Genomic DNA, 144,179 nt, shown 5'->3' with positions numbered 1-144,179 from the left:
ATAATTCAGTAGTATTTTGCCTTATAGGATAAACTTCCATATTGTATGTATGTCAAATAAGGTATATGCAATATACATAATGTTTAAAGCATGATGCTAATATTTTTTTTTGCCTCAAGCCTACGTATACACATTAGTTTCTGCACCGTAGGTATGATTGACCAAAATGGTTATTTGTTTTCAAACTGAATAATATTACCTTTATTTTCAGCTCTCCTCTTTTCACTATCTCAAACATTCCATTTTCACTCAACATATTAGCTGTAACATTACTGATGTGAATTTTCATTGCTAGATTTGAAGAAAAAAGGACACAACTGTTATTTCATAAGTATCCCCGATTATTCGTGTTTCTTTGTCCTATATGTTCTCCCATTTATTTGTATTGTAGTCCTGTCATGTAATGTTGTCATTTAATGTTATATTTAACATTGCCATAAAAGCGGGAGGTTTGCCATGCAACAAAACCCGATTCAACCCACCGTTTTTTTCTTAGCAGTGTACAATGATATCTGTTTTGGTCCTCTCTGTTATAGTATTGTGCTCACAGAAACACTTGATTATGTTTTCGCAAGTTTATGCGGCGTTTTTGCCTATATCAATTGAAGCGAAAGAATAATGAAATTTGTTGTAGAATGTTTAATAATCTTAATTGATGTTTGGTGTAGTTAAAATAAATATTGGTCAGTCTTTGTTTTTTATGTTGACTGTATTTTCTCCACTGTTGCCTCGAATCCGTGGTGTATGTGTATAATGCTTTCTCTAATTCTTCGTCAATTTATCCCTTTCTGCACTCATTGTATAAATATAGATTATACAATGGGTGCAGAAAGAGATGAATTGACGAAGAATTACAGATGATGAATTGACGAAGAATTAGAGAAAAAACAAATAATCAACGTGTGGTTCGTTTGATCTCAGTTCTTCATTGGTTAAAATCCGATTGTGACGTCGAATTGTTTTGTTTTCCTCTGAATTTCCTATTGTGACGGCATGAAACAAGGCGACCATGCCTGATGACGTCACATAGAAAGAACACATCATTTTGCAGATCAATTGCAAAGAAGGAAAATGTCATCTCTGTTATAGTATTGTGCTCACAGAAACACTTGATTGTGTCTTCGCCAGTTTATGCGGCTGTTTTGCCTATATCAATTGAAGCGAAAGAATAATGAAAGGAGTAGGTCCGGTAAGGACCGATTTTGGCCTCAAATTTCAGGTTCATCTGACGAAAGATTTTGACCACTTTTTAAACACTTAAGTGTCTATTTTATTTGAATTAATTAGTTTATGTGAAAGATTTTAACAGATTTAGTTATTTAAAACGATCCGATTCAAGCTCAAATATAAAAAATCTACCTAATATGCCGAAAAATGTCACTTTTCAGATGGTTTTTGGTGAAAATGAAAGTGGCCGCATCCGTGTTCATCCTCAACCTTTATAGTATGTTATGTATTATCATAAAATACAACTTACATTTCAATATTAAGGATGAACACGAATGCGGCCACTTTCGTTTTACACGAAAACCGTCTAAAATTTAACTAAAATGCTAGAATTATGAGGATTTCAGTAATTTAGCATGACTTAATGGTGCTAGTACCGGGTATATGTGCATTGTATTGTCAAAAACAGCCCATATGTATGTAGCAGAAGCATTTTACTGTCCAAAAAATAACTAAAGGTTTACATTTTAACAATTTTGTAAAACTGCTATATTTTGGGGCCAAAAAGGGGTCTTACTGAACCTACTCCTTTGTTGTTGTTATCTTTATTGATTTTCGGTGTAGTTGAACATATTTTGCTCAGTCATTGGTATTCTATGTTGTAATGTGTATACTGTTGTCTTTTGTTTGGTTTAATTTTTTTCGCATGACATTGTTGTTTTGATTTCCACTAATGATGTTGAAAGTTCCTTTTGACGTCTATCGCCTCTCTTACATATTATATATAAGCATGGGTAGTTGAGCCTGGTGGCACACACAATTTTTTCTTTATCTTGAATGATATAATTTTTCGTAAAAACTGTTTAATGGTTACTACATGAGTTAGCTAATAAAGTTCGTATAATTGTTTTAACATTGAATATGTTGCGGTTGATCCGACAATTTACTGAGCTTTTAACAAATTACTAACTGTTTTGGAAATAGTCAATGAAAATAATTAGAAAATGTAAATCAATATATCAAATTTCAATGATGAAAAATGTATTTGTTTCTGTATAAAAAATCATTCAATGTTACAATATGAAAAGTTAATATACATTTCATTAATTAATTTGAAGAAGTTATGTCAATATTATTTTGAATAATGTTTTTTCGTTAACGCCCTTTGTACTATTTACCAAGTAATATTAATGGTAGCTCATAACTGTGTTAAGCAAAATAAAATGGCCCATTTACCTGTTATGTACAATAGGTAAATTGAAAGAAAACATTTTCAACATTAATATTTTCAGACTCTAGCTCTACAACAAATGTACAACATGAGCATTATGTTGTTATGTTGGTTTTTTTAAATCCCATTAAACCACCCTGCATTTGTAACAATCTTTGATATCATAATGATGCATAATAATTTTGATCACCTTCTCCGTTTGACTCCATTCGAGAAGCTGTATTAACAGTGTCACCAAACAGACAATATCGTGGCATAGTAAGTCCGACAACTCCTGCAACAACTGGGCCACTATGAAGACCTATAATGATAATGATAGGTATCTAAATGATGAAATTAGTAAATTGTAACCAAGTAAAATAAAGTGATTTACTCAAATGATGTATCAAACATCTAAACCCCAACATACACCATTTCGGGCTAAATTTGAATATTACATATAAAGTAATAAGGAAGAATTTCGGGCATTTTAAAAGATTTTGATTACAAGAAAATCAGTATTCATTTGCAATTTCCTTGACGTGTCAACGTCCTTAAACAAGTATAGAAAATAATATGTATTTAATGATAATAGATCGAAACTAAACTGACAACGCCATGGCTAAAAATGAAAACGCCAAACAGACATATAATAGTACATAGGACACAACACAGAAAAATAAAGACTAAGAAACATGAAACTCACAAAAAACTGAGGTAGGTCTCATAAAGTTCTTTTGTAGGTAACGTAGATATACAAATTTTGAAATGATAAACCTTACAGAAAAATACATTCCATATGAATAAAAAAACATTTCAACTCAAACACAAGGTTATCTCATAAATTGTTTCTGTCATTTTTAATTCATGTAGGTCACTTAACCGGAGTCCTCAGATATTAAGCTAAAAATTTGTTTTTTATTTTGGTTTGGTTGTGATTGTTCCTTACTTTTTTTAAATATTTTCTTTTTGATTAGCTTTGGTTACCTATTCTAATTCGAAGGCAAGACCCAGGATCATGAGGTAATCTGAACATTCTAACAGCCTGGAGAAGATCTAAAGCTACATACGCCATCTCGCTGACATGTTTGTCGCCATTTCTTTCTGGTAAACCACTGACAACCATGTACGCATCTCCTATTGTTTCAACCTTAATATAACCAAACAACATTTTACTTGTTTATTTAATTCAAATTCATTTCAAAAAGTAAATAAAATAGAAGAGAACTTGGTGAATGAAATATATGTACCATGCGTTTGATACACCATATAAGAGTGACAAATATTGTACTATAGCTATCAATAAATGTACAAAAGTAATGAAGCTAATTGATAAAAATCATTTAACTTGCTAGTAAACGACATATACAAATGAGTAGTCATTTTTTAACAAAAACAATGAACTAAGTACATCCGGTCATTATATTGCATAATTTCCAAATTAAAGATTCTATTGTATGGACAAGCTATAAATATTTTTTAATAACAGAAATATGTTTTTCAAAAGAAACAGTACTCCCAATACGATAATCTCAATAAGCCTATAAAAAAAAAGTGAACACAAACAATTCATCCTACCTTGTAAACTTCATAAGTCTTTATTGTGTCGTCAAATAAGGTATACAACGAATTCAACAGTTCTACAACCTGCCAAAATAAAACGTTTCGATGTTACACCAATATAACGAAATTGTATAACATGGTATAATTAGTTATCAAAGGTACCAGGATTATAATTTAAGGAGGCTCGAGGGTATAAAATTTCAGAAAAAAAATAAACATTTGTTTTTCATTTCAAATTTTATTTGTTACCATTTGTAGTTGTTACTATCATATGGTACAAAAATCATTCAAAACAAACAATTTGTGTTGGCCTCAGATGACTTTTAAAATGTATATATCATTGAAAAAGTTCCAAATTATCTCCCTTTGGTGGAAAAATGCCATTTTTTGGCTTTAAAATTGAAATATCTTGTTTAACTCATCGGTGACCTATATTTTTTAATATAATTTCCATATAAGCTGTACTTAAACTAAATTATTGTAAAATTTGAGCGATTTCTGTAATAAATATCTTTTTTTATTTCGATATTATATTTATTTTTCCTATTACTTCAACAGAAAAAACTCACTTTTACAAAAATGTATGCTTCTTTCGAATGCAAATTGTGAGCGCAAATGAACGGTGACCCCACTTTTTTATTTTATTTTTCTATTAACTATAAGATAAAGTTCATTTATAGAAAAATATAGAGAAATCCTATATAAATGATTTAGACCCGCGAACCCCCTTAATACACCAATGCACGTTTCGTCTACATACGATTCATTAATGACGTATGCTTTACGTCATTTGTTTTGGATTGTCCTTACCTGATCCGTAGTCATAGTTTGTTTTCGCTGAAGTAACCTTTATCTCTCTTCATACAATCAATCAAGAAATCTTCCCCTATTAGCAAGTTAGAGGCTTCGTTGCTCAAATTGTCGTTTCTCTTCTTTTTTTTATTAGGCAACACAAAACATTAAAGAGAGATTGAAATGTATTTCCATCATATTCAAATTTAAAAAGAAACGTTTATGAAGTGTTATTACCTATTCTGAAAGTGTTTTATTTTTTATAACCGTGTTTGTGTATGTGTATGCTTTTTTATTATTGCCTTCGTTACATGAAATTCTACATTTTTTGTTTGAGTCACGCTTTTTGAGATCGTGTCAGTGCAATGGTTACTGCTGCCAGCCAATGATGCGAAGTTCCGTTTCTAAAGAAAAACCATAAGTTACAAATCAACATGTTACAAATCAAGAAGTGTTACAAGCTTAGAATAAAAAAAAGTTACACAATATTCCACACGAGGTCGCTTTGAATCAATGTTTACTCGTAACTTAGCCAACTCGAACCAATTATTTACCAACTGAGTATTTCTACCAGCTCGCACCCTATATTTGCATTGGTTGGTAATCTGATGCAATGTGTTTTAAAAAACAAATATTTCTAAAGTCAGTCACTCGTCTTAAACAATTAGCTCTATAGTCCGGACACATTATAAGACGAATATAGAGTAAACAGAGCGAACCAGTTGTTCGTCAACAAATCATGACACGACTCCAAAATGATCTTAGTCTATTGATACCCAATCTAGCAAAAGACATTGACCGGGGCGTCCCCCCTTTTTTCCGAACGCAAATGCTCTACCGACTTCTTGTAGATATATATATAGAGGTTGATACCAGAGGACTTTCTAAAAAGCAATCGACCAGTGATGGAACTGTAAGAAGTGAATAAAAATTGAACATGCTAGCTTAAAGTTTAGTTTCTGATATGTTAAATTTGTGGACTGACAAAAATACTGTCTCCTGATTTCATTGACATCTTGCTTGGACATTAAATCTGTATTTTTGTTGACACGATGTTAACTGATTTAAATATTTTAGAAACTTTGAACCTACCGGACGATTATAAATATTTTTTTATTATGTTTAATTCTTGTGCTGACTTTTACGCTTCAAAAAGATACGAATTAAATGCTTTCTTATATAAACCAGGTTGAAAAATCTTCTGAAACACATGTACAATGCAAATATTAGTAAAAAGAAGGCTTCATATAATATCTTTTACTGATTGTTGCCTCGAACATGTGTTCAAGCATATTTTACTTTTTACATATACAGATACTGTAACAGATACGGACCATGAATAAAACAAAGTAAAACCAGAAGTCCATTACAAGACTAGTGATGGACTTCTGGTAAAACTCAATGTATTATGGTGCTCAACGTGCAGTATTTAATCTGTGTTTTCATACACCCGTCTAGGTTTTTTTCCCCATTAAAACAACCCCATTCTATTTTTGAATGTTCGAGCCTATTATCCACTTATCAGGCGGAAATCCAGTCATTTTTAAAAGGCGGTTCCAACACTTTTAGGTTAAATAGAAAGAGGCTTCAAACCATATGTCCCCATACACAAACATCAGTAATCAAACAAATTAGGGGGTTCAACCCTTGGTACCTCTCCCTTTTCCGCCACTGACTAATTCTCACTGATAAGAATATTATGTAATTATAATTATGTTACATGTATATGAAATAAATTAATGCTTACAAAACTTCTAGAAATTTTGGTCTTCCATGTCTTTAACTTCGTACTTTATTTGCCCTTTTTAACGTTTTTGAATTCGAGCTCTAGCGTCACTGATGAGTCTTTTGTTGACGAAACGTAAATACAAAATTTAATCCTGGTATCTATGATGAATTTATTCACACAATTTCATATCATCGCTTTTTTCTAAAGACAAATGATTACTTGAGACATTTCTGATATGAAAACAAAATGTATCTGACATGTATTACATAAAAGAACTTAAACTTTTAATGCGTAAAATGAGTATGTTGAGTACGAGTTGGCTAAGTTACGACTTATATAGATCCACAGCAACCTCATGTGGAATATTTTGAAACTTTTTTACTTTAGACTTGTAAAACATTTTGATTTGCAAAACTTTTCCATTTGTAACATGTTGATTTGTAGGACTGGCAGCGGTAATAATTCCACTGTCACGATCTAAAACAAAACATGACTCAATAAAAAAATTACAGATGGCAAAATCAAAGGTACTTTATTGAAATGATTTGCACCACATGACTTTGACCCCCTTGATGAAATTACCTCCCTTCGCTGAAGATTGAAAATATAATTTATTTTAGATTTGCAGAAAATCACGTCCTTTTCCGTCATGTATCTAAAACTAATGTATCTTTAAAACCTTACTTTGACGCAAAATTATAAAAATGCTGTGTAATTCTAAGAGACAATGCTTAAAATTTGGCTTTTTACGAAATGGGAAGGTTCAAATCATCATGTTTTTAAAAGAATTTGGCCGATATCTTAAGAAAGCAGGCAAGTTAAAAGTCATTTAACTTTAAAATTCAATCTACAAGGTGTTTTCCTAAATGCGAACAAATGATGAACAATATGTTCTTGCATATGTATTTCTGTTTTGAATCTTGCTATTTCACGATTTTCCGTCATTTTATATGATCTTATATAGCAATTATATGGGGATGAAATCCCCAATTACGGTAGAAAAATCAATAAAAAAAAAAAAAAAAAAATCGGGAAAATTTCCCGAATTTTTCATTCTACTAATGAACTCAAAATCGTTAACTTTTTTTTCAGATCTACTTCCTGTTCCGGTTTTCTCCACTTTTGCGCATATATCTGTCTTGTTTGCATGAGACTTTGAAAAAATTTATAATTATCAGTCTAGTAAAATATAAGATTGGATCTCAATACAAATTCAATTTTAATAATTGTTTGATATGAAAAAACGTTACCTGATGAAAGCGTTTCTTTTGTTTACATCGAATATGACGTCATAACTTAAAGAACGTCAGAGCTAATTCCCTAACAACAGAATCAAAATCGGGAACGTTACGTTCGGTATTTCGGTTTCTTTTATCAACGTGATTGAATTAAAAAAATAATACATACAGACTTCGTCCCCATTCACAGGTTATGCCTGCCTCATATTACTATCACTACGCTTCCGATTTTTAATTTCAAAAGGCCGGAAGATTTCAGAGTAGACAATGTCCATTTGTACACGGACAGAAACCTAAAAACATGTACAATTCACCTATATGCGAAAAAAATGTTCATTCGAGATACGTATTAGCATATTGGCATTTTAATTTAAGGGGCTTATATAATCCTATTGTAATGGCTGCCGTCATGATAAGGCAGAATGGCTGCTATGCAAATTAGCAAATTACCCCAAATTTTGCCATATGACATTTCACAAAATAGGAAATATATAAATTCATGTATCAAACGAAGAAAATACATCAATAAATTAAGAAATTGCATTTACAAGTTAATAAGGTACATTTCCTCAATCAAGAAATGAAGAAATTCATGTTACGGATAGATAAAGCAAATAAAGAAATTACATTTTACAAATAAAGAAATTTATTTTACAAATGAAGAATTGAATAATTATAGCGGATATTCCCTTCCATAGATCAAGAGATCATAAGATCTCGCGATCCACAGGGGTCAATTTAACCATTTTGCTTCTTAGTGTTTATGATCTGAATCGTAGCTAAAAAGATTACATTGTTTCAAGAACATTTTCATGTTTAGTTCGATAGGTTGAAAATATATTTTAATCATTATCATGGTGAATCATAAACGAAGTGATGGTCAGTTTCTAGTTCGAAAACAATCTACAACGCCATGGCAAATAGATATTAAACATAAACTAAAACAAACCAAAAATTAATGTTATAGTAACCTTTGACAATGACATTATGAATTCAATCAATTTTAATCTCCCTACCTGGGAATGTTTAAATAAAAAATGATACAGGAATTGTTTTTGTCCGAAACCAAATAAAAAATCGGTTAAAGCAGTGACGCTATCATACAAAGCTGTAAATAGTAATCAAAGGTACCAGGATTATAATTTTAAAATACACCATACGCGAGTTTTGCCTACATAAGACTCATCAGTGACGCTCAGATAAAAACCAGTAATAAAGCCAAACAAATACAAAGTTGAAGAGCATTGAGGACAGACAATTCAAAAAAGGTATGCTAAATACGGCTAAGGTTATCTATTCCTGGGATAAGAAAATCCTTAGTTTTTTCGAAAAATGCAATGTTTTGTTACAGAAAATAATAACAAAAAAGACCAAATAATTGTTATTAATGTCAACACCGAAGTGCTGACTACTAGGCTGGTGATACCATCGGGGACGAAACGAAGATCATTACCTGAATTGGTGTACATTCACCAGCTATTGTTGTAAATCCGACAATGTCCGAAAAGTATATTGTAGCTTTCTCAAATGATTCAGCTTTAACAGGTTTACCTAGCTTTAGATCTTCTGCCACCCTCCTGAAATATTAATTTAACTATTAACAGTTCAATTGATTTAATTTTGTATCACACAATTATTAAAATTTATTAACTTATGATTGATAGCTAACTGTTTTCAACTTCACCATTTGGAACGCTTGATTTAATAGCTTACTTGTGAGCAGCAACCCTCTATCAAGAAAATCATGATAGGAAATGCAAGTACAGGAATATCGTATCAATTGGGAGATATATACACCGTATGCAGGTGCTGCTGGAATGTTGATACTTCGAAATGAAAAGTTCACAATTGGAAAGCTGAAATCATCTCTTTTGTCGTAAAGTTTTGTTTTCAATCGACCCTCATTGTCAATTTCTAGATGTAAGTCAAAAGTTGAGGCCGACTTAACTGTATCTGTTGTATCATTTATCTCTAGTTCAATTGGATAGATGCATTCGACTTTGTCACCAAATGTTTTATTATTTAGGGAAAAAACATTATTTATATAACAGGAAAGTATAGTTAAAAAATATTGATAACTTCTTATCTTTCTTCCTAAGAAGTTCCTGTATGACGTCAGCCTCATAATAATAAAGAAACAAGTCGGCAAGAAGAGGGGCGCAATTCGGTCCCATTGGAATGCCGATAGTCTGTTGAAAAACACGTCCTCCGAACGTAACAAATACCCGGTAAGTTGTCAATCAAAAAATCAAGCATCTTGATAATGTCAGTTTTAGAGAATTTTTTGTTTGAATTTGAGTGTTCCTTTACAAAGTAGGATTAATCCCTTCCTAAGACAAGATACTTGTATCTTCGTTGGCCATTCTTTTTAATGAAAGAAAGCAATACCAACTCTTTCAATTTGTCTTTTAGTTTGAAATGTGGAATACTTGTATAAGTGTAGAAAAGTCAAATGTTTTAATACTATTACAAGATGAAAGAGAGTTAGATTGTATGTACTGTAAAAGATTTTTGGAATTTTTAAGTATCCCCATCTGATTCACGTCACCTCTAAAATAGGCATTTTCACAATAACTTTGAAGCCCGTCTTTGATTGCCGATAAAATAGATGTTAATAATTTAGAAAGAGGTTTCGTGGAGCACTTGGAAGACCCAGCAATATACCGTTGTTTGTAAGGACACTTATGCAGTTTAGGTATCCAATACAGTGATGGAAGATCCAGTTCATCATCTTCGGTTGAAATTCCAAAGGAACATAGAACAGACCTATGATTATCCAGGATTTCCTCTTTGGTAAGTGTCGTGAGGGTATATGTTGGGTTTCCAAGTGAATTGTCAATAACTAATTCGTTTATTAAGCAGTTAATGTAATGAGTTTTACACACAAACACGATTTTGTTTGGGGCCTTATCTGCGGGGACAACAACATATTTGTCATGAAGGTACTCTAAAAATTTATAAAAGTAAACCATTATAAGCCCAAGTACAGTCTTTAACACGGAGCCTTGACTCACACCGAACAGCAAGCTTTAAAAGGTTCCAAAAATTACTAGTGTAAAACCATTCAAACGGGAAAACAAACGATCTCATCTCATATAAAAATTCAAGACGAAACGCGTCTGTTCATTAATTCTACCGATACGCATACGAATGCATTATTCTTTTCTAGATTTGATCTTGTCTTTTCTCTAGTTTTATTAAAAAGATTATTTCAAATTTGTCTTTCTTTCGTCTTTAATATTGTCCCCGATGTTGTTTTCATTGATTTTCCCGTCTTAATTTTCTAAGATTAACTACTGTGTATTCATTATTATTCGTTCGATACTATTTTTTGTTGTTTTCGTGGGTACAGGCGAACCAAGAATTCAAATGTTCAGCAAATATAATTTTCAATAGGCTTTGGACACAGATATTGTCAAAACAACGAAATCAAATATCCACCAATATGCAAGTTTTCTGAAATCCGTTAAAATTGATACCCACGAAAATAAATTAACCCACATTACCTTGGTAACATCTGATATAGTAATGCATCTGTTTTCCGTTTTTCGTCTTCCAACTGTGCTGTCCTCTCAGCTACAAGTTCCTCCAACTGATTAGAATACTTCTCCATCATTACAATCATATTTTCTATCACATTTGATTTCCTTTGAAATATCATAGAACAACAATATTCACATATGAACTATATTTTAACTAGTTTAATGCTCTTCTACGTTTGGCTTCACAACTATTTTAATCTGAGAGTCAATGATGAGTCTCTTGTAGACGAAACGCGCGTCTGCCGTATTAAATTATAATCCTGGTACCTTTGAAATGTTTATAGTTGATCAGGATCTTTTCTTGTGTAGTATGTGTATCTCAGCCAAGGCTCCGTGTTGAAGGGCGAACATTGACCTATAATGGTTTACTTTTATAAATTGTTATTTGGATGGAGAGTTGCCTCATTGGCACTCATACCACATCTTCCTATATCTATTAAGTTTTCTATTTGTTTGGGTGACCTGTTTGTATTTTCGTTGTCTAATGTTGTTTTGCCTTGCCATTGCCAGTTAATCTCGACTTATGCGTGTGAATGTCCCCATGGTAACTTCCACCTCTATTTTATGATATGAAATAGAAGATGTGGTATGAGTGGCAATGCGACAACTCTTCACAAGAGACCAAATGACACAGAAATTTCATTGCATTCAAGTGCATTGTGATTCGGCTTTGCTGTTTTGTCGATCAAAATATTTTACGAATCGGGATGTCTGTCTTTTTAAAATGTATTTTTTTTTGCACGGTATATATGTATCAACATAGTATATCATATAAACTCACCGGATCTCACCACTCAGCGTAAATGTTAGGTCCGGTGTTATTGTCGTATTTGGAGAAAATCCTAAACTGCGGCTTCATTAGAAAACTACTCAATAATTGTAAATTGGTAGTTTTTACCTTTGATTTATCGTTTCATTTGATTGTTAGATAGACCATACATTTGTTGTCATTGGTCCAATGTATTATCCATACGCTTTAACGGGCTTATGAAATAATGTGTTCACAAATCAAGGGTTTTCTGTAACTAGTTTTGATAATTACTAAGTATTTACACCACTGGGTTAATGCCACTACTTGTGGACTTTATGTCACTGAGAGAGTGACTAGCCTAGTAGTTAACAATTCTGTGTTGACATGAATATCAATTATATTAAGTCTATCAAATATATATTCTATCAATTCACAAAGAATATGTATATTCATACATACTTTATTATATTTGACATCTTTTACTGAGCTGATGAATATAACTCACTTAAAAGGGCTTATCGTGTTGAGAGTCTTCAGAACTCGTTTAACGGATGGTCTGACTTGAGGGTCCTCTGCCCAGCACCTTTGTATTAAAGCTTGTATGGCTTTTGTTTGTTCCATTGCCTGGTTATTGTCCGACATATATGGAAATTTTGGACGAAATGGTACTTTTGTTGTTGCTGCTACCTTACTTATAATTTCTGAAACATTAAAAAATAACAATCATACAGATAACATACATGATAAACATTTAATTAACTACAGAGTTCAATACAAGTAACATACAACGACTGATAATCATTTAATTAACTAAAGAGTTCAATACAAGCTTAAGTAACATACAACGACTGATAATCATTTAATTAACTAAAGAGTTGCATACAAGTAACATACAACGACTGATAATCATTTAATTAACTAAAGAGTTCAATACAAGTAACATACAACGACTGATAATCATTTAATTAACTGAAGAGTTCAGCACAAGTAACATACCACGACTGATAATCATTTAATTAACTAAAGAGTTCAGCACGAGTAATAAACATATTTAATATGTTTTATTAACGTTCAAAATTAAAAGATTAAAAAAAAATGGTGTAGTATCGAATTTCCGAATTATGTTTTCTATGGATCTTGAAACCAAGCATAAGCAATCTTAAATTATTAAATGTAAGACAAATATGTCAAATTTCACAAAACAAGATGATAATTCTTTTCGAATCACTTGTGTATCGAGATAACAACACACACCACAGTCTGCTTGTTCTGTCTAATGAACGTTTATTTGTATTAGTAAGTAAGTAAGTAAATTATTTATTATAGTGACAGGTGTTTTTCACAAAATATTATATAATACAGTGAGATACAAAAGCAATAATTAGAACACCCGACCCTTAGGGTCTATAAGTTACTTTAAACATAAATGTCAATGGTTAAATAAATTTTATCGAAAATTTTCATATAAAAAGTGTTTTCTCTTACTGAAAGCTTGCAATAGATATTTAGCAGTTTTTCTCGGATGTTGATATAGCAAATATTTAAACTAATACTAGACGTTTTTATCAAATAAAAAAGACTTGTTATTGATAGTAACTTATTTCTCAGTCGATATCACTAAAATAGAAATATATAACTTACACCGGACGACATGATATTCGAAATATAATATTCACTACAAGAGTTACTTGTTTCAACATACAAAACATACTCTTTTGTGCATACCATTTGACGACATGTAAACTTCACATCCATATGGAGTGTCTCTGGTAACAAGTTCTTTTGCAATAATTCCGAAACTATAAACGTCTCCCTGCACTGATCCTGACTTCTGATTTTGGGCAATCCATGTTCTAAGATGCTCAGGTGCTGTCCAGAACAGAGATTCTAAAACCAGTGGAACATTGTTTGGATTTATTTTAAATGACCAAATCAATATATTTTAAGTATACTGGTGCTGAGCTATTAAAGTATCCAGACTACCTACTTTGAACATATATATATATATATATATATATATATATATATATTCATGTTAATTAGATACTGAGCTACAATGCGGAATTCCATTATCACTTGGGTAAAGCTGATGACCGTAACTGCATTCACGGTCATCCCAAGATGTCGGATGAAAAATAAGGTCAGTATCTGTATTGTCTGTTAAAGTGTTTCTATATCATTTTCTTAACATGCAGTTACGGTCGTCAGATTTACCCTAGTGATTATGTTTGAAAACGTTCATATTATTTGAAATGACAGCGCGTTACTCCTGACTATCATTATACACATTATGCCTTTATTTATGATATTAAACTGTTCACATTGAACTGTAAGATTTGAACAGTTCTTTTCTTGCAAATGGCACATTTTGATGCAATAACGTATTTGTAACCATTAAAGAACAATTGCAATCAATCTTTAATCTGCTACAACATATTAGGGTTTATACAAATAAAGTTTGAATCCACGTTCATTACATGTGTATCTACAATCAATTAACCCGGTGTTTTATGCGCATCATAAATACTTTAATCATAAATTACTTCATGAAAATGATTAAAAAGACTGGTGGAATGATTTATTCAAACCCATACAACAGTTTAATATATTAGATAATGTATGAAGGGAAATATGTTCACCTAATTTGTGCATATACTAAACAACCTTATACTCGTTTGGACACTTATCATTACAAACTGATACCAGATATACAAATACACAGGGGATTAACAGTGTTGTGTAGTACGGTTTATTTTTGTTTTATTACTTTTATGTTGCTCGAAAAACCTTTGGCTGCTTATCAACTTTCCAGTTGTATTGACGAAATTGCCTAATCGTTAAATTGATAAACAACCAACACAGAAGAAAAAAAAAACATGATAACAAGATGTTTAGTCGGTATCCTTTTTTTTTTATTTTCCATGCATTCCCATTTCTTTAAAAAGGCACTAGCTACGAGATATAAAAAAAATCTAAAGTATGTTTTTTTTGTTCAATCATTAATGAAGGTGAAATAATGAAATAATAATTTGCTTTCATCAACTAAAATGGTTCAATTTTGTCAAATACAAAGCTAATAAACATTGAAAATGAATTGTTCACTTGCAAGTGAAAAACTCGACCTCTTTAAATCCGTTTTCATGTGAACTCCAACTTAACCCCGTAGAAAGAGATAGAATACGCATGCATTGCCCGTGTATAGTTATTTAAAGGAAAAGAATGTCAACATTGAAAGTGAAACAAAGGTAAATCATTTGATTGACTGATTCGATCCACAAAAAATCTTTCTTATAAAGGTAAAAACGACGATAAACATAAATCTATAACTTATAAAACAAAATTTAACAGACCTATAACAATCAAATTGCACAGTTTGCTTAATCTATTTATATATATGTTTATGTTTATATCGCTTATATGGCCATACAAGGTCAACTCGATGGTTAATTAGATGGCGTCTTGGCTAAAATTCTTACGAAACGAAGCTTCATCTTATTGAGACCATGTCTTGTAAATTGTTTATTTTATACGTTTGATAGTTTGGATGTTTTATAATGTTATAAACAATATATTAGAATTTGAGTCAAATAGGTGAATTTGACAGCTAGTGCCCCTTTTACTGACTTTGTCATAACAGTGAATAATATTTCACAAATGTTAGCTTAATTATTGAAAATCTGTAAATTATGTTATACGAAATTAAAACACAATACACAATACCTGCTTCAGTTCTCCAACTTCCAGTTTCTTCAATTAGGCTTTTATAAATAGTCCTTGGTCCAAAGTCTGACAGTTTACAGGTCCATCTACTATCCACTACACAGTTTGTGCTTTTCATGTTACCATGGTATCTAAGTTCACTTTTGTTGAGGTATTCTAATCCCTTAATATAAAATGTAAAATATTGACCAATCAAAACCATTGTAAAATTAAGTGTTTAGCTTCAATATGCTCTTATTTTAAAATCATGTCAAAAGTCCGTTATATAAGCAACATCTGATTAATAAAGTGCTATACCTACGACGAAAATAAATGTGTGTTGATGCATATATTTCAGAGTGATACCAATCTACATAGATAACTCTAAAGATTAAAATCAAAATTATTTGGCAGGTTTATTTTACAGAAATACAACATCTTGGTTCTTGAAACTATAGTCAAAAGAGTGTTTATGTTTAGATGTGTCTAGATTTGGGCCTAGTAAAGCACTTGTAAAATAAAGGTTCGTGAATAAATGATTACAGAGAAAGATAGTTTTAGTACATTAAGGTCTTATCTACAATCAAGTAACTAATTAAGTGCTTATCTATTTCAAAATGTTGACATATTTTTTATTGATTCCTTACCCTACATATATCAATAGCTATAGACAGTTTAAACATCGTATCAAGCTTTATATCATCATTTTCAATAATATCCTGAAACAAACAAAAATTATTTTAGGACAGTTGTATTACAGCAAAAGCTCTTTCAGCAAACATAATATAATATTGATTGTGTATGTATGTGTTGCTTATTCTTTAGTTTTCTTTGTTGTGTCATGTGTACTATTGTTTGTCTGATGGTCTTTTTCATTTTAGTCATGGCGTTTTCAGTTTATTTTCGATTTATGAGTTTGACTGTCCCTCTTGTATCTTTTGGTCCTCTTTTACATATTTTACATTAAAATCCTGTGATATTTTATCTGTAATGTAATCTAATAAAATGAATGAGATTACTTACTTTATCATAATGATTTTTATAAATGATGTATATGAAGAAGATATTTAAATATTGTTTTGAAATATAAGTTGGCTTATGTATTGATCGAATTAAACAAATCATTAGCTTAAATAACAAGTTTTTTTCATACATTATAAATGAAACAGACAACAAAAAAGAATTACAGTAAAGAGTGTATAATTACGAAGACAAATAAGACACTATAACACGTAACTAAATGTGTTTTACTCGCAGATCTTGAGTGAATGCCATATGTATTTGCTTTCTCTTAATCAACATTCACCAGAACTTGCAAGTATTTAAGAAGCAAGTCTAATAAAAACATTTTAAAACAATAAAATCATCTTTATTGCACTAAATACTGTTTAACAATTTACCTAGCTTACACCATAGGGCTAAGTATCGCTGTACATTAGTTGTTATTAAACATCCAGGGAGAATATATAATAAAATATTATATTAATGTTAGTAATTTAGAACTAAACATAATACATTATATAGATAAACATCAATATAAATTGATTCATTCATAATTTCTTTTTTGTCTGTTTACAAATTGGGAAAAATAACGGATCTACACCGTACCGTTTTGTGATTATATTATGTGTGTTTACTTTCCCACAGGTTACCTTTGATTGGAATTAGCCTAAATTATTCTTTTATGATATGAAGGATTTATTTTTCCAAGCTTACATGCTTGATCGTGCTTATCAAAATAAACATAAAGGTAAGTGTATAAAATTATGTTAAATTCAAATCAATAGGTTATTTGCGTTGCGTATTTTTTTTTTTTTTTTTTTTTTTTGTTGGTACCTCGTGGTATATTATTTAGACAAGACCAATGTGATTAGCATATGTTGATTTGTCAAGCAGTAATACCCTAATTTACAGGTCACAATATGTTGACGTCTTTATTAACATTTTTCCGGTTTCAATATTTCTTATCGCGTTTGATTTTATTATGTCGTATATTTCTTTTTTAAACATTTTAAAAGATTTCTATCTTTGTTTCTTTTTTGTTTGAAACAAAATGTTGTTATCAGAATGCTCTATATCTGCTATTTTATAGCCTGTTATTAAATGTTCTATCTTTAGAATGTGTCTATATCTATTTGAAAATAAAGTAGTAGCTTATATATTTCTTGCCAGAAAGTATTATTATAAGGCCATGTAATAAAAAAAAATATATTTGTCACTTTCGTTGCAAAAATTACAAGAATTGTTTTCTAATACTTTCCACTGAACTAGTAATTCATTGCATGGAAGGATGCAGTTGAGTAATTTCCATTTAAACATTTTAAATGTGTTGTTATCTAGGTAATTAGATACAAAATTTTATCTTGTTTATTAGGGGCAAATAGTATTGATTATATTTCTTTATTACTCATTTCTGGATAAATGTTATGATTGAGTAGTATTTGAAGATTTTTGGTATTCTTTATATGTACTTTTGTTTTAAATGAGCTTTCTAGTTTAAAAATATTCTGCCAATATTTTGAAATAGCTTTTTTTTAATAAGGTTAATTCTCGAATACAGTCACGTTTATCTTTTATTTTAATTAATATTTTATTTTCTAATATATAATCTCTTTCATCAAGTATGTAGTTTACATACAAGATATTATGTTCAATCCATTTAGTAAACAAGTATTTTCCTTTTGTTTGTATGTTATGATTGCCCCATAAGATCTGCCTTCTTATGTCTAGAAACATTTGAGGGGTCTTTGTCTGTCCTCCCTTAACATTAATCCAAGTTTTAATCAATTGCTGATAGAAATCAGGAAGGGATTTAAATATTTGTTTGTCTAACATATTAACATTTTTTATGTTCATTCGAAATATTAATAGGTTCTTACCAAATTTGTTTTAGTAAACTTTGGGTATCATTGACCTATTATCACCAGAATTTGTTTAAGTTTTAACATCCAGCGTAATTGATGTGCTTTGAGATACAAATCTATATCGATCATTTTTAGCCCACCTTCAATCTTTTTTCCAATTCCATATAAAGTTATATACTAGAGTTTTAAAGTTTTATATTATATCCTTTGGTATAAACATGTTTGATGCAATAAAGGTTAAATTTGGAAGAATCAATGCTTTTATTACTCTATTTTACCTATTAATGTTAAATTTGTTTTCATCCAGTTTGATATAATTTTTTTCACATTTTTTATCTGCTTATCAGTGGTTAGTTTTTGACACTCTTGATTATTATAACCAAAGTAAAAGCCAAGACTTTTAATGTTATCTGTTTTATAATTTATGTCTTCAAATTTGTCTCTTCTATGTTTAAGTTTTCCTCAATAAAATCCGTCTGTTTTATTTCTGTTAAGTTGTAATCCTGATAAACTTCCAAAAGTTTCAATTATATTCATTTTTACCTCTAATTTTACCTCTAATCCTTTGAGATTATTATGTTGTCTTAGTTTTATTGTTTAATTGCCATAATTTCAACTACCAATACGAAGCTTAACGAAGAAATTGGACATTCTTGTTGAATTCCGCGAAAAATATTAAAACTGTTGGATACCAACCATTGTTGAGTATACAACATTTTATTTCTGTGTACAATTTTTGAATCCATTTTATAAAACTACTTTTTAAGCCAAATTTCACTAAGAATTCTGACATAAAGTTCCATTCAAGGAAGTCAAATGCCTTGGAAAAATCAACAAATAGTATAGCTCCATCTACTTTAAATTACTCTGAGTAACCAATGATATCTTGTATTTTAATATTGAAGCCTATATATCTATTTCTTATATACCCTTTCTGGTCAGTATGAATTATTTTTGGTAAAACTTGTTTTAATCGTTGAGCAAGTACATATGCTAACCATTTTTCATCATAATTTAACAAAGTTATTGGACGGTAATTATTTAAAGTAAGTGGATCTTCTTTTTTATATATTAATGATATTGCTCTTATTTTTTGTGAAGTTGACAATTCTCCTTTTTTATGGCAAAAGTTGAATACGGATACAATTAAATTTTTTTTTTACCCAAAATTTTCTGTAAAATATAACATAAAGTCCATCTAGACCTGGAGCGTTATTTAGTTTCATTTTGAATATTGCATCTGTGCATTCCTGCACTGTGATTTTCCTTCACATAAATCACTTTCACTATCACTTAATTTTGGACATTTTTTGATATCGTTAAAGAACTTTGTGGTATCTTCCATATCTGGCTAAGTGGAGGAACATAAATTTCTATAATAGTTAAATTCGAGGTTAAGTATTTTTCTTGATCAGTAGTTACATTATTTACATCATATAATTTTGTAATGATTTTTTTTGCACTGCCTGGATTTTTCAAGACCTGAAAAGTGAGAAGTATTTTTTTCTCCCTTTTCAATCCATTTCAACCATGATCTTTTTGTTTCATTAATTCTGATGTTTTTCGTATGAATTTCATTAATTAGTTGTATAAGTTGATCTTCTAATACATTGATTGAATCTTTTTTTTGCAAGTCTAATGTATACATTACGGAATGTCAAGTAGAACATTTTTTATTAAAAAAAATTTAAACCAGACACTTCATGTTGCAATTAAAAAAGGGTATATATTCATCAAAATTATACCCAAAGTACACTGGTTTTGTCGTATTCGTTTTTTATATTTTTATAATAAAACACTTCATTTCTTTTTCTATTCCCAGTAAAAGATTTTAAATATCGAATTGAAAAACTATCACAATATATGAGATTATTTCCCTATCTTACACGTAAACGTCCTTTTGTGCAATGTTCCCACAAAACAGAAATGCTTCCTTGTTCCGTACACATTCCAACAAGAGATGTTATATTCGTGTGTCTGATACCAAGCAACTGAAAAAAATATGTTAACCTTTAATCATGACGTGTATAAATGATTAAAAAGCCTTGTTCATATTCATATGTTGAAGTTTTCGGAATATGTAGTTCTTGCCTTGAGACAAAAATAAAACAGCAAATGTGTTCCACATTTTTTTTTTTAATGTTTTATTAGATTTTGATTTTTTATTCTTTTTGCATTCGTCCTAATTGAAGTTCTTTATGTAAATAAACTCTCCACATTTGCCAGGATTACAGTACATCAGTGACACTCGAATGAAATCGCCAAATAACGTAAAAATTTGAAAAGCCTTGAAGACCCGAATGGTACAATATAAAGATGTCAATGGTCATGTATTTGATTCTTAAGTCTATATGGATACTTGTCTCATCGTAATCATACTACATCTCCTTATCTTTTTCAGATTACATTCAAAATGTAATATTTATTATCTTATTACTCCTTTTTAACAATAATTTTACCATTTTCATTTCTTTCAACAGTTGTCTATCACTCTTAATCCTTTGTTTCTTTAAGCGTTTCACATATACAATTTGTCCCTTGTATCTAGCAGTATGGTCATTTATTCTAGCATCCTCCCTATCTCCAGCTGATTTAGCCCTGGTGTCGTTCAAACCATATCTATTAGAAGATGTCACTGTTGCTTCAGTAAAACACAACTGACTCTGTGTAAAGGCGACGGACAAGGCCTAGTGAAAAAAGAAGAAATTGGTTATCCATATTGTCGAATGCTGTTCATTTATTACAGATATACTGATAACTACATCAGTTGGAAACTCCATACAGTGTTCGTTTCCATTCCGGAACTATTTTCCATTACTCCATTAATTAGTGTAGAATAGTATGCGGATCGGAGCTGGAATTGTTGGGAAGTTTACGTAATTTGGTCTCTATTGGAAAGTTGTCTGATTAGCAATCATGTCAAATCTGAGAGTTGATAAACCGACATACATTTTTTTTTTATTTCAACCTGACATTACTAGAAATGTTGAACGTTTCGTTTTTGCAAGTATAACTATGTATCCATAACATGCTTAAGTTATAATTATGTATCCATAACATACTTAAGTTATAATTATGTATCCATAACATGCTTAAGTTATAATTATGTATCCATAACATGCTTAAGTTATAATTACGTATCCATAACATGCTTAAGTTATAATTACGTATCCATAACATTCTTAAGTTATAATTATGTATCATAACATGCTTAAGTTATAATTATGTATCCATAACATGCTTAAGTTATAGTTATGTATCCATAACATACTTAAGTTATAATTATGTATCCATAACATGCTAGGGCCTTTTATAGCTGACTATGCGATATGGGCTTTGCTAATTGTTGAAGGCCGTACAGTGACCTATAGTTGTTAATGTCTGTGTCATTTTGGTCTCTTTTGGACAGTTGTCTCATTGGCAATCATACCACATCTTCTTTTTTATATTTAGTTGTTATTATGTATCCATAACATGCTTAAGTTATTATTATGTATCCATAGCATACTTAAGTTATAATTATGCAGCCATAACATACTTAAGTTATAGTTATGTATCCATAACATACTTAAGTTATAATTAAGTATCAATAACATGCTTAAAAAGTAAAATCACAAAAATACTGAACTCAGAGGAAAATCTAATCGGAAAGTCCATAATCACATGGCAAAATCAAATGACAAAACAAATCATAAACGAATGGACAAGAACTGTCATATAAGTTTATAATTATGTATCAATAACATGCTTAAGATGTTTGCAAATGTTGTGTTGCAATAATTAAGAAAAGGTAATGTTTAGCGTAATACTATGATGCTACATATTCATGTCGATGTTTTTCTTCTGGATACTATTTACGCGTTATTATACTTCACGTTAGAATGCCATATTTTGATTGGCTAGTACGAGGGTGTTAATTTACTGTATCACATGGCTGAGAGGGTGACAATTTTTTTGAATGTTACACTCTCGTCTAGACATATCAAAAATCAACAATTTAAAGGACAATGAATTGAATTAACGTCAAGTAATTACATACAATACTTACGTTCTACATTTTTGCTAAGATTTTTTTATTTGATTGTCAAAATTTAAAAAAAAAACACCTTGTCTCACTTTTGATGCTTTTTTTCTAATACCGTAATGTTATTATGTACGTGACGTCATAGAATATTTTTTTTAAATAAAATTTATCTGTAAAAAACAATAATGATATGGTATTCAGTATAATAAATTAAATAAATAAAGGCAACAGTAGTATACCGCTGTTCAAACTCATAAATCCATGGACAAAAAACAAAATCGGGGTAACAAACTAAAACTGAGGGAAACGCATAAATATGAGAGAACAACGACACAACACTACAATGTAACTAACACACACAGAAACGGACCAAGCATCAGACAAAATCCCACGAGAATAACAAATATAACATCAAAACCAAATACATGAATTACGGATAGACAAGTACCGTGACACGTCTTATCGCAATGTCAATTTACACTCAAAAAAAAAAGAGAAAACAAACGAAGCAACGTTAAATTGTAACACACACAGAAACGAACTATAATATAACAATGGATATTCCTGACTTGGTACAGGACATTTTTAAAGGAAAAATGGTGGGTTGAACACATAGCTGAGAGGGTGATAGAGCAGATTTGTACCCCTCGAAAAAGCATTGTCAACCTTGGCTTCGATTGGGATGATATTTTTGTCAATTTACTTTTTTTTATCATTTAAGCCATTTTTTTTCTATTCATGGGGAGATCGACTTTCCATTTACAATATAGGCAATGGATAGTCGGTATTTCCATGGATAGAAACAAGTGCCTGTACATTGAACCTTTTTATCTAAATGAAATAAAGACTAGCTCAATGTTATCGGTATATATCGATTCGTGTTTCTCATATAACTAACGTTATTTCTTTTTTGCCACTATTGTTATTATTAGTGTGAGCATCAGTCGTTCTAGTTAATTAATTAATTAATTAATAGATGACACTTCATATATATAAGATCCTGGACATAAACTCAAGACGTCAAACATTTAGTTTCAAATTGGATCGGTTTTTGGTTATTTGGTGAAAAGAAACTAATCAGATAAAAAGAGCAAAAAGTCCTAATTTAAACACAAGTATTTAAAAACAGAAGACAAGACTGTTATTTAATTCAAACAAAACGTTTTTATTTTATGTCCTGATTGTTCTTGCATTTATTTGTACTGTATTCATTTAAGTGTTACATTTAACAGTGCGAGGTTTGACTACCCACAAAACCAGGTTCAATCCTCCATTTTTTTTTAAAATGTCCTGTACTAAGTCAAGAAAACGCCATTGTTATATTATAGTTCGTTACTGTGTGTGTTACATTTTAGTGTTGTGTTTATGTTATGTCGTAGTTCTCCTCTTATATTTGATGTGTTTTTGTCAGTTCTAGTTTGTAAACTGGATTTGGTCTTTTTGTCTCAATCGATTTATGAATTTCGAGCAACAGTATATTCTGTTGCCTTTATTTATATGATTATTAAAACAGACAGTATTATATGTAACGAAATATACTATACCATGAACGACTTGGCTGGTTTTGTGACCTTGAAATCTAAATCTTGGTACTTGACCTTCCAGATTGTATTATTTAGCTGGTGTTCTTTCCTCCATATTCTGATGAAATATTTTGTTAATGTTTTACTTAAAGGACATGAATTGATGAAGGTGAAGGTAAACTTTATGAAAGTAACATATATAATATTTTGAAGTAAAACAAATCTTTTCATTGGCAATTTTTGAAAGTGTATGAATTCATATGTTTGTCTATCTTTTTCTAATTCTAAAGTAAAAAAAAAATATTTTTTCATACGATATATATATGAATGAACCTGCCGCTATAGTAAGCCAGAGATTTGAAATGGCAAATAAAAAAAAGGTTTCGGTAGTAGAAGTTAGGGGGTGTAGAAGAAGATATACAAAGTAACAATCATACATATCAGATGGACACCCTCAGAGCAAACTAAAAGTCAACAAAACAGAGCAGAGAATATTAATCTTGGCATCACTTTCTTCATGTCAATAAAATATGTATGACTTTTCAGATTTTATTGTGGATTAACGAGACAATGGAATAATAACTTACCGATAGATAAGGAATACTGTTAACATTGCAGCAAATATACCACTACTAATACCAGAATATAAGACCATTTTTGGTGCTGTGGCAAAAAACAATACCATGATAAACGATTTCGTGATATGAATAAAGGTAAAAGTAGAATTCGTAATGTGTAAATGCCGTGTTTACTATGGTCGTTTTCGTTTTGTTATGCTTTTCCTTTTCAGCTGCAATAGTAAGTTCGTTACTGAGTGTATGGTTAGCACCGCTGTGTTACATTGCGAGAGATTGTTTAAGATATATTGAAGATCATCAGAAATGGTTATCAATGTTGTCCGCAACCATGTATTCATTTCGAAACAACACATTTTGAACATTTAAACATGGTTTCAGTGGTTGTCGTTTGTTAATGCGTTACATAATTGTTTTTCGTTCATTTTTTTTTATATAAATAAGGCCGTTAGTTTTCTCGTTTCAATTGTTTTACATTGTCATATCGGGGTCTTTTATAGCTGACTATGCGGTATGGGCTTTGCTCGTTGTTGAAGGCCGTACAGTGACCTATAGTTGCTAATGTCTGTGTCATGTTGGTCTCTTGTGGACACTTGTCTCATTGGCAATTATACCACATCTTATTTTTTATATTGTAACCACTTGTTATTTATCTTTTACCTTTACCAGTGTTGCGCAAGTATGTATGATAAATTGACCTACTATTCAATGGACAAAATTCATTATAAAATCCACAAACGGGTGTATCTGAAGGTATAACAGTACTGCTGGTCAAACCGTTTCCCCAACGTATGTCATCAGCGTCTGCCACCTAAAAAAGAAATAAAACCAACAAAGAATTAGAAAACTATATATGCAGTTGAATTGGCTTGCTAGATAATGATATTTCAATTACTGTTTTTTCTCCTATGCTCTAAAGACGGGTTCAATACTGTTCTGTTTAATTCTGTATACAATGATATTAAGAAGGGAAAAGGGGAAAGTGTTACAGACGCAACAATCCGCCTAAAGACACCAATTGGTATTCAACACAGCGAAAACAAAATCTCACTCGGAAATCGCACTCGAGACGAGATTGATTGTTTAAGTAGTGCTTGTTCTAAACTATTCTTTATAAAAACAAACAAATTCTGTTCTGTTCTCTTAATCATTATTTGTATAAGTCGTTAGCATATCATATAGCAATCTTTGATATTATTTTTATCGATTTATGCGGTCCATTGATATTTGACTTTCATATAAAATTACTGAAAGGTACAAGAAACTGTACCATTTCCATATTTTGGAAGGAGTAAACGTGAAATAATAACATTTTTTTCCATAGAAATCTTTAAGATACATTATATAGTAGGCTTTACTTACATGTCTCTCTGTTTTTATCTAAAATATTGGAAATTATCCATGTTATTATTTACTGCACTTTTAAAAACACTAAAGCCCTTAATTTGAATTATAAAGCGGGAAAATTAGGTGACTATGTAGATCTCAATTCTTTTAGCAGTCTCCAAATAAGTCACTGTATATCAACTTTAAGCATATCAAATAGTATAAATATTTGAAATTGCAAGGAATCTACTACCTCAAATGAGACCATAAAGAAGAAAGGACTAGTGCTGTTTCTAGTGTACAATTGAAAAGGAAATTCTCTTTTCAAATGGCAAAATCAAAGTGAAATTCGAAACTGAAAGAGTATAAAAAGATTTTCAATATCCGAAAATATAGATCATATCATATTTGGCACTTTATGTTACAAATTTCTGTTTTTATTTAATAAATGAGTCATCTTAGAATATTTAGTGTCAAAGTTAATTAGAATTTCATACGATTAGTTTTATTCAATTATTTTTTTCTATACAAGAAGTAAAATCACAAAAATACTGAACTTAGAGGAAAATCAATTCGGAAAGTCAATAATCACATGGCAAAATCAAATAACAAAACGCATCAAAAATGAATGGACAAGAACTGTCATATTCCTGACTTTGTACAACCATTTTTAAATGTAGAAAATGGTGGATTAAACACGGTTTTATAGCGCTAACCCTCCAACTTTGATTACAGTCTCATCAAGTTCCGTTATATTTACCGATGCGTTAACTAAACAGACACAAGAAATAAAATAATCAAAATATGGGTACATCAGTCATCATCGTATAAAAATTTTAAAAGGAACAATTTAACAGAACACAAAAACATTTATCTACAAACACATTCATTGATTTGTGTGTCTGACGTCAGAAAATTTTATACGTCACATAGAGTTGTCGTTCAATGTGCATACAAACAATTTTAAAATTTACATAGGCAATAGCATATAGGGATAAAAAATCAAAAGTATGTAAGAATAAATTTCAGAAAAAGACCGAGATTGAAAATGGTTTCTTTGATTTTTCAAATACATTCTGATTTTGGCAGTGATATTTTAGCAGGATTTATATAATTGAGTTGAAGATGAGTGTACAGAATATTGTACAAAGCATACCGGTTTTGTAGAATCATTGTTCTTTGTGTAGTATTGGTAAGCAACTAGTGAAAACATTCCAGTTCGGTTCAAATCGTAAATGGTCGTGTAGGGCAATCTGTCTGCAAATTTACTAATCAATACCTGTCCAGACAAACCTAAATAGAAATAAAAAACAAATGTTACATAAAATCGTAACATATTGTGTTTTATGATATTAAGGTAGATAGAGTGTCTTCCTCCATCTTGGATTTGGAAATACCAGAAAACAAGGTCTAGATCTTTAATAGAATGTGCAAATTTTTAGAGAAGTAGATAATTCATGTGTAAGAAATTCCACTTCTACATAGAAAATGACATGTTTTATCATATTTATGATTGTATTTTACAAAAAACAGAAATGTTTTGTTTGAACAATTTTTTTCCAACTTTGCCACATAAGGGGAGGCAACTCAAATGCAAGGGCAGATAATTCCGATTAAAGGGGCACTAGCTATCAAATTCATTGTAACCGATTTGACTCAAATTCTCATATTTGGTTTATAACAATGTAAAACATTTATCCAAACTATCAAAAGTCTAAAATAAACAGTTTACAGAGCATGGGGTAGATTATATATAGGTTCGTTTCGTGTGTATTTTAGTCCAGACGCCATCTAATTAACTATCGATTTGACCTCAGATGACCATATAAGCGATGTAAACAAAACAAAAAGATACGAATAGATTAAACCAACACGTGCAATTGTATTTTTATAGGTCTGTTTGATTTTATTTTATAGATTAAAAATAGATGTTTCTCATTCTTTTTAACCATATAAGAATGATTTTATGTGCATCGAATTAGTAATCAAATGGTTTACCGTAGTTTCACTTTCATTGTTGACATTCTTTTTCTTTAAATAACCTGTACACGTACAATGCATGCGTTGTCAATCTCTAGCTAGGGGTTAACTTGAAGTTCACATGAATACCGGTTAGAATGATGATGACGTTTTCACTTGCAAGTGAATCAGTCAAAAATTATGTTTAATCGCTTATTTCAACAAAATTAAAGGAAATTGATTGCTAAAAGCAAATTATTATTTCATTATTCCAATTTGATTAATGATTGATCTAAAAAATATCATACTTTATTTTTTTATATATATCGTAGCTAGTGCCCCTTTAAGGTATTTTTACAATAGAATGTGTTAGGAATTTCTCTATTTTCTTATGTAACAAGAAAACAGGTCCGGTGACCCCATTTTTTCTTTTTCTTAACTGAAAGCATACTATCAAAGCTATCTTCTCATATGTTATCTCAAAATTCTATGGTGTAGTTTACGCTTTATTGCAGAAAATTGGGGTTTCTTTTTTTTTAAAAGCATAATATAAACTTCATTTTGGCAAATTATTAAAAACTTCTATGGATTTTAATTTAGACACCCCATCTACCTTAATGTTGAATATAAATACGCCACAAAAGAATCTAACGAGTGTCAAAATGATGTCTAAGGCAAACCAACAGGCTGCTTTACTGGTAAAAACGTTAGAACAAAGCAAGAATTTTAACTAAATATCGGGTAAGTTGCCCCTTGAACCTTTAACTTTTATTTGAGCCCTCATTAAACACAATATAATGTAAATACCAGTGCTTTGCGGTTGAAACACATAATTCATAAGAATCTTAAGTGAAGAAATGAGGGACGAAAGATACCAGAGGGACAGTCAAACTCATATATTGAAAATAGACTGACAACGCCATGGATAAAAATAAAATGACAAATAGACAAGTACAGAAGACACAACATAGACAACTAAAGACTAAGCAACACGAACCCCGCCAAAACATGGGGGTGATCGCAGGTGCTCCTGAAGGGTAAGCAGATCCTGCTCCACATGTGGCACCCGTCGTGTTGCTTATGTTATTACAAATCCGGTATATAGTCTAATTCGGTCTGTCACATTCATGAAAAATGGAAGGGTTTTGTACATAAGGAACATATCCGATATCATCTGTGAAACATACGAAATAAAAACATTGATTCTTAAGCTTGTTAGGTGTAAATCATCACTTAATTTATCTTAAATCAAACAACTATCTGTTGTGTTTCATTGCCTCATATATCATCTTTCATAAAATGAAAATCGAACAAAAACTCTTTTTGGGGACGAAAAACGACATTTTGAAAACAGACTCTCATATATTATGGTTATGATGGTGTTGACTTTTTGGAATTTTGGGTCCTCAATGCTTTTTAACTTTGTACTTGTCTGTCTTTACAACTATTTTTATTTGAGCCTCACTGATAAATATGAAGAAAAAACGCGCGTCTGGCGTATTAAATTATAATCCTGGTACCTTTGATAAGCATTGGCTAGTAGTTTAAGCATATAATAAATGCATCAAAGTTTATTCCTAAATCAAAACCAGACATGATAATATACCATGAAATGAGACTGAGATAGCAGCGTTCCTGATGATGGTTCCATTAACAGCAGTTACATTGCCACCAGTTGAGTTTAGAGTTAAACCATACAACATTACACAGTCATGCAGGAAAATGGAATACGGATCAGGCTGAAATATTAATACGATAGTTCTGTAGATAAAACAAATTAAGCTAGATCTATTTTACTTCTTACTATTGATAAATGAAGTTGATAATAGACATAAACCCAATCTCTATAATACATAAACCACCAGCTACGTCTCATCGGAATAAAATAACAGATGCTCTAAGGTCCGATAATTTCGTTCTTCCGGAAAGTAAATGTCCGTCTATTTAGTTTATATATGGTTGAACGAACATACTTACCAGCCGAACGTAAATATCGGCAAACGACAACACACGATTCAGAGAGCTTGATTTGGTACAAGAACAAAATTTTATGGGTTTAAAAAAAAATCATTAGTTTTAGAATGCTTTCAAAGTTGAATATATATTCAAAATATAAAAGATATGGTTTTGCGAACAAACAAGTACTAAGTAACCATATGAAATTACCACGCATTATAATCAACTTATTTATTTCGCCTTTCCAAAGTCAGAAGCCTCAGTCTTTTGTTTAATCTTGAATGTTTTTTAATTTATTTTAGTTCATTTATATGCTTTAGAGTTTAGTATGATGTCCATTTTCACTGAACTAATAGTGGCTACAAATGTTTGTTTAGCGGCCAGCCGAAGCACGCCTCCAGGTCCTGGATGTTCTCACAGTGTTAAAGACCCATTTGTGTCCTTCAGCTGTTTTCTGCACTTTGGTCGAGCTTTTTTCTCTAAATCATGAATTTATTAATCTTACACACCTCAGCAGGATCAGGCATACTTATGTCGTTACCAAATAAAGACCTAGCTGCAGACTTGGCTTCAACCATCCACGATTGTCCAACATCCCTGATATCACCTAATATTACCTACAAATAATGAATGTTTAAAAAGAGAAAAAATATCCTAAAATATAATATACATAAAAATATAGAAGAAGAAACAAAAACAATTGCAAATTTCCTTTATTTTTCATTTACAATTACTTGGACACTTCAAAATTACTTGGCACTTAATAAACAAATAATCTATGTGTAGAAATCAACAAAAGAGGCCCAATGGCCATGATAATCACTAGTAATATTATTTTACCTACATTTTGTGTACATCTGAATCGACATGTTTAAAGAGAAGGTGCGAGGAATATGGTTAGGTTCTTTGTAAAATATGATAGTAACAATAAAGATTAAAACTACAAACCAGTTCAATGACATCATAGGTACGCATTTTACGCAGGCGAAATAAACCTGAAGGTTTCTATGAATTTTCTACCTGAATATAAATCTAGATTATGTGAACTTAGTCCTTACAGTAACCTATACTAGCGTTTACCCACCAGCGTCATTTGAATTCTGTTGGATAGTTACCTATCATACCAAAACTCAATATTTGAAATATTATGGTTATAATAAAGATCGAAAGTAGTTTCCTGATTACAGATTATAATATAACTCCTCTATCTTAACAGATACAAGAAGCAAAGGACGAGCCTTTGACAAAATAACATAAACAAATTAAAATATAATACAGAGGTAATACTCACATATAACAAATTTTCGAATCCTCTCCTTGCATCATCATCGTCTAAATCACCATTTTCCCATAGTCCAGTACTTTCCAGGCGTTGTATGTCATTGGTCGATGGCATAGTTATTTTGACATAGATAAACTGATAGTCTCCATCAGACATTCCCAATTTATCAGCACGAATCATATACTTCCGCAGTTCATCATCAGAAATTACCAAAATAATAACTTTAAAAAAATAAAGTTCTTTATGTACTAAAATAATGTTGCACTTACGCGTATTTTATATGGTACAAAAACTTTAAAGAAATTCTTTATTTTACGCTTTTGAAATGAAATATAAAAAAGTGCTTATTGTTTGATTTGTTTAATTTAATATGAGAGTAATTTATGTATATTGAAGCATATGTAATTCCGTTTATACATTATAGGTTCTTTCAGCTGTGTAGTACTTTGAGTGTATGTATTATATTACCCATAATATATATATAAAGTAATGCATACGTACTTCTAGCTTCATACTTAATTGCTTGAAACTTTTCATCAAGGGTTTTAACATCTACGATAGGAGCCACTTCATAACGATTAACCAGATTGAAACCAAGGATAGACCAAGAATCGATGGTAGATTCTAATGAATTTGCATAAGCAATGCTTTCTGATGCTGAAGTAGCTATCATGACTAAACGATGCCAGTTCATTTCACTGAGAAATAATCCGACGTTTCCTCCTTAAATAAAAAAACAAGTAAATCATATTTTATATTTTATGTAGAAAATATACTTATTGGCATTGGTTTGTATTATTCAAATATCAGTCATCATGATGTTTTGAACTTTTATGTTATTTTGAATATACAGATTAAATGCAATTATATTTTTCTTTTAGGTCTTTCGATTTTGAATCGAGTAGCCACAAAAGAAATTCAACATAAAATAATTAAAAATTCCAAAAATACTTCAGTTCGTCATATTCAAAAATACGATATTTGCCCTTTTTTTACCTAGCTGCGACAGCGGATGAATAACACGAATTAATGTCGTCGCCTTGTCTTTGTTGTCAAAATTTTCATCATTTGCTAACCAACTAAAAACTGGTATGTTTTTGTATGATGCAAGCTCTGCAACCGGTACCATTGCTGAAACAATAATGAAAAACACATATTGTCTTAACACTGTATTTCATTTTTAAGAATCAAATGCATATGAAATTTACGGTCAAACTCATTAGCATAAGGACTATATATATATATAGTACATTGTTAGAGCAGGCTAGAAACATTGATATGTCTTGTCATCTATGAAAGAGCAATCTTTTTTTTTTTATCTAACGAATTATCTGTATCTTAAATTATCATAGGTAAGTAGTAGCGACAATTATGTTTTGATTTCCAAGTTATTGAAATCTTCAAATACGACACGGCAAAACACTGGTCTTAGTTGTCATGTTCATCGCTACGGGAGCGAGTAGGAGCAGGTACTGCTTAATTTTCTGGACACCTGAGTTTTCTTCCTATCTTTAGAATAACACGAGTGGCAGATTGTACTTATGTGAAATAATGCTAGTCTTTTATTAACAGCATTATACATAGTGTTGACTATTCTCCATCAGCTCTGGTATCTCCTTGTGTGTTTTCAAAACAATCGTTTAAGTTATAGATAAAGCGTATCTTCAAGGGGATTATTGTCGTAGAACACAGAGAAGGTCGACCAGATTGATTCCTTTTGCAATCATGACGCATCGGTGTGTGTTCTACGACAAGACCAACCTTATTTATGCATTATCTGACTTGAATAGCGTCAAATAAATATAATTTTCTGCAAAGATTTGCAGAATTAGCTTCCTATTTTACCAATCAAAGTTGTAATATTCCTTGTTATTGAGTTCACATTATTTGTTTAAAAATATAAAATGCGGTGGTTTTTTTAAACCTATCAAAGAATGAATTTTATAAAATGAATTCTCCAAATGGAAACAACAAAGCATCAAAGGAATAAAATTTTGAAGTAAACTTTAGTTTGCATTTTTATGAAAGAAAATAATGACCTCTCACAGGCATATATTCCATTGAAACATGGTATCGTCCGGATTGATTCTTCGAACGAATGACCTACCGTTCTGAAAGAAAATAACTCCATATGGAAGAAAGATTATTGTTTAATAAGTATTTCATCACAATGTAATTGTGCTTATCTACTTGCTAGTTATGACCACCTATACTAGGAGGGGAGCAGTATACCTTCTGGTATGTGTCCGTTCATTCGTTTAGTACATTGTACACATTTTTCATATAAATTAAATTATAAATTATGATTATGACTCGATTTCTTTGTTTACTGTAAAATGAGAAATGATATATTATGAACAGCAATTGTTGTCCTTCAGATACATATTCTAGTTTAATTGTTTTCTTATGTGAAGTTATCATGTATTACAAATACACTACACATTACCTTCAGTACAAGGTGGTCCTATTATTACATCAGCATGGTGGTGTGTCAGGTAGTCAGTAAGTATCCCGATACTCTGTTTACTGGTACACCCAGAGTCTAAATAGGTCACACTTAAGAAAAAACGAGGTAATCGATCAATTATTATATTGTATGTAAAAGTCTTCAACAGAAAGGAAATAAGGCTGAAATACAATTTGTTGTGATTCGTATTTCAAAAATCCGTTCTAACTCTATACTGATGTCTCTCAGTAAAAAACATCTTCCCGTTTGATTTTGAATGTTCAATCTAATTAATAATGCATCATCTAAAATCAAACGGAAATATTTTTTTAACATGTTCCAGACCTGGGATAGGCGCATAAAAATGTGGCGAGTATATAAAATTGAGAAAGGAAATGGGGAATGTGTCAAAGCGACAACAACCCGACCATAGAGCAGACAACAGCCGAAGGCCACCAATGGGTCTTCAATGTAGCGATAATTCCCGCACCTTAAATTGAGAAAGGAAATGGGGAATGTGTCAAAGCGACAACAACCCGACCATAGAGCAGACAACAGCCGAAGGCCACCAATGGGTCTTCAATGTAGCGAGAATTCCCTAAACATGTTTGAACCCTTCCCCGAACAATGGACAGTAGTGTATCAGTACAACATTAGAACAGACTATACATAAAAATCGGTTGAAAAAAGTTGAACACATCAAATCTATACAAAGCATAAAAACATCTTACAAAACCACAGGCACGTGGCAAGGTGTTTATATATCACTGAAAACAAAAAAGACACAGCATACAAATTTGAGAGTACTTGTAGTCACTTACAGCTACAGTACTCCGACATAAGTATTCGTAAAACAGCAATGGCGGTCACGTCACGGAAGGGTAAACAAGATTTGACCGTCGTCTCCATGTCACAATCGGGATTGCAATGAATCTTTATATAGATGGTCATGTGGAAAAACATGTGAATGTCATGTGACACGTGCGTGATGACGTCAAAGGCGTCTGCACTTACGTTGTAGCTAATGTAAACAAAATGGATCGCAAAGGAAAAGAACTGACATCTGATCAGAAAAGTCGTCTCACTGCATTAAATGATGCAGGTTACAGAAAAAGTGAAATAGTCAGATTCACCGGTATTAAACAAAGTACTGTTTACAGTTTTTTGAAGAGGTATGAGCACCGGGGTGATATAAAAAACATTCGGAGAACAGGCAGACAAAAATCCTTTCATGAACGGGACATGAGAAAACTTTCCCGTTGTGTAAAAAAACATCGCCGTAAATCTTTATCTGAAATTACTAATATTTTTTATGAGAGCATTGATTGACCTTTCTCTAAACGAACTGTTGAACGTAAATTACATTCTGATGGGTTCCACAAGCGGTCAGTAAAATAAAATCGTATCCGTGAGGTCAACAAGAAAGAACGAGTGGCACATTGCAGGGGAAATTTGCTTAAAACTGTTAATGCACACTGGAGTAAAGTAATCTTCAGCGATGAGTGCAAGGTAGTCATTGGGCAAGATTCTCGTGTCAGTGTCTGGAGAAAGGTAGGAGAAGAGTGGCTGACGGATTGTATTTGCCCTCCATCTCAGCACAAGTATAGTTTAATGATCTGGGGATGCATCACTTACCATGGTGTTGGAACTATTACTGTCGTTGAAGGGAACATAAATGCCTTAAACTACATTGACATTATTGACAATAACTTGTGGCCAGTGGTTGTTCGTCTTTTTCCAGATGATAACTACGTTTTTCAAGATGATATGCCCCCGTCCATCGAGCCCGATCTGTTCAAGATTTTCGTAAGGAAACGGGTGTAAAAAGCATGAACCGGCCAGCTCAGAGTCCCGACCTCAATATTATTGAGAATTGCTGGTGGGTATTAAAAAGAAAACTGCAAAAACGAACTCAGAACATAAATAATACCAAAGACCTGGAACGTGAAATTCGTGACATATGGGACACATTAACTGTTACTCACCTTAAATTGTTGTATAACAGCATTCCTAGGAGGATTTTACGAGTAATGAGGAACAAAGGAAACATAACAAAGTATTGAGGTAGGATTTTTTTATTTTGTTACTTGTTAAACAGTTCCAAGTTTTTTCAGGTGCAGATTTACATTGCCCGGCGGCCATTTTGTTTTTACGAATACTTATGGCGGACGACTGTAGTTCAAAGCCAATGACAACTTCTAATATCAATCAGTTCATATCAAACTTCCAATGAATTAAGTGTAAAGACGTTATAACAAGTCGGAGAAAAACATGACCTTGGTCAATGTCATGATATAGGTATCAACATATTGTAGTACAATGAATGTGCGGAAGAGTATAACAAAAATAGTTAGTATAGTTTCAATTTACCTTTAACATAATCAATATTTATTCATATTAAAGTTTTGAAATTGGTAATCTTTTAGAATAAGTAAGTAAGTAAGTAAGTAAGTAAGTAAGTAAATAGTTTATTATAGTGTCACGATCCAATATACATCATCATATACAATATAAAAATCTTTAAAACCATATTAGATCCCTGCCTTTAAGATTTAGATTACGTTTATTCAAAGAATGGATTAGTTAACCTAGATAGAATCTACGTTTCCGAACTCGATAGACAACATCTTCATAAATTAAGGGTATGTTATTCCGTAAAAAAAAAATTTCTACTGGTTAGTAAAATTTCAAATAGAAGCCAAATCTTTGTATTTATGGCAGAATTGTGTAAAAGTTTAAGTAGTTTATGGAAACGAAATCCATGACTGAACAATTTGTTAGTTATAACATAGATTACGCTTATTGTAATAAAATACGTCACTACTTTTATACACTTTTCAAAGTCTCTTTTCCTTCTCTTTTACATATGCTCAAAAGTTAAATAACCAAAATAACGAGGTCCGAGGAATTCAAATCGGAATGGCAATATCAAATGCTCAAACACATCAAACGAATGGAAAACAACTGTCATATTCCCGGCATGATACAGTCATGTTCACCGGGTTTTATAGCTAGCTAAACTTCTCAATTGTATATGCCTATGACAATTTAGAATTAACTTGTTATAGACTATCCGTGCCGGAAATTAAAAAAAATAATCACTGTCATCCAGATTAACCGTTTCATTTTTTTTTCTACTAAATCTGAAATTACTTATTCAATTTAATAGTAAAAGTAGAAGAAGCGTCAAAAGAGTGTTTCCTCTTTACGATATATTGATAACCGTGATACAAAGTATTCTCAACTAGATATAAGAAGATGTGGTATGAGTGCCAAGAAGAATGTGTTCTCAACTAAAATTTGTAATTCTCATATGCTTAAAGAGAATTTTTTGACAATTTTTGAATTTTTAAGGTAAAATTATGTTGTATTCTAATAATTTTTTCAATGTCCAGAGAAAATGTTACGGCCATGTTCCATATTCAGAATATTTCTACTATATTGCATTTGTTTAAGTATCAACATATGCTCATTTTACCAAAAATCATACTGATTCATTTATTTCTATGAATAGTAGATGCTACATAATGAATTTTATTGGGTCTTAAAGATTATGGATGCTCTCTCGATTATATTAACAACTTTTGTAGTTGTGAAATTGTTTTGTATAAAAAGCACTTCTTATTTCTGCACATAGCATATTTCAAAAAAGTGTCTGCGGATAATGAAGAAAACAATTAAAATTGCATCTTCACCTTTGATAGATGCTGATGTAATTCTTTTAATTTCATATTGAATACCTCAACGTTTGGATGCTGGCTTCCAATTATTTATAGATTCTGGCATCCCAACATATCCGGAAACTGACATTCCAACATATCTGGATGCTGGCATCCCAAAATATCCCGATGCTGGCATCCCAAAATATCCCGATGCTGGCTTCCAAATATATCTGGATGCTGGCATCCCAATATATCTGGATGCTGGCATCCCAAAATATCCGAATGCTGGCATCCCAAAATATCCGGATGCTGGCATTCCAAAATATTGGGATGCTGGCATCTCAATATATTCGGATGCTGGCATCCCAAAATATTTGGATGCTGGCATCCCAAAATATCTGGATGCTGGCATCCCAAAATATTCGGATGCTGGCATCCCAATATATCTGGATGCTGGCATCCCAATATATCTGGATGCTGGCATCCCAAAATATCTGGATGCGGGCATCCCAAAATATCGGGATGCTGGCATCTCAATATATCTGGATGCTGACATATCAAAATATCCGGATGCTGGCTTCCCAAAATATAGGGATTCTGGCATCACAACCTTGCAGACATGTACCATTTTTCATTATGACACGAATTTAAATGCTGCTTTCTAATCAATTGGATTTTAGTATTAATCCACCAATATATCACCCAGTACATTTCCTAAGGTTTTGATGTGTGTTGAACATGTTGAATGCATATGAAAACAATCAAGTAAACATAACAAAAAAAAGCTACTGATGAATGCCGGGAAGATTATATTTTTAGTCTTTGTTCATGTCCAGTGGCCAGTTTAATGCATATTGAGAATGTGACATCATAGGTCAGAGTGTGAAATGTATACTTGACCAACAAACTGAGTCTGAATTGTAAAGTTCTAGTTGACCATGTGAATGCTGATGTCAACAATTTGATATTTATAAAACTATGTCAATGTACTACCGGTAAGTTTCCAATAATTAGCCAATTTTAATGTTATTTTTCTGAATTTGATTACCATTATGTAAGACATGAGGTATACATGTTATTGACTATTGTGGTCTCGAGACGATACATTTATATATAATGACATCAGGACTATAATTTTCAAATCTGATATGCTCATGTTTCGAATGTTCATAGATTTTTTTTTTTTTTAAATAAGCTTAATGCAATTGCCAGCTGAAATCATATCAAGTTTAGTAGTTTCCAAGGCTTTCAGAAATCAACTGGACAAAATTTTAAAAACAATGCTGCTCATCTTGTATGGCATTTTATCAATCAAATGAATTTGCCCACTGACCATCAACCTTGGGAATTTCTGATGAACTAAGTCATCCAAGACAAACACTCTACAAAACGGATTGGTGACTGTACCTTTATCAAAATGCTAAATATTAGGTGCGTTATATTTAAACCTGCATAATAATTTTGTTTTGTGTCTATGAGAAACCCCATTGGCATCCAATGTATAAAGTAAGGAGATTTGTTTCCCGCAATTGCCTGTATACAATACAATGTGTACCACAATGCAATATTTAAAAATAATCTATAATTATTGATACTAGTGCACAGTGTCTATGATCTGTACGTACTGGATATTGTCAGTATCTCTGGACTTGCTGTATACATCTTCCAATGAGTCAGTACATCATGTCAGGATCTTCTAGTACTTGAGCCTTTCATTTTATTAACAAAACTTACATTTTCTTTATTACAGTCATTATTAAACTTGCATCTTTTTTCTGTATTTTAAAATTGCAATATTTGTTAATCATTTAATCAAATCAGTTACACGAACTGGAACTTTCAAACTTTCTATTATCATGTATTGCTAGTGATTTGAAATCAGCTGGAATCACAAAAGATCTGGTGCTGTTTGGATGATTCGTCGTCTGAGTTTAACCTGTCCAATAACTATAAAGTGTTGCGATACATAAATACACAACACATGAATAGTAACCAGAAAGGTGAAGCCACTTCTTTACAAATGCTGAAAATCTTTACAAATGCTGAAAAGAGAAATAAATAATTATATGAAATATTATAAACAATAAATTTTCGTTGTAACATCACACCACTAGGGAACAAAAAAAACGCATATAATTATTATTCGAAGAAAACCTTCATTTAAACTTCTTTTAAATTAAGTTTTCCACACCAATATATGCCTGTTGTTACTATTCAAAACACATATATTTGACATATGAACCACTAGTTCAATTGATTTTTTTTATGGAACAACATCCAGGTCTATACTGTACATTATGAAAGGGAGACAAGTGGTTTTTTTTTAGAAATACATCCTACATGTATTTAGCGACTTTCGTGAAATTTAATTCCCATCTAAGGGTGTATTCGGTTAACACATTTTTTGAATTTGTGTGTTTTTTTTTTTTATTTTAGCCTAGTCCTGGAACACAAAACTCTTGTAGCGATATTTACATTTTCCTTAATTTTCGTATTTTCTTTTCATTTATTTTGCAAATTTGCTATATACATGATATATATGCATTGCTTTTATTATCAAGCTTCCACCGAGCTTCGTTTAAAAAAAAGAAGAAATAAATCACGAAAATATCAGCTTAAGGTGGTACCTAACACTACAGGGAGATAACTCTGTAAAGTCAGCTAAACGTTTTAATTTCGTTGTGTTGTAAAAGGAATACTAAGCTTCTCAATGATCAAAATTAGTGTTTGTCAAATTGCTATATAACTAGTGTAATTTTTCTGACAAAACGGTTGGTTCAATTTTTTATTTTTTTTTATATATTTATTATTAAAGTCTCAAAGTAAATACTTTGACAAAATGTAATGAAAATTAAACGAGCCAAATTAATTTTAGTGAAAGTGTTTGGTACCACCTTAAAATCATTTATGAAAAGATGACTCCGAGGCATATTTGTAAGACTAGCTTGACCCATAAAACTATACATGTAACCTATTATTATTAATTCCTGCCAGTAAGCTAAGTACAAAATGTATATTTATTAGAGTAAATTTATTTTGAAATCGGTAAATCTGTTATGTATGATAAGCGTTTCTTTCTTTTAAAACATAGTATTTCAAATTTTACATTCAATCTGATTCATATATGACTATGCACTATGAGTTTTGTTCATTGTTGGAGGCCATATGCCGACATTTAATTGTAAACTGCTTAGTCATATTAGTGCTATATTATTTGGTCTCAGTCCGGTGGAGAGTTGTCTCATTAGCAATCATACCATTACTCAAATATTACTCGGACTCCAAACGGCTGTTTTGCAAGACAAGCTGGGCCCATGAGCGTAGGAAGTCAAGACTCAGAGTAATCTCGGACGGGCACAAGTTAACTGGTTTTAGACCCTTGCAAAAAAAAAGGCAAACACATTCAATTTTCTAGACCGAAAATCAATCTGAAATTAAGTTTTTCATACTTTATTTTTCTTGAACTCAAAGGACTCTTACCAGAGATACATTTTAATGGTTTTCTTATAGGTTGACTAGGGGTAAACAAATTAATTTTGCGGACCCAATATTTTTACTGGCCATGGCCATATACACCTTATCGCTATTTGTCTGCCAATACTGAAAATCTGATGGTGGTTAATCGTCTCGGTGGGGTTTATGTCGATTATGGTTTTGTCAATTCATAACTTCATGAAAAAGTACATATTTCCATAATGCAAAATAAAAAAAAATATATGTGTATTTCCTATTTCCATACCTACCCTAATATAGAAATAGTCTTCATTCAAGTTTTTTGGTAAGGCCAAATAAAAATATATGTGTGGTTCCAGTAACCCTACCGTCCCTACTTTTTCGGCTTAAAAATAGCCTACCTTAAAGATTTTATTGTCATTTTTCATTAAGCACTGTTAAAGTCAGAATGTTGCTCCAATAAACTCAATGTAAAAAAAAAACATAAAATAAAAAAAAAATCCCTACCTACCTACCCTAACTTTTTTTCAGATGTAACTGGAACCACACATACTTTTTTATTTGGCCTAATTTGGCACTAAGCACTGTTACAGTCATAATTTCTCTCTCATAGACTCGATGTAAAAAAAATGGTAAAAACTCTCAGTCATATTAAAGTGTCTGTCTTGGAGGCTCATCGCTACCATAGGCGGATCCAGCCCCCCTCCTTTTTCGTGTGAACGAAATTGGTTTATTATACAGACTGAGGTAAACACTAAAAGATGACTTTAGCGGGTCCCTTTGTTATGGCAGTCCGTGCCCCCCCCCCCCCCCCCCCCCAAATCCCATTTATAGTAAGTTCTGGAATCACCATTGGCTACCAGTCCACAAACGGATCGAAGTGCATCGGCCTCCCCGACAACATGGGAGAATCTGGTGACTGACATTAATCATTGTTGCCTAACCATTTAACCTGTAATTTTCCCTCTGGAAGTAATCAGAATTATATTATCCGGCTGGCGTATCAAGTCACTGAAATGCGTCCGAGATTGCTCGGACTTCAAACAGCTATTTTGCAAGACAAGCTAGGCCCATATGAGCGTAGGACGTCAGAGTAATCTCGGACGGGCACAAGTCAAATCGTCTCCTATAGAAAAATTCGACATCTGATAATATATATATGAAACCCATTACAGACATGTTTCATATATATATGAATGGCTAAATCTGAGAAATCTCGGACTACGAAGTGCATGTAAAATATAAGCAAATCTACTTTGTCTTACCTGTATGAGTAGCGTTCTATTGCGTATATGTTTCTGTTATATCAAAATGATAATAAATTGCGGCATACTGGCCAAAGAAGTGTTTTTCGTCCTTCCCCTTGCAACCATGTCCACTTCGCCGATTTTAAACATTCTTTTTACATGACGTCATGCGGGTGGGATTTGCCGCAATAAGCGTAGAAAAATAGTGCAAGCGCTTTCAGTATTAAACATAAGAAAAACTAACAAATAAGAGAATATTAAAAGGGTTACCTGTTTTTATTACTTTTCAAAAAATATTTATATCGGTATAAGCGATTCTTGAGATTTGATTTCTTATCATGTTTACTGTCTCTGCATGAATCTCTACGCATGATGGTAAAACACCGCTTACGTCATAATATCCCTGACGTCATTAGATAAAGTGTTGGGAGGAAAACAACAAACGGATTTTTGTTGTTGTTTTATTATTTGCATTACAAAAAATTATGCAATGGAGTACATCTATAGAAATTCGACCAACAGTATATCAAACAGAACTTGAAGGATTACTGCATTCGGATATTTTGCGATGTCTGCACTCCTACAGTTTTGGATGCCAGCATCCAGCTTTTTCGGGATGCCAGCATCCCAATATAACGTGATGCCAGCATCTCAATATAACGGGATGCCAGCATCCCAATAAAACGGGATGCCAGCATCTCAATAAAACGGGATGCCAGCATCCCAATATGACTGGATGCCAGCATCCCAATAAAACGGGATGCCAGCATCCCAAAATAACGGGATGCCAGCATCCCAATATGACTGGATGCCAGCATCTCAATAAAACGGGATGCCAGCATCCCAAAATAACGGGATGCCAGCATCCCAAAATAACGGGATGCCAGCATCCCAATATGACTGGATGCCAGCATTTCAATATACAGGAAATCCAGCATCCCCAAAAAATAAAAAAATATTTAAAAAAAAATATATGCAAAACTAGCATCCTAGTAAAAGTAAGATGCTCCAGTACATTATTATTTTAACAACAGCATCTACATCAAATTTTAATGCTGGAAGCATATAAAATCAAACAGACAGCATATGAACTATAAAAAGATGCTACCGTATACAAAATATGAAAGCAATTAAAAAATTGAGAAATACTTTGACAAATTATTCAAAATTAGCATCTTTTCATTGACATATGCTATTTCCTAGTTATTTCACGGAATGTATGAAAAAAACTGTACATGAGAATTTGAAATTTTAGTTAAGAACGCATTGAAGACAACTCTCCATTCAACTGTATACATTTGTAGATTTGCTTGCACTTATATCATTTGTTTTTTTAGACAATGGTTCGGTATGGCTTAAACTAGCTCTGGTGAATGCCGAGACGATTCTAAAGTTTGTCACTATTAACATTTATCAGCGAAACTGGAGCCATATCTGGAGCACTGACTATTGGCAGAGAAAGTATTGTCATGACATCAGTTATGCTTGGGTTATCGTCAGAATCCTTGTTCCAATTTTGCTTTAATTTATGTTTTTTTTTTTAATTGGTCAGCAATCCAACGTTCGTATCAGATTTTGAATTTTCATATATTTTGACCTTAGAACAGTGGCGAAAGATACCAGATGGACTAAAACGACATTGTTTTAAAAATGCACATCTGGTGCAGAAAATGTGGTGTTTTTAATGGTTTGTGTGCTAGTTTTATCATGAGTATGCATTATTATTTGTTTGTGTAGGCATCACATGAAATAATCAGCTCGATGCTAAAAGGGAAACCACCAGAAAAGCCTACTAGATAAAATATTGGAAGACTATTTCATAAGGTTTAGAAACAAGGCTCCGTGTTGAAGGCCGTACATTGACCTATAAAGGTTTACTTTTATGAATTGTTATTTGGATGGAGAGTTGTTTCAGTGGCACTCACATCACATCTTCCTATATCTTATTAATAATTGATTTCAGTAGATTAAAATAAATACAAACAAGTGAGCACGTGTCAAACTATTGCTGTTTAGAAATCTCCTTTATTACACAGAGAAAAGGGCACCCCACATAAGAATAGACAATAAATCATTGGTCAATCTGTGTATTTCTATACAATTCATTTTGCTGAAATTGGTCTAATCGAATACAGATACAAACCTAAAATAGCCAGTGAAACACTTTAAATCACGTTTATCCAACATGTGGTACTAGTATATATACGTGTATGTCTGGCTAAGGATATGACTACCAATATCAAATAAAGGAAACAGTTGTATACCGCTGTGAAAAACTCATAAATCGATAGACAAAAACAAATCCGGGTTACAAACTTAAACTGAGGGAAACACATTAAATAGAAGAGGAGAACTATGACACAACATTTAAATGCAACACACACAGAAACGAACTAATCATTAGACAAAATCCGATGAGAATAACAAATATAACATCAAAACTCAATACATGAATTTGGGATAGAAAAGTACCGTGACACGTCTTATAATAATGTGAATTCACACTCAAATATATGAGGAAATAAACGACACAAAAGAAACACAACGTTAAAAGGTGACACACACAAAAACGAACTATAATATAACAATGGCCATATTCCTGACTTGGTACAGGACATTTCTTAAAGAAAAAACTGGTGGGTTGAACCTGGCTTTGTGGCATGCCAAACCTCCCGCTTTAATGGCAATGTTAGATATAACATTAAAATGACAACACAACATTACAGGACTACAATACAAATAAATAGAAGAACATATTGGACAAAGAATCACACGAAAAATAGCATACAAAGAGCACCAGGTTTAAACTTTAATACGCCAGAAGTGCGTAAAAAAAGTGGATATGGATACTCTGTTCAGGAATTTTCATATGTTTTCCGTTTGTAATTTATGACATTGTGATTATTTGCACTCCTATACTTATCTTAACTCAAACTACGACGCTGAAAGTGAAATTTTGTGGCAGCCATATTTTTTATTTCTTGACGAATAATGTGTTCCAACTTTTATAAAACAAATGGGTTTTTTTAATATTTTGTTTCTTTGTTATTCTTTTTTATTATCTCGAAAACATATCCTGTTTTTTTATTTATATTTTTGAAACATAATGTTTAATGACATTTACCATCAATGTGTGACGAAAACACAAATCTCACTCCAGAAGAACACCGATAATATGAATTATTTAGATTGATGTAGGCATACCATACATTTAGTCAGACACTAAAGCACAACTTTCGACATAACGAAGATTTTGAAATATATATATTTACCTCACAGAATTGTTCGGTAATACACGTTGTTTGTATATTTTCTGTAAAGCCAGGGCTAATGCTGGCAAAGAAGTTGAAGCATTTACTAAAACACTGGAATCTGGTTTAAGTTTATGTGGAGCCATCCAAACCATTTTTATAGCATCGGTCACTGTTAATCCAGTTAATATTAACGAGATGTACACGAAAATATTGTCCCTCATGATAATGATATACACAGTAAAACCATTTGAAAATTTCTCAAATACAAGGTTATATTCTACTATCGAACAACTTAAAAAATTAAAAGTGCAACAGAATGATACTCAAAATAAAACCAAAAATTTGCATTAAAAATATCTTTGTTATCCTTCCAGAAAATATTAAAGATGTATTTATTTCGACAGTCATGATTCGTGTTATTTCATCAAAACGGTATGACGAATGTAAATGTAATACGCAATTGACCAATAGGATCATTGTAATAATATTACATTAATGAATTTCAGACATTATCGCGAATGTCTAATCGTAAGGATATGGTATTGATGATGAAACTAAAAGATAACACAAATTAACAGTAAACGAAATAACGCATCGTCATTAATAACAACATTATGATTTAGACATTTTGTTGTTCAAATAATCTTGATTGTAATGCAAATATTAAGAAACGAAATGTGTAATCAAAAACACATTTCAGCTAATTGAAAAAGTCAATACTATTTTGAATTTTCAGACATGTGATATTAATATTTAACTTCCTTTGTAAGTGAGCGTGATTTTAATACGAATCAAACGAAACACTGCTAGCTGAAGGTTGTTGTCGCCATGTTCAGTTGCAAGAATTAGAAAATTGATTCCATACAGGGCAATCTAAACCACTTGGTGAAAATAGACGGATACCCAACATATCACAAAGCATAACATCAAAAACTGAAGATTAAAATAGTTCTGTGTAAAGGTACCAGGGTTATAATTTAATATGCTAAACGCGCGTTTCGTTTTCACAAGACTCATTAGTGACGCTCAGATCAAAATAGTTATAAAGCCAAACAAGTACAAAGTTGAAGAGCATTGAGAACCTACAATTCCAGAGAGTTGTTCCAAATACGGCGAATGTAATCCATTCCTTGGATATGCAAATCCTTAGTTTTCAAAAAATTTAACGTTTTGTAAACAGGAAATTTATAAAAATGACCACATTATTGATTGTCATGTCAACACCGAAGTGCTGACTACTGGGTAAAAGGGAGGCGGAAGATTCTAAAGATGCATTCAATCATATAAGTCGCCAAAAAAACTGACAACGAGATGGCAAATAAAGTCGACAATAAACTGACAACGCCATGGCAAATAAAGTCGACAATAAACTGACAACGCCATGGCTAATAAAGTCCACAATAAACTGACAACGTCATGGCTAATAAAGTCCACAATAAACTAACAACGCCATGGCAAATAAAGTCCACAATAAACTGACAACGCCATGGCAAATAAAGTCCACAATAAACTGATAACGCCATGGCAAATAAAATCGACAATAAACTAACAACGTCATGGCAAATAAAGTCCACAATAAACTGACAACGCCATGGCAAATAAAGTCGACAATAAACTAACAACGCCATGGCAAATAAAGTCGACAATAAACTGACAACGCCATGCCTAATAAAGTCCACAATAAACTGACAACGCCATGGCAAATAAAGTCGACAATAAACTAACAACGCCATGGCAAATAAAGTCCACAATAAACTGACAACGCCATGGCTAATAAAGTCGACAATAAACTAACAACGCCATGGCTAATAAAGTCGACAATAAACTGACAACGCCATGGCAAATAAAGTCCACAATAAACTGAAAACGCCATGGCAAATAAAGTCGACAATAAACTGACAACGCCATGGCAAATAAAGTCCACAATAAACTGACAACGCCATGGCTAATAAAGTCCACAATAAACTGACAACGCCATAGCAAATAAAGTCGACAATAAACTAACAACGTCATGGCTAATAAAGTCCACAATAAACTGACAACGCTATGGCTAATAAAGTCGACAATAAACTAACAACGCCATGGCAAATAAAGTCCACAATAAACTGACAACGCCATGGCAAATAAAGTCCACAATAAACTAACAACGCCATGGCAAATAAAGTCCACAATAAACTAACAACGCCATGTCAAATAAAGTCCACAATAAACTATCAACGCCATGGCAAATAAAGTCGACAATAAACTGACAACGCCATGGCAAATAAAGTCGACAATAAACTAACAACGCCATGGCAAAGAAAGTCCACAATAAACTGACAACGCCATGGCAAATAAAGTCGACAATAAACTAACAACGCCATAGCAAATAAAGTCCACAATAAACTGACAACGCCATGGCTAATAAAGTCGACAATTAACTGACAACGCCATGCATAATAAAGTCCACAATAAACTGACAACTCCATGGCAAATAAAGTCGACAATAAACTAACAACGCCATGGCAAATAAAGTCCACAATAAACTGACAACGCCATGGCAAATAAAGTCGACAATAAACTAACAACGCCATGGCTAATAAAGTCAACAATAAACTGACAACGCGATGGCAAATAAAGTCCACAATAAACTGAAAACGCGATGGCAAATAAAGTCGACAATAAACTGATAACGCCATGGCAAATAAAGTCCACAATAAACTGACAACGCCATGGCTAATAAAATCCACAATAAACTGACAACGCTATAGCAAATAAAGTCGACAATAAACTAACAACGCCATGGCAAATAAAGTCCACAATAAACTGACAACGCCATGGCAAATAAAGTCGACAATAAACTAACAACGCCATGGCAAATAAAGTCCACAATAAACTGACAACGCCATGGCAAATAAAGTCCACAATAAACTAACAACGCCATGGCAAATAAAGTCCACAATAAACTGACAACGCCATGGCTAATAAAGTCGACAATAAACTAACAACGCCATGGCAAATAAAGTCCACAATAAACTGACAACGCCATGGCTAATAAAGTCGACAATAAACTAACAACGCCATGGCAAATAAAGTCCACAATAAACTGACAACGCCATGGCAAATAAAGTTGACAATAAACTAACAACGCCATGGCAAATAAAGTCCATAATAAACTGACAACGCCATGGCTAATAAAGTCGACAATAAACTAACAACGCCATGGCAAATAAAGTCCACAATAAACTGACAACGTCATGGCAAATAAAGTCCACAATAAACTGACAACGCCATGGCAAATAAAGTCGACAATAAACTGACAACTCCATGTCAAATAAAGTCGACAATAAACTAACAACGCCATGGCAAATAAAGTCCACAATAAACTGACAACGCCATGGCAAATAAAGTCGACAATAAACTAACAACGCCATGGCTAATAAAGTCAACAATAAACTGACAACGCGATGGCAAATAAAGTCCACAATAAACTGAAAACGCGATGGCAAATAAAGTCGACAATAAACTGATAACGCCATGGCAAATAAAGTCCACAATAAACTGACAACGCCATGGCTAATAAAATCCACAATAAACTGACAACGCTATAGCAAATAAAGTCGACAATAAACTAACAACGCCATGGCAAATAAAGTCCACAATAAACTGACAACGCCATGGCAAATAAAGTCGACAATAAACTAACAACGCCATGGCAAATAAAGTCCACAGTAAACTGACAACGCCATGGCAAATAAAGTCCACAATAAACTAACAACGCCATGGCAAATAAAGTCCACAATAAACTGACAACGCCATGGCTAATAAAGTCGACAATAAACTAACAACGCCATGGCAAATAAAGTCCACAATAAACTGACAACGCCATGGCTAATAAAGTCGACAATAAACTAACAACGCCATGGCAAATAAAGTCCACAATAAACTGACAACGCCATGGCAAATAAAGTTGACAATAAACTAACAACGCCATGGCAAATAAAGTCCATAATAAACTGACAACGCCATGGCTAATAAAGTCGACAATAAACTAACAACGCCATGGCAAATAAAGTCCACAATAAACTGACAACGCCATGGCAAATAAAGTCGACAATAAACTGACAACACCATGCCAAATAAAGTCGACAATAAACTGACAACGCCATGGCTAATAAAGTCACCAACAAAAAACTGACAACGCCATGGCAAATAAAGTAAAAGACAAAAACGTAAACAGCAGTATACAAAACACAACATTCAGAAAAAGAAATAGTTCGAGCAACATTATTCCAACCGAAAACCAGGGTGATATCTGGTTATCTAGAATGGTAACCAGATCCTACTCCCATGTGGAACCTGTAGCTCATGTAGGTACAAACCCGATGATTTTCAAATTCGGTATGTTAACATTAAGGTGTCATGATTTTTTTTCCTTTCCTAGTGCCTTTACAAATATTTTGTTTTTTAATCTTGAATTTAACAAATTAAATAATACTATAGATCATACCTGGTTCTGATCATTAGTAAACTGAGATGAGTTCGTAAAATTTAGGCTACCACTGAAAAATAGGGTATGATGGACAGGAAAAGAAAATCAGTATAACTATGGTTTTGAAAGATAAACGTCGTCCTTTTTCACTTCTTGTTTTATTAACTAAAGGTATATTAGTAACGTAGACGTAAGGGAGAATGTTTTAATGATTTCCCGGATGCTTTGTGTACGATTACCTCCCTTTTCATAAGTCTATTTATTTTTTTCAGCTGGTTTTGTTAGCTAATTTGTTTAGCCAATACCAACACAAATATACAGTTTCTTTGTATCGCTCTATTTCCGTGAGATTTTAATTATTCTAGCATTTTATTTTTAAATATTATCGAATACTTTTAATGCAAAAACTAATGACATTTATAAACAGAGTCAAGACAAGTAGTAAAATAACATGTCTAATTTCTAATTTCCACATGTAAAAAAAAATGAAAAAAAATAACAAAATATCACATTTATGAACTGGAAAAATTGTTCGTAAACAATTGCACTAAGTCTTGTAAAAATGAAATAACTTGAATTAATTTTATTAATGGTCAGCATCTTCTTGGTCACTGTCGAACAACTGTAAACTTGGAGTTTTGATAGAAAGTTGAATTAAATCTGCAGATGGAAGCTTATTCTGTCCATCTTGGAAAACGTCAGAGTGTTTGATTTTCTCACATAAATCGGGCAACGTTTCTTCTTCTGAACTTTCTGTATCCTCTACTTCTTGATCCATATTTTCTCTCAGATGAGAATAGTACTGTTTAGACGAGTCTTGACTAGATATGTTTTCTTTCTTTATTCCTTCCAACCAGTACGTTGTCATACTGCCCTTCCCCTTAAAACAAATAACACATTTAATGAACCAGTAGGTTGTCATACTGCCCTTCCCCTGAGAAAAAATAACACATTTAATGAATTATACTGCCCTTCCCCAGAGAACAAATAACACATTTAATGAACCAGTAGGTTGTCATACTGCCCTTCCCCTGAGAACAAATAACACATTTAATGAATTATACTGCCCTTCCCCAGAGAACAAATAACACATTTAATGAACCAGTAGGTTGTCATACTGCCCTTCCCCTGAGAACAAATAACACATTTAATGAATTATACTGCCCTTCCCCAGAGAACAAATAACACATTTAATGAACCAGTAGGTTGTCATACTGCCCTTCCCCTGAGAACAAATAACACATTTAATGAATTATACTGCCCTTCCCCAGAGAACAAATAACACATTTAATGAACCAGTAGGTTGTCATACTGCCCTTCCCCTGAGAACAAATAACACATTTAATGAATTATACTGCCCTTCCCCAGAGAACAAATAACACATTTAATGAACCAGTAAGTTGGCATACTGCCCTTCCCCTGAGAACAAATAACACATTTAATGAATTATACTGCCCTTCCCCAGAGAACAAATAACACATTTAATGAACCAGTAGGTTGTCATACTGCCCTTCCCCTGAGAACAAATAACACATTTAATGAATTATACTGCCCTTCCCCAGAGAACAAATAACACATTTAATGAACCAGTAGGTTGTCATACTGCCCTTCCCCTGAGAACAAATAACACATTTAATGAACCAGTAGGTTGTCATACTGCCCTTCCCCTGAGAACAAATAACACATTTAATGAATTCAACAACAAAAAATTGCAAGTACACGTTAAATAAAACATTATACTGTAATTATTTACAAAACTTTGAATTGTGAAATACTGAGGCTTTTGTACCTTAGGAATATATTACCATAGCTGTATTTGGCAAAACTTTTTGTAATTTTTGGTCCTCAATGCCCTTCAATGTCATTCTTTATTTGTAACTTTTTTTCGATTCGAGCGTCACTGGAGTCTTTTGTAGACGAAACGCGAGTAATTTCATTCCTGGTAGCTATGATGAGTTTATATATAATGCAAACAATATTTGGTCCTTTAATGAACAAAATAACAACCTGCAGATTTTTCGAATATACCCAACTTTTCAACGGTGTAAAATAAAATCTGATTCGCACTTACAAAAAATTGCGTACATTTAATTAGTTTATATGATGATATATATATTGTACAAAATTTTGTTTGCAGGACATCCGTTTTGTAGATCTGATCGTTTTGAAATAAACTATGGACAAGTAAATAGCTGCTTACCCTTCCGGATTTGTTTCTTTTTCTCAATCGATTTATGAATTTCGAACAGCGGTATACTACTGTTGCCTTCATTAATGTGTTACTTTGTCCGAGCTCGCCTCTTGGCTTTGGTTATTTATGAATGTTCAGACAGAAAATCATTTAATTTTTACCTTTATTGTTAGATCACCTCTTTTCTGGAGTTCAAATAATCCGGTTTCCTTCAACATATTTGCTGTTGCGCTACTCATATGAATTTTCAAAGCTAAAAAATAAGATTAAAAAATATTGCCCCTTATTTCAAACGAGTTAAGTTTGTGCTTATATGTATTTTAGTGGCTAAAGGTACTCATAGAGAATGAAAATATTTTTTTTGAAGTGATGTCAATGAAAAAGAAGAATGTTTCCGCGTTTGTTTCTATTTTCTGGTTTTGTTTTTTTCTGGTTAAATTATTTTTATCAAAACTTACCACCAGTCCTACTTTATACAATCAGGTAAAAAATCAATGAAAACATTGTTCAAAATATTAAAATAGAAATTTTAAAAGTGGATAAAACTTTACCTCTTTATCTTATTTACTTTTCTTGAAACTTTAATTGTTCCATATTTCTATAAAACTTGGAAATTCTAAGTTGGTCCGAGACCACAATTATTTCGTAGTGCATTTCCTTTAGAACATAAATGAAAAGAAAAAGAAAACAACCTGCGCTTTCTCAAAGAAACTTTTACAGTGTGTTGTTCTACTTTTGGGACAAATTATATCAAAATGATAGAAAACTTCATCGGCTTTAACTCAAAATATGGACAATTTTATGTTTAGGGCGTCTTAAAATCTATTGACAGCTCCCGAAGTGCTAATTTTAAACCTTTTTCAGCTGGACCAAACCACTACTTTCCTTTAAAACTCTGGACCCAAATTATTTTACAGTGTAATTTCACCCCCCTGCTTGCAATTTGATGCATTGAACATGGATAAATAAATTTGGAAGGGGTATGAAAATTAATGGCAAGTAACCCACTGTCAACACTAGGGACTATATTTGTGAACAACGAAAATCAAGGGACGACAATTGTTGTCTCGGACCAGTTGTAGGTTTTAAGAGATTTCAGATAAATGATAAAGTAAATGTTTTAAAATGTATTTCAATGAATACATTCGGAATGACATAGTCTTGTTAAATAAAACTGCACACTATTTATAATAAGAATTAACAGAACGAGATACAGATAAAAAGGGTTTCATTTCTGAGGTGAAAATTTTAAGGAGATTAATTTTCTGCTCTCCTGTTGACACCATTTGCGAGTATGGTCTTGAAAAAACGATGATAGTCCATCGAAAGGGGACGATTAATGGCTGACCCGTGTTCAGAGATAGCCATATCTCTTGCACGTAATGGACACCCTTGTAGATTTCGAAAAAGAGCATGTTAATGCCGCTACAAGGCAGCACTCGTACCTACAAAGTGGAAAGGGATTAATATTAGTTGCAATAACTTGTTTCCTAATCGACTTTAAATAAATATGTTTAAACTATCATTTATATCATATACATTACCTTCTCCATTTGATTCCATTCTAGAAGCTGTATTAACAGTGTCACCAAACAGACAATATCTTGGCATGGTAAGGCCGACAACTCCTGAAACTACTGGACCACTATGCAGACCTGCACATAAGGTATTAATTGTAGTCAAAACGTGTTCATCAAGATTGTCAAATACGTATTCTATAAGAACGTTTCTTTCAAAATCGAATACCTAAAGTATCTTTGTATTTAACTACACACAATATAGTAATAATCTAATACATGGTACATTAATCAACCCCAGTTTTTGGTGGGATTCGTGTTGTTGTTGTACCCATATTTGTTACATTTTGTTCATGCATCGTTGTCAATATAATTTAAATTGATGCAAATGTCGTACAAGTGAAAGGTTTAGCGCTATAAAACCAGGTTCAATCCACCATTTTCTACATTTGAAAATGGCTGTACCAAGTCAGGAATATGACAGTTGTTGTCCATTCGTTTGATGGGATTTGTCATTTGATTTTGCCATTTGATAAGAGACTTTCCGTTTTCAATTTTCCTCAGAGGATAGTATTTTTAGGATTTTACTTTATACTAAATACTAAGTGGATAATTTGTCTCTTAATGTGTTTTATTTTCATTATTTGTTAATGTGACATGTTTATCACCAGATCAATTCTAAATGCAGATCGTTTTCAGAGAGTTGCTTATAATCCATCCTCTTTAAGAAAATATGAAATACACTCTATGACAACACAGTCGAGAGAAACAGGACAGGAGTGTGGTTATACGTTAAACACTTAAAAGGTCACTATTTGGTGCAACCGGTACCAAAATCACGATGTTTATCGTATGAAGGAATGTCTTCGATATCCGATTTGGTTCAATAGTTTACCTCTATCAACGAAAATATTCTTTGACAAGTTTGAGTTTGGTTTTTTTAATCTATCCTACTTTAAGGTAATAAGTGTGCATGTGGTTGTTGATTTAGCATTGTAAATGAGTTATTTTAGATATTGATTTATATAAAATGGATTTACTTTAAGATTGGGCGTTATTCACCCATGCTTTTAAAAAAATAAATTACTTGTTGAAAATAACAAAAAGATACGATTTTTGATGTGTGCTTCTCTGGAGGTGTGACTAGATTCACTGGGGTAAAGCTGATGACCGTAACTGCATTCACGGTCATCCCAAGATGTCGGATGAAAAATTAGGTCAGTTTCTGTATTGTCTGTTAAAGTGTTTCTATATCATTTTCTTTACAAATCATACATTGAAACGATGTAAATTTATAAAAGAATCACTCGAAAATCACTAATTACTTCCGAGAAATGTGCATGGAACGGGAAATTCGATTTGAAAAAATCGTTAAGATGACCGTAAATCATAATCAAAATATTTTCAAGATGACCGTAACATAAAACAAGGATGACCGTGATTGGTAAAAAGATGACCGTAACTTGTAAAGGATGACCGTAATTTATATAGGACGACCGTAACTTTTATAGGATGACCATCAATTCTAAGAAATATCCGTATTGTATTCAAAGCTTTTTTGTTGGGTTTGTCGATCTCAATAGGGGCTCGGTTAGCGGATATAAATATGTTTCATAAATTTCTTTTTTTAAACTATAATATGATTGGCCATATTTAGGATTTATAACAATGATAGTAAATTGCATATTTCTCGTAAACAATGAAATATTTATTGATATCGACGTTAAAATTTTAACACAAATTGACAGCGATACGACGAAAATTTGAAGAAACATGAATGTGTCCCTAGTACACGGATGCCTCATCTACACTATCATTTTCGAGTGCACCTTTTTATGTTAGGGCATGTTTGGGGTGTATATTTTGTCTTTAAAACGTACAAAGCAAGAGTATTTTATATAGCATCTCTCTTCAGATTCTATCATTATTATATATCAAAGCTACAGGTTGACTTTATAACGTAAAAAAATGACAGTACAAAAAGATGAAATATATGGGTCAATTGAGATACCTATCTAATGAATCACAAAAACAGAGTAGGTGTGTTCGAATCGCTATTTTTTTTTCTAAAAGTACTTGACGACAGTCTTTTAATTTGGATGATGAAAATGGATATCTTGAAAAAATATGATTTTCTTGTGTGTGATAACTAGGGTTTATAATCTTCAACCACTGAAAATGTTTAGTCTGCCCTTCCACGAAATATTTAATTAGAATTTTTTTAAATGCTTAAGAATTTTCAAAAATTCCATCTGACATCCAAACAGACAATATTTTTAAGTTGAATCAATGCAGACAAGATCATTAACTAATGCTCATTAGCTAGTAGATTTATTTGTCTTTTAAAATATAACATCGATCGTAACGGTGCTATGTGGATAAATTTATCAGTTTTCAAGATCAAAATTGGCAGAGCGTCATCCCTACAATGGCTTCCATTTCTACGATTGTGAGCATGAACTGGCGTAATGGGGATATAATTTTGAAGAAGTAGAATCCTGACTGTATGAATAACATTTCTGTATATATATACAAATTGACAACGTTCCGCCTTGTGATACGCTTTTCGTACAATACTATTTTAAGGATCTACTTTGCTGGAGCTCACCTTCACTAGTTTATTCGAATGATATTTTCAAAATATTTCTGTTATTTTATTTGCACGACAAAATGAAAGACGATATAATATCAATGGGTGTACATGCAATTTTTTGGCATTTTTAAAAATGTGTATTTATTATATGTCATTAAAAGGAATCCCAGAAACAAAACAAAATCTTCTGTCGAGCAGTTGAAGGCTGTGCACCGCATTTTTTTCATTATGCTTGTAAGGTGTCATTTTATCGCGCTTTTGTAGCATGTTTTCCCTTCCTGTTCATTTGCATGTCTTTTGGCATATTCATTTTAAAAATTGAACCCTCTACTGTAAAAAAGATACATATGGTAATCTTTGCATTTGAAGCACGTCTTATTTTCTTCTACCTATAGGATAAAACTCTCATATTAATATGTGTATACCAACACGACTAATCATTTGATACAAAAAGATAGTTATATAAATACGGATATTTCTTAGAATTGAGGGTCATCCTTTAAAAGTTACGGTCATCATTTACAAATTACGGTCATCTTAAAAGCAGTTATGGTCAGCCTTGTTATGAATCGCTGATTCTGTTACGGTCATCTCGATTGTGATTTACGGTCATCTTGGCGATTTTTTCAAATCGAATTTCCCGTTTCATGCACATTTCTCAGAAGTAATTAGTGATTTCCGAGTGATTCTTTTATAAATTTACATCGTTTCAATGTATGATTTGTAAAGAAAATGATATAGAAACACTTTAACAGACAATACAGAAACTGACCTAATTTTTCATCCGACATCTTGGGATGACCGTGAATGCAGTTACGGTCATCAGCTTTACCCCAGTGAGATTGTCAGAAGTTATAAAATATTTTAATGAATTTTTGTAAACATTGTATAGGAACATTGTTTAGCAAACAAATCGTGCAGCATGTAGATTAACAAAGCAAATAAACACGTATTAATAATTGATATTTCAATATTGAATTTATCTGTGGAATATATATGCATAATGAAACGAACATGAATTAATGACAGCTGATCGGAAATGGTATACGCATAGTTAATTTTCCGGCATTTAAAGTCTTATCCTGAGACGAGAAAAGTCTGTAATTCTTCATCTTATTTAAGTCAATAGCTGTTGCTGTAGGGAAAACGGTACTATTTATTCTGCCATAGGCGACAATACTAACATTTTCTAATTTTACCACTTTTTATAACAAAAACCTGGATAAAACAGTTATGTGTGGTGTTAGTACTTTATTACTCTATTTTAAAAATTGAAGCCAAATAGTATCATGACCAATTTCTAACGGAGCTTGTTTGTGTTATCCATGCCCACCGTCATTTTGCAGCAAATTTATAAAATTTTGAAAGCCTTTTCGAATAATTCTCTAGAAAATATTTCAATAGATTTTAAAATTTATATTGTAAATGTAGACACTGCAGTTATTCATAGATAAATAAAAAAAATATATTGTACCCTTACATCCAATCACGGCGCTCCTAAGATGACTTCCTTCACCTGTCTTGGGTACACAAAAGGCCAGCCTAATGCTAGGATAATGAAATACTACCGTTTTCCCTGTATCTCAGCCGCATCATTATTCAACCTATCAGAATCGTTATGTGATAAGTAATTAATTCAAGATGGAGTGTATGTCGACTGAAACTTATAGCTCCGCACCGTGATGCAAAGCAATTAATATTGCTGTATCTTAAAGTGTACTCGTATTTAATTGTTACTGTTTAAAAATGATAAATTTAATGCATATATTTTTCATATTGTACTGAATAGTATAATTGCTGTCATCTTCAAATTTTGTATATTGTACTTAATTTAAGTTTGTATAACTTGGTTTATTTAGACAAAAAAAATAGTTTCAAACGAAACCGATATTTGAAATGGAAGCCTTGTACTATTAAACAAATTATAATTACTTTTGTCAATTTAATAAAGCAATATATAAGAAAGAACAAGTTGATGTTACGATAAATCAGTTTCAAGTCTATTAAGATAAAATTAAATTTCAATAATACACATTTTTACCTATTCTAATACGAAGACAACCTTCGGGGTCATGAGGCATCCTAAAATTTCTCACACCATCAAGAAGATCTAGGGCTACATAAGCCATTTCACTGGCATGTTTGTCGCCATTTCTTTCCGGCAAACCACTCACCACCATATACGCATCTCCTATTGTTTCAACCTTTAATAAAATCATGTTTAGAGTTTTGCTTTAAATAAAGGTAGTGAAACATGATAGAAAATGTAGATACCTTATTGTTAATGATAAATTATCCTTTAGATGTGCATATTAATTTTTGATATTCCAAGTATTATGTAATAATTTTCATTATATTGATTATGAAATAAAATTAAAATATTGGCTCCAAAACAGCAAACAAATAATAGCGTGTCTGATCTCTCGACTTACCTTGTAAACCTCATACGATTTTATTGTATCATCAAATACGGTGTACAGGGAGTTCAATAGTTCCACAACCTATAAAATACATAGAAACTTACAGCGTTTCTTAAGCAAATGGACAATAACAGCAAATAGTAAACATTTACTTATTTATTATATGGCATTAATATTACTACTAAGCTAACTCAAACTCAAGTATAAAAAAAATACTTTTAGATTCTTGTAATGTTGAAACATATTTTGTAAATACGAGATTTCTTCAAATTTGATTATAGCATTGAATGCCTCAACACAGACCATGGTCTATAGCAGGATTGTACACGATAGTTTTCCAACCGGAATAAAACAGTCTACCTTTCTTGAATATCTGAGGTTACAACGATTTGTTGTGTAGATTATAAGGATTAATTGCTCCCCGTTTGTCTACCAGTATATTTATTCGTTTACCATTTGCAAAAGTATAAACTCCTTAAATGTGGAACATCTTTCAAATGGTATTCCCAATTCACATTTTAATGTAACAGTATTTAAAATAAAAATATACATTGAAATACAAATTAGAGTGAAAACCATACCATAACTATTCTTTTTCCCACAGTAGCAAAGATTATAATAAAAGGTTACCTTTCCTTTAAACGGATACTTTTTTAGACTTTTGTACTGAATAGAATATTATGACTTCGTTCGACTATCAGTTGGATTTTACCTGAATAGGTGTACAATCTCCTGCTATTGTAGTGAAACCAACAATGTCTGAAAAGTATATTGTCACTTTCTCAAAAGATTCAGCTTTCACTGTTTTTCCTAGCTTCAGATCCTCTGCTACTTTTCTGTAAAACAATAAAAACAACTAATTGTAAATTACAAGTGACTCACGCTCTTGTCTGAATTAACTTTCACCAGGAACACCCATAAGAACCACATTCAGTTGTAGATTTATATGGCCAAAAAGGATACAAATCATATAAACCTTTTTATTCATATTCGGTATTTATTCTTAAATGTTGATTTGAAACGCAAGTATTCGATTATTTGAATGTTCAGCATACATTATCATATCATTATTAATAAGTGAAGGTATGATTGCAAATTAGAAATATTCAAGGGGTTTAGAATTATTTCCCTATTTTGTAATTTGTTTGTATTTTTTTTTTTTTTTTGCAATGGTGGTCTTTTATTTTTATTCTTTACCATCTTTAACATACGTACATTTTCATTTGTGTGTTGTCTCTTTGGACATATATAGTTATTAAAAACAGTGCAATCACTATTTCCTTTGTAATATTCATATTTATTATAATGTTGCAGACCCAAGACCACAATTAATGACCCTGTATTTCGTTGTCCAACGAATATAGCTCGTTTTAATTAAAGTGTATTTTTTCTTAATTTGTTTTCTTTCCTTTTTATTCATTTCTTAGGTGTTTTTTTGTGGAAATGAAAGAAAAGGTGAAATAAATTTTCGGATGTTGTATTTTAACTGATTTTGATATGGAAAAGTTATTAGGCCAGGTGCAAAAGGTTCATATTTTCAAAATTCTGAAAATATCTTGACTTCAATAGGGGTCTGGATGTGTATTGGCTAAATTTGTAAGAGGGATTACTAGTGGTTCAATCTTTCTGAATGTTGAATATTTTTTAGAATAGTGCTGTACTTTACACACACAAAATATTTGACAGGAATTTAATTGTGGTCTGTGGCCATCAGTACGTATACTAAATGAGGTCCAAACAATACAAACATATAAATGATAACTCATTAGTAAAACATGGTAACATAGCTATCAATACCAATGATTCTATAAACATGGTAACATAGCTATCAATATCAATGCTTCTATAAACATGATTAATGTACATATATTATTGTACGTTATAAGAATGCATATTACCTTGGAAGCATCTGATATAGTAACGCATCTGTTTTCCGTTTTTCGTCTTCTAACTGTGCTGTCCTGTCAGCTACAAGTTCCTCCAATTGATTAGAATACTTCTCCATCATAACAATCATATTTTCTATCACATTCGACTTTCTGGAAGTGAAAATGTGAGCTGGCGCTCATTATCTTACTCATCAGTTACAGTAACTGAAAAGTTTCAATTTAGAAATTATATTGAGTATGTACCGGGTAACCTCTTTCCCAACTGGAAATCATTATAACAATCCAAAAACTCCTTCAAAACGCAAGATGTACCAAACAGACTAACAATATATTTTACAAATGGCTTGAATTGGAAGAAGTACAAATTATTATACGATGAAACCAATTTTAGATGCAAACAAACCTAAACTATGCGGTATGGGCTTTGCTCATTGTTGAAGGCCGTACGGTGACCTATAGTTGTTAATGTCTGTGTCATTTTGGTCTTCTTATCCGATCCTTTTGCCTATCTAGGCGATGTTTCGTTAAATTAGAACACACATAATAAAGTATTTCCACAATTTAGCTACCAACAGATTGACCATCACTCCACGAGGTGTATTATAAATACCGGTATATGATTTGAAACAAGATACCGAATGCAAAGTAATACCGCAGTCCCACCAGGCCACGATCGTACAACGATCTTTGAAAAAAATGATAATTTTGATGATCGTAATGTGATTGTGAAGATCGCAGTAAGGTCGTAGTACGGTCGTGGTGATGTCTTTATGATCGTGATGCGCGTGACCAACTTTGAACATGTTCAAAATAGTCGTTGTGCAGTCGTGGGGAAATTAGGTCGTAGTAGAAGTGTAGTGAGAGCGCAATATGGTCGTGATAAGATCGCAAAGGTCGCTGTACCATCGTAGAGAAAGCGCGATTCAAGTCGGGGAGATTGCGCTACGACATCACTACGACCATCACGTTCTTTCCGCGACCCAAACACGCTTCCACAACGAATATACAACGTTCATATCACGCTGTTCAAGGCCATAGTACGATTTTAGTACGCCCATGCCGTCCTTATCTCGCTGTTCTTACGTTCATACAACTATCATCATGCTCGGGCGGGGGCAGATTGTCATTGTCATATAAAAATTTATAAAGGCTCTCCAGCTTTTGTTTGTCTGTATGTAATTTTGACCTCTTGTCCTTTATCGCCAACGGCTCAAGCATTCTTGACACATCTGTGTCATCCCTACTATCGTTCATTAAGGCATCGCCATTTGATCTTCATAGACCAGCAATGAGTCATGATATAGGTTGGATTGGTCGGTCCGACATTTATCTTCTGCATCATGATTCGTTACTATCAGATCTCCCTCTGCCTCATCCTCTACCCTTACCCTTACGTATATTTTGGTAGCATGACTGCGTTGTTACCAAAAAATTCTACGTATCAGTGAAAAAGAGAAGAAATGATACAGTATGTATATGGAACATAATATTGATGTTATTGCTCGGAGCGTAGTAAGATCGCGGTATGAACGTGTTATGCTCGTAGCCTGGTCGTGGTAAGAGCGTGCTATAATACCAGTAGAGGCGTGGTAAGATCGTGTTGCAATCAGATAAACCGCAGTATGGTCGTAGTGGGGACGTGATGATCGTAGAAAGATTGTGATAATCGAAGTGAGGTCGCAGAATAAGCGTGGTAAGAACGTGGTTTCATCGAAGCGGGATCGTTGTAGAAGCGTAATGCGGACGTAGTAGCAATGTGAAAAAATGAACATTTTGACAATCGTAGTGCGATCATGCATATCGCAGTAAGGTAGCAGTACAGTCTTTATGAGGTCTTCATGATCGTGATGAGCGTGGCCAACTTTGAACATGTTCACAACAATCATGGTGCGGTCGTGGCGAAATCAGGTCGTAGCAGAAGCGTAGTGAGAGCACAGTAGGGTCGTGGTAAGATCGCAAAGGTCGATGTACCATCGTAGCGACAGCGTAGCGCCAGTGCGATTCTAGTCGGGGAGACTGCGCTACGTGGATTAATCGTAGCGGGATCGTTGTAGCAGCGCAATGCGGGCGTAGTAGCCATGTTATTTAAACAAAAATTTACATTTTCATGCCGCTCATACTGTGAGGTCACCACGATCTGAATTTATTTTTGATAGCGCTGAGCGTGGTGCGATCGTAGTCTAGTGGGACTTGGGCTAATACCGCAGTCCCACTAGCCCACGATCGCACTACGATCTGTGAAAAAATGAACATTTTGACGATCGTAGTGCGATCGTGCAAATCGCAGTAGGGTCGTAGTACAGTCTCTGTGAGGTCTTCATGATCGTGATGAGCGTGGCCAACTTTGAACATGTTCACAACAATCGTGGTGCGGTCGTAGCGAAATCAGGTCGTAGCAGAAGCGTAGTGAGAGAGCAGTAGGATCGTGGTAAGATCGCAAAGGTCGATGTACCATCGAAGCGACAGCGTAGCGCAAGCGCGATTCTAGTCGCGGAGACTGCGCTACAATCTCACAGCGACTTTAAGCCCCTGTCCCACCAGACCACGATCGCACTACGCTCACCGCAATCTAAAATAAATTCAGATCGTAGTGCGGTCGCGGTATGAGCGGCATGAAAATGAAAATTTTCGTTGCTTTCACGATGCTACTTCTTCCTCATTACGCTTCTACATCGATCCCGCTACGATTATACCATGTTCTCACCACGCTTATTCTGCGACCTCACTACGCTAATCAAGATCTTTCTACGCTCATCAAGTTCTCACTACGAACATACCACGAGTTATCCGATTGCAACACGATCTTACCACGCTTTTACTGCGATTAAAGTACATTCTTACCACGTTTATACATTTGTACTACGTTCATACCGCGATTTTACCACGTTATCAGTAATAACGTCAGCATAGTATTCCATATCAATACAATTCCATTCCTTCTATTTCTGATTAATACATAGATTTCTCGAAAACAATACATTCATACCACCAAAATATTCTAGAACACGAAGGCGTGGTGGTAGGGGTTTATGTAGAGGCAGAGGAGCTCTGATAGTAACGAATCCTGATCAAGCAGAGATTTCGGACCGACAAATCCAACATAAATTACAATCTTTTGCTAGTCCATAAAGCTCAAATGACGATATTTTAGTGAACGATAGCAGAGATGGCACAGAGGTGTCAATATATATAGGAAGATGTGGTATGAGTGCCAATGAGACAACTCTCCATCCAAGTAACAATTTATAAAAGTAAACCATTATAGGCAAAGGTACGGCCTTCAACACAGAGCCTTGGCAAATACCGAACAGCAAGCTATATAGGGCCCCAAAAATAACTAGTGTAAAACCATTCAAACGGGAAAACCAACGGTCTAATCTATATAAACGAGAAGCATGGTTGAGCCGTTAAAGAAAATGGACAAGAACTACATACAGACAAACAAAACCTGAAGATATAAAATATATTTTATGTGAAAATGACAATGAGCATGATAGTTGTAGTATGAACGTAGTAAAGTCGTAAGAATAGCGTGATGAGGACGGCAAGGGCGTGCAAGAATCGTACTATGGTCTTGAACAGCGTGGTGTAAACGTGGTATAGTCGTAGTGGAAGCGTAGTTGGATCGCGGTGAGAACGTGATGGTCATAGTGAGGTCGTAATAACGTCGCTGTGAGATCGTAGTGCAGTCTCTCCGAATAGAATCACGCTTTCGCTACGCTCACGCTACGATGGTACAGCGGAATTTGCGATTCTACTATGACCTTAGTGCGTTCTCACTACGCTTTTACTACGACCTGATTTCTCCACGATCGCACCACGATTGTTTTGAACATGTTCAAAGTTTGCCACGCTCATCATGATCTTTAAGACCTCACCACGAGCGTGATCGTACTATGATCATCAAGATTTGCATATTTTTCACAGATCGTAGTGCGATAGTGGCCTAGTGGGACTGTGGTATTACTACGACCTCATTACGTTCTTCACGTTCTAACAACGCGTCCACTACGACTATACCACGTGTTTTTATACCACGTTGTTCAAGACCATAGTACGATGAAAGATCGTGATAATCGTAGTGAGGTCGCAGAATAAGCGTGATGAGAACGTGGTAAAATCGTAGCGGGATCGTTGTAGAAGCGAAATGAGGACGTAGAAGCAACGTGAAAGAATCGAAAATTTACATTTTCATGCCGCTCATACTGCGAGCTCCACACGATCTGAATTGGGACTGAGGCTTAAGGTTGTCACATGTGTGGATTGAATTAAGACGGTCAATAAAATTTAAAAATATCCAAAACAATTACACAGAGCACAGGAATAACATTAATAGTACCAGTTTCACTGCGCATTTCAATAAATTGTGGTCCCTAAAATTATTATCATAGCTTACTTAAATGGATTGATGGCATTCAAAGTTTTAAGAACACGCTTGATTGAGGGTCTGACTTGTGGATCTTCAGCCCAGCACCGTTTTATTAAAGCCTCAATAGCCATTGTCTGTTTCATTGTCTCTACATCATCCGACATGTGTGGGAATTTCGGACGAAATGGCACCTTCAATGTAGCAGCTACTTTATTAATTATTTCTTAAAAAGAAAAAAATAGTCAGCGATTAAGATATATTAACAGACATGAAATTAGGGGAAAAAATCTATTCTATTCAAATATTTTTGTTTTTAAAAGATATAAAAATCGATTTTATTTCCGCTTCATGTAACTTTTCAGATATTTAAATATTGTGTTGTTTAGTTTTCATGAGTCGATTATATATATATAAATAACAACTTGATTGTATATCCATTCATAAGGCTAAGACATTACTAACCTTTTAACATTTGTTTGGGTTTTCTATATTTGTTAAATATAATACCTATAATATAATTGGAAGATTGTGTGGATAGTCATGAATTCAAAGGGGGTTTAAAGTTATTTCCCTTGTGTTAACCACTTCTATGGACTTTTTGGATAGGCATCCATATTTTTTCTGTATTTTGATATGAAGATTGGTAAAATATTTTGGTATACATTTAGCAAAAACAAATAAAAATATAAAAAGTTTAAAATATAATGTTTTTGTTCAATCATTAATGAAAGTGAAATAGTGAAATGTTAATTCGCTTATAGCAGACAGTATGGTTCAATTTTGTCAAATTGAGCAAAGAAACAGCGATGTTGAATTATTTACTTTCAAGAGACCAATTTGGTCTCATTAAATCCGTATCCATGAGTCCTTCAATTTAACCTATTAGCTAGAGATGAATTACGCCTGAATTATGCGTGTTTAGTTATCAAAAGGACAAAAGTGTTAAAGGGGTACTACCTATAACATATATAAAATATCTAAAGTATGATTTTTTTGTTCAATCATTAATGAAAGTGAACTAGAGGCTCTAAAGAGCCTGTGTCGCTCACCTTGGTCTATGTGCATATTAAACAAAGGACACAGATGGATTCATGACAAAATTGTGTTTTGCTGATAGTGATGTGTTTGTAGATCTTACTTTACTGAACATTCTTGGTACTTAGAATTTTCTCTATCTATAATAAACTTGGACCTTTAGATACAGTGAAAAATATTTTGTAAAAATTTACAAAAATTTACCATATTAGTGAAAATTGTTAAAAATTGAATAAAATGGGCAACAACTCCTTAAGGGATCAACTGACGATTTTGGTCATGTTGACTTATTTCTAGATCTTATTTAGCTGAACATTATTGCTGTTCACAAGTTATCTCTATCTATAACAATATTCAAGATAATAACCAAAAACAGCAAAATTTCCTTAAAATTACTAATTCAGGGGCAGCAACCCAACAACAGGTTATCCGATTTATCTGAAAATTTCAAGGCAGATAGATCTTGACCTGTTACACAATTTTACCACTTGTCAGATTTGCTCTAAATGCTTTGGTTTTTGAGTTATAAGCCCAAAACTGCATTTTACCCCTATGTTCTATTTTTAGCCATGGCGGCCATCTTGGATGGTTGGCCGGGTCACCGGACACATTTTTTAAACAAGATACCCCAATGATGATTTTGGCCAAGTTTGGTGTAATTTTGCCAAGTATTTTCAGAGGAGAAGATGTAAAAGATTACTAAGATTTACGAAAAATGGTTAAAAATTGACTATTAAGGGCAATAACTCCTAAAAGGGTCAACTGACCATTTCGGTCATCTTGACTTATTTGTAAATCTTTTTTTGCTGAACATTATTGCTGTTTACAGTTTATCTCTATCTATAATAATATTCAAGATAATAACCAAAAACAGCAAAATTTCATTAAAATTACTTATTCTGGGGCAGCAACCCAAAACCGGGTTGTCCAATTCATCTGAAAATTTCAGGGCAGGTAGATCTTGACCTGATAAACAAATTTACATCATGTCAGATTTACTCTAAATGCTTTGGTTTTTGAGTTATAAGCCAAAAACTTCATTTTACCCAAGGTTCTATTTTTAGCCATGGCGGCCATCTTGATTGGATGGCTGGGTCACTGGACACATTTTTCAAACTACATACCCCAAAGATGGTTGTGGCCAAGTTTGGATTGATTTGGCCAAGTAGTTTCAGAGGAGAAGATTTTTGTAAAAGATTACTAAGATTTACGAAAAATGGTTAAAAATTGACTATAAAGGGCAATAACTCCTAAAGGGGTCAACTGACCATTTCGGTCATGTTGACTTATTTGTAAATATTACTTTGCTGAACATTATTGCTGTTTACAGTTTATCTCTATCTATAATAATATTCAAGATAATAACCAAAAACAGCAAAATTTCCTTAAAATTACTAATTCAGGGGCAGCAACCCAACAACAGGTTATCCGATTTATCTGAAAATTTCAGGGCAGATAGATCTTGACCTGTTACACAATTTTATCCCTTGTCAGATTTGCTCTAAATGCTTTGGTTTTTGAGTTATAAGCCAAAAACTGCATTTTACCCCTATGTTCTATTTTTAGCCATGGCGGCCATCTTGGATGGTTGGCCGGGTCACCGGACACATTTTTTAAACTAGATACCCCAATGATGATTTTGGCCAAGTTTGGTGTAATTTGGCCCAGTAGTTTCAGAGGAGAAGATTTTTGTAAAAGTTAACGACGCCGGACGACGACGGACGACAGACGACGGACGACAGACGACGGACGACGGACGACGGACGCCAAGTGATGGTAAAAGCTCACTTGGCTCTTTGGGCCAGGTGAGCTAAGAAGTGAAATAACAATTCGTTTTAGCAGCCAGTTTGGTTCAATTTTGTCAATTTAAGCGAAGAGCATGAATTTAACAGCTAGTGTCCTGTTAACATTGAAAGTGAAACAATATAAATCATATGATTGACTGATTTGATCCACAAAAAACACATTCTTATATAGATAAAAATGATGATTAATGTATACTTTTAACCTATAATAGGAAATTAAACAGATCCTATAACATAATTGCACGATTTCTTTATTTATTTATGTTTGTTTCGCTTAACTGACCGTCGGCAGTCTCCAGGGTCAACTCGATAGTTATTCAGATGGCGTCAAGCCTAAAATACATACAAAACGATGATACAAATTAGTTTTTTTAATTAGGATATACGTTTTAGTATGTTATAAATCAAATATGAAACAATAATATTAAGTCAAATTGGATAACATGAATTTGACAGGCAATGTCCCTTCTAAATATTATCAATCAGAATAATAGTTACCATCTGCCGGAATATAAGCTTCACATCCAAAAGGACTATCTCTTGTTACTAGTTCCTTTGCTATGATACCAAAACTATAAATATCTCCTTGTATTGATCCAGTCTTCTGATGTTGAACAACCCACTTTCTTAAATGTTCTGGTGCGGTCCAGAAAAGTGACTCTAAAACCAATAGTTTAATTGAAGATCATATGATGGTAATATTTCGTTTTTCAAGACGATTAGTATAATTTCGGTTTATCTTTTAACGTTTAATTGTTTGAAGTACATCAAAACAAATTTACAACATGTTTCAATTCATACCTTCCACTCATGCTTGATATCAACATACGGACTTCACAAACAGGAGGTGTTCATGACACGAAAACTGCTTCCAAAGGGTATGAGGGAGAACGGCTGAGATTGACGCAACACAAGTTTTTGTTACCATCAAGAATTGATTTCCCCTAGAAACCAGAATAGTCTGATCAGTAAATCTATCGATTGTTTCTTGTTCCCGATTCTAACTTAGTGTAATTTTGAATCTGGATGATGCATGCATATAAGAACAGATTAATTAGTTATCAAAGGTATCAGGAATATAATTTAGTACGCCAGACGCGCGTTTCGTCTACATAAGACTCATCAGTGACGCTCATATCAAAATATTTATAAAACCAAACAAGTACAAAGTTGAAGAGCATTGAGGATACAAAATTCCAAACAGTTGTGCCAAATACGGCTTAGGTAATCTATGCCTGAGATAAGAAAATCCTTAGTTTTTTTTAACCCTGTCCACGCAACCAAACTCGTTTATTTAGAGTAAATGTTTCTTTCCTCTATTTTGATTTTTCTAGCTATTTTTCTAGCTTTATATCCTCTTTATATTTCTATGAGATTTGAAAGATCAGCAAACCACTGGTACCTACGTTTAGAGTTAACATATTACGAAATACATCCGGATATTTTATTTCTATTTCACCTGATTCTGTCACTTTAGAGAAATTGATTCAACTGATAATGTTTTATGAATGATCGACTCAAAGTGCAATACCATTTATTGTTTTGAAGCTTTGTGAGATATGTATGCATTTAAGAGATAGACGATTAAACATAAGCATATATATATAGTTACTTTTTAACTTTTGTGGATTTTAAGTAAAATGAAGAATACACTATTAAAGTTCTTTGAACAATGTGTGTAGTACCTGCTCTTGTTTTCCAGTCACTGTTCTCAGTATGAAAGTTTTTATAAATAGTTCTTGGGCCAAAGTCCGAGAGCTTACATGTCCACCTACTATCCACTACACAATTGGTACTTTTCAAATTTCCATGATATTTAAGGTCGCTTTTGTAGATGTATTCTAATCCCTGTCAAAGTAAAATAAATATTCCAAACGTTATTAAGTATAAAAGAAATAATAGATTTTCTTTTCTAAATTGTAGATGTGATTTCAAAACATAACCTTTCAAATAAAAATGAAAACTAGAACAAGGTAAATGCTGAAACTGTTAATCACCACTCTCTCCATAGTATAGCGTTTTATTTAACTACGACAAATTCCCGAAAATGATAAAGGAACACACTATTGAACAACAAAATTTATTACACTGTCTTATGTAATAATATCAAATGTAATATATATTGATCCTCACCTTACAAATATCAATAGCTAATGACAACTTGAACATCGTATCAAGCTTAATGTCATCATTCTCAAGAATATCCTGAAATTACATTTATAGTTTTTAGTTTAAAATAGGCTTTAATATAGTATTTATTCTATGAAAGTGTCACCAGCCATAACAAGATCCATAAATATGTTAGATTATTTTGGCTTTATGTAAATATGTATACATTAAGTCAAAAGAACCTAGCATTTAATAAAAGCATGCCAACTGAAAACAACTTAAGATTATACAGTTATATTGACCATTATTCAAACATTGATTAAAGTTATTAATCAATTACATTATCAAAACGAACATGTAATCAATGATTGGCTGTCGTCAGATAAAATACTTCCGCATATTTAGGCCTCCTGTTTTATATAAGTATGCGATGACTAAAAGTGTGTTAAATCGAACATTGGCGTTCAATATTGTAATCCTTGTATATGTGATGAGTTTATTGAAAAATAGTTATTTATAACTGTAGTATAGATTTGTTGCTCTTTTACTTGCAGAAATGTTTTATTCATCATTAAAATAAAAAGGAATCGATAATTGTTTTAGTAAACTTCTTCAAAGCGATCATGTATGGAAGCAGAATGTGTTTTTATTTGAATAAATTGTTAAACTTACGCATAACCGGCCTTTTGCACAATGTTCCCATATAACCGAAACGTTGCCTGGTTCTGTACACATACCAATTAAAGATGCGACATTTGTATGTTTAATACCAAGTAACTGAAAAACACATGTGTTATATGCTCATTTAAAAAAAGAGAAACTAACTGAAAATATATGACATTGTGTTACATGTCATGTTATAATTTCTCTTTATAAGCCCCATACAATCGATGAGCTGTGTTTAAGAATACGTCTGAAAGAGTTGTAACATAGAGAGGGCAGAAATCGAATTCCAACTATTAATCTGAAACTACGATTTGTCCTCCCATAAATGCGCACAACGCATTACAGACAAAACCAAAGAAGTAAATTGAATGAGATGTAATGTATAATGAAACATTTTTAAGAATGATGAACTAATCTTCACTGATACTTTACAATTTTTTTTTCTTGGCTATCTTTCCTACAAAAATGAAACCATTTAAAGAAATATATAAAATAGTCTAAAGATAAAAACAAATTCCTGAGAGCAAGAGATTAACATTTGGAAGTACTAATTATAAAATAGGTAAAATGTTTTATTGCCACCTCAGTATATTTTACCTTGTCGCTTATTTTAAGAGTACATTGCTAAAATATGTCACTCCAATATTTTTTCTTACTGTTTTCATTTCTTTTAGAAGCTTTCGATCAACTTTAACTTTCTGTTTCTTTAATCTTTTTAAATAAACAATTTGTCCTTTTAACTTTGCTAGATGATTGTTAGACTTTAAAACATCGCCACCATCTATGCCTGACTTTCCTGTATTATCAGTCACTCCATATTTTTCGGTATACGAAGCTGTTCCGTCTGTTAGGCAACCATCACTCTGGGTAAATGCAGTGGATAATGCCTTTTAGAAAATGAGAAAAATTTAATAACATAAACATGTGTGAGCGCTTTGATTGATTAGATAATCGTTTTTAAGTTTGGAGTACTTTTAATCGGATTAAGCCAAACTTTTGGGGGGTCGTTATGTACTAAAGTTTGCATTTGTACTGTTCAACATTTGTATGTTATCTGATTTTCTGTTCTCCTTACCTGACCTTGGTTCTTAACCTGACCTTCACTTGATTACAAATATAGAATCTAGAGCAATCCCAAAATTTGAACTGATGATTAGGTAAATTTCATTTCGTTATTCAAATATTTGCATTAGACAGCCCCTTTTCGAACCAATGTATTGTCTATTTGCTTAGAAAAATACACGAATATTAACGTTTTTATTGTGCTTTTTCATACTGATATCTCACTTGGATCTAACTTTTAGGTGTAATGCGATCGTATATTCACGACCTAGAATTGTTATTATCAGTGCGTGCTTATTATCGGAATTGTCAGATATCGGTGGTGACCAACAAACTTCAAAGTTCATCTAAGAATTTCAATATGTATAGATGTGGTATGCTTACCAATTAAACAAACTATCCACCAAAGTTCAAATAAAGTGGATGTGAGCAGTAAAAAACAACTATACGGCCTTGAACAATGAGAAAAAAAACTATTCGGCTATGGAAAGGCCCAGACATGAAAAATATGAAACAATTCAACTGAGAAAGCTAGCAATTTACGAAAAATAAATATGACAGACATGAACCAACGACAACCACTGAACTACAGTTCCCCGACTTGAAACAGTCACATTTAGAATGTGGCAGGGTTAAATATGTTGTTGAGATCGCACAATCTCCCCCTTATCTGGGACAACGGAGTAACAGCACAACATAAGAATTAACTGTGAAAAAATAGTTGAAAAGGCTTTATTTAACTCATCATATCGAAACGATATAAGTTTTTCTGTGCGGTTTTATACTTAATGCCTATTTAACTTTAATAAAATCTACTTTACCATAAATGATTTGGAATTTTTCGCGATCCTGAAATCCAAATCTTGGTACTTTACTTTCCATGTTGAATCATTCAAGTCTTGCTCTTTCTTCCAAATCCTGTCAAAATAAACGATATATATGCTTTGTAAGGATTTCTTTATAAATGAACTAATTATGCTTTTACTTATTTATGCAACTTTTATTTATTTATTTTTTTGAGGTTTTATTTAGGACATATTTAACGGAAGAACAACTAAACATGTGGGTGTTTTCATATTCATACGCGAACTGCGTCAGTCTAATTAAGAATAATATAATTGTTGAGCAAGAAAGTATACAGGTGCAATTCCGGAATTTTCGTCAGGAAAAAGATGACTCGTTCAATGTAATAACTGTTGCATTATGTTGTATATGTTCATTCAGTCGTCTGATTTTATGAATGATATTAATGAATTTTTTTTATTACTGATAGATTAAAAATTCATTATTTTGCCATTTTTTAAACTTAAACTTGAAACATTTTCAATAACAGAATTCATGAATAAAACATTGTACAAAGCGAAACAATCTAAAATTGAATTTTATTACAGATATTGTGTTAATTGATTAGTGTGTATGTATTGCAGTGTATAAATTTGTTTAAAAAGAATACATAGATAAAACCAGAAAGCATGACAATTTCATTCGTTCATGTATGGATATTTGTATGTTTAGTTTGCTTGTTTTCCAATAACTTTTGTTTAATAAAAATTATAAATTACCGATATAGTAAGAATACTATCAACATGGCGGCTAGCATTCCACAACCAAGTCCAGCATATAAGGCAGTTTGTGAGGCTGAAAAAGACAAGTACATTATTATTATATATAATTTTGCAGATTTGGAGGAAATTTTGGATGAAGATTTTTCATGTCAATACCATAAAGTATAGCTACAACCGATGGAAATTATACCGTTTGTTTTATGTTTAATTTAGTTTGATATATATTGTGCAAATATTGTATGATCATATTTCAAATAAACTTTACCTGGGATTGCATTACTAGTTAGTTCTAAAATGCAACACAAAGGCTCGTATATATGTTAATAAGCTAGACATATTTTTATTTTTATTTAATAATATTGGATCAAGAAATCAATTTAAGTGTGTACGCTATTTAGAATATAGACATTTAGAAACATAAACCAATGCATTGCCCCTTAATTAATAAGAGACAATTCTTAAGGTTTAATCTGCTTCAAATTATATTTCAAGCATGCAAAAAATTAAAGAATGACGCAAAATCCCGTTTTAGCAAAAATCTAAGAATATGATGAAAGTTACCTGTCAAGTCTTTCACATGATTCTACTCCATAACGTATCAATGTTTTACCTGTCGGTGACAATATTGATCGGTTGGTAGTTCATTGGAACTGTTTGCATATTTTATACTTCATTATTGATCACCTTGGATTTTAATTTCAATTGTAAATTGTATTCTTACCAACATTCTGTGTTTATTCTACTATAGCCAATCAGGATAGTTCTGACTCAGTTTAATCTTGAATATTTCGGTTTTTTCCTCTTTTTTCATTTCTTTTTAACATTTTCTGCGAAATTTACAATTTCTCCATTTGATTAATAGTGCATTATAAAAAAAATTACTTTTAATTTTCCATATGTTAAAGCTTTAATTGTCACCGATACATGTCAGTCAATTATTGATAAATTTTATTTCATCTGTCTTGAATAAAAGAGGGGCGAAAGATACCAAAAGGACAGTCAAACTCATAGATCGACTAAACTGACAACGACATGGGTAAAAAAGAAAAAGATAAACAGATAAATAATAGTACACAAGAAAAAACATAGAAAACTAAAGAATAATCAACACGAACCCCACCTTAAACTGGCGGTGATCTCAGTTGCTCCACAGATCCTGATCCAAATGTAGCATGTTGAATAAAGGTTTTCTAAACTAAACTATTCGCTTGTTATCTCGTACAAAAGGCTTAGTTACCTCAGCTTAATTTAAGGTTTTTTTATGCCCAACCTACGACAGTAGAGGGGCATTATGTTTTCTGGTCTGTGCGTCCGTTCGTCCGTCGTACCGTTCGTTCGTCCGTCTGTCTCGCTTCAGGTTAAAGTTTTTGGTCAAGGTAGTTTTTGATGAAGTTGAAGTCCAATCGACTTCAAACTTAGTATACTAATACATGTTCCCTATGATATGATCTTTTTTAATTTTAATGCCAAATTAGAGGGTTTACCCCAATTTCACGGTCCACTGAACATAGAAAATGATAGTGCGAGTGGGGCATTCGTGTACTGGGAACACATTCTTGTTTAATGCAAAGTCAGACCAGGACTTTTATTTATGCGTTTTTTTGTTTTCACAACCAGTTATAAATGAATATACAGAGATATGCCATCTTTATTAAACATATCATTTACAATTGGTTAGTTAATACTAGTAGTGCAATCGTATCAGTAAATAACCAGTTATAAATAAATATACAGAGATATGCCATCTTGATTTAACATATCATTTACAATTGGTTAGGTTATACTAGTAGTGCAATCGTATCAGTAAATCAAAGCACGGGAGCGCTGTAAAGGCAGTTTCAATCTAGTCAATGTGTTTGTGACTTCCATGTTCACTCTTACGAAAATAAGAATTATACCTGTTATGAGACGTTATATATCAGTTTAACAAAAGACTTATGATAAACGCGTTTTAAAAATTATATATTTAAAGTAATTGAATAAAAAAAGAATGTTTATCAAGCCAAACGTTAGCTTTTAATATTTATATTGTATGAGTCATTTGTTACGTTTTGACTACTTGCATGTCTTGTTAACCGTCTTGTTCTTGTGATTCGGCAATTTGTTTAGGTTGTAAAGATGTTAATTAAAAAGATTGAAAACAGAAACAAAATGCAAGGAAAAATTAAATGACACACGATGCATATACGAATACTAACTGTTATCAGTTGGACATAACTCATTGTAGAAACCACAAGGAGGAGTGTCAGGTGGTGTATATGTTCTACTGGTTAAACCATTTCCCCATCGTATGTCATCAACATCTGTAACCTGGAAATATAAATTAATTTCTAAAACTACAAAGGTTTAAAAACGTGTCTTATCGCAATAAACCACTACTATTAAACATTTGCTCACTGAATGGAGATAAATTTTAAACGTTGAAATATTCTGTGCCCTTTTTTAATATTTCTTATTTCATTTTCTATACGTTGAATATCAAATTAACATTTTTCTTGAATATCGAATTCTCTATGCCTCTATCACAACGTTCTATATGTACAATATTCATTATTCAAAAACAAATTTCATAGTCTTCACCAAAAGGATTGCAGTGAATTATGATTCAGAGATCAGACCTATTACAAGATATGAAAAAGGGTATATGGATTTATATATTCATCAAATAATTGTATTACATCATAGGACGTATTGTCAGTCATACGTGTGATTTGGATTATTATTTTCTACCTCTTGAATTAGATAAGTTAAGTCATTTTTTTTTTTTAAGAATAAGAGATATTGTTTACATGAATACAGTTGTAAAAATATGACATTGATACTCGCAACACCAATTCCCTTTACAAATAAATGACAGTTACGTTATGCATGTAGCATAGGGACAACATAAAAGATGTTGTATAAATGTCAATGAGACATCTATCTTGCATTGTCAATTTTATTTTGTCAATCGAATGGATCTTTCCTCATTTTGGCCATGACATATATTAATTTGCTTTTAAAGGTCTGTAGTTATTATATGACCAGCGGGAATATATTTAATTGGGGCAACGTGCGAGAGGATTGGATATTACATCCAGAAGGTAAAGGTGTCTAATTCCCTCTTTTGATTGAAAATCATGGCTGCAGCGGTTTAAGTGTAAGCAGCCATAGATTTGTTGGAAATTTATGATGTTTTTTTTAATTTAATCCTTAGCGTGAAGTAGGATAGAATTAACGAATATCACTACCAATGTGTACATTAAAAACAACACATGTTTTGCTCCCATGAACTATTTCGATTTTGATAGGACAAATATGATAATTAAAAAAATCTGATGCGAGGGAGGGTATGTCTTGTGTAGAGCTGTTCTATTTTACCCCTTGTTAGAAAAATCTAATAAATCTGTAGCTAGCATATACTTTTTTTCTGAAATAACCGCTCAGAAAAATGTGTTTAAATCTTTTAATTCTCAAACTCAACATTTTCAACTTTTAATTTACATTTTTTCTGGTTAGCTACCGAATAATTTTCCGAGCTCTATTGCTATTATTATTTTTTGTTAGGACTCAGAATAAGAATAAAGGTTATGTAGGGTTTTTAGAATGCAATTTTTAACACAACGAAATCGGAAAAAATACCAAACTCAGAGAAAGATTTAAAACGGAAAGACCTTAATCAAATGGCAAAATCAAACGCCTAAACAACTCATACAAATGGATAACACTTGTCATATGTTTTTATTAAACTTAATCTTGGTACAGGCATTTTCACATTTAGAAAATGGTGGATTCTACCTTGTTTCGCTAGCTGAACCTCTCATTTGAATGCCAGTCGTATAAACATCAATTATGTTGACGATGAATCGCACTTACCGTTTCAATGGTTCCGTTAATTTTCGTGTAGTACAGATATGCAACCAGTGAAAACATTCCAGTTACGTTTAAATCGTAGATAGATAAATATGGGAAACGGTCAGCAAACTGAGTGAGGATGATCTCGCCTGATAAACCTATATAAGTAAACGAAAAAGTATGTATGAAAATATATATTGAGATATATTGCTGACATTTTTGGTGTTATCAGTTTTGTTTGACGTATATTTAAATTGTCATTAAAAAACGTAAGATTCTGACCTTTATCGTGTTTGAGTTATCATCAAAGCATTCAATGACATGATCTAATCTTCACAGACAACACATAACTTTTTTTCTATTCTTGCTTCAGTCATCACATTACCTTCTAGACAAAAGAATATACTCAGCCTATGCGTTTGAAAACAATACCTTGAAACGAAACATCGACTGCGGCATTCCTTATACTAGTTCCATTAACAGCAGTGGCATTACCGCCAGTCATATTTAGAGCTAAACCATACAGCATTACACAATCATGTAAATAGATCGAATATGAATCAGGCTGCAATAGAAACATAGAAATTTCAACTCAAATCAATTATATGATTTTGTAAATATAAAAAAGTAAATCATAAAAATACTGAACTCCGAGGAAAATTAAAATCGAAAATCCCTAGTTAAATGGCAAAAGCTCAATAAATGTCATATTCCTGACGTGGTACAGGCATTTTCTTTTGTAAAAAATGGTGGATTAAACCTTTGTTTGAAGCTAGTTAAACTTCTAACTTGAATATATACTTGTAGACGAAACGCGCTTTTGGCGTTACAAATCATGGTCTCTATGATGAGTTTATTTGAAACATACTGCTGACTTTAAGGAGCTGCAGAAAACCAAAAACATAAATTCTTCATCCTCTTAAATTCCGTCATTTATCAAACATTCTTATTATTTTGACTAGAGCTCTTTAATCGAGTCATGGGAAAAACAAAGCGCGCTTTGTATACTGATTAGATAAATATAAAGAAGATTTACAACAGTGTTGGATATTTGAAAATAGCTTGAGCAATTTTGAGAAAAATTCTAAATATTTGAATGTTTACATAACGATTACATGATAAAAACAGATAGGAGCTTTTAACTTGAAGAGTTTTTACTTCCCTCAAATTTGGTAATTTATCAATCTTTTTGAATGTTTGAATTGGGTGCCTACGATGTTTCTCATGAAGAAGTTATGTAAAAGTAAAAGTTATTAACTTTGAAAAATTCAATCTCAGAAGATCTAACTAAATCGTGAATGATCTCGTCTTATTTCAGTATCTGTATTTTGATTTAATCGTTTACAAACATTATACTATGAGTACTATTCAGTTTTTTTATAACTGAAAAGACTGAAAATCTTTTTAAATAATCATTTCTACAAAGACTTGAGAATGGAAAAGGGGAAATTGTCAAATATTCAGCAACAAAACAAACGAGAACACAATATCTCAAGGCTACCAAAGGGTCTTCAACGTAGCGAGAAAATCCCACACCTGGAGTCAGGATTGATTTGGTTCCTAATTAATAGAAAGCAAACAAAATGCAGAATTCGAAAAAATGCGGACAAATTGCTGTGTCCACATATGAAGATGAATATGGCATATTGGCGGGTATAATTCTATTGATAAATATTGTCAAAATTTAGTCAAAATAAGTATAGTTCTTTTAAAATTCTACATGTACAATATGCTAAATTTCAATGCTGTTTTTTACTGAGTTTTACAACAACTTGGTTGATTTCAATTTATGTTCATGTTAAATACATTTCAATAGTTTTACCTGCAGTGCTTTCGGCATAGTGCTGTCATTACCGAACAACGTCTGTGCAGCAGACACAGCCTTTACCTGCCAATTCTGATCAGTTTTTGTTTCACCCAATATGATCTAAAACATTCATTTATGACAACTAGTGGTATTAAACAAACAAACCATCCTGAACTGAACTCTTCCTATTTTGGCACGTTTTGAAGATTAACTTGTTGACCAATGATACTATCAAAATGTATTCCGTTTTGAATTACTATGCGGTATGGATTTTGCTTATTGTTAAAGGTCGTACTGTGACTTACAGTTTTTTATTTAAATGTCATTTGATCTCTTGTCGAGAGTTGTCTCATTGGCAACCTTACCACATCTACTTTATTTTACAGTGAGACAGCTAAATCCATAAAGCTGTAATATTTCATTTTTTACCAAACAAATTGTGTTTCAAATCCAGTAGACGATTGCGAATTCTTATTTGTCACAATATATTTGCCAAAATAAACTAGTAAAATCAATTTGTTCAAAAGTACCAAAAGCAAGGTTCTTTGAAAATAATCTTACTTGTTTATGACATAAATAAATCATTTTTGTCGATTGCTCTTCACAATGCAATGTTGCTGTTATATCTATTTTTCTTAACAAGCAGTTCCTACTTTTGCATCGTAGTCCCTATAAACTACCAAATGCTGATGAAAATTAAAATATGCTGATACCCTGAAATTCAATTGGGAGAAATAAAATTGCAAATACGCATGACGGTCAAGTTGAGAGAGCACACAAATGATTCAAGTGACACAGACGTGACATCAAACTGGATTTATCGTTGAACTCACTCAAAATCTGATTTTGGCTAAATAAATTGCAAAAAAAAAAGGCGAGAGATAGTAAAAAATATTCAAACTCATAGTCGATGACAAATTAACAGCACCAATGCAATAAAATGACCACAAAATAGTGACTGTACACACATTAAAAAATAGAAAAATAAAGACGGAGCAACACAAAGCCAGGCATTCTTCGGAGAGGTAAGCAGATCATGTTTCACATGTAGCAACCTTGGAACTGCTCGTGTAAGTACTTAACAATATTTCTAATTCGGTTGAGTCACATTTTTAGTAACTTCAATTGAAACATTACTGTCGTCGTTATTCCATAAACTATTTTCGAAAGGATGACATCAGAGTTCTTACTTGGAACCATTGTTTTAATATATTCCCTGAAAGCAGCAATGTTGTATCAAGGAAATATTATTGTAAGCTCTGGAATATTGTATCAACCTTGTGATGTTTACCATATATGCAGGCGACGCTGTAATGTTGCTACATTGAAATGGAAAGTTAACGATGGGGAAGCAGAATTTGGCATATTTGTCGAAAAGTTTTGTTTTTAATCGACCTTCATTGTCTATTTGTAGACGTATGTAAGATATGAGGAATACTTAACTGTACCTTTTTATAATGGGCAAGATGTTTTCAGCTTTGAATAATTTAGTGAGAGGATAGCATCTTTAAAGCAAAACGTGAAATATAAAGATAATACTAACTTCTGTTCATTCTGTCTTCGAGGTTCCTGTATTTTTTATATTTTTTTTATTTGTTGCTGATTGTTTCATATTTGATTTTAGTTGATCAAACAATGAAATAAGATTGTTGTCAAATTATCCAATTAGACATATCGATCTTGAAACGTAATTTAACTTGTCAGGAAACTATCAAAATACACTAAAATATATTTGACTGAAAGAACCAATGTCTAAACCTGATTTCATAATTTTGCGGGAAGTAGTTTTAACCATGAAGATATTAGTTTACTATTCTATAATCTGTACCTACATACAACAGATTTTCAAATCCCTTTCTTGCAGCCTCGTCATCAGCATCCCCTTTCTTCCAAAAATCAGTGCTTTGTAGATTTTTCATATCAGCTGGTGATGGTAAAGTAGTTTTCACATAGAAAAATTGATAATCTCCGCTAGACATTCCAAGTCTATCAGCGTGGATCATATACTTTCTCAGTTCCGAATCAGATACAACCAAAATAATAACTGTAATCAGGTTTACAACAAATTAACATGCACCGTCAATAATTACAATGCTATCAGGCTCTTTCAAACTACTTGCCTATGAAGATGAAGAAATTCTGCCAAAAAATATCGGTTTAAAAAAAAAATAGGTGCATTACTTACAAGAACTTTCAATCGCAAACAAGACGAATAAAATGAAAAATATCTGCTACGCACTGTTTAAAGTATAGTCAGAACTTCATGATGTCAACTTTTGTATGAGGACGTTTATCAAACTGTTATATAAATAAAGGATAATTCATATCCTGTCAGGCGAAGGAGTAAACAATTATTATCATATTGACCAAACCCATCAGTTAATTATAATTACTTTCTTTCTATTCAAAAGAGAGTGTAAAGCATAAATACTAGTATTCAGATAAGAAATTAATATAAATTATTAATATAACAATACAGTTGCATTGGAACTGCACGTTAAGCGGTATGCTAGACAGTCTTTTTGAAGTGATAAATCTGTTAATCGCTTGAAGTTAAAAAGTAAATAATTATTTGAATTCTTTTATATTACAAACTATTTTGTGACGCTTGGTTTCGGTAGACCACATTTTAAGCTATATTTGTGTGTTTTGTTTTTTTAATTTTGGGACTTGACTTACACAAATTGGTACCTACTTCTGCCTTCATATTTGATAGCATTAAACATTTCATCTAGGGATGTTGCACTGATGTTGGGGCTGACCTGGCTGTAATGATGAACTAGATTAAAACCAATGACAGAGAAAGATTGTACGGCTGCTTCTAGTGAATTAGCATAAGCAATACTTTCTGGCGCTGCAGTCGATATCATAACCAAACGGAACCAGTTGAGTCCACTGAAAAACAATATGCCAATGCCACCTGCAAAAAATGTTCAAATATATTACAAATGGATGAATAAAGGCAACAGTAGTATACCGCTGTTTAAAAGTATATGTGACTTTTTTTAATAAAACTAACATAAAAATTAAATATCGAAGTGTTGCAGAATACATATTTAAACTATCATGATATAGTTACGATGGAAAATAGAGGCGAAAGACACCAGAGGGACATGCAAGTCGACAAAAAATGATAACGCCATTATTAAAAAAAACCAGACAAACAAAAGTAAACAAATCACATCATAAAAAACTTAAGACTAAGACTTAAAACACGAAGTAATCTCAGCTGCTACGGAAGGATAAGCAGATCATGCTCCAGAAATCGGCTTCATTGTGTTGCATATTTTAGTACAAACCCGTTTAAAAGTATAATTCGGTAAGTCACATTCAAGAAAAGGGGACGGGTTGTAGTTTGAAACTTACGTAAATTTTACCCTTGATAACTAGCAAATAATATTTTTAGACTTTTATCTGACTAAAAAAAATAAATGTATTATGAAGAATTCGATGATTTATGTTCTACAGGTTGTTACAAAGTAAGAAAAACATTTTGGAATAAGAATTATTACATTTAATTAAATATTTGTATATTTTTTCAAACAAAAGAAAAAAAGAAAATAATTATACATAGTTTTCCGATAACCGGGATTACCATGATGCTTTGATGACATTTTTTCTGGGCATTGACTTGTTTAATAGGCAATAAGCCGCTTATAATTACTAATCCATTCAGCAAACGAATGTAGTCATTGATACGAAAATCACATATTCTTATCAAAGCTTACCATAATTTCTAAATGTGGATATGAAATATAGGTTAATTTAATGATAAAACGCAAAGAATAACTAACGTAAAACCATGGAAGTATATATATAAAACTTCCATGGTTAAACTAAAACTGTATCGATATTCTTTACAAAATTGTTTAACTAAAATCCAGAATGTGAATCGGGAAAAAACGACATCAAATTCCTCATGTCAAGTCTAGTCGATACACCTGACTAGTCACTTTAATTTTCTTTTCTTTTTTCAGTAATAAAACTTATAAACTACATTACAAGACAGGCTTGTGTCATTCATTTTCGTTTTGTAGATAGCTATAGTTAACTCATAGATCGAAAATAAACTGACAACGACAATGCAACATACATAGAAACTAACTATTAGATAACAACTGACATATTCCTGACTTGGTACATGACATTTTAATAAACCAATGGTAGTTGAACCTTGTTTTTTGGCTAGCCAAACCTCGCGCTTAATGACAATGTTAAACATACCGCTAAAAAGACAAAATTACATGACAGGAATACAGTACAAATAAATGCAAGATCACTCAGCACAGGAAAATACATAAATAAATAATAGAATAGTACATTTCGACATGTTAACCACAGAATATCAACGAATACCTCAAAATGTAGGACATTACACAAAAACAGCATTACACATATTCTTATCAAAGCTTACCATAATTTCTAAATGTGGATATGAAATATAGCTTAATTTAATGATAAAACGCAAAGAATAACTAACGTAAAACCATGGAAGTATATATATAAAACTTCCATGGTTAAACTAAAACTGTATCGATATTCTTTACAAAATTGTTTAACTAAAATCCAGAATGTGAATCGGGAAAAAACGACATCAAATTCCTCATGTCAAGTCTAGTCGATACACCTGACTAGTCACTTTAATTTTCTTTTCTTTTTTCAGTAATAAAACTTATAAACTACATTACAAGACAGGCTTGTGTCATTCATTTTCGTTTTGTAGATAGCTATAGTTAACTCATAGATCGAAAATAAACTGACAACGTCATGGCTAAAAAGGAAAAAGACAAACAGACAAATTAAAGTGCACAAGACACAACAAGGAAAACTAATGACTAATCAACACGAACCCCACCAAAAACTGGGGTAGATCTCTGGTACTCCGAAAGAGTAAGCAGATCCTGATCGACATGTGGCACTAGTCGTCTAGTACTTACTGTCTCTCTCTGATCAATTTCTTACTGTTATGAACAACAATCAATTTCATCAACCGAATTAAAACCCAACAAATACCTCATGATAGATGCAAGATGGCTTTAGTTGTTTTCTTTTCATTTCAATATTTAGAACATACTTTCCAGATTTCAGAACCGAAATAAATTACTGTTGCCTCTTATTGGACAAAGCCTACACTACACTTTACAGGTATTCTGAAGATATATTCTACATAAACAAGTCTATTTTATTTTCAAATAAGTAATTTATCAGATCAAGTTAATCTAGCTTTAGCTGACAGAACGATTGACTGAAGACATTTTTTGTAAAACAAAATCGACTCGGATTCGAACAAATAATTATGCTTAGATTTCTTGATCGACAACACATTTGTTACTTTAACGAGATAAGACGCTATTATTATCTTTAAACTTCTCGTTCCTTTATTAAGGTGATGTCCTCTCACTATATAAGTAAAAGGTTTGTTACTACGTTGAAAATATCTATCCCATTAAACTTGAGATAAAAGATACAAGAGCTTCAGTTACAAATAAAGGCAACAGTAGTATACCGCTGTTCAAAAGTCATATATCGATTTAGAGAAAACAAATCCTGGTTACAAACTAGAACCGAGGAAAACTTATCAACTATAAGAGGAATACAAAGAAATAATAGAAGCACTGAAGTGTAATAAAAAAAAAACGACAATGCAACATACATAGAAACTAACTATTAGATAACAACTGACATATTCCTGACTTGGTACATGACATTTTAATAAACCAATGGTAGTTGAACCTTGTTTTTTGGCTAGCCAAACCTCGCGCTTAATGACAATGTTAAACATACCGCTAAAAAGACAAAATTACATGACAGGAATACAGTACAAATAAATGCAAGATCACTCAGCACAGGAAAATACATAAATAAATAATAGAATAGTACATTTCGACATGTTAACCACAGAATATCAACGAATACCTCAAAATGTAGGACATTACACAAAAACAGCATTACAGAGTTACGAACTGTATGTTTAGACACATCGTATATATCAACCAAATCATGATATTGTCTATAAATATTTTTAATCTTCCCTCCTTATAACTTTGCTGGAGTAGTTTCTGCGTAAGGAGCACACTCCTGTACATGATGTTCGTATAGTGTGAAATAGATGTATGATTTCAGCTTCACAATTGTGAGTTTTCCATTTCTATGTAGCAACATTCCAGTTTCAGAGTATGCATATTAATTATATATCCCCTATTTGATCTGATATTCGAGAGCTTCCATTTCCTATCATGATTTCCATTATATAGGTGTTGCTTGGTTAATAGTTATGGACGACGGATATGTTCAATAATTATAACAGTACTTTCTCTTTTCCTCGAATTTGACATTCCGATTTTATACCTATCACCTGGTTTGTATTCGCATGAACAACACGACAGGTGTTAACAAGTGTAGCAGGATCTGTTTACTCTTCAGGAGCAACGGAGATTTCCCCAGTTGTTTTTATAGAGATCGTGTTGCTGAGTTTTTAGTGTTCTATGTTGGATGTAATGAACTATTGTTTGTCTTATTTGTAATTTTGTAGGTGGGTATGGCATTGTCAGTTTTTGATTTGTGATATTTTTCGGTAACCTTCCGTTTGTCTAATAATTTCGAGAAACTGTTCTGCCAAACTATATTTGCCTTTCTCAAGTAAAGAACCTTGTCAGTGGATGACTATGTCAAATGTCAATATTTTTTTTATATTTGGTGATGATGGCAGATCGTTTTTTGAAACGCAAATTTTCTGCCATCAAGTTTAAGAGCAGAATTTGGAATAACGTATTTGAATGTTATATGAATAATTCAATCTTAATCAAATTTACCTAGTTGAGAGAGCGGATAAATAACACGGACTAGGGTGGTCACTTTAGTTTTATCATCAAGGCTTTCTTCGTTTGCTAACCAACTAAACACTGGTATATCTCTGTAGGATGCTAGTTCGGCAATAGGTATCATTGCTGGAATATTCAATTTGAAGAATTATTCCAAATAATTTTAAAATAGTCATTAGAAAACATGGCATGTCTCGCAACTGCTCGACTTTTCCTGAACATTAATGAACTTTTGATAGTTCATGAGTACATTGTGAACTTACAAGATTAAAAAAAAGTCATTTTACATTTTGGCAATGTAGTCAATAACCCATGTTGTGTATATTTTTCAAATTGAATTAAGAAAAACACAATTCGGATGCAAACTATTTCTTAATTATGGTTGTTAATCTATAATAATCAACATTTATCATTAATCTATGTAGATTCAGAAACTATTGCTACGTTTTTATTAATGCGAACATTGCGAAAGTTTCACACTAAATAATAAAACTCGCATTTATAATTTCTGATAGTAATTTTGTCTCATAATTTTTGTATACTGCATTAATAAGGTATCACATATTTCCCAGAGGACAAGTAATTGAACAAATTTCTCAACTTAATGTAGCTCAAATATTTCAACTCGAGTTAAAGCATGCGACAGATTATATTATAAGATGTTATATGTGAAGTATTTTCTATTTGTGTCTTAGTGGATTTGTTGAAACCAATAACAATGGAAGTGTAATTTTACTATTATATCGATTACACATTATTAACTGTTGCTAGTCAAATTTCATAACTTTCTCCTATAAAAGTTCTTCTTTCCACCATTATTTATTTATTATTCTATTTTGAGTTTTATAGACTGTTGGCTTTGTCTTTTCGTCGTTATTCGTTTTTGTTCCATGCCATATCGGTTTCTCTTCGATTAATGAGTTTTAAATATCACTTTTCTATATAGTCCGTCTCCTTTACATCCATCTATCATTGGCCATATTTTATAATTTACCCTCTGTACATGGCGGTCCTACAATGACGTCAACATGGTGGTGTACGAGATAATCAGTCAAGATTCCAATACTCTGTTTGCTGTTACATCCAGAGTCCAGATAGGTCACACTTAAAAATGCATCAAAACTTATGAATAAGATTATTTCGGGGAAGATGGAAAATACAACATATTCTTTTCAGCTACACCTAATGTGTAACTGATTGACAAACATATGCCATTTGTAGAATTTTTTATGTGTATCACAAAATTTGGCTTTTGCATGATTTTTATGTAACTTTTACAGTCAGGGATAACATGATGTATTTACTAGTTTTTATTGGCTTGGAATTAGTTTCAGTAACTGCAGTTAGTCTAATATCGGTGATATGTGTCGTGTGTTTTACCTTACTTGCTTCTCTTCCTTATGATCGTTTGGGTAAAGATAATTGGTTCGATGGTGTGCTCACAAACTTGTTTAACCCCGCCAAATTCTCTGTGTGTCTGTTCCAAGTCAGGAACCTGCAGTTCGGTGGTTTTTGTTCGTTTAAGACTCTCATATTTGTTTTTCGTAAATTATTTTGTCATAAATAAGGTCGATTCTTTTCTAGTTTAAATTGTTTCAAATTTTGTCATTAGCGTTTTCTCATTGCTGAAGGCCGTATGCCGACCTTTAATTGCTTATAGCCATTTCATTGGAATTGTGGTGGATAATTGTCTCATTGGCAATCATACCACAGCTCCTTATTCTTATACTACATAAAGATTTTCGTAATACAGGGCTGTTTCCCATTCTTGATAAGACAACGTTAACAGGTATCACTTTATTGTCTTTGTTTCATTTTTGAGAGATTATTTATAAAAAATATCGGGTTTTTTTTTAATTTAAATCTACCTCTCGACACAAAAAAAGAATGCCTTCTTACGACTGAAGCGTCGGTGAAACTTCCAAGTATCACACGGACGCTGCCAGTTAGGCATAAAAGTCACCAAATGTACACACCCTCTCCGCAAAGATCACATTGTCGCACGGGGAAATTTAGGCAGGTCACTACTTAAAAGTAGAACTTCGAAACATCACCTTAGCAAAGGGTAAGGGGGAAAAAATACAGTACTAGTTCAAGCTTGTGTGTTTTTTCATAATTGCAGTGACGAAAAAACATTTTAATGCGACTAAAAAGAATTCATTGAGATAAAATAATTATCGTTTTTTTTTTAATTTGCAGACTATTACTTTTATAAGTCTAAGACCTTAGAAATTTGTGAACAGAACTAAACACATAGAAAAAAGTTCATTGGACATTTTAATTTTAATAGAAAAAATATTTATACTGATTTGTCATTTCATTTTAGCTATGACAAAATTAAGACAAATTACCTTATTGAATTATTTGGTAGTATTCCTTGGTTATAGATCTTCTGTAAAGCCAGTGACAATGCTGGCAGTGATGTAGAAGCGTTGACTAGAAGACTGGAACCCGGTATTAGACTATAGGGTGCCATCCATACCATTTGTGTAGTATCTATCATAGGCAGTCCAATGAAAATAAATAAAAGACTTAAAAATAATCCGTTAATCACCATATTTCTTGAGATCCTTACATCATTTCAAATTATCAATATATATATATATATATATATTGCTATGTGCTAATATAATTATCACATTTCTCTCTTTAGCACTTCACAATATGTATGTTTCAAACAGTCAAAGATGAAATCTTATTCGGAAACAATACACTGAAAAAATAACACCATGATCCTATAAGTCGCAGCAGATTTTTCACAATTTTCACAAAAATCTCGATTAAGCAGCAGATAAAAAATTAGGATATCCGCTGTCATTATTTTTACTAAGTATCATGAACTATCTTAAATTTTCCGTAAATTTTCATCAGGATAATTATCTCTAATCATAAAGAGTATCTCCAATGGACATAAATATGATCCCCGTAATAATAATTGATAAATTTCTATATCTGACTTCTTTGTTAATCACCAATCTCAATGATGGATCAGTAATGAAAACATTTTACGTAAATGACTTTCCTGTTCAAATAGACTTATTTAAATGTAAACAATCGTACATGGAACAAACAACCAAAAACACATTCCAACAAATTGTTAAAGTCAACATTGTCATTTGATCTCTATAGCACAAGCACTTAATCTCTTAGTCAATTTTAAAGTTGAGTTCTTATAGAAATCTATCTAATTACTATATTAACCTAATAGCTGGTGAAATCCAGAGAGGTAAAATAACATCAATTCTGCAGAAGATTTCAACAATTTCAATATACCCATGGCTGTTTACTGGTATAACATCAAACTAAATATTACATAAGTTACTCAAACAAGTTTTAATGTTTTAAAAATGGTTGCACGAATGTCATTAAAAAGATCCACTGAATCGCAAAGAGAACAATCTGTGTGTTTTTACGAATTTTAAGTCAAATCCGTTTCAACGACTTTTTGAACATTTTAATTACGCATATATAATCATGATAATACGTTAGTACACCATACACCATATTGTTTGGTTAATGTGTAATCAAATGTGAGATAATATGTTTTCAAAAACACACTCCTTTTTGTGATTTAAAATCAGAATGACGAAATTGGTAAATATTTTATCTTATCTAGTTTCAAGTCTTTGTTTAATCATTTTCAAACATATTTTTTTTAATTTTAATAGAGGACAGATTTTCTTTCCTTTGATTCCAATACTATGAACATAAAGCTTTCGTTTATCGAACTTATTTTCAGTTTTCTACTTTTAATGTGTATAGAAATGTTATATAGGGTATGTTGAGAATATGCCTTGTATATGTAAAAACAACTTAATGACATCTAGAGTTCAAAATGCTGTCAACTATTGTCGATGAATTTGTTTTTGTTTTTAATAGAGGAAAACTTTACTTTCCTTGGATTTCAATGCTAAGAATATAAAGCTTTGGTTAATCTAACCTTTTTCAGTTTTATACTTTGAGTGCATATAGCAATAGATATAGGATATGTTGAGAAAACGCCTAGTAAATGTAAAAACAACTGAATGACACATCTAGAGGTCAAAGTACTGTCGAGTATTGTCAATGTGGATGGTTACTGTTCATAGTCTCCACTTGACTTTAAGCAAACAATAATCAATCAATCCTGAATCATTTTATGTAAATTAACACTGTCGTTCCCATTCACAATTTGTTTCTGAATACACACGACTATTTTGTAGAACTTTAGTTGTTAGTTTAATCCCTTGTATAAAAAAATGTGTTTAAGGACTCTAATTCATAGTTAGATTCTTTAAAGGGTCACTAGCTGTCAAATTCATGTTCACCAATTTGACTCAAATTCTGATATTTCACTTATAACATAGTAAAACATTTATCCATAAAAAGTTTAAAATAAAACAATTTACAGGGCAAGGACTCCAGAATATGTAACTTCGTTTCGTGTATATTCTAGTCTAGACGCCATCTTATTAACTATCGAGTTGACCTCTGATGGATATATATAAGCTATATAAACATATAGATAGGAAAGAACTCGTGAATTTAGATTTTTCTAGGCCTGTTTAATTCTACATATTATATATTTAAAAAGAATGTTAATCATCGTTTTTACCAGTATAAGAATGATATTGTGGATCGAATCAGCCAGTCAAATGATTTCCCTTTGTTTCACTTTCAATGATGACATTATTTTCCTTTAAATTTACTCTACACGACACAATGCATGGGTTATCCATCTATAACTAAGGAGTTAAATTGAAGTTCACCTGAATACGGATTCATTAGGTCGAATTATTAACTTGCAAGTGAATAATTTATCATCAATGTTTCTTAGCTTATTTTGACTTGCCGTTTAAAGCGAATTTTTTTATTACTATTTCACTTTCAATAAATACCGAACTAAAAAAAATCATATCTTATATTTTTTATATATATTTCGTAGGCCCATTTACAAAAGCAGCTTTTTTGTGTCGATTAACCAAATTTCTAATTCCTTTCAATTTACAACTGAACGCGCTTTAATTCTTTCAATAATGCTTTTCCAAATCTAGGGGGAAAGGCGAGTCAAGTGAACACTTTATTCATAAGGTTTGATATACAAAGAATTAAGCTAAGATTTTGTTTCCGTCAAGACAAGAATCTTTTGGCAATATTCAAATCATATACGAGGCAGACAATAAGAACATTGATATAGAGGGGGACATGAGGGGGTCACTAGACATTTTATTGTACAGTCACATTCTTACTAGGGCAAAAAACGCAAAGAGTTTTTAACTGAATATTTTACAAAACGGCAAAATACAGTTAAATTCTCTGAACTTATGTCAAGTACAAGAAAACCAGTTCTGAAAAAGCTTTGTTCTTTTATAAAAAATATAAATACTAGTGTTTGTACTCCTGGCTTGTAACTTTTGTAACCTCTCTCGCTTGTTTTGTACATATTGTAAATATTTATTGTTGTATCTGTTATCTCTGTACCGATGTAATGCATTGGCTTTATGAGAATAAAGATATATATACCAGTTCATATTTGTAGGCAAGATTTATATTAGAATAGATGTCGACTTTGCACATTTGATCAATTTTCGAGTTTTCCATTATTATAGTGGTATTTTTTTCTTCTTGTAGCGTTGCTCAAAGTCGACATTGCACTTTAAATTAAGACAAGACAATATGTTATGAAAATAGATAAGAAAAGAGGATCTCGATATGAAAATTATTTCATAAATTATTTACCATGTAAGGAACATTATGATGTAATATTTCATGAATGAACTGATAAACGTCATTCAAGGCTTCCAATGTCTTTAAAGTACACACAATGTACTACTGGATTTCCGTCAACACAACAACACATGTGATATCTAGCCTTCGAGATAGTTGTATGCTTCCTATACTTTATTTACTGTTATTGAGTCTTATTTGCTACTTGTACATTTTTATAGCATATAAACAAATCAGACTTTCTATACTGTGTTTGCTAATTGGAACATTTGCTGCATGTACATTCTTATTTATATGTAAACAAAACCTCAATGAAATAACGATCCAGCGATACAATGGATGTGAAAAAAAGACATCCTTCTTTCAGATGCTAATGATAAACTCTGTGTTTCTAACAATCTGGTTGGTATATTTCTTTATTCTCAACAAACCAACTTGCACTGGTACAGAGCTTCCTGTTTGTCTATTTTAGTAGCAGTCTATGATATGAAGCAGATTTATAAATATATTTTTATTAATTATAACAATTGTGGACACAGATTAGTGTGAAAAGTATGTTTGGATGTTTGACAGTGTTTTCTGACATTTTTGTTTGTTTTGTTTTTACCAATAGGGTTCTATGTTATGCAAAATGACAGCAAACCTGTACCAAACTCTAATTATAGCAGCACCTTTTATTTAATATTAAGTTTCAATGTTCAAGATTGTCTTGGAGGATACACTACTTGAAATCAGTGACGACTGTTCAAAGATTTTATTTAGCTAGACATTGCTTTTAATATTAAATCTACATTTTGTACATAATGACAAACGTACTATACGTGCTTCGTGTATATGATATGATTTAATTATATATACTTACCGACCAACAGTGATTTTTTGCTATACTGTATGTATCCAAAGCCTCATGTCAAACAATCCGAAACTGGGATTTTGACTTAAACTTTGGACACTTAATTTCCCTTATTAGTGATTTTTTAGACAGTTTATGAACTAAAATGCATATCGGATTGTATGAAATTTTGCACTCTATGCATATGTTTGTTTTTATTGTTTAAATGGTTATTAATCTCTCTTAGAAGTCTTTATAGTTAAAGAAATATGTAATTTAAAAAACATGCCTGTTCCTAGTCAGGAGCTTGTTATTCAGTTGTTGTTATTAAATTTTGTTGCTGTGTTATATATTTGTTTTTCGTTCATTTTTTGTACACTGAATAAGGCCCTTTGTTCCTCGTTTGAATTGTTTTATGTTTGTGATTTCGGTGCCTTTTATAGCTGACTATGCGGTATATGGTTTGTTCATTGTTGAAGGTCAAATAGTGACCTATAGCTGTAAAATTCTGACGTTTTGTCTCTTGTGAAGAGTTGCTTTATTGGCAATTATACCACATCTTTTTTATATATATATTTATACAGGATATAGTGCGAAAAAATCACCAAATTCTGTCTCAAAGAATTTTTCTTGTAGGTCGGGATTTTTGTTATTTCAATTTGTATATATGTCGTGTACAAGTTGCAATTTTGTACAGGTTATAACATGTACAAAAATATTGTACAGGTTATAATTTGTACAATGCTAAAATACAAGTTATAACATGTACAAAAGTACCTCGTACATGTTGTAACATGTACAAAATATTGCTTAAACATGGTTATAACCTGTACAAAATTTAAAAAAATAATAAAATAGAATATACATGCACGATTGACATTCATTAGATAATAAAATTTAAAAGAACAAGAATCAAATGCTAAAGAAGGTGCACTTTTTACAACATGCATAAAATATTACATTTTCATACATTTTAGAAACAATTTGTTTTTCTTGTTGCTACAAGACATAAACATATATGACACCTTGAATTGCATAAAACTTTCAATCTTCTACATTTATACCTACCAGAATGATAACTGCCTTTCCTACACTGACAATGCACAAAAACTTGCCCTCCACTTAATGATAACATACAGTTGCATTTGCAAACCAGATGCTCAGCAGGGTGCAGCTTGATATGACCACAGAGGTCGAACCCTGAACAGTTGGGGCAAGTATGGACACAACATTCAAGCTCGATACAGCTCTGAATTCGGATTGTGATTAAATAGTTGACACAGAATGAATGTGGTCCAAGAACTTAAAAACATTCAATTGGATATTTACCTGTTATGGTCCAATATCAAAAATCTAAATACATGGTTATTAGATTCAGCGTATCAAAGAACCCCAAGAATTCAATTTTTGATGAAAAATCAATCCTTTTGAGGTCATTAACTTTGTGTTTAAATTTCATAGATGTCTATTACTTGTAATAAAGTCTTTGTGATAGAACCAAGAAAAATGCTTATTTGTGCCCCTTTTTGGCCCCTAATTCATAAACTGTTGGGACCGAAAACCCCAAAATCAATCCCAACCTTTCTTTAGTGGTTATAAACCTTGTGCTTAAATTTTATTGATTTCAATGTACTTATACTAAAGTTATCATCTGGAAATCATCCGTCTTCGTTTCTCTCATCGACAGGGCCCCTATCAATGGACAGAATAGGAATGATAACGTTATCAACTTAGGAGAGAACAGTTAATTTATTTTTTGAGCTTTTTGGTAAGACATCAGTTTGTACCTGCTGGCCAGAAAGGGCCCTTTTTCGTGCACGCTAGATGTCATGTCACTATTTGTAACCTCAGACAAACCATTACTAGTATTAACAGCAAGAATATCACCACACTCTGTTTCTAACTCAATGGTTGGTTCATTCTTGTCTGCTGAATCAGGACCATTCAGTCCACCATCATTTTCAGTGATTGTGTCAGTAATAATGTCCGTCTCTGACTTTGTTTTGTTAGCTTCAATTTCAGTGTGATGAAAATAGTATTGAGGTTTATAATTGCATGTGTTGTAATAATAGTAATATATTTTTATTTTCAAATTTTGTACAAGTTAAAACCATTTTTAAGCAATATTTTGTACATGTTATAACATGTATGAGGTACTTTTGTACATGTTATAACTTGTATTTTTGCATTGTACAAATTATAACCTGTACAAAATTGTTGTACATGTTATAACCTGTACAAAATCGCAACTTGTACACGACATATATATTGATTATTGTCAAAAATAACGTCCTTTGACAACAATACAACTTCAATAATTAGTATTTGAAAAATAAGCATCTTCGTGCATGTTTAAAGGGATAATGGATTTTTCACCAGTATTTTGTTTGTGCATATTCGTTAAGAAACATGTGAAATAATGCAGGAAGGAACATAAATCTTATCAATTTCTTCAAAACTTTCTTTTCAAGTAATCCAGAATGACGCACCTATAAAAAGTTCGTGTCTGTGTTCATATTCTATGATTGTAACATAAGGCACACTTCTTTTCCTTTATAGTGTAGCAAACTTATGGCTATTTTTCTATCCGAAGTAACATTCTGCTTGTTTGTTTGTTTATTTTCTTTGTTGGGTATGAACTGGTTTACAACCAATGATTCCCCTGCTCATGAACTGTGCCCGCTATATTTACTTCCAAGCTGCCAAGTTTAGGGAAGTCAAATCGTTCCGAGAAAGAACTTAATACCCTACATGATAAGAAACGTTAGGTATATATAAGAGTCACACGGTCTTATAAATCATGTCGTAATGGGCCGACCTATTAATTATCTAGTGATTAAACGCAAAAGTCCACGTTAAAAGGAAAATATACATAAGGTAGGCTCTTTATATTTAAATAGACAAAAACACAAACACAAATTTATACATAATTTTGGATTCTAACAATTACAGTCCAAAATGGCAAAACGTGTGTTTCAATGGAGAGAATTATATACGAGTAACGACAAAACTAAAGGCGTTTGTGAACTGACAAAACAAAGAAAGCCTTATTTCGACCATCTGTATTCGAAAATCATGTTTAATTATTTGATATAATTTTTTATATAAACCTGGGATGATTTCTTTTCCTTCTATATTAATATGTAACAAATCTGAAATTGAAATTAAGCAACAAATTTTCAAAAAAAGAATCAATAATAAATATTTATTTATGCGTTACTTGGAGCTATCCGATATATTTTTGTTGTGTGGACATTTAGCATCCATGAATTTCAACAGGTTATACAAGTAGTAACTGTTATTTACTTATGATTTGAGGATAGAAAAAGACATTACATTTATATTTTATTTATATACTTATATTTATAAATTAAAAAATAAACTTATCATGGCAAATTATATGAAGTTTGCAATATGGCGAATTCCAATACAGCAAGGAGGTCATATAACCTCATTGAATACAGTAAAAATATATTCATCTTTATTTATATGAATACAGTAAAAAAAATATTCATCTTTATTTATATGTAAACTTAAAATATTAGTGAATAGGTTTCTAGATCCCAAGTGTCATACCAACGGTTAAATCACACTTTGTGTATGTGTCCCAAGATTGATAAAAACCTGTCACGAACTCATAAAAAATGATTTTGTAAATGCTTGTTCCATACGCAAAACCTCAAAATAATAAAATTCACACACTTTGAAATTTAGCTTTTCTTCCGATGATGATGATCTAGGACGATTGGCATCATATATCTTTTAAACACAAGAACCAATTATTCCAAATAATTTAAGAATATATTCTTATAAAACAAGTGTGGACACAGATGAGTGTGTATAGTATGTTTGGATGTTTGACAGTATGACAAAAAGAGTTCTATTTTTTTCCTATATATATGGTGATATTAACTGTGTTGCACGATGACAACAATTCTGAGCATTAGGAGTGTTATTTATTTAATATTTTTTTTTATGTTCAAGACAGCCATGGAGGAAACAGTTATTGCATTAGTTACCAAAATGATTAAGATAGAATATGTTTTACATCTTTGATTTTGGATACATTTTGTAGCTAGGAGAGCAACACATAATACCGTTTGTACATATAAAATAGAAAAAGATGAATACTTTTAGCTAAAGATGATTTGGATGGGGGTTCTGTGTATTCACATTAGTTGTACAACTCTCCTTACTGATGCCATATTTTGGAATTTCCGTGACCTAAATGGTTCGCGAAAATTAATATTTTTATATATAGTATAGTAACAAAGAATCGAAAGATATGTATTATAATATCATGGTTATATTAGAAAACAAAACAGTACTAAACTAAACTGTGAAGATAAATGGTTCTTAACACTGAACAAACATTTTGACTGGAAAACCGTGCATAATATGTCTTTTTACTCCACAAAAAGCTCAAAACTTCATTGGTTCCGGTATACAATAATACACAGAATCTTTGGCACAATAAAATTTTCATTTAAAATAAAAAATAAAAAAGCAATAGTTGTATTTTCTGGAATGATGTCACTGAAGACATTGAACACCTATTTTGAACATGCCATAAAGTAACAGATCTGTGGATAAGACTCGGTGACTGGTTTTATTATCAAACACAAAATAATTATTCCGATTTACATTGATATAATTTTATTTGGAAATTTAGGAAAAACAAAATAATAAAAGAAAAAGTTTGATAATAAAATTATTAAAACTCTGTATTTATAGAGCAAAACTGTGTGATATTATCAAATAAATTTTGCAGGACTCAAAAATTATCTCCAAGAAAAACTAATACTGGAAAAGAATACATTTTCTAAACTAAAGCCTCTTCACATCGCCAACCTCTGCTAGGTTAGTTTTTGTGTTGTGTCTATATCCACCACGTTTTTAATATCTGTTTTGTGTTGATATGAATTTTTTACAATGGAAAACCAACTTTGCTAAATTTATTTAATGTTGTATCTTTTTTTTTTACATTTATCTATTATATTCTCTTCTGTCTTTTCTTTTTCTCTGAAATAAGATATTCTCTTTATTGAACAAATAGGAAATAATGGATACAATATAATTGCATATATTTTATAATTTAGTATACTAACAATTACTAACTATTTTCTATCTAAATATACTAAAAGGTAAAATCACAAAAAAACATAACTCCGAGGTTACTAATCTAATGTTTAACGAGGCTGGGATAGGGTCCCAGTACTTTCTGTATCTAACTAACAAATTTCTTTTTGTCAGGAGCAGCTTACGACAGACAGACACCATGGACGCCAAAGAGTTTAGAAAACGTGGGCGGGAAATGGTAGATTACATCGCCGATTACCTCGAGAATATACGAGAACGTGATGTGGTTCACAACGTATCTCCGGGATACCTTAAAGATCTCTTACCAGAAGAAGCACCAAAAGATCCAGAAAATTTTGATGAAGTTTTCAAAGATATTGAACGAGTGATAATGCCCGGTGTATGTATTTCACAGAAAGTTGTCCTTATACTATTTGTTTTATAGCACCTATAAAATATATCAATTATAGTTTAAAGAGAGATGTTACGTTCCTTGTTCATCATCCCGGTGAATGTAGAAAGTGTATGTGTTTGTCTATTTATTTGCTTTCTGTTAAAATTATGTGTTGGGTCGTAGCCGGGTGAGTTATGAAAGTGAACCTTAGACTTCGGTTATTTTCTTGTTTACAATTCCTGCTTTGAATTAACAATTAAAATTAGAAAAAAATATCTTCTTTTCATTTTTTAAAACATTGAAACAATAATACAGAAAGTTATTGAAATGCATGATAATATAAGTCACTAACAAATTCGTATCACTGGAAAACTATATGACATAACATACATCTATTTAAGCTTCTGCTGCTAACTTTATCTTGCTGCAATATAACAGCTGGTTTTGTTACAATGATAATTTATAACTTTTTCAGGTAACACATTGGCATAGTCCATATTTCCACGGATATTTTGCTCCTGGAAGTTCATACCCATCCATTCTTGGTGACATGTTATCAGACGCTATTGGTTGTATTGGATTTTCTTGGGTAAGTTTAATATTTCTTCAACATTTGTATGATTCATCTTAAATTTCTGGCACATTCTTCTTTTCATTTAAACCTCCATTTGTATTTGCATCTTGAAAAAAAGAAGATATCAATGGAACTTACTTCAAAGTAGAGATCGATGTTCATTAACGCATATTAAATTAGAAAATATTCGAAGAAAAACCTATCTTACTTCGGAACTTGTGGTTACCTGTCAGAGTTTTAACCGGGACCGACAACACAATGCCTAACAAGAGGCTGTCACAACGACAGCAAACCGGATTTATTAACATTTATTTGTGTCCTGGCAATATCACAAGAACCATAACTGATGAATGCTGAAAGTGAAAATCGTCAATATCAAATTTGACCTCCATTTTGTAGTCAGTATCAACATATTAAAATTTGAAAAGCTTAGATTGAATGGTTTATTAGTAAATGCAACAACGTGAATGGAAACGCCATTTTACGATCTTTCAAGAACCATAACTCCTGAACGGTAAAAGTCAAAATCGTCATTATTGAACTTGACCTCTATTTTGTCATCAGTAACAACATATAAAAATTTCAAAAGCTTTGGTTGAATGGTTTATGAGAAAAGACACGGACACGACTGGAAACACCATTTTTCAATCTTTCAAGAACCATAACTCCTGAACGGTAAAAGTCAAAATCGTCATTTTTGAACTTGACCTCCATTTTGTCATCAGTAACAATATATTAAAATTTGGGAAGCTTTGGTAAAACAGTTCATGCGTAAATGCACGGACACGACTGGAAACTCCATTTTTCAATCTTTCAAGAACCATAACTCCTGAACCGTAAAAGTCAAAATCGTCATTATTGAACCTGACCTCCATTTTGTCATCGGTAACAACATATTAAAATTTGTGAAGCTTTGGTAGAACAGTTCATGCGTAAATGCACGGACACGACTGGAAACTCCATTTTTCAATCTTTCAAGAACCATAACTCCTGAACGGTAAAAGTCAAAATCGCCATTATTGAACTTGACCTTCATTTAGTTGTCAGTAACAACATATTAAAATTTTAAAAGCTTTGAACGGTTCATGAGTTAATGCACGGACAACATTTGATTGCCGCCCGCCCGCCCGACCGCCCGCCGTACATCCCCAAATCAATAACCGACATTTTTGTCACAAAAATCCGGTTAAAAATGACTAAAAGGGAAATAACAGAAATAACATGATTCTATTCAAAGAACTAAATATTATGCTCTTCGTAAATAAGTGAGAAGAAATGTGTGTCTATAACCAAAGAAACAATACATGTATAGTCATCTGATCAACATATCCATTTTAAACATAGCGGTTGACAAACTGTTGATGGCGTCTTGTTTTTTCGAAACCTGTAAGAAGCATTTGTTCAACATTATTAATACTTTTGGGTATCCGTTATCCCCTTTCCACAGAAATTTTTATTGAAAACGTAAGCCCTGAAAGATCATTGAAACTGTTGGAAGTTCTTTTCATTATGAATACGCTATTGAAATGTTTCTATCCAGTTCACAACGGGAACACTCATGTCATTTCTTTTGACGTATAATGCATATTTCTAAATTATAATTGTGAGTTAAAGTATAAAGCAGTCCAACCTAACATTTCAACTGTGGTATAGTTTCAAAGGAAATATTTTTTAAGACTACAATCAGGATTCCATTCTTGTTTTTCTTTACTTGTAAATCATGTTTCATTGTCTATTATGTAAAAATATAAAAAAAAAAAAACAAAAAAAACAAATGGGATAAAAAGCTGTAAACATGTTTGCCTTTTCAGGTGACAAGTCCAGCATGTACAGAACTAGAAGTCGTCACCACAGACTGGCTCGGGAAAATGATAGGTCTGCCTGAAGAATTTCTACACTGTACTGAGGGACCAGGGGGCGGAGTCATACAGGTAAGAACCATACTGAAGTTACCTTTACATCTGTCTCTGATTGATTTTTAACTTTCTTAACTTTATAGTAAATGTTAGAAAACATATATATGAAATTAAGACACTTTAAAGCCAAGACTAAAGATGCAAATACACACACATAAAAGTAAACACAAGATATAATAACAGATATTAGTACACAATAATTCAAAAGCAATATGTCTACTCTAATCACTTGTTTGTGAGCTCTTTAGTTGTGAGTTCGTACTCTGCATATGGCAGGTGAGTTCGATCTTACTTGAATATATATGCTTGTCAGTTTTTCTGTCGAAGTTTGGGTAGTTCTCTAATGGGTCCCACTTTTTGTTTACTAATAACAACTAGCCACTATAATATTTTCACGAGGCGTGAAAGTAGTATTAAACATAAATATCAATTATAAAATCCTTTGTATTTTAGTCAACAGCAAGTGAAACAGTCCTTCTATGTCTGTTAGCAGCAAGAACACGTATTGTTAACAAGTACAAGAAAGAAAATCCCGAAATGAATGAAGTAGAGATCATCTCAAAACTTGTTGGTTACTGTTCTACACAGGTAAAATATTATGAAAAAAATAGTGCACAAATGTCTTAAACAAATCAAACTGTTTTTAAATCTATGTTTAATGTATGATTATAAGACAGCATTTTTTCATTTCTTTCATGACAATCTTTTACTGTAAAAATTCAAAATGGAAATAAAGACACAATATCTGGGTTACAGAACAATAATATCAATAAAACATTCTATAATTTTAATCGAAACAGTCACGTGTCTTTTTTTAAGGCAAACTCGTCTGTAGAACGGTCTGGATTGCTAGGAGCTGTACAAATGATTAAACTGATACCTGACAGTAAACACAGCGTTAGAGGGGAGACACTAAAACAAGCTATCAAACGAGATAAAGATAAAGGCAACATTCCATTTTTTGTAAGTTTTGTATAATTTGAAGACATGACCGAACGTAAAACAAACGATACAAAAAAACAAATAGCAAATCAGTGTAAACCCCCCAAAAGAAAGGAAGAAAACACTGGTTGTTCTTTCAAATTCACATGCTTTGCTATTGTACATAATAAATAGACGTCATTAATGCTCTATGTTTTATTCGTGACTTTTCACAATCAGGGTTACATTTTGTAGCGAAAAATTATTCTGCGTCATAAATCAAGTGATTTGGGGGAGGGGGGTTAATGAAATGCTAAACGATTATGATTACTGGTGGTTGGAACAATTGTTCGGTTTCCTTTACTGTTAATTCACATCAACATTTATCATATATTTATAAAACAATTCTTATCACAGATCTGCGTATCTTTGGGAACAACAGGGACATGTGCTTTTGACAACTTAGCAGAGATTGGACCTATTTGTAAGTAAAATTTTGGAATTTATTTCATTTTTAATGGTGGTCAATATACTTTTGCGATATCAAATAAAACAATAACTCGAAGGCACCCACAAATTATGTGAGGTTTTTAAAAATAAATAATTAAACTTCTTAAAGTCATGACACAAAACTTACTAAAATAGTGGCACATTCACTATGTACTCTTGCCTAATGCACATTTCATACGAATTTTAGGTAAATAATTTCGCTTTCTACTATTTTGGATTGATTGGTTAGCCATATTATATCACTTTTAGTTTATATGCATTACAGGTGAAGAGGAAGGTATATGGCTACATATAGACGCCGCATATGCAGGCAGTGCATTTGTTTGTCCAGAGTTTAGGCATTACATGAAAGGAATAGAGGTAATATACAAATAGTTATTATTTCATATCGGTTGAGAATAAGATTCTATTATTGGATTAAAAGGGGTCACATGACATTCATTATTCTTCAGTAAAAAATTCCATCGGTCATTAACAGAAAAAAACGGGCCAGAAAACCGGTCGTTAACGAACTTTTACAGGATAATGACCGGTGGGGCGTGGTTTCCGTCTGATAATGACCGTTGGGGCGTGATTTCTCTGTTAATGACCTGTAGGGCGTGGTTTCTCTTTTTAGAGAGATGTACCTTTTATAAAACATGTTCCTGTTTTTAATATATGATTATATTTAAGTTGTTGAATTGTTTATTATATGTATATCGTAGTTAAAAACAGAGAGGATGGTCAAAATGGCGACACGCAGAGAATTGATACTCTAAATTTAAAATCGATGGTGATCTCTTGTCTAGCAGAATAAAACTTTAATATCTATGAATTTGAGCATTTTTATACAGAATGGACATAATATCAATTTTTGATTTTTTTGCGGAGTTTTCCTTTAATTATAAAATTAAAGATAACTTGATTAATAAGTATTTATATACTAAAAATTGCACTAAAATGAATAGCAGTATTACTACGACTGGTCTTCACTCTTTGCCATAGAAATCGTACAACTACAAAGAAAAATAACATAATAGTTCTTGAAAACTGGTCATTATCGTGATACATGGACTGCCCGTAGGGCAGAGGTATTGACTGCGTCAGCGATAATGACCTCGCCTTCGGCTCAGTCATTATCACTATCTTAGTCAATACCACTGTCCTGTGGGCAGTCCATATATCACGATAATGACCAGTTTTTCAAGAACTATTCTATAAATAACACTCATGCTGCAGCATGTTGAGATTGTTAATACATTGTTCATGTGCGTTGTGAATTAAAACAGCCCCTTTCTTCCGTCTTCAGTATTAGAACACCATATTAGAATTAACCGATAAACGAGATGTATTTTGTTAAGAAAGAAAATATACTTGTCTGTTAGAAAGTGACGTTGCGCACGATATTGGTGTCACTTTGGAAATATGGGTTAGAAGGCGGGTTATTCAAATTCAAGCTCTTATCCTTTACAATAAATATCCATGTTATGCATATCATTCGAAAGGAAATAAACCACAGAAAACAATAACATAGATTATTTTGTGCTTTGTCTATTTTTTAATGAAAAACTTTGCTCATTTCGATGCCTATAACGTCATTTCAAGGGTGTCCCGCTGTTACAATTTTTTTTTATGCGAGTCTTTAAAATCCCAGTGCGGATTCATTAGTAAGTAGAATGGTTAAAAATTTTGCAATTGTTTTGTATACATTTAACTTAAAATGAAGTAACAGACGGTTTTAACTTTAAGAGAAGGAAGATCGTCAAAAGAGTTTAAATAAAAAAGAGAAAAAATGTCCCAATTAGCTGCTCAACCCGTAAATTTTTTTTTCTGTCTTCACTTTCATAAGATATAACGGACGAAAATGGATTTTAATAATATCAGAAAAATTATACATGTCCCAAAGAAGCTATCTGAAGTCATCATTAAGTAACTGCGGTCTTATTTTAAAAACATCGTCATTTTTCCCGTGTCCAATAAAATGTCCCGATGGACAAAATAACATAAAGAATAATTCAGAGGCTTTTTATCAAACGAAATTCTACTATATCTCAATTTTTAACACCTGTTAACTGATATGAATGGAAAATACATTTAATTTCCTTTAAAATGATATGATATGTACTTTTGTTTGATTTGCAGTTAGAAAATCCGAAACGATCTAAGATGTCCAATGAAATGTCCCCGTAACCGTAATTTGACGTTCGCGTTATAATAACGTTAAACTGTATACGAATTTTCTTGCATATTTGGCATAACATAATTTCATGATATGGTCTGATCTATATTAAATAAAGTTCTCGTTTAATATGCATTAAAATACAGATCTGCATTAATTCATGCATATAAGATGTCGAAATATTTAACTCGGATATTTCATAAAGACAAGGCCCCGGAGGTATAACAAAGAGATAACTTACTAATAACCACACTCCCACTTTATAAAAGCAAGATACATTGAAAAAGAAAATGCGATCAAAAGTGAGATCTTTTTAATTATCATCCTAAGCCAGATAGTATCTGTAATTCCTAGCGTTGCTATTAAAAGATTCGAAGCTATACACATGAATGAAAATTCTCCCAAAACATTTATGAGAAAAAGTACACCTTAGTCGTAAACATTTCAGTAAAACGTGCAATCATTTTTTTTTGTCGCATCGACTCATTTAACAAAACGTTTTATCAGAGAAATACTTGTATGTCATAAACATTTCAGTATAGCTAACGATCATTTTTTTTATCTACTGTGAGTAGAACAATTCCTAGTCATCTACCTACCAATATGTGTTTGAAAAATAAGGTTATTACATTTAGAAGTAGTGTGGCAGAATGAAGATTATTTTCTCGAATCTCCAACAGAATTGCCTGGTACATAGGCATGTGATGAAACTAGTATATTGAAATTAAAACTTTTCTTTTACCATAATTGAGAAAGAACGAAAGAGAGAGAGTGAGAGAGTAGTTGTCCGACATATATGATGGATGGCACACAAACATGTAGCAGCTAGCTCTAAGGTATTAATTTACAGACACTCCCAACTCATTCTAGAAAAAAAATCAACCAATCAATCTGCGGTGTAAAGTAGATTTTTTTTTTATCTTCGCAGAACGCCACATAGCTTGAATTTTAATTTTTACATCGCGATGACCGTGAGGGCATTCCGATGAATTGTTGCCATAGAGATTTGACTTTCGTTTTTGACTGGTAACCGATCGTATAAATACGCGGATATCATCGAGTGCAAAATAACATTTCTTATCGCTTGTTATAAATTCACTTCTTCAATGAATACTCATAAGAACAGAAATTTATAATACGCGAATATTATGTCGTTACAAATATTTATATGCATTAGAAAATGCACACGTACAGAAAAATTGTGTTAACGCATGCGGAAGAATATCACAAGAACGTTTTTTTGGGAAAATATGAATGTCTTCTCAAATCCAATCTATTGGAAAAATCGAATTGTTATAGAAGAGTGTCCACCATGCACTTGGACTGCACTTGTATTAGAATCGTAGAATAGAATGATATACAATTGGATGAAAATTATACATACATGTAACTGCTATATACAATTATAAATATAATATATAACAACAAACAAGAGTATACGTATTTGTATCACCACAATATAATAGATATTAAAGCAGTGAAGTTGAATTCCTTGTCAATTATTCATCATCCACGCACGAACTTGTCTCAGAAAAAATATATCTCTGTACATAAACCTCAGTTTTACGGTATAGAAATGTGATTTTTTTTCTGAGACAAGTGCTTGTGACCATCCAAAAGAACTTGCGGTCATCCGAGGTTCAGTACTTCAATACTTTGATTATACTTTTAAAACAATGTAAATACGAAACCAAAAAGATTGAAACCGAAAACATAAAAATAATCAGATGAATGTCAAAGAAGATTTTGTGTAAACCGATACTCAGTTATATGTTGAAAATGGAAGCGCGGAACCAAAAATATTGTATAGTATAAAAAATGCATGAAATGCATTCCTGACGGTCCGTAGTTGTTCGCTTGAGAAAAAACTGAACTATGCAAACATGCACGTATATATAGCAGTTACTTAAAAAAAATCACATCTAGTAAAAAAAAAAGTTGTATTATTCAAAATCGGATTTCGAACTGCTGGTAATCTGTGATGTAGGTATTGGTCTGTGTAAAAGTTTTCCATACTTTGCCAAATTCTAATATTAAAAAAAAATAAAAAAAATATTGATTGCCGACCCTTTTTTGAAGCTTGAGTTTGTGAAAAAATATCAGATGAAAGGATAGCTTGCAAAATATGTTTCCGAAAGCAAAAACAATACAATACAGAATCACGGTTCTCATTTTCACAATAAAGTAGAATATGTGGCCGTATAAAACCAATTAATAATTTCTATATGCAAACAACAATGAGCAAAACCCTTACCTTAAAGTCAGCTATGAAAAGCCCCGAAATGACAAATGTAAAACAATTCAAACGAGAAAACTAACGGCCTGATTTATGTGCAAAATGTGTAAATTCCTACATAACATGAATTTTCTTAATTATTTCCCTGGTAAAACAATCCTGATTTAAAAAATTTAATCAATGAAAACGTTTTCTTTTTAAAAAAAATAATTTAGACTCCGACCAACTTTAAATTATTGAAAGTTGGCAACGGCAGCATAAGAGCACGTATTTTTTTTAAACATGATGCACATTTGTAAAGTTTTTTGTTAAGAGATTTTTTAAATAATGATATAGTTAACATTTTCCATAAAATCGGGATTGATTTTAAGTTTGTGGACTTACTTAATGTTAAAATAAATAATAATATGAATTATGATGTAATTATAAGTCACTGTTTAAGAAAAATTAAATAAAACCAAATTCTTGGACTTTTATATTAACGTTAGTATACAGTATAATAGTCCCAGGATTAAAGTATTGATAAAATAAGATTATGAAAAAATAGCTTGCGATATACTACCTACATCTCTTTACTTTAAGCGACATTTTCACATGAGTAGAATATAAGGTCAACGTTTGAAACTTTCCGTGGAACAACGTCAAAATCATCGTTTTATTAGGAACGTCGTGTAACGCTGAGTGGCACCAATACCGTGCGTAACGTCAATTTCTTTTTGTTGTATTACATTCAAACGGCGTTGCAATTTGTCCATGCCAAAATAAAATAATGCCTTCTACTTTTCAGTATGCAGAGACTATCAGCATTAACCCACATAAATGGATGTTGATTAACTTTGACCTCTCTGTAATGTGGTAAGTCTATGAGTAAACCAATGTTTATAATTTGTTCACAAAAAAACGACTAAAACCATGTTCATATCTAAACAAATGGAAGATCAATTCACTAACAGGCATTTAAACAATGTGAAAGCAGAAATACCGAACTCCAAGGGAAATATAAAAATTGAAAATCCATAATACTGATAAAAACAAATGCCTGTATGTGTTGACTGGAAAACTACTGACATATTCCAGACTTCTTGCGAATCTATCAATCATCAGTGACCCCTCTGATCCTATTTAAATCCGTATCAATCATTTAAACTTATCATGATCAGCCGTAAGTATACTTGTAATATTAAAAGTAAATTCATTAAAATACTGAACTCCGAGGAAAATTCAAATCGGAAGGACCTTAATAAAATGGCAAAATTAAAAGCTCAAACATATCAAAGGAATGGATAACAAATGTCATATTCCTGACTAGGTACAGGCATTTTCTTATGTAAAAGGTATCTGCGTCAAATATTTCCCTTATACCATATCGGTTGGCACTAGACTACTGCTTTAATATGCATAGCGCATATGCTGGACAGTTGCATATACAACAACCCACTGTAAAGTGATGTGGTCATGTCGGAAGTACAAATATCGTATCACTCAGTTTATATCTAATGCAATATTGTAATAATCGATTTCGGTTGATATATTAAACACAAAAAAGGTTGTGTTGACGCTGCTTGTCCAATATATCTACTGCCTGGTTTTACGTGAGTTTATGAAACGAATTACTAAAACCGCAGAGAAAATAGTTATAAACGTCCTCCTTAATATTACTGACCAAGTTGTGCAAAAAAGTAATAATTCCTTTACCAACTATTTCTCTATAGGATAAAAGACAGCACTCTGTTAGTTGATGCTTTTAATGTTGATCCAGTATACCTAAAACACGTGAACCAAGGAAAAGTACCAGATTACAGGGTGAGTTTGGCCAAATTTTTGTAATAAATGGTTTTACAAGTTATCCTATTTACGGTAAGACAGTAAGTGCATTCTTGCGCAATAAAATTGATTTCGGTAATGGAATCATTATATTAAACACTTTATAGATTACTGACAAGTGAAATTAACTGCCGAAAATCAGTATCATGACAGAGATAGTCAAACCGAACGTTAAGGCATGCTCTGACACTTTTTGGCACAAAACAGGAGAGATAACCTAACAGAACATTAAGGCATGTACTGAAACCTTTCGGCACAATACAGGAGAGACAACGTCAAACAAAACATTAAGACGTGTATCGAACCTTTTTTGCTTCAGAACAGGAGAGACAACCAAACAGAACATTAAGATATGTACTGCAATCTTTCGGTAAAAACAGGAGGGACAACCAGCAGAATATTAAGACATTGTCTGAAATCTTTTGGCACCAAACAGGACAGACAACCAAGCAGAGTATTAAGAAATGCAGCAGTATTGCATTGCAGCTCAGTTTATCTCCATAGCTGGGTATTTCTTGGATTTAAAACTAAAAGATTCAGTTGTCTTAAAAATTGTCCATTTTAAGTTTAAAACAATTTAAAGATTCAATAAGGTGGAAAAAGGGCCTCAGAAAAGTGACAATGCTCTTTTAATTTTAACAGAGAAAGTGTATTTTTAAAACCGATCTATATTTTGTTTTAGCACTGGCAGATTCCATTAGGACGCCGATTTCGATCATTGAAGTTATGGTTTATGCTTCGTTCATATGGCGTTTCAGGAGTTCAATCTTACATCAGGAAGGTACGACTTTGGGTTTAATTATTAACTTCATTTTACTGTTTTAAAACTGATTATGTTCACCACACCACAAAGGTACTGTCTTTTAAGAAATATATATCTTAAGATTTATACACCTTCGAGATCTGTTTCACGAATTTTCGATAGTCGTACCAAACAATAAGGCTGGTATCTCTGATGAGTTTTGTATGCGATATATATATTCAAAGCAGAAAAGATCTTAATAATTTAGCAAACACCTTCTCTCAAAAACTAGAAAGAGCAAAAAAAAATATTTTTGTTTCCGAAAAGAAACACATTGTTCAAAATTTTAAGATACGTGTCACTCTTTTCTTACATGGCATGTTTTTTTTAACTGCATTACTTTATAATGTCTTTCTGAAACTTACATTATCAAGATGATTGGTTTCTGGATTGACAACTTTTTTAGTGCCTTTAAATGACGTATTTTTCAACAAACAATTGTCAATGCTAACCATGTGTGCTCTTGTCGAATTTTTCCCTTAATCGTATGAGGCAACTTTGTATAGGAGCTTATGAGGCAGTATGATAAGAATATAGCTTATCATCACGTTCTGCTTCATATATGATGTCCTCCCACTAAATAACCCAAAGTTTGGTGAATATGCTGAGCGCATCTGTCGAAATTGAAATAAGGATACAACAGATACCGTAAAAACTGTGTCTTATCTTTACGGACATTTAGAAATTGAAACTTTACATCTAGAAATTAAAAAATGGTAGTCGGAGAACAAAACTTTATGATAAAAATAGAAGATTTCAGCTTCCTCTATTGTGAACTTTCCATTTCTTTATTCCAGCAGCGCCTGCATATACGTATCTCATATTGCAGAGCTTGAATTTCCTATCTATCATGATTTCTTCGATAGCGGGTGATCGTTTATTCGAAGATGTAACAGAAATTAACATACATAGTAATATTTTTTATTTTGAATAATCTTCTTAATTTTGTAGCATGTTAACTTGGCAAAGCAATTTGAAAAGTTAGCAAGAGAAGATGGACGGTTTCAGATAGTTGCAGAGGTTGTGATGGGACTTGTATGTTTTAAATTAAAAGTAAGTAAGGATTCAATACACGTGTTATTCCGTTAGTAATTTAACAAGTTCTCTAGCTTTGTATACTTTAGAGTTAAGTTTAGTGATCATTCATCAACTTCACAATTTATTTAACAGTCGAAATAAAGATTTTATTACTAACACCCTATGTATATATTAATTCATTTTCTCTTTATCTTAAAGGATAACACTTTTGATATTTCTTTGTGGATTTTAACCAGCATATATGCAAAAACAAATCTTATCATTGCATGTATAATTCGTTGTAATAATGCACTTTCACCACAAAATAAATTCTAAGCTATAAGACGTTTGGAAATTTGAAGCATTCTGTTGTATTATATATATTGTGCCTGACATCATTTGCAGTATAAATTCAAATATAGTGTTGTATATCTGCGTCATTGTACTGCAATTATAAATTCTCTGTGCACATTCCAAAAACTTCACAATGAGTTTGGCAACATATGGTTTTAAGGGAATCATCATTTATCAAAATCAAAATAAGTACATAAAAATAAATCATATGGTAAAACTGCTATTGTGACGATCTCGACATATAATGGGTGAAATGTCATGAATTAGATTACAGACAAATTCTAAAGTTCTATGCTAAATATTACCAATGTCTAATATTGTTATAAACTTGTTTTCCGTAATATATTTTAGGGTCCAAATGAACTGAATGAAAAACTGATGGAAGAAATTATTGAAGACAAGCGTATATTCCTCATTCCAGCATTCGATAAAAACGTGTATTTCCTCCGCTTTGCCGTATGTGCAGAACGCACAAACTCCAGAGATGTAGAATATTCCTTTGGTGTAATCAGAGATTGTGCTAACAATGTGTTAGCTGTGCATTCTAAGATTCCATTGAAACATACCCCAGTTGTTGTTGATATCGACCAACAGCCCAGATATAAAGGAAAGCTGATAAGTCACAATCACTACTCTGACGACGAGATTTAGACAATAAAACACAAGGTTTATTCTATTCTGCCTGCCTCTCATTTTTGCTGAAAAACTTCGGAAACAAGTTAATTTCAGAAATGATACATTTAAAGAAATACAGGAATAGAATTATGCACTTTACTTGTGACGAAAATAAACAAGCACCGATGTCTATGTGACCTATATCTAATATACGTCCTTGGTGTGACTTAGTAAGACTATAAAATCACCCTTACATCATGGTCTTGTATTGAGTCGTTCTAGTTGTCCTTCACCGGGAATGCTTAGAGAAACAGTTTATAAAACCAAAACAGTAAACGTATTTATAGCAAAAAACAAAATTCTGAACTAAAGAACTCTAAAATTTGGCATCAAACTATATGCCATGACGAAGTGAAACTTTTTTGAAGTATTATTACAAAATGTACTTTTATTTTAATAGCTTCCAACATTCACCAAACGATTTCATTTTTCATCCAATTGTTTATAAATCGTGTCGTGTAAAAATCTTTAGAAACACTTTTTTTCGCGAGGACATGATAGTAGGGACGTAAAACGATTTACGAGTTCATGATAATTGTTGCTTCATACTATCGCTCTAATTTGACTGGCACTGTCTTATCTCTTTTCGTGTAGAACGCTGTCAAAATTGTATCATCTGGCTACAAAGTCACGCATCTTAAAATCGGTCATAACTTTAGTTCGTCCTTATTTACATTGTCTTAATTTCAAGTCCTCCTGGAAATCTGATAAAATCATCTGTCAAAATGCGAGTTATTCATGATAACATGTTCTATGCAATAAAGAAATTAACTATACTTTTTCTTTTTTTTTCATTTATAAAGTGTTTGTGTTAATGCTTTTTAGAAGCAGAAAGTGGTAACCTGGGAGACGTAACCTTAGTCTTGATAGCTATAATGAGATAACTAACAACAATTTATATATTTCAGCATATAACTGAATATGATTAGAAATTAATGTAAAGTATTTATGAAATCTTTTAGTTGATTTACTTGTTAAACATATGGTTTCAAATAAAAGAAATACTGCTGTGCAAAAGGTATAAGTTTCGATGGTAATACTGGTAAAATTTATCACATTTCCTCAACAATTTTCAGTTCTTATTTTTTAGAATCCAATCATGTTTGATCTTCTAAGCTTGGAGAGCAGACTTGTTTATATGTATGACTGCATACGTTCTTTCACAATAGTAATAATGGAAATAAAGTTTTGAAAATATATTTTGGTTTTTTGTATTATAAAGGAAACAAAACAGTCTACAATAATGAAAATAAAATTCGTCCTCATTAGAACACGATATATAATTCTAAAATATTCCTTCAAGTGAAGTGTTGCAGTATGCATCCCTGTCGCAAAGTTTTCTTATTTCATTAAAACTCCAGACTGATCGTGTCCATGCTTTTTTACGATCCAAGAGAACAATCTTACTACATTTAGACATCGTGACGGCCACGACAGGACCAATGATGTGTGTAAATAAGTCTACTTCATAATTCTATATTGATTCATTTCATGGGGATAAACAGACAACGTGTGGTCAGATTAAAATACAAACAGTTTGTTTCAAAGTTATCTCAAGGTTTTTCTATTTTCGCAGAATACTAAATCCTTGTGTGTAGTTAGTCGCTGAATTTGAATATTATTGACAAAGTTGTTTATTTTGGATACTGTCAGTCTTTGATACAACAGATGACAGCTTCGTGTGATAATATACAGCTGTTTAAATAAGACGAACTTGGGGTCAATTATCTGACCAAATTTCTGGTTAAATAAGACAAACTTGGGGTCAGGAAGATTTATCTGACCAAATTTCCACGAGTTCGTGTGTGTGTCATTACAGAATTAAATGTTGTACGTTCTCATCTTATTTTGTGGAGGTCTTGGGGAAGAAAGCCATAAAAGATTACCCATGCTTATCTAGATCTTTTAACGTTTTCTCAGATTTCTTCAATAATATCTTCGCATCTGCTTGCGACATTGCGAACAATAGCGTTGTCCTTCGATATGCTATTAATTCTTGACCACATCTTCTTTTTTTTTTTTAATTCATTCTAGAGAAAATTTTCACAGAACACAAAAAAATGAGATCGAGGAGTTATTAAAGGCTCCCTTTAGGCTCAAACGTTTCGTTCAAAACATTATTTGTTTTTTAATAGAAAACAAAGGATATGGAGTATCAATCTCCTCATGACGGTCCTCATTAATAGAAATTAATAATTATTTATGCTAAAGGAATTGGTGCGTTTGACACATTTTGCATTTTATGTTTAGATTTGGCAAGTTATCCTACATATTCATACCCTAAACAATTGATTCCAGCTAAGCTGAGGTTCCATCTTTTAAATGTGAACAAATCCCCGAAAAAAATAATCTCATAAAACAATGAGCATGGGATGCACATCTTCAAATGGACATATTAACTGTTGATATGTCTCTCCAGCTCTATTTGAAGAAAAATCAAAATCAAATATTTAGATAGATTTTTAGATTTAATACCGAATGGAAGTGCATTAACATAGGTTCTGCTTGTAAAGCTTGCCTGATTATATATCTCTGCATTGGGCAAATGTATCATTGAAAATGAGTTGCGTATTATAAGGTTTGTTACAAAATGAGTCAACATTTCATTGGTAAAAATAATAAAAGTGAAGAATCTATATTTTGTATGTAGAGTTCTTTATTGCAACAGCAAACCAAATGTTCGAAATTGAGAAAAAGAAAATGTTTATAATATTTTTTTCGCAAGTCGGTGAATATTAAATATGGGCGTGACTCATCATGATCGTATCAAACGTAAACTGTAACGACACCAATGTAACTGGTTTGTTTTAAATACAAACGAAATATTTCTTCATCAACATACATTTTCAGATATAAGGTGATCACAGAAGAAAGTATGAAAAGGAGCCAAACTAGACGAAGTACTATCAGATTATTACATGGCATTTTCCATATCGCATGTATTATAAGCCCTAGGTTCAATGTCAGCCCAAGAGCCGCATGGCTCGAGGGCTGACATTGACCGAGGGCTGATAATACATGCGATATAAAAAAAAATGACATGTTATGATCTTTTTATCATATCCTTCAATAATGGAGAACAGTAACAGATTCATATATTGATTCTATTACGTGGTTCTCAAATAGAAGTTCAAAGAGTGAAAAGTTCACGGACGTCGGACCCCAAATTTAGTACATTCGATATGAAATCTTTCTATCATATGTCTAAACAGAGAAGAAAAACATTTTAATATGGACGAATCGACAAAAAAAATAATTCAACAATATACATAATGAACACTGTTTGGAAAAGTCAACTTTTGTTAAAGTAACTTTCTAAATTACATGTATGTTTGAAACTTTTAAAAAAAATCATTTTTTTAACCATTTTTTAGCTCACCTGGCCCGAAGGGCCAAGTGAGCTTTTCTCATCACTTGGCGTCCGTCGTCCGTCGTCCGTCGTCCGTCGTCGTCCGTCGTCCGTCGTCGTCCGTCGTCGTCGTCCGTCGTCGTTAACTTTTACAAAAATCTTCTCCTCTGAAACTACTGGGCCAAATCAATCCAAACTTGGCCACAATCATCATTGGGGTATCTAGTTTAAAAAATGTGTGGCGTGACCCGGTCAACCAACCAAGATGGCCGCCACGGCTAAAAATAGAACATAGGGGTAAAATGCAGTTTTTGGCTTATAACTCAAAAACCAAAGCATTTAGAGCAAATCTGACATGGGGTAAAAATGTTTATCAGGTCAAGATCTATCTGCCCTGAAATTTTCAGATGAATCGGTCAATCGGTTGTTGGGTTGCTGCCCCTGAATTGGTAATTTTGAGGAAATTTTGCTGTTTTTGGTTATTATCTTGAATATTATTATAGATAGAGATAAACTGTAAACAGCAATAATGTTCAGCAAAGTAAGATCTACAAATAAGTCAACATTACCAAAATGGTCAGTTGACCCGTTTAGGAGTTATTGCCCTTTATAGTCAATTTTTAACCATTTTTCGTTAATTAAAGTAATCTTTTACAAAAATCTTCTCCTCTGAAACTACTGGGCCAAATTAATCCAAACTTGGCCACAATCATCTTTGGGGTATCTAGTTTAAAAAATGTGTGGCGTGACCTGGTCAACCAACCAAGATGGCCGCCATGGCTAAAAATAGAACAAAGGGGTAAAATGCAGTTTTTGGCTTATAACTCAAAAACCAAAGCATTTAGAGCAAATCTGACATGGGGTTAAAATGTTTATCAGGTCAAGATCTATCTGCCCTGAAATTTTCAGATGAATCAGTCAATCGGTTGTTGGGTTGCTGCCCCTGAATGGGTAATTTTGAGGAAATTTTGCTGTTTTTGGTTATTATCTTGAATATTATTATAGATAGAGATAAACTGTAAACAGCAATAATGTTCAGCAAAGTAAGATCTACAAATAAGTCAACATGACCAAAATGGTCAGTTGACCTGTTTAGGAGTTATTGCCCTTTATAGTCAATTTTAACCATTTTTCATAAATTAAATTAATCTTTTACAAAAATCTTCTCCTCTGAAACTACTGGGCCAAATTAATCCAAACTTGGCCACAATCATCTTTGGGGTATCTAGTTTAAAAAATGTGTGGCGTGACCTGGTCAACCAACCAAGATGGCCGCCACCGCTAAAAATAGAACATAGGGGTAAAATGCAGTTTTTGGCTTATAACTCAAAAACCAAAGCATTTTGAGGAAATCTGACATGGGATAAAAATGTTTATCAGGTCAAGATCTATCTGCCCTGAAATTTTCAGATGAATCGGTCAATCGGTTGTTGGGTTGCTGCCCCTGAATTGGTAATTTTGAGGAAATTTTGCTGTTTTTGGTTATTATCTTGAATATTATTATAGATAGAGATAAATTGTAAACAGCAATAATGTTCAGCAAAGTAAGATCTACAAATAAGTCAACATGACCAAAATGGTCAGTTGACCCCTTTAGGAGTTATTGCCCTTTATAGTCAATCTTTAACCATTTTTCATAAATCTAAGTAATCTTTTACAAAATCTCCACTGAAACTACTAGGCCACAATCATCTTTGGGGTATCTAGTTTGAAAAATGTGTCCGATGACCTGGCCATTCAACCAAGATGGCCGCCACGGCTAAAAATAGAACATAGGGGTAAAATGCAGTTTTTGGCTTATAACTATGAATTCAAAGCATCTAGAGCAAATCTGACAAGAAGTTAAATTGTTAATCAAGTCAATATCTATCTGCCCTGAATTTTTCAGATGAATTGGACAACTGGTTGTTGGGTTGCTGCCCTCCAATTGGTAATTTTTAAAGAAATTTTGCCGTTTTTGGTTATCTTGAATACTATTATAGATAGCGATAAACTGTAAACAGCAATAATGTTCAGCAAAGTAAGATCTACAAATAAGTCAACATGACCTAAATGGTCAATTGACCCCTTAAGGAGTTATTGCCCTTTATAGTCAATTTTTAACAATTTTCATTAATTTGGTAAATATATGTAAATTTTTACCAAATATAGTTCTCTGTTACTAATGGGCAAAGTTCATTATAGATATAATTGTAAGAAGCAAAATCGTTCAGTAAAGTAAGAACTTCAAACACATCACCATCACCAAAATACAATTTTGTCATGAATCCATTTGTGTCCTTTGTTTAATATGCACATAGACCAAGGTGAGCGACACAGGCTCTTTAGAGCCTCTAGTTTTTTTTTTATTATTATTATTTTACACAATATACTTTCCAGTATTCAAATAATTGTTTTGTACACTACTTTGTCGTAATTTATACTGAACATGTAGCATTGAGGTGTATTTTCCGGAATTTGCCGAGTATCACCGGAATGCCATGCGATAACGTTACGGAAAGGCATGTGCAGTCCGATATGCGGTTTAAATAGAACAAAAGAATTCGACCTCTTGTGTTTAGAAGGTAGAAAAGTGAAATGAACTTTGTATACGGTTGTCAAGATGTCACAAAAGTTACTTTCCGTAAAGTCATTATAAAAATTTGCATTCACGTTGTTTAATTTTCATATTGTACAATTGTTGACAATGCAACTTGCAAACAATCGTTTTTAAAACCACCATAAGTCAAGCTGTTACGTTATTTAGGGGGTCTCCTTATAAACTGCTACTTTTTTTTGCTGGAAATAGAAAAAATCTTGGGAAAATTACAAAAATTGAGAAATGAATTGCCAATCGTTTAAGACCATTCCCAAAGTGGCACACCTAAATTTGACATTTGGACGCAATTTCAAAGTTGGATGTTATATGACGGGTTTTGTTAATTCATTTACGAATCGAACACACCCGTCCTATGTATGTAACATCACATGACATTTAAGTAATTAAAACTAATTTTTTTAAATAATATTTGCATGTTTGACATGTTTTTTTCTTTAACAATTGCAATTACACCGACAGTCATAATTTCTGTATTATTTAAAAAAGTTTTGTTACACATTTTGTTACACCTTAGTTATAAACAGTAACCCGGATTGGTTGACCATTGTGAAGTTGAGTTTTTGGGGTAGCAGATATTTATATCGTTGTATTCCTTTTGTTTTTGTTAACCAATTGTCGTTCGGAATTATTTTTTATCCGTCATTTATTTATCTTGCAATTTCTTGTAATTTAGTTTGCGTTTTATTTCTTTGGTGTCATATTCACCGTACGGCTTCAACAATGAGCAAAGCCCATACCGCATAGTCAGCTATGAAAGGCCCTGATAAAACAAAGTAAAACAATTCAAACGAGAAAACTAACGGCCTTATTTATATAAAAAAAAATGAACGAAAAACAAATATGTAACACATAAACAAACAACAACCACTGAATAACAGGCTCCTGACTTGGGACAGGCACATACATAAATAATGTGGCGGGGTTAAACATGTTAGCGGGATCTATGTTTGTGTTCGATCATACAGTATAATAAGTCGGTAGTTGCCCGCGAATGGATTTTTTTCTTTGCGTCTTATTTGTTGATTGCAGTTGGTTTTTTGTTTTGTGTCATGTGGAGATATGGTGTGATTTTGTTTTTCTTTTGGTGTGTTTGCATCTTAAATTGGGATTGCACCGAGTTATTTCATGATTTCTTTTGTGCTATATTTTCGATACATTTTTAGTCTATCTTATAGCATCTTACAATTGTCCGGCGACATAATGTGATACTTTTTTTGTTCGCCAATATTATTCATACGAGTCGATTTGAATTTACTATTTATATCTTTTTATTTTCTTATTAGTTTACCTACAGTCGAAAATTTGCAAGACATTAAGAGTCTTTACTTATTTAACCGTTTTACATTAGACTCAATTTTATTATAGTTTATCAATTGTATTATAGTACTTTACATGAATAACCGTCCCACTGTTAGTTGTATGTTAATTCTTCACAACTCAGAAACAGATTCAAGAATATCAAATTTCCCTTATATTAATTTTAACCGTATACGGTGGCTCACTCTATTTTCTCATACTTGCTCACTATTACAAGTCAAGTACTATAGAAGTACACCGGTGCACCCCCCCCCCCCCCCGGCCTATATTCTTGAAAACGATGTTCTTATACATACTTATCTCCATGTTATTGTCTCAAGTCTTCAGTCTCTGCACCGAACTCTTACAATCAACCAAGTCGTTGCTAAGACGGTGCTTAAAAGAGCAGCGACTTGGGTTTAAATTGTACTTACTAGACAGTCTTTGATAATCTGTTACAGTTTTGTACAAGAGTAATGTTTGGGATGCTTAAACCTTTGGCATATTTTGTAAGTTGAAAATGAATATACTAAAGACCTTTTTTGGGTGTTAACATTTGCGGTTGACTGGCATATTATGTAGAATTTACAACCTGTTTTATTTAAAAAAAAAAAAAAAAGATTCTAAAAGATAACGAAAACAAGAATGTGTCCAAAGTACACGGATGCCCCACTCCCACTATCATTTTCCATGTTCAATGGACCGTGAAATTGGATAAAAAATATAATTAGGCATTAAAATTAGAAAGATAATATCCTAGGGAACATGTGTACTAAGTTTCAAGTTGATTGGACTTCAACTTCATCAAAAACTACCTTGACCAAAAACTTTAACCTGAAACATGCACTTTCATTTTCTATGTTCAGTGGACCGTGAAATTGGGGTCAAAAGTTTAATTTGGCTTTAAAATTAGAAAGATAATATCATAGGGAACATTTGTACTAAGTTTCAAGTTGATTGGACTTCAACTTCATCAAAAACTACCTTGACCAAAAACTTTAACCTGAAACATGCACTTTCATTTTCTATGTTCAGTGGACCGTGAAATTGGGGTCAAAAGTTTAATTTGGCTTTAAAATTAGAAAGATCATATCATAAGGAACATGTGTACTAAGTTTCAAGTTGATTGGACTTCAACTTCTTCAAAAACTACCTTGACCAAAAACTTTAACCTGAAGCGGGACAGACGGACGAACGAACAGACGAACGAACGAACGAACGAACAGACGGACGGACGAACGAACGAACGGACGCACAGACCAGAAAACATAATGCCCCTCTACTATCGTAGGTGGGGCATAATTAAGCATATGCTCTTTTAACTGTTCTTGAACAGGGCTCCAATTAAAAAAAAAAACAAGAATGTGTCCAAAGTACACGGATGCCCCACTCGCACTATCCTTTTCCATGTTCCATGGACCGTGAAATTGGGTAATAATCTAATATTGGTATTAAAATTAGAAAGATTATACTATAGGGAACATATGTACTAAGTTTCAAGTTGATTGGACTTCAATTTTATCAAAAACTACCTTGACCAAAAACTTTAACATGAAACTCCCACTTTCATTTTCTATGTTTAGTGGACCGTGAAATTGGAGTCAAAAGTCTAATTTGGCTTCAATATTAAAAGGATTATATCATAAGCAACAAGTTTACTAAGTTTCAAGTTGATTGGACTTCAGCTTCACCAAAAACTACCTTGACCAAAAACTTTAACCTGAAACTCCCACTTTCATTTTCTATGTTCAGTGGACCGTGAAATTGGGGTCAAAAGTCTAATTTGGCTTTAAAATTAGAAAGATCATATCATAAGCAACAAGTCTACTAAGTTTCAAGTTGATTGGACTTCCGCTTCACCAAAAACTACCTTGACCAAAAACTTTAACCTGAAACTCCCACTTTCATTTTCTATGTTCAGTGGACCGTGAAATTGGGATCAAAAGTCTAATTTGGCTTTAAAATTAGAAAGATCATATCATAAGCAACAAGTCTACTAAGTTTCAAGTTGATTGGACTTCAGCTTCATCAAAAACTACCTTGACCAAAAACTTTAACCTGAACGGACGGACGCACAGACGGACGCACAGACGAACGGAGCCACAGACCAAAAAACAGAATGCCCCTCTACTATCGTAGGTGGGGCATAAAAAGAAAGAGTTCAGATGATCAAGTTCTTTGGAGAAAGAGAAAGAGGAAACCAATAGCACTGCTATATCATCTCAGAAATTATGTAAATTATAATTTACCATTAGTATTACAAGACTATGAAGGATGCATTCACATCTCTTCTGTTATGGAGACGTTTGACAAATTCTGTACATAAAAAAACAAGTTCCTTTTGTGACATAACTTTATTCATATAGATTATTTCTCCTACATATCTTTATATATTGCTTTCTTTAGTTCAAATTGGAATCTTAGATAAGCATCTGGTACTTTAAAACCTCTCCTCTCTGTTCCATTCCTCTGGTCGACATGTGTACTTCATAATAATTACTGACTGTCAAATGTATAGCAGAACGTACATAACTTCTTGATAAAACTGCCGTCTATCTCCCTTTTCGACACTGCAAAAAAGAAAATCGAACAGGCAATTAAAGAGGGGGTTGCAACCACATGTTCCCCGTACAAACGGATCGGAATTCAATTCTCATTCTGTAAACAAATATTGTAAGATTGTTAAGGTATTTTGGTGTTAAAAGCCCCTCCCCCTTTTTTGTAATATACACCACAAAAAAAAACATTTAGTTATGATAAAGAACTAATAAACGATAGTCCTATAATGTAAGGCTTCAGAGTTTCAAATCTTTAAGATTCAACATGTTTATCGGATTGTTTTTTACTATCAATGTTGAACCGTTAATTTTTATCGTAATTTTTTAACTACCAATGTCACCAATGTTGAACCATTGATAGTTAATAACAAAAATTCGATAAAAAATGTTGAATTTAAATGATATGAACCTCCGGTCTTATATTAAAGGACAATATATAACACTTCTGAGGTTCATATCATTTACATTCAACGGTTTTATCGGATTTTTTTTTTACTATGAACCGTTCAACATCAATAGTAAAAAAAAATCCAATATAAAAACGTTGAATATAAGTGATATGAACCTCCGAAGTTTATATAATAGCATTACGGTAAATAGAATAATTGAAAATCGGTTAATTTAGTGTGGGAGGCTATTTAAATCCACTTTCTGAGTGTGTATTATATAATGTTACAATGTAACAAACCTATCAAACACACCGTGAAAAATAACATTATCTCCCCTAGATATGCTTAACAACAAAACACAAAAAACTGCTACCTTTTTTTGCTCTATATCACATAATTATGAAAACACATTACATAGATAGGGAATATTGTGCATGTGTACACGTTTGAATGTGTAGGTGGCACACTCAGAACGATCGTCTCTAGATTTTTTTTTTAAATTCGTCCTTTTCGGGTTCACGTAGCAACACGTTTCTTTCCTTTCCAGCTTTTTCTGATTATCAATTAATCCAAAACATGCATTTAACACAAAGCAACAACTATTAAACAACTCACCTATACCAATGGTGATCGTCTAATTCCTAGCTGATTCCTTTAATCGCACCTTTTTTGACGACACCCATCATTGTAGCGTCTACCATTGGAGGTAGCGAAATTACATGATTTGACAGGAGAGCGAAATAAACAAGGGGAGCAATTTTATAGAACCGCATTCCGGACTGTGTGATAACAGTCGAAGCATGTGATAAACTTTTCATATCAGCCCGCTAAGCACCAATTCGAAAAATAAGGAATTTACGTTAATTCATCATACAGTTAAAATCATATGTTATTAAGTCTAAGTATATGATAATATTTGTATTAACAACAGTCGCTTATTGGAAAAATTAAAAACGTTGATTCTATGCACTATGGCATAATATGGATAAGATTGTGATACATTTTCAATAAATTGTTATTAGGGAATAATAATAAGGGTTTAAAAAGGGGTGATATAAAACGGATTAGCTCCATCCCCACCCTCCCCGAAAACAAAAATAACAAGAATGTGTCCAAAGTACACGGATGCCCCACTCGCACTATCCTTTTCTATGTTCCATGGACAGTGAAATTGGGTATTAATCTAATTTGGTATTAAAATTAGAAAGATTATACTACAGGGAACATATGTACTAAGTTTCAAGTTGATTGGACTTCAATTTTATCAAAAACTACCTTGACCAAAAACTTTAACCTGAAACTCCAACTTTCATTTTCTATGTTTAGTGGACCGTGAAATTGGGGGTCAAAAGTCTAATTTGGCTTCAAAATTAAAAAGATTATATCATAAGCAACAAGTTTATTAAGTTTCAAGTTGATTGGACTTCAGCTTCACCAAAAACTACCTCGACCAAAAACTTTAACCTGAAACTCCCACTTTCATTTTCTATGTTCAGTGGACCGGGAAATTGGGGTCAAAAGTCTAATTTGGCTTTAAAATTAGAAAGATCATATCATAAGCAACAAGTCTACTAAGTTTCAAGTTGATTGGACTTCAGCTTCATCAAAAACTACCTTGACCAAAAACATTAACCTGAACGGACGGACGCACGGACAAACGGAGCCACAGACCAGAGACTATCGTAGGTGGGGCATAAAAATGAATAGACAAATAATACACCAACGGCAAAGTACATGCTTTGGTCAAAAGGGATATCAACAAAAAAGATTCAGACGATAAAAAAAAACAGATATAAAGAGATGCACAAAAGCATTTCTAATAAATGGTTAAGATTGTGAAAAAATTTCAATATGGTTAAGCAATAGTTTCAGTTACAAAATTGGGACCTCAAATAAGGCATGCATACTAAAAGGAAACCCAAAATTGGATCAAAATTCAAAATATGAGGTGCACAATGGCATTGTATGATTATAATTCCGTCGATGTTTAAATAAATGATAACTAGAACACACCCGCGAAATCGCGGGCATATATTTAATTACAGGTTGTGAACTGTTGTAGGATGATTTTTTTTAAATAGATATTATGTATGGAGAATTTCATAAAAGGTATCAAAAGCCCTCTCCCTTTTTCAAAAGTCCGATATTTCTTTCCTTACTGTTATATTCAATTATTTTCGTGTTTCTGGCCTCAGACCATAATTATTCTTCTCCTTTGCTACAATGCATCTTTTGGTAAAAGTCAAATTAAATTAAAAATTTTCACCGCTTCAAACATGAAATAAATGTAACTGCTTATATATACATAGACCATTATTAGTCTCATAAAATATGCTTCTAGGACAATCCATCAGTGTAATTTTCTTTTGAAAGCCTTATTAACATGCCAATGGTTGAATATTAATCTTGTATAAATGAATAAAACCGACTAAGGCTTATTTAATGGGGGTTTCGGAGGGGTCCTGATCCCGAAATCCCGGGTTTAAAAACATGAAGAATTTAAAGAAATTCATATCCCGAAATCCCGAAATCGAAAAATATATTTCCGGATCCTGTAAGGATCAATCCCCTAATCCCAATCCCGAGCTTAAAAACTCCAGATCCCGACGTCCTGAAAAAGGTCCTGATCCCTCTAATCTGTACCCTACTTTCATTTTTGCCAAATCACTACTTTCACGTTCAACAATAAATTTTTATGTCCGGATTATGGGCATTATGTTTTCTAGTCTGTGCACCCGTGGGTTCGTTTGATCGTTCGTCCGCCCGTCTGCCCCGCTTCAGGTTAAAGTTTTGGGTCAAGGTAGTTTTTGATGAAGTTGAAGTCCAATCAACCCGAGTGACGATGTGGATCCATGTACTATGGACACATTCTTGTTTTCACATGTTTTACTTATGTTAATATATATATGCAACTGGTAGTAAACATTTCAAAGAAAACAGTAGACAGAATACAGAGAGTCTCTATATGTTAAAGTAGTATAATTGTAGTTTATATGTAGATAAACGCGAAAAATAATTGTCCTCTCTAAGGAGGTATAATAGTTGTGATTCTTGCGATCTAAACACCATGATATGGAGAACGTTCTGATTGGCTTATTTATTTTTCATTTTTGCTTTCTATCATACGATTGGTTGTACTTGTGCAAGTTTCAAACCGGAAATCTTGTCTATGACTAAAATTCAGTCTGATGACGGAATCAATATCCGGACTCCTTTTTTGTCGTTTTTCTCCAAAAATAATTCAATCTGAATAATCATAAGAATGGATGACAAATGCGACTATGCATGTTACCCATAGAACACAGAGGCAGGATGATTAATTTAATGTGGAAGGAAATGAAGCGACACACAAAATGAGGTCTTCTAGTTTAATAGTATAGATGAGGAGTTTCGGTTACAAAATGGGTGGTCCATTCCCAACTACCAAATATGTACAATAGTGTGTGATATAAGTAAGTCCATGTCATCCCAAGATAAACAACCAAATCCATTGAAATGAAGAAATAGAATAGGAGGTGCAAACGTGCATTATGTTAATACCTTATATATAGTGTTTCCACTACGCAGCAGGTGCCATCATCAGGTGGATCCAATCTCTTCAACTATTTCGGCGCTGTCCACGACAATATCCAGGGGGATGCGCCGACTGGGTTGATCAGACTCAGTCCGAAACCAGCTAGCTCTTCCACTGCTCTTCCACTGCTCTCCTCTCTTCCTCCATGCTCAACCAGAATATTCTTGTGCCTGACTCCCAACTTTTCCAATCAAACTTCTTCTTACTGGTCCAGTTAGTCCTAGGGACAACAATGCTCTCAAAAAGGTTTGAGAAGCAAAGCCTCTACAGCCAACATCCGCTGCAAATTACCATGTCACCCACTTCTTCTCCTGGATGTCTGTTCCCGATTCATGGTACTTTCCATGCTTTCTCTCGTAGACTTCTTCCAGTCTTGTTTCTCATCGCACTGTTAGCTCCATAGGAATGCAATGTCTGCTGATTCTGTTCCACAACACAATGTCTGGTCCGAGGGGTGTTGTTAAAACCTGTCTTGAGAAGGTTTTCTTTCCCCCCAATTTCGGCTTCCATCTCTAGGTCCTTTGCTGTTGCAATGATTCCACCGGCTTTGCTGTATGTGTTTTTGGATGACTCTCTACCTCATTCGATGAAGATGATTAAATTTGGTCCCTTCTCTATCTTAGTCTTATTCCTCCTCTGTGTGTTCAAGACTGCTTCTATCTTTCGAAGAACTTGGTCATGGCGCCATTTATATATGCCATTATTCAGAGCTGTCCTGCAAGACGATGAAACATGTTATAGGTTTGATGGCTTACCGCACAACTTACAACTAGGGTCTTAAACAGTTTCCACATCGTACGGTTTGTCAGTGTTGGTAGTACGCCGTATACTATATAAAGCTTATCTTCTCCCCGTCCATTCTCCACATCTCATGTCAACTGATCATTTTTGGTCGTATCATCTACTATTTCAAATACTACTAGCAGTATTGCCCTTGTTGTTTCATACAAGGCTCTTACTTGTCGATCTTCCTCTTCCACACAACGAACTTCCTGCTGAACAAGTTGCCATTTATGTCTTGCATCTGCTGACTGCCATAATGGTTGCTGAATGTTGCCAAAGTCGTCCTGATGTTACCACACCCACTATGTCCCTGTCTTAATCTGCTCTCTGTATCTTCAACCGCGCTCTTGACCACCCATTTCATTCCTGTCCTGAAATTAACGGTTACTTCTTTCTCCTTGTCATCTTTACTGTCTCTTAACATCATAACTTGTCTGGTTTGTGTGACTTTAAACTACTCTGTAATAGAGGACAGTGGTAGTTGGATTTTTGAGCTGGAGCTGTACAAACCAATATTGCTAAAACTCTTTGAAACCCCAAGCCATTTGCGTAAGTGTGACGGTGTCTGTTGAACATCCTCACTAAACGTTCAACTTTGGTTAGAGGTACTCAGTGGCGGATCCAGGGGGTGGGGGGGGGGGGGGGGGTTCCGGGGGTTGAAACCCCCTTTTTTTTACGATCAATGCATTTGAATGGGGACATACAGTTGGACCCCCCCCCCCCCTTTTAAAATGGCTGGATTCGCCCCTGGTACTACGTACATCAACAGATCCTTAGTAATATTCCATGCTGATGGCACCATGCCTCGTACTTCCCAGGTAAACCAGACTTCTCAATAATGTCCTTCCACTTTCCTGTCTGTGATACCGTTGCATCTACACTATGCCTGTCGTTCAAGGAGTCTCTTAACCACTTGCCCAATTATTTGACTGGTTTCTCCATGAATGTTGGAATGAAATCTCTCCTCCCCTCCCACAATTCGGATCTTTCTGTGCTCACCTTTTCTTTCTTCAATATCAGACTCCTTGAATTTGAAAGCTTGAACTTCATGCGTGCCCAGTCTATATGCTATAAGATCTTGCAACATCCCCTTGCCTTCCAGAACTGACTTTACTGTTATTGTCATGTCATCCATGAATCCTATTGTTGGAGGTCGACTGACCCCAGATGGCATTACTGGTCCTCTGCCCATCTTCTCTCCTAATTTTACTTGTAGATTCATTGCTGCTGAGAATAGAACTACTGATATGGTACATCCTGTAATGATTCCCACTTTTAGCCTTTGCAACGCTTCTGTGTAGCCTGAAACTGTAAACCTCATTACAAAGTTGTTGAAATAGTGCTGAAGTATTTCTCAACAGTCAGGATTCTACTTCGTCAAAATTATCTTCCCATTACGCCAGTTCATTTTCCCAATCGTAGAAATGGAAGCCATTGTAGGGATGACGCGCTGCCAATTTTGCTCTCGGAAACCGATAAATTTATCCACATTGCACCATTACGATCCTTATATGTCAGTTGTATTTTAAAAGACAAATGTATCAACTAGCTAATGAGCATCAGCTAATGATCTTGTCTGCATTGATTCATCTTAAAACTATTGTCTGATCGATTGTCAGGTGGAATTTTCGAAAATTCATTAACTTTAAAAAAAAAAATCTAATTAAATATTTCGTGGAAGGGCAGACTAGATTTTTTTAGTGGTTGAAGACTATATATAAACCCTAGTTTTCACACACAGAAAATTATAATTTTTCGAAGATATGCATTTTCATCATCCAACTTGAAAGACTGTCGTCAAGTACTTTCAGTAAAAAAAAATAGCTATTCGAACACACCTACTCTGTTTTTGTGATTTATTAGATAGGTATTTCACTTGACCCATATATTTCATCTTTTAGTACTGTGATTTTTTTATGTTATAAAGTCAACCTGTAGCTTTGATATATAAAAATGATAGAATCTGAAGCGAGACGATGTATGAAATATTCTTGCTTTTTACTATATCAAGACAAAATATTCAACTCAAACACGCCCTAACATACAAAGGTGCACTCGATTTTCGATACAATTGTTACCCATATTTTGGAATTTTTTCTTGAGTCACATAATGGAAGGGCAGACACGCAAAATTACTGAACTAATAGATTGATATGTTTTCCGTCCGTGGTAAGTTTTTTTTTTTAATCTGAGGTTATGCATTTTCTACATCCAACTTGAAAGATACCCATGTCGTCGACTTGATATCTAATTGTTCTGTTGTACTAAATAAATTGAAAACTTATGCAAATGGTGTTTCTAAAATAAAACACTTCGTAATTGAGAAGAAAATTGTAATTTTGTTTATTTCTATTAACTTTAAAATTTTTGTCACTATAGTAAACATTACAGTAAGCATTTATCGCCTTCTCTAACAAAGAGCTTCAATTCTTTTGTTCTATTTCAACCGGGTTTCCGACAGGCATGAGGTTCTTCAGGGTTAAGGCAGCAACCATTTGATTTTCGGAGGGGGGGCTTTGGTTTTTTTTTCTGGACAATTTTTTTTTTTCGACAGTGGCGAAAAACAATCTATTTTTTTCGCGACAAGTCGAAAACAATTTTTTTCTTTCTATTTTAGCATTACATATTGTTACGGCCAGAAATTGCCTTTAAATTGTAGCCAACAAAAGACACAAATCAATAATAAAATTTAACAATATTTATTATACAAAAGTTTACAAGAAATATTACACAAATATTACTTTCAACTTAACTGTTAAAATATGAGTCCAATCTTTTATCTTTATCTGTATCCGGATATCTTTCGGAATCCAATCTGAATATTACGGTCACAATCCAGTATGATGTTGTTTGTAGAATAAAAGTGTCAATCCAAAGGCTATGAATATTAATGTCTATCGATGTCTAAGTCCAAATCCAAGAGTGATCGTTTAACTTTAGTGTCTGTATATATATAGTTTTCATGGAAGATTCTAGAACAGTCTATAATGGAACATCCTAGAAAGTTACAACAGAAGTTTCTAGTAAAATGTAGAAGTTTATATAACCCATCTTTTATTAGGATCATACTGGAAAGTTCCAATCATTCTGTAATTGTTCCAGAGATTTCTAAACTGCACAGTTCTAAGATTATTCTGTAAATAACTATCAGGCCACACAACACAAATCAGGCCAACATAAATAAATACAATAATGACAATATCATAACACCTCCCCCCTTAAAAGAAGTTTTAGTGCAACAAAAACTTATCATGAATAAAATGAACAAAAATACATAGTATATACAAAGTGTTTTAATAAGCTCTAGATAAAGCATCTGCTATTACATTATCTTTACCCTTAATATGTTTTACAATTACATCATATTCCTGTAACAATAAACTCCACCTAGTCAACCTCTGATTCTTGTTTCTCATTTTATGTATAAAGGTGAGAGGATTATGATCAGTACAAACAAGAATAGGATATACAGTGGGATTCAAATATACATCAAAATGTTGAAGTGCTGACAACATTGCAAAGCACTCTTTTTCAATAGTTGAATAATTTTTCTGATGTTTATCTAATTTCTTGGAAAAATATGATATAGGTTTCTCAACATTATCATCTGTCTCTTGATATAAAACAGCTCCAATTCCTACATCGCTTGCATCAACGGCAAGTTTAAATTGTTTTTCAAAGTCTGGAGTAATCAGAACTGGACTATTAATTAAAAGTGATTTGCTATTTTCAAAAGCGTTTTGACAATTTTCACTCCAGATAAATTTAGAATCTTTTCGTAAAAGATGAGTCAGTGGTTGAACCACAGTAGCAAAATTTGAACAAAATTTTCTGTAAAATCCAATCATGCCTAAATATCTCATAAGTTGTTTTCTATTTGTAGGAGGAGGAAATTTGGAAATAGCTTCCACTTTAGCCATAATAGGTTTCACTTGACCTTGGCCAACTGTATGCCCTAAATAATCAACAGTGGCCTGACAAAATTCACTTTTAACAAGGTTAACAGTCAAATTTGATTGTGACAATCTATCAAAAGTATCATACAAATGTGTTAAATGCTGTTCCCAGCTATCACTACATACAATTAGATCATCAATATAAGCATAACAAAAGTTTAAATCTTTTATAACATTATTGATCATTCTTTGAAATGTAGCTGGTGCACTTTTCATGCCAAATGGCATTACAGTATATTGAAATAAGCCATCTGGTGTAACAAAAGCTGATATTTCACGAGCTCTCTGTGTCAATGGAACTTGCCAATAACCTTTCAACAAATCAAATTTGCTCACAAATTTTGCTTGACCAATGTTTTCAATACAATCGTCTATCCTTGGAATCGGATAGGAATCAGATTTTGAGACTGAATTTACTTTTCTGAAATCAGTCACGAAACGAAAGGTTTTATCTGGTTTTGTCACAAGGAGACAAGGAGAGCTCCATTCACTGCTACTCGGCTCAATAATTTCATTGTCAAGCATATATTTAATTTCTTTTCTCATAGCTTCAAGTTTGAGTGGATTAAGCCGGTAAGGATGTTGCTTAATTGGAGAAGAATCTCCTACATCAACATCATGACAAACAGCAGTGGTTTTGTTTGGCACATCTGGAAAAAGATTTTTAAAAGAAAATACCAAAGTTTTTATTTCTTCTCTACGATCAAAAGACAGATGTGCAAGTTTTGAGTCTAAATTTGACAAAATTTCTGAATTTTTCAATCTTACCGTCTATAGTTTTAGAACTAAAAGCTGGTTCAATTACATCTGGTTTGTCATGATTGTTCTCAGATTTAACCATGCCTAAAGTGGCAACTGGTTTACTCTCACATTTATTAGCACGCTCAAAGTATAGTTTTAACATATTAATATGACACACTCTATTTTGTTTGCGCCGACCTGGAGTTTTTACAATATAATTCAAATCATTGATTTTACTCTCTATTGTATAAGGACCACAATATTTAGCCTGTAAAGGATGTCCAGGGACTGGCAAAAATACAAGTACCCTATCACCAGGCTCAAAAACTCTGACCCTGGCATCTTTATCATACCATATTTTCATCTTGTTCTGTACATTTTTTAAGTTTTTCTGAGCAATTTGACAAGCAGTATACAATTTTTCTTTAAATCTAGATACATAGTCTAAAAGATTCAAGTCAGTATGTTCAGTAAGCCACTTTTTCTTAATCAATTTTAACGATCCCCTTACAGTATGGCCAAATACCAACTCAAAGGGACTAAAACCAAGGGATTCTTGAACAGCCTCTCGGACTGCAAAAAGTAGAAAGTGAACTCCATCATCACAGTCTCTGTCAAATTGAAGACAAAAAGTTCTTATCATGTTCTTTAATGTTTGATGAAAACGTTCTAAGGCACCTTGAGATTCTGGATGGTACGCACTTGATCTATACTGAGCAATCCCTAACTGGTGCACGACTTACTGAATTAAACCTGACATGAAATTTGATCCCTGGTCGGACTGTATAGACTTAGGAAGTCCTACTAATGTGAAAAATTTGATAAGTGCTTCGACAATAGTAGGTGTCTTGATATTTCTTAGCGGAATAGCCTCAGGAAAGCGTGTGGATGTACACATGATTGTCAATAAATACGCATTTCCAGTTTTGGTCTTTGGTAAAGGTCGAACGCAGTCAATTAGAACTCTGCTGAAAGGTTCGTCAAAGGCTGGAATAGGCAGAAGTGGTGCTGGTGGTATTTTCTGGTTAGGCTTACCAACAACCTGGCATATATGGCATGATTTGCAGTCGACATCATTTCGAATTCTGGGCCAGTAGAAATGCTGCAAGATCTTAAGGCAAGTCTTCCTTATACCTAAGTGTCCAGCCAAGGGGTTGTCATGGGCAAGACCAATAATTTCTTGCCTATAAACGTTAGGCACCACCACTTGGTATACCACTCTCCATTCCTCCTCTGGGGTAGCATCAGGAGGTCTCCACTTCCTCATTAAAATGCCGTCCTGATGGTAATAGCATTCGGCCACTTTGTCTGCTTCCTCCTGTGGTTGAGCCCACTGGTTGAGCTGAAGAACCTCAGGGTCTTTATGTTGTTCTTCGAATAAATTATTTCGGTCTAATGAATGGCTGTTTACGTTTGGCCATGGCATAATAACATTCTTGTTAACACTAGGTGATCTCATTATGGCCTTTTCTGAGCTACCAGGACCTTCAATGTCAGCTAGGAAAGTGTCAGAAAGGTCCATGTAATCGAACTGGTCTTCTTGCAAATTCTCATCTTGTTGTTTTCTAGCCATCGCCCTAGTAACAACACAAGCTGGATACAATTCAGCATCACCTTCAGGTGATTTAACATCCACCACTGGTTCACTGGTAACAATTGGTTCAGCAACCACTTTGTTCCTAGCTAGATCATTTCCTAGCAATAATGTAACACCCTCAACAGGGAGATTAGGACGAACACCCACAATAACTGGTCCAGTTATCAAATCTGACTTCAGATAAATACGATGGAGAGGAACATCTATACAACCTAGCTCTACACCTTGTAACAAAACGGAGGCACCAACAGAAGTCTTCCCGGACAATGGCAACACACCTTCTAACAATAAAGACTGAGAAGCTCCAGTGTCCCGTAAAATCTTAATAGGCTGAAGAGTGGTATCATCAACAATAGAAATAAACCCATCAGACATAAAGGGTTTATATTCCTCCATGTAATCACAAAAACTGGACTTAAAAGCCTGACTCGCAGGACATTCCAACGTACTGGTAATATAAGGTGTCGTACACGCACTGGACTTCGGCTTTTTATCTCGTTCATTCTTCTGGAGTCTAAAACAATCAGCCATCAGGTGACCATTCTTCTTACAATAAGCACAAATCAGTGACTTCTTCTCAAAAGTATCAAATTTTGGACTAGACTTATTATAACTGGACTGACTCTTATTCTGTGCAACAGGCTTACTATCAGTACGCTCAGTACTTTGATTTTTGTAATTTCCACTTGAAGTATTAACATTTTGACCCTTGAAACTTCTTTTATGTGAAAGGGTATAATTATCTGAAATTACAGCTGCATCATGTATTGTCCCAATAGTTTTGTCGTCTAAATGTATTTTTAAGTCTAAATGAACACATTGTTTGAACTCTTCTAATAACATCAATTGTCTTAGGTTATCAAAAGTGTTATCTGTTTTCTTTGAAGTGAGCTATTTATCAAATAGATCTTCTTTTTCCCGAGCAAATTCCACAAAGGTTTGCGAATCAAACTTTTTATAAGATCTAAATTTCTGTCTATATGCTTCTGGTACTAGCTCATAAGCTTTCAAAACTTCTTGTTTCACCGTGTCATAATCGGAACTTTTTTCTGATGGAAGTGCGGAGTATATTTCAGCGGCCTTACCCTCAAAAACACTTTGTAGCATTGTAGTCCAATACGACTTTGGCCAATTCAAATTACGAGCAATTTTCTCAAACTGTGGAAAATATTTATCGACTGTTTTTTCACAAAATCTGGGAACCAAACGTATATTTTTTGCTGCATCAAAATAATCTGATTTTGACTGGACTTTAGTGTTGCTTTCTTCTTTGACCATTTCAATTTTCATTTTCTCCATCTCTAGCCTTTCCTTCATTTCAAGTTCTTTTAACTTCATTTCAAGTTCTTTTAATTTAAATACATCTTCTTTTTCTTTTTTATCCATTTCCAACCTTTCCTTCATTTCCAGTTCTGCCTGCTTTAATTTAAGTTCATCTTCTTTTCTTTTCTCCATCTCCTTCAATTCCAGTTCTTTTAATTTAAATTCATCTTCTTTTCTTATCTCCAGTTCTTTTAATTTGAGTTCATGTTCTAATTCAAGCTGTTTTAATTTAAAGGCGTCAATATTTTCGACCTTAAGTTCAAGAGCCTCTTCACCTAAAATTTCTGCGTCAACTAATTTGTCTATAACCAAATTTTTTATAATTTGTTTTCTCATAGATACTTTAAAATCTAATTTCAGATGTTTAGCAAGCAACACTAATTCCTCTTTCTTTAAATTATCAAACCCCTCCAGGTCTGGCGTTTTCAAAAATTTACCGGCATCAAATGCCATTTTGTAGAATTTTGTTGGCTAGTTATAATAAAAATATTGAATAAATTTTGAATAAGATATTTTCGTAATCCCGGACGAGCCCCCAATTTCTGTTACGGCCAGAAATTGCCTTTAAATTGTAGCCAACAAAAGACACAAATCAATAATAAAATTTAACAATATTTATTATACAAAAGTTTACAAGAATTATTACACAAATATTACTGTCAACTTAACTGTCAAAATATGAGTCCAATCTTTTATCTTTATCTGTATCCGGATATCTTTCGGAATCCAATCTGAATATTACGGTCACAATCCAGTATGATGTTGTTTGTAGAATAAAAGTGTCAATCCAAAGGCTATGAATATTAATGTCTATCGATGTCTAAGTCCAAATCCAAGAGTGATCGTTTAACTTTAGTGTCTGTATATATATAGTTTTCATGGAAGATTCTAGAACAGTCTATAATGGAACATCCTAGAAAGTTACAACAGAAGTTTCTAGTAAAATGTAGAAGTTTATATAACCCATCTTTTATTAGGATCATTCTGGAAAGTTCCAATCATTCTGTAATTGTTCCAGAGATTTCTAAACTGCACAGTTCTAAGATTATTCTGTAAATAATTATCAGGCCACACAACACAAATCAGGCCAACATAAATAAATACAATAATGACAATATCATAACAACATAGTGGCAGCTGAGGGTGAAACAAACAAATTTTTTTTCTCAGAATCCAAAACAAATTTTTTTTTTTCTCCACTCACCACATGATAGTCAAATCGCCTTTGTTCTCGTTTCTGTATCTATATCTGTATATAATATTCACCTCCTTTAAAGGAGATCAGTGATTTCTCACTAAAGTATAAATAGTTCATGTATCCATCCACCACAATGTTACAAATAATCCATCACCAGTTATATAATATAAAAGTGTGCTTCCTGGATAATCTTTGTTAAAAAGCTTGTATGTGCGAGGCACCCTCGTACTCCTGGTACTTCACCTTTCTGAGTTGAGGTTTCAATACAGTTTTACAAGACAAACCTTACCCTAGCGTTGAGAAGTGATATGGTCCTAAACGGTTTCAGCTCTATAGAATCTTCCTCCTTCAGTTTGGAATTAAACAACCATCTGGTTTTAACCGCTCATCTGAAACCGATGTCTTCCCAATATCACTTTTAATAAGTCTTCAGAATTATTTTGCGAGGTTTGGACAGTTCGTATGAACTCTGTATGGAATATCGTTTAGTCCTGGTGCCAATGCTGCTGTCGCTTTCTTTAAAGTTGACATCACTTCATGAAGTTTTGGTTCTGACATATGAAACTCTATTGTTGGTTCATCTGAACTTATCAATCTGTTTTGGTCTCAAAGATCTCTTTCTCTGTCTTGATCACTGTGAGTATATCTCAAGTATTAAACAACAATTTGTCAGCACCTCAAAAGAAATATTCATACCATGTTGGTTATTTTTCAATTAATTAATCGGTTTTCTCAAGATTCAAGATTCTTTATTTCTCAAACACCATAAAATTACAATGGTACAAAGAAGTTCATCAAAAGTTATATAACATAAGACAAACACACATGACAAGATGAGATGAAAATATCAAATAAAATAAAATAAACAGTATAGTAGCGAAGAGTGGTGATTAACCAGGAAGACTCACTTGAAAAGTTATAACCCTGATAAATTTGCACAGCTTTTTCAACTTATTTTTAATTTTTAACTGAAATAGTTTTTTCAAATTTTAGTATGTTACATCTGTGCAAGAAAAAAGTATCCACATATTGGGATCGAAAATTTGCCAAAGAACTACACTGCAAAGTGTAATGAAATTCATCACCAATCTCGTTACAATGACATAAGTTACAATATCTAAGGTTTCGCTCAATCTTATTCCATCTACCAGTTTCGATTGGTAACTTATGGTTACCCGTTCGAAATCTACAATATGTTATTCTATCTTTATCACTTAAAATATTCAGATATTCCTCAAATTCAAAATTTTGTTTATACAATTTGTAGGCCAAACCTTTTGACGAACAGTCAATATCAGCTCTCCATTTCTGTTGAAACTGATCAAATAACTTTTGTTTTAAACTAATACCCAACCACTTTGGATTAAAATTTCCTTGTGACAACCATATATTCCTGTATCAACATTTATCTAATATATCTTTAACGTATTTCAACCAATCTGACCTAAATTGGTTGTCAGAACTTTTCAAGAACATGTATTTGTATAGTATTTTAGCAATCCTGTTATCATCCCCATTTACCATTTTTGACCAAAAATTAACAATACGCAGCTGTATATATAAAGACGGGATAAATACCAAGTTCACAATAAATCATAAAATTCGGTGTCGACTTCTTAAGGTTTAATAATAGTTCACAAAATTTTAAGTGCACTTTTTCTATAATATCAGTATTACTGAAACCCCAAATCTCACACCCATACAGGAGAATTGGCTTCACAATTTTATCAAAAAGATCATATTGTGATTTCACTGACAAGTTGTGCAACCTCCCCTTTTTCAATACTTCATACATTGCTTTATATGCTTTTCTAACTAAAGTTTTCTTAGCACTCATAAAGCTACCTGTTCTTGAAAAATTCAACCCAAGATATGTCAATTCATTGACTATCGCCAATGCATTTCCGTCATATATAAAGTTAACATTTTTGGGTAATCTACCACCAGAAAAAAATATAATCTTAGTTTTACTTGTGTTAACTTTTAGTTTCCAGGTACTGCAATATTCAAAGAATATATCTAATTGCAACTGTAGATCGGATGCATTATCCGAAAATAACACTGTATCATCTGCGTACAATAATACAAACAGTTTTAAGTAGATATCAAACTCATTCTCTATTTCATCAGTAATACAATTTAAACCACATACATTTTTTTCTTCAATAAACTGTTGAAGATCGTTCAAATACAATGAAAATAAAAAAGGAGACATATTTTCACCCTGTCTTACACCGATATTGCATGAAAAGTATTCTGACATTTCACCATTATACACAATACGAGATTTAATACCAGTGTACATATTAAAAATTACATTATACATTTTACCGTTAATATCATTCACAAATAATTTATGCCAAAGACCCTTTCTCCAAACAGTGTCAAAGGCTTTAGCAAAATCTACAAATGCACAGAATAGTTTCTTTTTCTTATTTTTCATGATACTAATAAGCATGTAGATAACAAATAAATTATCTGTAGTAGAATAACCTTCTCTGAAACCAGCTTGATTCTGACATAGTAAACAAAAATCATCAGAAAATTTATTCAAACGTGAATTCAAAATAGAAGTAAATAATTTCCCAAAGCAGCTTATAACTGTTATAGGTCTAAAATTGCTAGGATCGTGTTTGTTACATTTATTCTTGAATAAAGGTATTATATTACCAGAAAGCCAATTATCAGGAATAGTTCCACTGTCAAATATAATATTAAAAAGTTTCACAAACACCTGTGACATAACACTAAAAGAGTGTTTTAAATATTCATTTACAATCATATCATCACCAGAGGATTTATCATTTTTTAACTTTCTCAAAGATTTTTCAATTTCCTCTTCTGTAATTGTTGAGTTTAACATTTAATTTTTTTACATTTTTTCTGATTTTCTAAAACAATCTCATCATCTTCAGAATTTCCTAAATTTAAATTCTTAAAATAATCAAACAAAATATTAATAGGTACACATGGGTTGTTTCCCCTTTTACCACCGTTCAAAATTTTCCAGTATTCTTTCGGGTTAATCGATTTTAAGTTTTCTATCTTGTGTCTAATTTTCTTTCTGTGTTTACGAATGCTCTTATCCATTACTCGCTTGTAGCTCTTTTCTAGTTTCTCTTTCATTCACTTTGTCGTCAGTATGTTTTCGCTTAAGTTTTCGCTTAAGTTTTCGTCTTCTAGAATAAGATATTTCCATATATTTCCCATGTGGTCCATTGTTAAACTAAACCCCCCATCAGCAGCCATATATTGGTTGATGGATTTGCTACAAAGTAACAACACTTGGTCAACACCTCATAAGTAACATTCCTGCCATGTTTTATTTCATTCCATTCAGTGGTTCTCTTAAAGAATACATTTGTATTATTTCCCATAAGGGATCTATGTTAAACTAAGTCCCTCTGTGGCGGCCACCTTGGCTGATAGATCGGCTTCAACAACACATGGTAAGTACCTCATAAGGAAAAATTCATGCAATGTTGGTTTCATTTCTTTTAGTGGGTCTCTCAAGTGTGTATGTCAATAGTGTCTTATGATAAACAAAGTCTCCCGCTGCCAGGTGGGCCGGCCATCTTTGATCATGGATCGCATACAAAGTCACAACACTGGGTCCCCCTCATAAGGAACATTTTTGCTATGTTTTATTTCATTCCATTCAGTGGTTCTCTAAAAGAAGACATTTTTATGTATTGTCCTTTAGTCCTAATATGTTATGTTTCAACTTTCTGAAATAACTTTAGTAACATATATCAACTTCTTTAAATGGATTGGTCAATGTTAACCTATCAATTATTTGCAGCCTAGGTTTATCGAGGGTGGTAAAGGGGGTGCTTGTACGAAAAAAAAAATAAGACATAAGTTCACGTTGAACGTGAAATAATTTCTGTAATGAACGTTGCACGAAAAATAAATACTTTTATTTGAACCTTTTGTGAATGTGTCACTGTCTTCTTATATATATTAGCTCTTTGTTTTACTTGATATTCCCAATTCAGTATGTATACACATTTATGATATAATTTACGGCTTTTAAAAAAGTATTTCTTGACGATACCTGCCAAGTGTTTGAATTTTATTTGAAAAATACCGAGCAAAATAAGACTTTGAAAATCACGATGCACGTAAAATTAAATAAGCAGAACACGTTGAACGAGGCACCCGTCTTGCACGACTGAACGTCAAATAAAAAAGTAAAAACACGTTGAACGTCAAATAAAAAACGGCGATCACGTTGCACGAAAATAACCCTTTACCACCCTCTTTATCTAAGATCATCTCTCCCTTTATTCAACTCTTGAATATGATTTATTTTAAGTTTTTTTACAAAATTATATTAAAATATTCATATCTTCGTTTTCAAATAACATCTTGCACTGTTAAGTATGTGCTAGTAGTTTATTACATTCCTGTTAACATCAGCTATTATATTTGAATTAACAACTACACCCCCCCCCCCCCTTTTGGGGAAGGTCTAAAACGCGGAAGTGGAAAACGCGGAAGTGAAAAATGGGTGTATTATAACTAATATCTCTGGAACCGCTTAAGCTAAATCGATAAATAAAACTGATTCTGAAAGCTATTATAATAGGCTATAAGATACAATTAAAACATATTTATTTAAATATGCTTTTTTACCGAAAAGTTGACCGGAAGTCTTTCTTAGTGTGACTCTGGCAACACATTTTTGAACATTAAAACTTAAATTGACGAAAAAGCATATAACCCGGTCAAAGTCTGTAAATTGATTCTTGAAGACATTTAAATGACAAATAATATGATATAAACAAAAAAATAAATATATTACTATAAAAGGGCAAAAAGTTGACCGGAAGTCACCCTTGTACACAAATGTTGAAGTGAAATTTTCAACTTTGAATTAAAATTCACAAAAATATAAAAAGCCCGGTCAAAGTCTGTCAATTGATTCTTAAAGAAATTTAAATGACAAATAATATGATATAAAGAAAAAAATAAATATATTACTATAAAAGCGCAAAAAGTTCACCGGAAGTCACCCTTGTATACAAATATTGGAGTGAAATTTTCAACTTTGAATTAAAATTCACAAAAATATAAAAAGCCCGGTCAAAATCGAGAACAAGATTCGAAAAGACAATTTAATAACAAATGATTTGATATAAATAACTATACAAATATATCAAACTAAAATTGAAAAACCTTGACCTGTTGCCTAGCTTGTGTTTTAATCTTGACCCCCCTTTTATGGAAAAAAAATAATGACTAAAACTAGATATAAAATACTTGCATTTTTTTTATTTTTTCTGTGTCCCTAATACGCTTCCGTAACTTTTCGTAAGTCGAAATTTCGTGTTTCAAAAAAGTCAATATTTCGACTTTTCAAAAAGTCGAAATTTCAAGATTTTTGAAAGTCGGGATTTCGAGTTCATGTCGAAATTTCGAGATTTGAAAGGTCAAAATTTCGACTTTGAAAAAAAGAGTTCACTGCCAATTTTGTTTTTTCTGTGTCCCTAGTACGCTTCCGTACTTGACAGATAGAACACTACTTATTGACAAGAAATACCTAACGAACTTTAATGTTTTAAAATTTAATGCTATTATGAACCAAAAACAGAAATCTAAACTTCGAAAATTGTGTCAATTTATTAGAATTATAAATGACAAACTGGATTCTCTCTGATGTTAACCTGTCGGCTATACTGATCATACCGTCGTAAAAAACTCATATTTAATGCTTCCTCAACAAATGTACATATATGCAATGTAATGTAAACTAATGTGTTTTTCTGTATACCTTTGTCCAACTTAGGTGATACCAGAATAAAAATGATATATGTTTAATCAAATTTCAATTGTATATCATTCTGATATTTCATGTGTTCCATTTAGACATTAACAACCCTCCTCCTTTTTCACCCGGGCTTGGGACCGGCGTTGGCGGAGTTATTGGTTTTTTTCTTTCTTTTTCTTATTTTGCTTAATTATTTATTGATACACTACACTCAGTGGCTTTAATTTATCTATTTATTATCTATTTTATGTAGGAAAAATAATGTTCAAATTAATTTCAAGAATAGGTATTGTTAACAGCTGTTGACTGCAATACCCTATCCACGGGAGATCTGATAGAGTTTTTGTTTTTTTAGTGGTGGTTTCCATTTCATCTAAGTTGATATCGTCTATCTTTCTTTTTTGCACGGGGAGTGATTTATTAATTTCGGTCGAAATTTTTTTTTCTCATCTATAATATGTGTTTCCCCCGCATCTTCTTCGATTACACTTAGTTCAAGTTTTTTTTTTCGATTTAGGAGTTGAAAATTCTGTTGATATTTTAGGCGTTTTATTAGGTTTTATGCTACCATTCGTTGAAGGTGTTGTCATCAATTTTTGCTTTAAAGGAGTATTTATAGAAAATTGTGAATCTGGCGCAGGTTCGAATTCAATTCCATAATCATTTGCTCTTGGTTGTTTTCTTCCTGATTTTTTGTCAATTTTTTTCTGGCTATTTTTTGAAAGTGCCCTTAAACTAACGACGTTATCTGTTTGTGTTGGCTGTAACCCTATACTCATTTTTGCAGCCAAAATATGAAAACAGGTAGATGAGGATTCACATTGACATGTTTCTTTTGGAAAAAGAGTTACACAGTATTTTCCTTTCCTGCCATTTACAATAAACGCACCTTGTTGTGGAACCAAAGTAATTAAATGATTGTCAACAATAAACCGTGCCAAACTTTGTTGACTGCTATCAGTCGGGTATTATGGCAAGCCGTTCTCGTCAAAACTAGACTGTTCTCATCAGAGTTTGTTTGTTTTATTATTTCCTGTGAATTTAAATTGCCTAAAGGATCAGTGTCAGATTGGAAAGAATTAGACTGAAAAAGTGGCTTGTCGTTTTTTAAATATTCAATTACTTCATCAGGACTTACAATTCTTTTTGGAAATATAGCATCTGATGGTGAAATAAATGCTCTACTAAACTCTTTTTTCAAATAATAATTCCCTAAACCAGAACGTCCACGTAAAATTTCATAATTCTCAAAATTCTCTTTTTAAAACGGCATTCATACTTTCGGAAAGATTGTTTGTTATTCCAGAATAAGGATCAAACATGCCGGGATATTTTTCAATTAACCATTTACCAGAGTGATTTTGAATTGCCGGAGATCTATGTTTATTGAAATGTTCTAAAACTACGGGAGTCCATTTTATGTGACACGTGCTCACTTGTGACAACATAATTAGTCCACACGCTGACATTCCTTAAATACTATGATGCGAGCAAAAAAACCTAATTATTAATCAATTAATATAATTCCTACTTTAATAATGCAATCGAACATAAATAAAATAGAATAATTAATAATCATTACCTTATATGATATAGTGTCAACTTTTTGCCCTTTTATAGTAATATTTTTGTTTTTTTTTGTTTATATCATATTATTTGTCATTTAAATATCTTTAAGAATCAATTTACAGACTTTGACCGGGTTATATGGTTTTTCGTCAATTTAAGTTTTAATGTTAAAAAATGTGTTGCCAGAGTCACACTAAGAAAGACTTCCGGTCAACTTTTCGGTAAAAAAGCATATTTAAATAAATATTTTTTTAATTTAATCTTATAGCCTATTATAATAGCTTTCAGAATCAGTTTTATTTATCGATTTAGCTTAAGCGGTTCCAGAGATATTAGTTATAATACACCCATTTTTCACTTCCGCGTTTTCCACTTCCGCGTTTTAGACCCTCCCCCCTTTTGGGGCTTTCTGTATGATTTCTATTTTCTCCTACAAAGTTATGTAAGAATATACATATGTAACTTCAACTTACTGTACTGCTAGTGTGTGAAAATATTCTATTTAGCCTAAATTAAACTTTATAATTGACAAAAATACAGTTTTTCACTAGCAAGAATTTACACACAGCTTGCAGCCAAAATGTACATTTGAAAGTACTTGAAAATGACCAAATAATCTTCAAATGAAGGTTTACTTTCAAGTTGAAAATACAGTCAGATCCAAGCATTTTCATAACAAAGATTAAAACCCAAACTGCTATGAAACTGTTGTCATAACAGTTTCCTGACTGCTATGATTAATGGTAAGACAAATGCTTATGGTGAAATGTGGCAGTTTTTCAAACTGCTATAGTTGAAATGCTCAGAACAGCTGAAAGACTGCTAAAAATATGAAGAACATGTATTCTTATATATTTACCAGAACACACCAGTGATATCACGGGTCCGTGACTGAAGTAAAGTATATAACTATGCGCAAGCCTTATATTAGTATTAGTATTGTCATCTGATAAAGTCATGCCGATTATAAGATACACAGTTTTTTCTCTGCTTTCAAGTCTTTCTGTTTGAACCCGTCGAACTTGAACTTATCAATTATTGGTAATATTAGGTCCTGGAATGGAGTATTTTTTAATCAACAGCATTGTCCTATATAAGTTATAAGTAAAGTTGAATTCTTTGCTTCGCTGTTTTACGTCATGCCCACTAACAAATTGAAAACTGTACCAATACGCCTTATTTTTAGTCCAGATTTTTAGTATTCGTATTGTTATCTTAGAAAGTCTAACTGATTAAAATACGACAATAGGTAACAATTTGACAATTTAGTAGTGTCAACCCTGTGGTTATGACCCGTGTATATAGCATATTAATCCTGAATACAACATTTGGTGGTGTGCCTGTCAGATGCGGAACGTACAGATAAGGTAATAGGTAACAGGTGAATATACTATTGGTATACTAATGTGTTAGTAAAGGAGACAAAAGGAGGATATTCATCAAGTTGAATTGATAATCACCCGAATGCGAGTTCAGCTCTAAATTATGAGTATAATTTAAATTTACAATCCCTATAAAATGAGAAATGTTATCATATAATTAAAATAATTAAAATTAATGACAAGCTCCTGTATTATAAATGATAATTTTATATGATGCCAAAATATTTTTAACCACATTTTCCACTTAAAACAAAGTAAATTTATTACATGATACTGAAACTAAGAATAAGAACTTTGTTTTTAATGACTGTCTTATTTTTATTTTATTTTTTAGCTTTTTAATTAGATAAAAGATTCTAGTTTTTATCAATGAAATTCCACATCGCCAGTCAAGAAAATTGATGTTCACTATTATGAGATATTTTATCATATTAAAATTGATGCAATATATATTTTTACTTTTTAAAATACATACTTGTTCCTTTTAAAATAATTAAGTAACCTCATTTTAGAAAATTAATCTATAACTCTATCCTTTTATAAAAAATAGAATTATATATATATAACTACTATCACTATAGACACTTATTTTGTTTTTGTACAACTTTTAAATATTGTATGGTTAAGTTTTAAAACAAAAACAAAAACATGTATATAAGACCCTCACATGTAAATACTGCTATGGTGCACGTTTCCTTTATTATAATAAAAATAAAATAAAAAGATACAAAATAAAACAGTCTGTATATATATATAAAAACAACCTATAAATGAAAGAAAACCTCCTACATAGTGTGCTGTACATAGTTATCTACATACAACCAGAAAAAATCTTTCAAAATTTACCCCAAATACTCTAATAATATATATATTAGAGGTGTTCCTATTTAAAGGAAGCTAATACAGAGAAGAAGAAGGTATCGGTAGCGGACTCAACCTGGAACTTCTTCATTATTGGCAATATTAATTACGTGGAAAACAAAAGGGCCTGGAGTGGTGTAATTTTTAATCTACACCTTTGTACTATATTAGTTATATATAAAGTTGAATTCGTCGTTTTTACTTGATGATGGCTGACAAATTGGACCTCGTAATTTTAGTATTATAGATTTACACATTTAGTAACTTTATGACCCCTTTCAACACATGACTATCAATCGAAACTTCTACATGATAACCCCTTTACCTTGCAAACCTCATTTCTTTTTTGTTTATTTCAGAGTTTTGTAGTAGAAAGTCTTTTTTTTTAAACAACATAACTGTTTAGACAACTATTTTTTTAATTTCACCAACTGCATTTAAAACAAATACAAGTACAAAAATAAATAATTTATTTATAAAACAATTTGACAAGTTATCAATTCTTTTTTTCATCCGAATAATATCTCTTTTTTAATGTTCTGTATTTTCTAAGCATATATAAAGCTTCAATTTCTTTCTTTACAAACTCTCCTCGAGCTATTAACTGTTCAATCTTTTCTGGGTCTGTCACATCTTTATTACCCAGAAACGCTTTCTTCAATCTCTCCCGGAAGTAGTCATAACCTAAAGGATATTCCTTCCCATAATACAGTAACTGAAAAGGAAAATGGATTCTTTTTAAGAACAAGCTTCTTGCAAGTTATATAATGATTCTTAAATTGTATTCTTTCCCATTATCAATCAGATTAAAACACAG

The 144,179-nt window shown here is 32.5% G+C and overlaps 5 protein-coding genes across 6 annotated transcripts in view; 1 reads left to right on the top strand and 4 right to left on the bottom strand.

The window, feature by feature from the left end:
- The window catches only part of LOC139529981 (atrial natriuretic peptide receptor 1-like), a 29,513-nt gene extending 4,035 nt beyond the window's left edge, over positions 1–25,478 (bottom strand). Inside the window, exons 1-15 of the mRNA XM_071325984.1 lie at positions 25,380–25,478; positions 24,690–24,765; positions 24,124–24,220; positions 21,015–21,242; positions 20,442–20,546; positions 16,339–16,410; positions 15,713–15,875; positions 13,718–13,879; positions 12,498–12,693; positions 11,206–11,346; positions 9,153–9,276; positions 3,956–4,024; positions 3,365–3,527; positions 2,589–2,699; positions 200–291 (exon numbers count right to left, since the gene is read on the bottom strand). Coding sequence (XP_071182085.1) covers positions 200–291; positions 2,589–2,699; positions 3,365–3,527; positions 3,956–4,024; positions 9,153–9,276; positions 11,206–11,346; positions 12,498–12,693; positions 13,718–13,879; positions 15,713–15,875; positions 16,339–16,410; positions 20,442–20,546; positions 21,015–21,242; positions 24,124–24,220; positions 24,690–24,757 — 1,791 coding nt within the window. The 5' untranslated portion in view covers positions 24,758–24,765; positions 25,380–25,478. The remainder of the gene's footprint in view (positions 1–199; positions 292–2,588; positions 2,700–3,364; positions 3,528–3,955; positions 4,025–9,152; positions 9,277–11,205; positions 11,347–12,497; positions 12,694–13,717; positions 13,880–15,712; positions 15,876–16,338; positions 16,411–20,441; positions 20,547–21,014; positions 21,243–24,123; positions 24,221–24,689; positions 24,766–25,379) is intronic.
- Positions 25,327–34,555, bottom strand: LOC139482966 (atrial natriuretic peptide receptor 3-like). Its single transcript, XM_071266994.1, has 9 exons — positions 34,468–34,555; positions 32,197–32,331; positions 31,702–31,923; positions 31,210–31,421; positions 30,428–30,535; positions 29,569–29,701; positions 27,160–27,296; positions 26,040–26,057; positions 25,327–25,488 (listed from the first exon to the last, which is right to left on the bottom strand). Exons 1-9 carry the CDS (start codon positions 34,553–34,555, stop codon positions 25,327–25,329), a joined length of 1,215 nt encoding a protein of 404 aa, XP_071123095.1.
- A 2,832-nt stretch (positions 34,556–37,387) lies between these two features.
- On the bottom strand, positions 37,388–37,936 carry LOC139482965 (small proline-rich protein 3-like). The gene has a single exon (XM_071266993.1). It carries the CDS (start codon positions 37,934–37,936, stop codon positions 37,388–37,390), a length of 549 nt encoding a protein of 182 aa, XP_071123094.1.
- A 12,164-nt stretch (positions 37,937–50,100) lies between these two features.
- Positions 50,101–87,924, bottom strand: LOC139529985 (atrial natriuretic peptide receptor 1-like). The gene is made up of 24 exons (XM_071325990.1): positions 87,768–87,924; positions 86,411–86,520; positions 85,408–85,542; positions 81,291–81,515; positions 80,428–80,639; positions 78,611–78,715; positions 77,221–77,353; positions 76,810–76,946; positions 75,153–75,264; positions 72,952–73,027; positions 72,211–72,307; positions 70,984–71,214; positions 70,334–70,438; positions 69,686–69,757; positions 69,238–69,400; positions 68,051–68,212; positions 64,740–64,935; positions 60,353–60,493; positions 59,167–59,290; positions 58,467–58,535; positions 58,076–58,238; positions 53,469–53,579; positions 52,086–52,177; positions 50,101–50,613 (listed from the first exon to the last, which is right to left on the bottom strand). The coding sequence occupies exons 1-24, from the start codon at positions 87,917–87,919 to the stop codon at positions 50,320–50,322; spliced, it is 3,417 nt and encodes a 1,138-aa protein (XP_071182091.1). The 5' UTR covers positions 87,920–87,924; the 3' UTR covers positions 50,101–50,319.
- A 6,800-nt stretch (positions 87,925–94,724) lies between these two features.
- On the top strand, positions 94,725–111,190 carry LOC139529980 (aromatic-L-amino-acid decarboxylase-like). Of its 2 annotated transcripts, XM_071325983.1 has the most exons (14): positions 94,742–94,831; positions 96,726–96,814; positions 97,208–97,433; positions 97,903–98,016; positions 99,813–99,932; positions 100,371–100,505; positions 100,737–100,880; positions 101,256–101,322; positions 101,614–101,708; positions 106,530–106,597; positions 107,455–107,545; positions 108,249–108,347; positions 109,320–109,421; positions 110,091–111,190. In XM_071325983.1, exons 3-14 carry the CDS (start codon positions 97,233–97,235, stop codon positions 110,388–110,390), a joined length of 1,536 nt encoding a protein of 511 aa, XP_071182084.1. In that variant the 5' UTR covers positions 94,742–94,831; positions 96,726–96,814; positions 97,208–97,232; the 3' UTR covers positions 110,391–111,190. The 2 variants fall into 2 exon arrangements, with proteins under 2 accessions (XP_071182083.1, XP_071182084.1); XM_071325982.1 differs by lacking the exon at positions 96,726–96,814 and having other exon boundaries at positions 94,725–94,831.
- Positions 111,191–144,179: the final 32,989 nt, after the last annotated feature.

Source organism: Mytilus edulis, chromosome 7 (genome assembly GCF_963676685.1).
Source record: "Mytilus edulis chromosome 7, xbMytEdul2.2, whole genome shotgun sequence".
NCBI lineage: Eukaryota > Metazoa > Mollusca > Bivalvia > Mytilida > Mytilidae > Mytilus > Mytilus edulis.
Note: the sequence above shows the minus strand (reverse complement) of the source record. Positions and strands in the feature narration are given on the sequence as shown.

Bases quoted from the DNA above. Each gene is read 5' to 3' on its own strand.
- LOC139482966 (XM_071266994.1), bottom strand. From the start codon at position 34,555: ATGGAGACGACGGTCAAATCTTGTTTACCCTTCCGTGACGTGACCGCC. The intron at 31,422-31,701 runs GTACGTATGCAT...ATTTTTTTAAAG, and splicing joins AATTAAGTATGAAGCTAGAA to TTATTATTTTGGTAATTTCT. The intron at 29,702-30,427 runs GTGTGTAAGATT...TTAATATTTCAG, and splicing joins GTATGCCTGATCCTGCTGAG to CCTGATCCGTATTCCATTTT.
- LOC139482965 (XM_071266993.1), bottom strand. From the start codon at position 37,936: ATGGTACATGTCTGCAAGGTTGTGATGCCAGAATCCCTATATTTTGGG.
- LOC139529985 (XM_071325990.1), bottom strand. From the start codon at position 87,919: ATGATAGATACTACACAAATGGTATGGATGGCACCCTATAGTCTAATA. The intron at 75,265-76,809 runs GTAAGTGCGATT...TTATATTTCCAG, and splicing joins TTAACGGAACCATTGAAACG to GTTACAGATGTTGATGACAT. The intron at 58,239-58,466 runs GTAAGTCGAGAG...ATTTTATTAAAG, and splicing joins AATCGTATGAGGTTTACAAG to GTTGAAACAATAGGAGATGC.
- LOC139529980 (XM_071325982.1), top strand. From the start codon at position 97,233: ATGGACGCCAAAGAGTTTAGAAAACGTGGGCGGGAAATGGTAGATTAC. The intron at 99,933-100,370 runs GTAAGAACCATA...TTTGTATTTTAG, and splicing joins CAGGGGGCGGAGTCATACAG to TCAACAGCAAGTGAAACAGT. The intron at 108,348-109,319 runs GTACGACTTTGG...TTAATTTTGTAG, and splicing joins TTCAATCTTACATCAGGAAG to CATGTTAACTTGGCAAAGCA.